The 108,363-nt window shown below is 44.0% G+C and overlaps 4 protein-coding genes across 4 annotated transcripts; 1 reads left to right on the top strand and 3 right to left on the bottom strand.

Moving 5' to 3' along the window:
• Positions 1-11,551: 11,551 nt before the first annotated feature.
• LOC137278700 (protein Mpv17-like) lies at positions 11,552-67,325 on the bottom strand. Its single transcript, XM_067811215.1, has 7 exons — positions 67,146-67,325; positions 59,262-59,377; positions 37,307-37,396; positions 35,609-35,704; positions 33,196-33,228; positions 31,450-31,502; positions 11,552-12,437 (listed from the first exon to the last, which is right to left on the bottom strand). The coding sequence occupies exons 1-7, from the start codon at positions 67,216-67,218 to the stop codon at positions 12,368-12,370; spliced, it is 531 nt and encodes a 176-aa protein (XP_067667316.1). The 5' UTR covers positions 67,219-67,325; the 3' UTR covers positions 11,552-12,367.
• Positions 67,326-72,504: 5,179 nt separating this feature from the next.
• Positions 72,505-100,077, top strand: LOC137278703 (orexin receptor type 2-like). The gene is made up of 2 exons (XM_067811216.1): positions 72,505-72,619; positions 97,651-100,077. Exon 2 carries the CDS (start codon positions 97,656-97,658, stop codon positions 98,895-98,897), a length of 1,242 nt encoding a protein of 413 aa, XP_067667317.1. The 5' UTR covers positions 72,505-72,619; positions 97,651-97,655; the 3' UTR covers positions 98,898-100,077.
• Positions 76,934-88,301, bottom strand: LOC137279126 (DNA-directed RNA polymerase II subunit RPB1-like). The gene is made up of 5 exons (XM_067811602.1): positions 88,213-88,301; positions 84,915-85,440; positions 82,542-82,589; positions 80,084-80,390; positions 76,934-77,037 (listed from the first exon to the last, which is right to left on the bottom strand). Exons 1-5 carry the CDS (start codon positions 88,299-88,301, stop codon positions 76,934-76,936), a joined length of 1,074 nt encoding a protein of 357 aa, XP_067667703.1.
• Positions 90,249-96,684, bottom strand: LOC137279127 (keratin-associated protein 10-8-like). The gene is made up of 5 exons (XM_067811603.1): positions 96,665-96,684; positions 95,451-95,721; positions 95,333-95,364; positions 95,150-95,235; positions 90,249-90,310 (listed from the first exon to the last, which is right to left on the bottom strand). The coding sequence occupies exons 1-5, from the start codon at positions 96,682-96,684 to the stop codon at positions 90,249-90,251; spliced, it is 471 nt and encodes a 156-aa protein (XP_067667704.1).
• Positions 100,078-108,363: the final 8,286 nt, after the last annotated feature.

The following is a 108,363-nucleotide window of genomic DNA, read 5'->3' on the forward strand; positions in this document are numbered from 1 at the left end:
CATTTGTGCAGATTAATGCTCAAACTGTTGAACACTGGATTGTCTGCTCCAGACATCTACAGACAGCCACCATGTAGCTGGAATATTGCTGAGAATTAACATCAAACTAAATTCTCACAATTCTGTGTAGTAGATGTAATACACATTACTTTACATTGCTTCTCTGCACTAACCTGACAAACAGATTTTAAAACTTGGCATAACTCATTAATAGTTACTTTGTTTTTATTTGGGAGTGAATTATTTGCTCAGTACCATTTCATTTTGTTAACAGTGTAGGTGTCACCTTTTGCTATTGCATCATTCCATAATTTGCAGTTTCCAGAAATGAAAGTGTAATGAGACCAATCATTTCTTTTGACTGTTGAGGAGTAATGTTTTTTTGGTTTTTTTAGGAAGAATTTTTTTAAACTGCTTATAAGACACTTGCAGCCGTGCCAAGTGAATGTTGTCTGTTTCAAAGCATGCAGGCTGCAAACTTGCTATCACATTACACATACTGAGTTTGAAACAAAACCCCAATGCTAAAACAACAGCAGCTAAAGAAGTTCAAATTCGTTTACATAACAAATCACTAATTGGTTTGGAAACGCTTGTGATTTATATAACCATTTCTTCAGACGTTCAGTATGTGTACAGGATGAAAAATAGTAAGTACGGAATGCAAACATAGATGCATTTAAAGGCAATGAAATTCATTTGCACATCCATAAGAACACTGATAAAGTCAATTACTTCTTTGTAAACATTCATTAGACAACAATAAATTAATGATGAGTTTGCTACTGACTGGGTTGTAATATTTGCAATTTAATTACTGTAACGTTTTGTTGAGCAAGATCGACAATACAATGACTGTAACTGAATTGTGACAGGATTACCAAATAATAAGAACTATTAGTGTCTGGGACAGTGTATGCAATACTTGGACTTGCCAGTTGACCATGTGGGCCTGCAATCTAGAAGACCTGAATGAAATTGCAGGCCCAGTTAACGTCAGTGAATAAAAGCGATATAGACTGCACTGTACACAGTTTTTACAATGTTTAATTCTGTCACCACATTGAATGACATCAAATTCCATTTGAAAAAAAGACAATTGAGTCCCAGGGACTGTCAAATACAGGATTCAAGGTAAATCCCAGGCTCCATATAGCCACAAAGGATGACATTTGTTTTATCCCCCTGGCATGCAATGCGGGGGGATATAGTTGACACCTCGTCTGTAATCATTTTTCATAACTCAGAAACTGTTCAATATTTTTAGACCAAACTTGATAGATATAGTAATCTCAGCCTGTGGTTGTGCCTTTTTGCTATTTACAGATTTTTGGCATTTATATTTTTTTGTTTTTCCGTGGAACATTTTGGTGTTAGTCTTATGGTGGGGTGGGCTTCGTTTCCGGAGCAGAACTCAAAAACCGTTCAATATTTTTGTGCAAAACTTGGTAGATATATCAGTCAGAAGCTGAAGTGGTGCCTTTTGCTATGTACAGGTTTTTGTGATTTATTATTTCCTCGGTTTCCATGGAAATGTTTCGGACATAGTCTCAAAATGGAGGAATGGGCTTCGTTTCTGGAGCAGAACTCAAAAACCATTGAATGTTTTTCTGCAAATCTTGGTAGATATATCTATTTACATTTTTTTCTGATCTATATTATTTTCTCCGTTTCTATGGAAATGTTTCGGACATAGTCTCAAAAGTGAGAGGTATGTTTTGTATCCGGAGCAGAACTCAAAAACCGTTTGATATTTTTGTGCAAAACTTGGTAGATATATCAGTCAGAAGCTGAAGTGGTGCCTTTTGCTATGTACAGGTTTTTGTGATTTATTATTTCCTCGGTTTCCATGGAAATGTTTCGGACATAGTCTCAAAATGGAGGAATGGGCTTCGTTTCTGGAGCAGAACTCAAAAACCATTGAATGTTTTTCTGCAAATCTTGGTAGATATATCTATTTACATGTTTTTCTGATCTATATTATTTTCTCCGTTTCTATGGAAACGCTTCCGACATAGTCTCAAAAGTGAGAGGTATGTTTTGTATCCGGAGCAGAACTCAAAAGCCGTTTGATATTTTTCTGCAAAAGTTGGTAGATATATCAGTCAGAAGCTGAAGTGGTGCCTTTTGCTATGTACAGGTTTTTGTGATTTATGATTTCCTCGGTTTCCACGGAAACGTTTCGGACATAGTCTCAAAATGGAGGAATGGGCTTCGTTTCTGGAGCAGAACTCAAAAACCATTGAATGTTTTTCTGCAAATCTTGGTAGATATATCAATCTGAACCTATAGTGGTGCCTTTTGCTACTTACAGGTTTTTGTGATTTATTATTTCCTCGGTTTCCATGGAAATGTCTCGGACTTACTCTCAAAACTGAGAGGTGTGTTCTGTTTCTGGAGCTGAACTCAAAAACTTCTTAATATGTGTTAGTGTTACTTGGTAGATATGTGTGGCAGACCCAAAAGTGGTGCCTTTTGCTATTTACAGGTTTTTATGATGTATTATTTCCTCGGTTCCATGAACACGTTGCTGACTTCATTTCCAGAGCACAACTTGAAAACCATTTCATATATTTCAAAAGATTTTTGCAGATATATGAGACAGATCTTGAAATGGTGACTTTTTTTTTATTACAGATATATGGCATTTACATTTTTCATGAATTCCATGGAAACAATTCAGACTTGGTCTAAAAACACAATAAATAACTGTCAGATGATTTGTCCTTTCAAATATTTGGGGGCCGGGGAGATATGTCATCTTCTGATGACTCTTGTTGACAATAGGTACACATGCTCTAACATCACCCCAAATTATTTAATTGCTCATGCTGTTGGTAACCTGACTCTCTAGTCCAGACTCGGTGCCAAAGAGCTGGTATATTGCTAGGTGTGGCAAAGGCATTTTATGCGAACACCTTGAAGTGTATTGTTAAGGAAATGCTACATGAACACCTGGAGATGTATTGGTAACAACATTGTGAACACATGACTGTGTATTGGTAAAGACATTGTGAACACATTCCAGAAAGGTTCATCTCAATCCAACTGTGTATTGGTAAAGACACACTGTGTGAACACCTGAAGGTGCAATGGTAAAGACGCTACGTGAATACCTGGAGATGTATTGGCATTGGCAGATTTGTTGATGTATCATGCTCCAGACATGTGATCATTCTATTTAAGTCAGTTGTTTAAGTAACAAGCTGAAATAATGGAAATTGACAAAAAAGTTTCACATTACTAAGCTTACGCTTCCAGAAAGGTTCATCTTAATCCATTACATATGTCTTATCTCCTGAGAGCGCCCCCTACTGGCCGCATCGATACACCTATGTATTAATTAAGCATCACCCTGTTTTGAAAATACAATGTGACGCTACAGAGAAGGTAGGGTATAGCTATCAATTTAATCAACCAATAGTTAAAGATGCTTTATTACTACCATAACCTTTTCTATTCATTATGAATGAAAATGTGATGTGACTGAATGTTTACCCACAATTACTATTTGTCTCCTGAACATTCACAAATGAAGTTTTGACTTTCTGTTATACACAGTTATTCTGTTATAATTCTGTTATACTCTGAGATGGCATTTACACATCAAGCTTTAATTATGCATAATCAGGAACAACCCCAATGTCTAACATTTTCCAAAACTTCACATAGCGAATTGTAAAAAACTGAAAGAGGCCACATCAATAAGATTAAAACTTGATGATTTCTTGTGTTGAATACACTCCTCTTTCCAAATACTGATAATTACAACTAAAATATATTTTTGTTTTGTTTGTAAAGCAACTTTTACTGCATTTTACAAGTTTACTTTTTACAGTTTGACAAACTATTCCTAAATCTTAATTTACAAATTTTAATCCATTCACATTAAAAAACAAATTTATAGGCCACATTTATTTTCACTTATTATAATATAGTAACATTTTATAACAGATAAATATCTGTTTCACATATATTCAATTATACTAATTAAATTACATTTATAATTTCAGAGACGCTTTTGTTTTTGAAATGTTACATGCTTGCTGTATGAAATTATATCGGTTATTTTTCCAGGAGTTTAGAAATTCATTCTAGACAAAATTAATTGGTGAAAATATAAGGTGGTGCTATTTCATGCACACCTGTACACATATTGCAAGTAACATTTGGAAACTCAGAAATGGCCTACACTGTCAATTGTAGTAATATTTGTGTTCTTTCTTGACTAATAATTTTTTCTCTGACAGAAATGAAGAGAACCTTTTAAACTGAATAGGAGTGCCAGATGGGAGGTTCCTGGACTTAAGGAAATCTGGACTTTCGCACCACTGTCATTTGTATTCCAGGCACAGATGGGTTGAATGGAACACAATAGGGTTCAGGGACTGTGAGACACACCAGTGCCCAGATTTTTGAAGTTCTCTTAGCACTAAGATAGTCATAAGTGCCATTCATTAACATTAACGTACGACTACCTTAGCGCTAAGAGAGCTTCGAAAATCTGGGCCCAGTGTTCTATCTCGTGTTCACAAGGTCATATCGTGTGTACAGCGCTGAAAGCTATGTAGTGTAGGCATGCTCTAGACACATACATCATATCTCCAACTGTCTATGAAGTGCCAGATGGTTGACAGTTGTTTCACTTACCCACTAGGTACCCACTTTCTGCTGGGTGACCAAACTAATGTATTTACAGTGAGGCAACATGTTGTGAGTGCCACGTCGTGGTGCAGGCAGGACTGAAGCCCTAGAAAGTCAGGTCCAAGTTGCCAAACAGTCGCCCACACAAGGACTCTTGATGTGTCCTGAAGACCACATACCACCTTAAACCCTTTTTCTCACTTGGTCCTGCTCCTTGCATAGATTCCTGCATGATGTTCAGGATGTCACTTTTGTAAAACATTTTACAGTAAATCGCGTTAACATGACTTAACGGACAGGATGAGAACATGTGAACTGTTCCACTTGTAGGCATTATTTTCAAGTAAATTGCCCATACATATGAAAGCAGCCTGCTTATAGTGGGGGCAAGCAACTACCAGAATCAGGGATAAGGCCTGCTGACTTTGTTGACATGTTATCATATCCCAACTGCCTAGAACAATGCTCATAGTGCTGATCACCAGACTGTCTGGTCCAGACTCGACTTATTTACTGATTGCCACCATATAGCTGAAGTACAGCTGTATACTGGTAAATATTAATAAATCAACTGAAGTCACTATGAAATAATTGGGGTTACATAGTGACCAGCAATTCCTTTGACATGTGAATCTTGAAGTGTATATAACCAGAAACGCCAGCAGACACACTGTGGTTCTTACAACAAGTTCCTGCCACATCAGGAGATGATATGGAGAAGGTGTCACCTGAAGGTAACCATGAAGCTCCATGTTATTGGTAAATGCAGCTTGGAAATACAAGTAAGATAATAAACTGACACAGGAAATTTATTCATCTGAAAGAAACTCCACATTTAACTTTATGTACATGAGAAAATATTCATTGTTGATATTAATTTAAGGAAATTATAGATATCTTTTACCTACTGAACAAAAACATGTTATATATGCAAACACGCTCTCCTCCTTTCACACTTGTGTTCCTGACAATCAACATCCAGCTCTTAACATTTGAAACCCACATCGTTGAGATGCATGATAAACCATTTGGATCCCACACCGTTGAGATGCATGATGAACCATTTGAATCCCACATCGTTGAGATGCATGATGAACCATTTGAATCCCACATCGTTGAGATGCATGATGAACCATTTGAATCCCACACCACTGAGATGCATGATGAACCATTTGAAACCCACACCACTGACATGCATGATGAACCATTTGAAACCCACACCACTGACATGCATGATGAACCATTTGAATCCCACACCATTGAGATGCATGATGAACCATTTGAATCCCACATCGTTGAGATGCATGATGAACCATTTGAATCCCACACCATTGAGATGCATGATGAACCATTTGAATCCCACACCATTGAGATGCATGATGAACCATTTGGATCTCCAGCCCTAAACATGGATCATTTGAATTTTAGCAAATCATGTTCAAGTAGGCCCATTCATATCCACAGCCTCCCAACAGTCAACATGGATCCAGATGTCATTAAACTTGACATCAGAGAGGAAACACCATCTCCAGGTATTGTAAATATATAGAAGAAGATCACCTTATGTTTATTCCAGTCCCACACTGGTGACACTGTTGCCTGTATGTACTAAGGTGGTGCTTGAACGTGTGCTTCAGAATGATTATGTTGACTTATGACAAGAGGATAAACAAATGTGAGCAAATGTACTGTTTGAACCCATTTAAGGCAGAGTTGAAAATGGATTTTCAGAATGGACATGTTTTGTTCAGAAGGGATGAGAGCAAGCACAATAGCTTTGTGAAGTGACTATAGTGAATTTTGATTCTGAGTGCTAGGGCTGTGTTTCACAAGTAAATCGTATTGCAGTACATACTGCGATTCTGGTAAGTTGGAATCCAATGTGTATTGTGATGGTTTCCAACTGGAAAAGCCACATTTGAAAAATACCAATTGCCCCGAAGCCATATTTCAAGTAGGAACCTTGGAGCAAAGCAAGCCACAATGAGTAAGGGAATCAAAACTGTTTTTCCAAATAAGCGTCATCCACTTATCACACAGGATTAAAATTATTTTGGTGACTTATTGTTTGTTTCTTCAGTTGACTTGTGATGAGCAGCTTCTTTATTCTCACTGACATGTTAGTTATCAAATGAGCACAAACATTTTTCTTATGTCTATTTTGTTCTTCAATCTTGCATTCTCCACTTTTATTGAATATTAAGGGTCATTCTTTGGAAAGGTCAATTTCAGGTTTTGCTCTCAAAAAGGAAATGTGTATTTGTATACTAGCCACATAAAGAAACTGTACATTGTCAATTATCCCAGTTGAAGTACGATAACAAGGTCAAAGTTACATATAAACTTTGATAGAGGGATCATGAGAACATAACAAGTCCTGAGAATTTCAACTGAACCATCAATCACAATGATGTCATGAGTCCACAAGTGTGACTGGGGTCAAACGACCATGTCACAAGCTCAGTAATGGGTAGGTCCACCATCGGCATTGAGAACAGCAGTGCATTGACACCATATAGATCCTATCAAACGTGCAAGGAAGGCTTGTGGGATGTCAAGGGAGATTCTCTCAAGTTCTGTTGCAAGGTCACGGACGTTATCTGGCAAATGAGGAAGACGGTGTAGACATCGATTCATCTCTTCCCAAACATGCTCTATCAGGGAGAGATCCAGTGAATTTGCAGGCCATGGCAGTAAGTCAACATTGTGGTGTTGCAAGAAATCCATAGCAACCCTCACCAGTGCAGAAACGGTGTTCCGGCGGCAGTGGAAATGTGCAGCCACTTGTCGTTAAGAGATTCCCCCATGGACCAACCCAAAGGGCTCATGACATCGTGCAGGGGTTAGCTTTGGCATGCTATGTGTTTCAATAGTCGCTTAAGTTTTTTGAACAATTGCAAGAGCAGGGGTTGAGCTTTCCAAAGGGACAGCATTGTGTGGCATTCATTTGCTCTATTTCTCTTTCACGGAATGCACATGCAACAACGTATTGCATGTCTCAAGGACGAAATCACTGATATCAAAACATGGCACGTGCATGCATGTTGAATATGTGTCGCTAAGCTCTGAGTTTAAATCCTGATATGTCTACACAGGTTTGATAAATTTAGATTTTACATTTTTGCATGCACAGTTTCTTTATGTGTCTAGTATATTTTGTATGTCTTCATGAAAACTACTTTGGTTAGTAATAGTATGACTGGCATACTGCATCAGCAGAGAAGTTTGGACAAGAATATTCCATAAAATTTTTGTTTCAATTTTAAATCAAAACTTAATTTCAATGGCTGTAAAAATACAGATCTTAGAAAATCTAGTCATGAATGTTCTGTAAAAACAGCTAAGAAGTGGAACAAGTTGTTAGGCATCACATGTGGCTGTTTGTAAGTATATTTGTGCAATAAGTGGTCATTCTATCAAATCTTTTGTTTTAGATTTTAGCAGAAACATAACAATTGAAGCAACAAGAACTCTTACCTTAAACTGTAATCAGAAACAGATAAAACACTGAAACTCTCTCATAAGTTAAAATGCTTCATGGAAAATACTGTATTATCATTATATTGTCCTCACAAAGATTACATAAAGATCCGTATGTATTCATAAATCTTCACTCCTCTTGTTGACAATGTTAAAATAAAATAAATGAATAGTGGTGAAAGAACGATGCATACTAACAGCCATACAAACAGTATGAGCAAAGTTGAACATGTAGAAGTAGAAGGGAGGTCACTCTAAAATGACATGTAATTAGTGAACTGACCATAAAGTGAATGAAGCACTCATAAAGGATAATAATAAGTCCACGAGCGAGAACTACGGCCACGTCAGAATGGAACCCAAAGGGACGTAATTATTACATACAAGCAGCTAGCTTGGACTTTCCTCTAAGTGAACAATTCAACTAGATTTCTAGATTTTACATTGCTGGTTGAGCCACATTCACATGATCACTCAGCCATGCTCATCGCTGGTTGAGCCACATTTCATACGATCACTAAACCATGCTCATTGCTGGTTGAGACACATTCATATGATCAATTAACCATGCCCAGTATCCGGTTGAGCCACATTCATCCGATCACTCAACCATACCCATTGCTGGCTGAGCCACATTCGTATTATCACTCAACCATGCCCATTGCTGGTTGAGCCACATTCATTCGATCACTAAACCATGCCCATTGCTGGTTGAGCGACATTCATCCGATCACGCGACCATGCCCATTGCTGGTTGAGCCACATTCATACTATCACTCAACCATGTCCATTGCTGGTTGAGCCGCATTCATATGATCACTAAACTATACCCATTGCTGTGAGAGCCACATTCATACGATCACGCGACCATGCCCATTGCTGGTTGAGCCACATTCATATGAACACTAAACCATACCCATTGCTGTGGGAGCCACATTCATACGATCATGCGACCATGCCCATTGCCGGTTGAGCCTCATTCATATGATCACTTAAACATGTCCACAGCTGGTTGAGCCACATTCACATGATCACTCAACCATACCCATTGCTGTGGGAGCCACATTCATACGATCACGCGACCATGCCCATTGCTGGTTGAGCCACATTTATATGATCACTAAACCATGCTCATTGCTGGTTGAGACACATTCATATGATCAATTAACCATGCCCATTGCTGGTTGAGCGACATTCATCCGATCACGCGACCATGCCCATTGCTGGTTGAGCCACATTCATACTATCACTCAACCATGTCCATTGCTGGTTGAGCCGCATTCATATGATCACTAAACTATACCCATTGCTGTGAGAGCCGCATTCATACGATCACGCGACCATGCCCATTGCTGGTTGAGCCTCATTCATATGATCACTCAACCATGCCCATTGCTGGTTGAGCCACATTCATTCGATCACTAAACCATGCCCATTGCTGGTTGAGCGACATTCATCCGATCACGCGACCATGCCCATTGCTGGTTGAGCCACATTCATACTATCACTCAACCATGTCCACTGCTGGTTGAGCCGCATTCATATGATCACTTAACTATACCCATTGCTGTGAGAGCCACATTCATACGATCACGCGACCATGCCCATTGCCGGTTGAGCCTCATTCATATGATCACTTAAACATGTCCACTGCTGGTTGAACCACATTCATATGAACACTAAACCATACCCATTGCTGTGGGAGCCACATTCATACGATCACGCGACCATGCCCATTGCCGGGTGAGCCTCATTCATATGATCACTTAAACATGTCCACTGCTGGTTGAGCCACATTTGTATTATCACTCAACCATGCCCATTGCTGGTTGAGCCACATTCATTCGATCACTAAACCATGCCCATTGCTGGTTGAGCGACATTCATCCGATCACGCGACCATGCCCATTGCTGGTTGAGCCACATTCATACTATCACTCAACCATGTCCACTGCTGGTTGAGCCGCATTCATATGATCACTTAACTATACCCATTGCTGTGAGAGCCACATTCATACGATCACGCGACAATGCCCATTGCCGGTTGAGCCTCATTCATATGATCACTCAACCGTGCCCATTGCTGTGAGAGCCACATTCATATGATCACTCAACCATGCCCATTGCTGCTCGAGCTACATTCATATGATCACTCAACCATGCCCACTGCTGCAAGAGCCACATTCATACGATCACTAATCCATGCCCATTACTGGTTGAGTCACATTCATCTGATCACTAAACCATGCCCATTGCCGGTTGAGCCACATTCATACTATCACTCAACCATACCCATTGCTGTGAGAGCCACATTCATACGATCACGCGACCATGCCCATTGCTGTGAGAGCCACATTCATATGATCACGCAACCATGCCCATTGCTGGTTGAGCCACATTCATATGATCACTCAACCATACCCATTGCTGTGGGAGCCACATTCATACAATCACTTAACCATGCCCATTGCTGGTCGAGCTACATTCATGTGATCACTCAACCATGCCTATTGCCGGTTGAGTCACATTCATAAGATCACTCAACCATGCTCACTGCTGGTTGAGCCACATTCATATGATCACTCAACCATGCCCATTGCTGGTTGAGCCACATTCATACTATCACTCAACCATACCCATTGCTGTGAGAGCCACATTCATACGATCACGCAACCATGGCCATTGCTGTGAGAGCCACATTCATATGATCACGCGACCATGCCCATTGCTGGTTGAGCCACATTCATATGATCACTCAACCATGCCCATTGCTGGTTGAGCCACATTCATACTATCACTCAACCATACCCATTGCTGTGAGAGCCACATTCATACGATCACGCAACCATGCCCATTGCTGTGAGAGCCACATTCATATGATCACGCGACCATGCTCATTGCTGGTTGAGCCACATTCATATGATCACTCAACCATACCCATTGCTGTGGGAGCCACATTCATACAATCACTCAACCATGCCCATTGCTGGTCGAGCTACATTCATGTGATCACTCAACCATGCCTATTGCCGGTTGAGTCACATTCATAAGATCACTCAACCATGCTCACTGCTGGTTGAGCTGCATTCATATGATCACGCAACCATGCTCATTGCTGGTTGAGCAACATTCATATGATCACGCAACCATGCCCATTTCTGGTTTAGCCACACCATTTTCAACTCTGTTTTCTTAAATGGTGCTTTCCTAGGCTAATATATTAGTGGGCTATTGTAGATGCAAAGTCTATTTTCTACACGCAAAAGTCAAGAACACTAACTTTATGTTGTGATAACAGAAAGTGCACATTTAAATGTATTTTAGGGGGTTCCAGTTTCGTTTCTGTAAAATATATTATGTGTAAATCATGCTGTTTTGTCAGTTAATTATAATGGGAAACTTCTGAGTACATCACTCATTATACAAGTTCTGAGAAAAAACACAGCTTTACATACTGTATGATATACACATTCACATGTATTATTACCCATGTTATCAACATATGAATAGTTGCATACTAATCTTGCATGTCACACGAGTGGCGTATTGCATTGACCAGTGTTGTAATGACTTGACCTGAGATTCAAACGATTTGATTGGATAACTGATGACCTCTCAGTTATGTCACGTTATGACGGAACGACTTTTCCATTTGTATCAAACACGTGAATTCATTCATTCTACAACTTATATGCATTGTGGGAATGTAACCATTGTGAACTTTGCCTCGCTTTTGCTTGGTCAGATACCAGAGTAAGGACACTTGTTTCCTATAATTTGTATGTAATGAGACCTTGTGTAGTATTCTTTACATACCATGCAGTTCTGTGTCACAACTGACATGTACATTTCTAATGCTATTACAAAAGACTTAATATGGAATATGATTTCTATTCATTATGTGACACATCTCTCACTAACTGTAAGTCTAACATGAGTGACTTACTCATGTTTCAGTGTTATATCTACTTATGCTACTAAATGTTCTGGTTCTCAATGCCTCCATACTTCACATACATAAGAAATGGTTACATACAGTCCACAGTTTCTTGGATCCTCTTACAACAGAAAAAATCAAACTGATTATCATAACCCATTTCACCGATTATATATCTGTGCTGTTGTCAGTTGCCCCTGTGTCTGTACTGTCACACAGTCACTTGTGTCAGCACTGTGATACGGTCATCATCTCGCCATGCTGTTTGTCATGACAGCAGCTGGGCCACCTCTAAACAACTAAAACTCACTTCTTCTCCGACATCCATGCCATGTATGTATTCCATCCCAAGGCAATACAGTTGACAAACAGAACTCTGAAGAGAAATGCATATTGTATTAAAATCCAAACAGTGTAGTAAACTTTAGTATACAAGAGATGTGTAACAGAACAATTGTATTAAACGGGTTGTATAATAGAACAGCTGTAGTACACAAGACCTGTTTTACAGAATAGCTTAGGATCACAAGAATTGTACAACAGAATAGCTCTAGTACACAAGAGTTGTACAACAGAATAGCTGTGAGTAAGGGAGTTTAGTTTTGAGCTGCACACAATATTCCATATAACATGAGTATTTCTCTGCGCAATTGGGAACTGATGACACGTGCCAACCAAGTCAGCAAGCCTGACCACTTAATCCTGTCAGTCGCCTTTTATGACAAGCAAAGTCGCCTTTTTTGGCAAGCATGGGTTGCTGAAGCCCTATCCTACCCTGGCCCTTCATGGGTCCAGAACAGCTGTAGTACACAAAAGATGTATAACAGAACAGCTGTTGTACACAAAAGATGTATAACAGATTAGCTGTAGTACTCAAGAGTTGTACAAGAGAAAAGCTGTGAGTTTAGTTTTATGCAGCATAGCTGTAGAGATGTATAACAGAACATTTGTACTACATGACAGCTGCAGTACATGAGAGTTGTGGTATATGACAGCTGCAGTACATGAGAGTTGTGGTATATGACAGTTGCAGGACATGATAGTTGTGGTATATGACAGTTGTAGGACATGACAGCTGTGGTACATGACAGCTGTAGTACATGACAGTTGTACCACATGACAGCTGTAGTACATGACAGCTGTAGGACATGATAGTTGTTGGGCATGACAGTTGTAGTACATGACAGTTGGAGGGCATGACAGCTGTAGTGCATGACAGCTGTAGGACATGATAGATGTAGTACCTGTTATAAATTCGCTAACAGACCAACCAACAAGTGAATGATGACAAATAACATGTGTAGCTTTATATCACCACATGCGGGTTACAGCAAGCACTGCATGCAGCTAAGCAGCCTGAAAATACTTATGGGCTGAAACGGTTTTCGGGATACAAACAGAACTTCTTGTTACGTAAGAAATACAGATTTGCATTTAGTGTGTATTTGGCAATATAGGTATAATCAGTTATTTAATGGAAGAACATTTTGAGATTTTTTGCCATGTGGCTGAGGTGTAATGGTAGATGAGAGACAAAAGTTACCTCCCCATATATATAAGCAAAACCTGCAGTCTGAGACAAAATGATGCCCAAGAATTGCAATCTAACACAAAAACAGACATAAAAGAATCAAACCAACAAGCAGTACAATAAGAATTACAGGCCAGCTGTAGAAAAAAATTGCATAAGTTTTGTCACAAAAATATAAAAGTTGTTTAAGAATCCTGTGCATTTTCCTATTTGGTTACAAGGCCACAGTGGCAGTCTGAAAAGCCAGATGAGTGGCTATGTCAAAATCTTGGTGGTGAAATATATTGGATTGGAACAACTAAAATGTGGTTTTGATTTCATCAATATGCGCTTTTGAAGATTCTTTGTTTTCGCAAAATTGAAACTGGACAGAGGCATTCTCTCATTCTTTTATTGACTAAAGCTGGACACAACATATTTTATAAGACAGAGGAAAAACTAGAATGGTGACATGATTTTGAATAAAATCCCTTCTGGGTGGGAATCTGAATCCAAATCTGACTCAGTACCACTGCTGTCCGAGTCCAACTATACTACTGACAATAAGTAAGGGTAGTGATGACATGACAGTGAAGGTGTAATTGCTGTGAATGTCCACTAAATCAAATTTGGGCATGAAGTTCAATATCTGGTGTGTCCACCATGTTGGGCAACACATTCACGACAACTTGATGGCGTACTGTTGATTAATTTGCGGATGGATGCCTGTGACACTGCCCGCTATTCCACCTGAAGAGCTGGTTGACGGGTACTGAGTCTCTGGCATACACCCTTCGACCGAGAATGTCTCACAGATGTTCAATTGGGGACAGGTCTGTATACCCTGTCGTCGGAGATAAGCTGTGACAGTTTGGGCCGATGTGGTGTGGCATTATCACATTGGAATTCAAACTTCCTGCCGATGATTCCAGCCGGTGGAGCAAACATGATGCAAAATTTCGTCACGTATCGCTGACAAGTCAAGGATCCATTAATGATGACCAGGTCTGATCGCCTGCCATGACACTATCACCCTCATATCAATCATGGTCAATAATTGCCGCTCTGGCATACCACCCGTCGCTACAGGGAACCTGTGAATCCAAGGCAAAACCTGGAGTGTACAGAATTCCCTACTGATGGCAGGTGCTGATTTGAACCTGTTGTGATTGGCCCTTAGTGTAGTGAGACAATCCTGTCGTGGTGTCGTTGATTTGGGTCTACCTCGCCCAGGTGTCACGGCAATCCCACCTGTTTGATGGTACTTGTCCCAAGGGTGTGAAATTACACATTTCTTGTTTACCTAACATTCGGGCAACTTGACACAATGTCTTCTTCGCCACCACCCAATCATTCCCACAATTCTCCACTTTCTTCGTTCACTGAGATATCGCCTCACAGGCATTTGTCAGCATGTGTTCAACTCTATTGCATTAGGTATTTATGAGTTCTTCAAAACGTTTACAGATGTTAACTTCTCTGTGCATGTGCGGTAATGCATCATGCAGAATTTCTTTGTCGTTGGATGTTGTGTACACTATAGTAACGCATCCTTTCACCTCAATGTTTGCTGCATTCAGTTTCTTAGTTTTCTCATTTTTTGCCAATAGGATATATCTGACCTTATGGTAGCACTGTCTTGATCACTGTGACCAGGAAATGGTATTTTGGTCCTTTTTCCTGCCATAATATCATGTCTTCCTTTCTGGTGTTCTATGTAGGAGCTTTAGTGTTGGGTTCCTAAACACTGTGATAAGGAGCTTTATGCATAACCAATAAGCCCTTTGCTGGAACCAACAGATTTGTTCCCATTCTAAGAATACCTCACCATTCATTTCCATATTTCTATTGTCCTTTGATTCAGCTTTGAAAGCTAGACAACAACACTTTTGCATCCTGCCTGTAGTACAAAGAGTCTCTCCCCTATACCTATTGGCAGTTTTCTAGCACATTTGTCATTGTTATCAGGACTGACCCATGGTGTACTGGCAGTGTGACTGGCGTTCATCCATGTCTCACCGAGGTAAACAGACTTCATACTACCATATCTGTTTTTCATATTATTTGCACATGCGTCTCCCTCATTCATACAATATCAGATTGTTTGCAAAGCATCCTCCTGTTTTCACTAAATTTATGAAGTAACTTCCACAGTTGAGACTTGTATTTATGGAGTTCTTGTTCTGAAACAATGTGTTTCTGCAATATACGTAAAGACACAAATTTATTTTTGACATAAAGTCCTTTGACAACGTTCTCAACAATTTGTCTCTGAAGTGAATCATGTTCTCAAATTTTGAAAGGTTTTCACACGCCAATTGATGTAAGCCATCGCTTATAGAATTGCCATTTCATGTTCTAATCAAATTTTTGAGCGAACAAGATGACAACTCAACTGCACAGGCAGTGCATGGAATGTACTTTGTAACTGCATACTTGGGTCTCCCAATGTCATTTTCATCCTTGAAGAATTCATAGACTTTCTTAATTACACACTTTATGTTGGGAGCAAATTTCATTTTCACTCACTTTGTCAATCAGCAGTAATCACATATCTCTGATGTTAATAATGCATGTGCATCTCATGCATACTTTTCATGCTGTTCCTTAAGCTTTCACTGCGCCCTTGTAACAAACTGGGAAGACACACAAACAGTTTCTTTACAAAAATTTTCATTTTTGTGACAAAGTTTACACAATTTTTTTCCAGGGTTGGTCTGTTGTTTTTATTGCATGCGGTGGTTTGATTCTTTTATGTCTACAGTGGAAACCGCCTAAGTAAAAACCACTTAACTAAACATGTCAGATAAGTAAACACTATTCTTTGGTCCCGGCAAACTTCTTCATTAATCATCACTATTTGAGTCCTGTTAACTAAAATTGGATAAGTAAACAATACCGCTTAAGTCAACGTTTTTACATGGTCCCTGGAAGTAAATTAATGACCAAACGAGACCTGATAACTAAATTAGCGATCACCTCATAATTAGCGATCTCCAGGTAAATAAACATCCCACTTACAGCTTGCTCTGGCGCAAGCAGTTTACAATACACTGATAACTGGAGGCCAGCCCTGATGAGTTGTTCATTGCTATATGTAGCTTTGGAGTATCAGTGAGTAGACCGTGCAATAAAACATGTTATATTACTTACAAATCTTGTCCGCTACTCTGTAATTTGCAGATATTGATAAGTTTGGATAAGTAAAAAACCTGATAAGTAAATAATTTTGACGAGTCCCTTGAAGTCCAGTTGCAAACATGTGGCGACCTATACATTGGAGAAACGCTGAGACCAATCAACACCAGAATGAAGGAACATCAGACCTCAGTCAGCAAACTCGACCAGAAATCGGCCATCTCTGAACACATTCTCAAGAACCCTGGACACTCAATTCGATGGGAGGACACTAGGATACAATCTACCAACAACAACAACTGGCGCCAAAGGAAACTGCAAGAGGCCATCGAGATCCGGAGACAGAAACCAGCCATCAACCGCGACCAAGGAGTGTACCTACCAAGTGCCTGGGACTTATTGATAAATTAATCTCATCTATCTGTGTACATTCTATCTATGTAATTCATGTATAGCCAATCTACCCGAGTACATCCTTACCTACTTGTGTTTGTACATCATCAACCCTCATGTAAACATGCTCACCCCCTATCGTGTGTTATGTACATCATCCTATCATGCGTAATGTATCACCATTGGCTTCCATCCTTATCCCCAATCATGTACATCGCCCTTAGCCCGTATCTGTGTTATGTAAACATATCCAATCAACTGTAATGCATTACCATTGGCTTCCATCATTGTAATCATAACTATCGGCTTCCTATCAGTGCTTGTTTATACTGGCTTCCAGCTTTCGTTAACTCATTCCACTTGTTACTTTGTTATTGTTTTACCTGTACATATAAATACACCTCTGTATCCCTTTCTCAATCACCTGATGAAGGAGTAAGCATTAACTCCGAAACGTTGTGTTCTCACATAAAGAAGTTGATATCTATAAAAATCTTCATTCAGAACGTACCTGCCTTCAAGGGGGATGTGGTAGATGATGAGGAACGTACCTGCCTTCAAGGGGGATGTGGTAGATGATGAAGAAGGTATCTGCCTTCAAGGGGGATGTGGTAGATGATGAAGAACGTACCTGCCTTCAAGGGGGATGTGGTAGATGATGAAGAATGTACCTGCCTTCAAGGAGGATGTGGTAGACGATGAAGAACGTACCTGCCTTCAAGGGGGATGTGGTAGATGAAGAACGTACCTGCCTTCAAGGGGGATGTTGTAGATGATGAGGAACGTACCTGCCTTCAAGGGGGATGTGGTAGATGATGAAGAACGTACCTGCCTTCGAGGGGGATGTGGTAGATGATGAAGAACGTACCTGCCTTCAAGAGGGATGTGGTAGATGATGAAGAACGTGCCTGCCTTCAAGGGGGATGTGGTAGATGATGAAGAACGTACCTGCCTTCAAGGAGGATGTGGTAGATGATGAAGAACGTGCCTGCCTTCAAGGGGGATGTGGTAGATGATGAACGTACCTGCCTTCAAGGGGGATGTGGTAGACGATGAAGAACGTACCTGCCTTCAAGGGGGATGTGGTAGATGATGAAGAACGTACCTGCCTTCAAGGGGGATGTGGTAGATGATGAAGAACGTACCTGCCTTCAAGGGGGATGTGGTAGATGATGAAGAACGTACCTGCCTTCAAGGAGGATGTGGTAGATGATGAAGAACGTACCTGCCTTCAAGGGGGATGTGGTAGATGATGAAGAACGTGCCTGCCTTCAAGGGGGATGTGGTAGATGATGAAGAACGTACCTGCATTCAAGGGGGATGTGGTACATGATGAAGAACGTACCTGCCTTCAAGGGGGATGTGGTAGATGATGAAGAATGTACCTGCCTTCAAGGAGGATGTGGTAGATGATGAAGAACGTACCTGCCTTCAAGGGGGATGTGGTAGATGATGAGGAACGTGCCTGCCTTCAAGGGGGATGTGGTAGATGATGAAGAACGTCCCTGCCTTCAAGGGGGATGTGGTAGATGATGAAGAACGTACCTGCCTTCAAGGAGGATGTGGTAGATGATGAAGAACGTACCTGCCTTCAAGGGGGATGTGGTAGATGATGAGGAACGTACCTGCCTTCAAGGGGGATGTGGTAGATGATGAAGAACGTACCTGCCTTCAAGGGGGATGTGGTAGATGATGAAGAACGTACCTGCCTTCAAGGGGGATGTGGTAGACGATGAAGAACGTACCTGCCTTCAAGAGGGATGTGGTAGATGATGAAGAACGTACCTGCCTTCAAGGGGGATGTGGTAGACGATGAAGAACGTACCTGCCTTCAAGAGGGATGTGGTAGATGATGAAGAACGTACCTGCCTTCAAGAGGGATGTGGTAGATGATGAAGAACGTACCTGCCTTCAAGGGGGATGTGGTAGATGATGAAGAACGTACCTGCCTTCAAGGAGGATGTGGTAGATGATGAAGAACATACCTGCCTTCAAGGAGGATGTGGTAGATGATGAAGAACGTACCTGCCTTCAAGGGGGATGTGGTAGATGATGAAGAACGTACCTGCCTTCAAGGAGGATGTGGTAGATGATGAAGAACATACCTGCCTTCAAGGGGGATGTTGTAGATGATGAGGAACGTACCTGCCTTCAAGGGGGATGTGGTAGATGATGAGGAACGTACCTGCCTTCAAGGAGGATGTGGTAGATGATGAAGAACATACCTGCCTTCAAGGGGGATGTTGTAGATGATGAAGAACGTACCTGCCTTCAAGGGGGATGTGGTAGACGATGAAGAACGTACCTGCCTTCAAGGGGGATGTGGTAGATGATGAACGTACCTGCCTTCAAGGGGGATGTTGTAGATGATGAGGAACGTACCTGCCTTCAAGGGGGATGTGGTAGATGATGAAGAACGTACCTGCCTTCGAGGGGGATGTGGTAGATGATGAAGAACGCACCTGCCTTCAAGGGGGATGTGGTAGATGATGAAGAACGTACCTGCCTTCAAGGGGGATGTGGTAGATGATGAGGAACGCACCTGCCTTCAAGAGGGATGTGGTAGATGATGAAGAACGTACCTGTTTTCAAGGGGGATGTTTTAGATGATGAAGAATGTACTTGCCTTTAGGGGGGTTGGGGGATGAGGTAGATGATGAAGAACGTACCTGCCTTCAAGGGGGATGTGGTAGATAATGAGGAACGTACCTGCCTTCAAGGGGGATGTGGTAGATGATTAAGAACGTACCTGCCTTCAAGGGGGATGTGGTAGATGATGAAGAACGTACCTGCCTTCAAGGGGGATGTGGTAGATGATGAAGAACGTACCTGCCTTCAAGGGGGATGTGGTAGATGATGAAGAACGTACCTGCCTTCAAGGAGGATGTGGTAGATGATGAGGAACGTACCTGCCTTCAAGGGGGATGTGGTAGATGATGAGGAACGTACCTGCCTTCAAGGGGGATGTGGTAGATGATGAAGAACGTACCTGCCTTCAAGGGGGATGTGGTAGATGAAGAACGTACCTGCCTTCAAGGAGGATGTGGTAGATGATGAAGAACGTACCTGCCTTCAAGGAGGATGAGGTAGATGATGAAGAACGTACCTGCCTTCAAGGGGGATGTTGTAGATGATGAAGAACGTACCTGCCTTCAAGAGGGATGTGGTAGATGATGAAGAACGTGCCTGCCTTCAAGGGGGATGTGGTAGATGATGAGGAACGTACCTGCCTTCAAGGGGGATGTGGTAGATGATGAGGAACGTACCTGCCTTCAAGGGGGATGTGGTAGATGATGAGGAACGTACCTGCCTTCAAGGGGGATGTGGTAGATGATGAGGAATGTACCTGCCTTCAAGGGGGATGTGGTAGATGATGAAGAACGTACCTGCCTTCAAGGGGGATGTGGTAGATGATGAAGAACGTACCTGCCTTCAAGGAGGATGTGGTAGATGATGAAGAACGTGCCTGCCTTCAAGGGGGATGTGGTAGATGATGAAGAACGTACCTGCCTTCAAGGGGGATGTGGTAGATGATGAAGAACGTACCTGCCTTCAAGGAGGATGTGGTAGATGATGAAGAAAGTACCTGCCTTCAAGGAGGATGTGGTAGATGATGAAGAACGTACCTGCCTTCAAGGAGGATGTGGTAGATGATGAAGAACGTACCTGCCTTCAAGGGGGATGTGGTAGATGATGAAGAACGTACCTGCCTTCAAGGGGGGATGTTTTAGATGATGAAGAATGTACCTGCCTTCAAGGAGGATGTGGTAGATGATGAAGAACGTACCTGCCTTCAAGGGGGATGTGGTAGATGATGAAGAACGTACCTGCCTTCAAGGGGGATGTGGTAGATGATGAAGAACGTACCTGCCTTCAAGGGGGATGTGGTAGACGATGAAGAACGTACCTGCCTTCAAGGGGGATGTGGTAGATGATGAAGAACGTACCTGCCTTCAAGGGGGATGTGGTAGATGATGAAGAACGTACCTGCCTTCAAGGGGGATGTGGTAGATGATGAAGAACGTACCTGCCTTCAAGGAGGATGTGGTAGACGATGAAGAACGTACCTGCCTTCAAGGGGGATGTTGTAGATGATGAGGAACGTACCTGCCTTCAAGGAGGATGTGGTAGATGATGAAGAACGTATCTGCCTTCAAGGGGGATGTGGTAGATGATGAAGAACGTACCTGCCTTCAAGGGGGATGAGGTAGATGATGAGGAACGTACCTGCCTTCAAGGGGGATGTGGTAGATGATGAAGAACGTACCTGCCTTCAAGGGGGATGTGGTAGATGATGAGGAACGTACCTGCCTTCAAGGGGGATGAGGTAGATGATGAGGAACGTACCTGCCTTCAAGGGGGATGTGGTAGATGATGAAGAACGTACCTGCCTTCAAGGGGGATGTGGTAGATGATGAAGAACGTACCTGCCTTCAAGAGGGATGTGGTAGATGATGAAGAACCAACCTGCCTTCAAGGGGGATGTGGTAGATGATGAGGAACGTACCTGCCTTCAAGAGGGATGTGGTAGATGATGAGGAACGTACCTGCCTTCAAGGGGGATGTTGTAGATGATGAAGAACGTACCTGCCTTCAAGAGGGATGTGGTAGATGATGAAGAACGTACCTGCCTTCAAGAGGGATGTGGTAGATGATGAAGAACGTACCTGCCTTCAAGAGGGATGTGGTAGATGATGAAGAACGTACCTGCCTTCAAGGGGGATGTGGTAGATGATGAAGAACGTACCTGCCTTCAAGAGTGATGTGGTAGATGATGAAGAACGTACCTGCCTTCAAGAGGGATGTGGTAGATGATGAAGAACGTACCTGCCTTCAAGAGGGATGTGGTAGATGATGAGGAACGTACCTGCCTTCAAGGGGGATGTTGCAGATGATGAAGAACGTACCTGCCTTCAAGGGGGATGAGGTAGATGATGAGGAACGTACCTGCCTTCAAGGGGGATGTGGTAGATGATGAAGAACGTACCTGCCTTCAAGGGGGATGTGGTAGATGATGAGGAACGTACCTGCCTTCAAGGGGGATGTGGTAGATGATGAAGAACGTACCTGCCTTCAAGGGGGATGTGGTAGATGATGAAGAACGTACCTGCCTTCAAGGGGGATGTGGTAGATGATGAGGAACGTACCTGCCTTCAAGGGGGATGTGGTAGATGATGAGGAACGTACCTGCCTTCAAGGGGGATGTGGTAGATGATGAAGAACGTACCTGCCTTCAAGGAGGATGAGGTAGATGATGAAGAACGTACCTGCCTTCAAGGGGGATGTGGTAGATGATGAAGAACGTACCTGCCTTCAAGGGGGATGTGGTAGATGATGAAGAACGTACCTGCCTTCAAGGGGGATGTGGTAGATGATGAAGAACGTACCTGCCTTCAAGGGGGATGTGGTAGATGATGAAGAACGTACCTGCCTTCAAGGGGGATGTGGTAGATGATGAAGAACGTACCTGCCTTCAAGGGGGATGAGGTAGATGATGAAGAACGTACCTGCCTTCAAGGAGGATGTGGTAGATGATGAAGAACGTACCTGCCTTCAAGGGGGATGTGGTAGATGATGAAGAACGTACCTGCCTTCAAGGAGGATGAGGTAGATGATGAAGAACGTACCTGCCTTCAAGGGGGATGTGGTAGATGATGAAGAACGTACCTGCCTTCAAGGGGGATGTGGTAGATGATGAAGAACGTACCTGCCTTCAAGGGGGATGAGGTAGATGATGAAGAACGTACCTGCCTTCAAGGAGGATGTGGTAGATGATGAAGAACGTACCTGCCTTCAAGGGGGATGTGGTAGATGAGGAACGTACCTGCCTTCAAGGGGGATGTGGTAGATAATGAAGAACGTACCTGCCTTCAAGGGGGATGTGGTAGATGATGAAGAACGTACCTGCCTTCAAGGAGGATGAGGTAGATGATGAAGAACGTACCTGCCTTCAAGGGGGATGTGGTAGATGATGAGGAACGTACCTGCCTTCAAGGAGGATGTGGTAGATGATGAAGAACGTACCTGCCTTCAAGGGGGATGTGGTAGATGATGAAGAACGTACCTGCCTTCAAGGGGGATGTGGTAGATGATGAGGAACGTACCTGCCTTCAAGGGGGATGTGGTAGATAATGAAGAACGTACCTGCCTTCAAGGGGGATGTGGTAGATGATGAAGAACGTGCCTGCCTTCAAGGAGGATGAGGTAGATAATGAAGAACGTACCTGCCTTCAAGGGGGATGTGGTAGATGATGAAGAACGTACCGGCCTTCAAGGGGGATGTGGTAGATGATGAAGAATGTACCTGCCTTCAAGGAGGATGAGGTAGATGATGAAGAACGTACCTGCCTTCAAGGGGGATGTGGTAGATGATGAAGAACGTACCTGCCTTCAAGGGGGATGTGGTAGATGATGAAGAACGTACCTGCCTTCAAGGGGGATGAGGTAGATGATGAAGAACGTACCTGCCTTCAAGGAGGATGTGGTAGATGATGAAGAACGTACCTGCCTTCAAGGGGGATGTGGTAGATGAGGAACGTACCTGCCTTCAAGGGGGATGTGGTAGATAATGAAGAACGTACCTGCCTTCAAGGGGGATGTGGTAGATGATGAAGAACGTACCTGCCTTCAAGGAGGATGAGGTAGATGATGAAGAACGTACCTGCCTTCAAGGGGGATGTGGTAGATGATGAGGAACGTACCTGCCTTCAAGGAGGATGTGGTAGATGATGAAGAACGTACCTGCCTTCAAGGGGGATGTGGTAGATGATGAAGAACGTACCTGCCTTCAAGGGGGATGTGGTAGATGATGAGGAACGTACCTGCCTTCAAGGGGGATGTGGTAGATAATGAAGAACGTACCTGCCTTCAAGGGGGATGTGGTAGATGATGAAGAACGTGCCTGCCTTCAAGGAGGATGAGGTAGATAATGAAGAACGTACCTGCCTTCAAGGGGGATGTGGTAGATGATGAAGAACGTACCGGCCTTCAAGGGGGATGTGGTAGATGATGAAGAATGTACCTGCCTTCAAGGAGGATGTGGTAGATGATGAAGAACGTACCTGCCTTCAAGGGGGATGAGGTAGATGATGAAGAACGTACCTGCCTTCAAGGGGGATGAGGTAGATGATGAGGAACGTACCTGCCTTCAAGGAGGATGTGGTAGATGATGAAGAACGTACCTGCCTTCAAGGGGGGATGTTTTAGATGATGAAGAACGTACCTGCCTTCAAGGAGGATGAGGTAGATGATGAAGAACGTACCTGCCTTCAAGGAGGATGTGGTAGATGATGAAGAACGTACCTGCCTTCAAGGGGGATGTGGTAGATGATGAAGAACGTACCTGCCTTCAAGGAGGATGTGGTAGACGATGAAGAACGTACCTGCCTTCAAGGGGGATGTGGTAGATAATGAAGAACGTACCTGCCTTCAAGGGGGATGTGGTAGATGATGAAGAACGTACCTGCCTTCAAGGGGGGATGTTTTAGATGATGAAGAACGTACCTGCCTTCAAGGGGGATGTGGTAGATGATGAAGAACGTACCTGCCTTCAAGGAGGATGTGGTAGATGATGAAGAACGTACCTGCCTTCAAGGGGGATGTGGTAGATGATGAAGAACGTACCTGCCTTCAAGGGGGATGTGGTAGATGATGAGGAACATACCTGCCTTCAAGGGGGATGTTGTAGATGATGAGGAACGTACCTGCCTTCAAGGAGGATGAGGTAGATGATGAAGAACGTACCTGCCTTCAAGGGGGATGTGGTAGATAATGAAGAACGTACCTGCCTTCAAGGGGGATGCGGTAGATGATGAAGAACGTACCTGCCTTCAAGGAGGATGAGGTAGATAATGAAGAACGTACCTGCCTTCAAGGGGGATGTGGTAGATGATGAAGAACGTACCTGCCTTCAAGGAGGATGAGGTAGATGATGAAGAACGTACCTGCCTTCAAGGGGGATGTGGTAGATGATGAGGAACGTACCTGCCTTCAAGGGGGATGTGGTAGATGATGAAGAACGTATCTGCCTTCAAGGGGGATGTGGTAGATGATGAAGAACGTACCTGCCTTCAAGGGGGATGTGGTAGATGATGAAGAACGTACCTGCCTTCAAGGGGGATGTGGTAGATGATGAGGAACGTACCTGCCTTCAAGGGGGATGTGGTAGATAATGAAGAACGTACCTGCCTTCAAGGGGGATGTGGTAGATGATGAAGAACGTACCTGCCTTCAAGGGGGATGTGGTAGATGATGAAGAACGTACCTGCCTTCAAGGGGGATGTGGTAGATGATGAAGAACGTACCTGCCTTCAAGGAGGATGAGGTAGATGATGAAGAACGTACCTGCCTTCAAGGGGGATGTGGTAGATGATGAGGAACGTACCTGCCTTCAAGGGGGATGTGGTAGATAATGAAGAACGTACCTGCCTTCAAGGGGGATGTGGTAGATGATGAAGAACGTATCTGCCTTCAAGGAGGATGAGGTAGATAATGAAGAACGTACCTGCCTTCAAGGGGGATGTGGTAGATGATGAAGAACGTACCTGCCTTCAAGGGGGATGTTGTAGATGATGAAGAACGTGCCTGCCTTCAAGGGGGATGAGGTAGATAATGAAGAACGTACCTGCCTTCAAGGGGGATGTGGTAGATGATGAAGAACGTACCGGCCTTCAAGGGGGATGTGGTAGATGATGAAGAATGTACCTGCCTTCAAGGAGGATGAGGTAGATGATGAAGAACGTACCTGCCTTCAAGGGGGATGTTGTAGATGATGAGGAACGTACCTGCCTTCAAGGGGGATGTGGTAGATGATGAAGAACGTATCTGCCTTCAAGGGGGATGTGGTAGATGATGAAGAACGTACCTGCCTTCAAGGGGGATGTGGTAGATGATGAAGAACGTACCTGCCTTCAAGGGGGATGTGGTAGATAATGAAGAACGTACCTGCCTTCAAGGGGGATGTGGTAGATGATGAAGAACGTATCTGCCTTCAAGGGGGATGTGGTAGATGATGAAGAACGTACCTGCCTTCAAGGGGGATGTGGTAGATGATGAAGAACGTACCTGCCTTCAAGGGGGATGTGGTAGATGATGAGGAACGTACCTGCCTTCAAGGGGGATGTGGTAGATGATGAAGAACGTACCTGCCTTCAAGGGGGATGTGGTAGATGATGAAGAACGTACCTGCCTTCAAGGGGGATGTGGTAGATGATGAAGAACGTACCTGCCTTCAAGGGGGATGTGGTAGATGATGAAGAACGTACCTGCCTTCAAGGAGGATGAGGTAGATGATGAAGAACGTACCTGCCTTCAAGGAGGATGTGGTAGATGATGAGGAACGTACCTGCCTTCAAGGGGGATGTGGTAGATAATGAAGAACGTACCTGCCTTCAAGGGGGATGTGGTAGATGATGAAGAACGTACCTGCCTTCAAGGAGGATGAGGTAGATAATGAAGAACGTATCTGCCTTCAAGGGGGATGTGGTAGATGATGAAGAACGTACCTGCCTTCAAGGGGGATGTTGTAGATGATGAAGAACGTGCCTGCCTTCAAGGGGGATGTGGTAGATGATGAAGAACGTACCTGCCTTCAAGGGGGATGTTGTAGATGATGAAGAACGTACCTGCCTTCAAGGAGGATGAGGTAGATGATGAAGAACGTACCTGCCTTCAAGGGGGATGTGGTAGATGATGAGGAACGTACCTGCCTTCAAGGAGGATGTGGTGGATGATGAAGAACGTACCTGCCTTCAAGGGGGATGTGGTAGATGATGAAGAACGTACCTGCCTTCAAGGGGGATGTGGTAGATGATGAAGAACGTACCTGCCTTCAAGGGGGATGTGGTAGATGATGAAGAACGTATCTGCCTTCAAGAGGGATGTGGTAGATGATGAAGAACGTACCTGCCTTCAAGGGGGATGTGGTAGATGATGAAGAACGTACCTGCCTTCAAGGGGGATGTGGTAGATGATGAGGAACGTACCTGCCTTCAAGGGGGATGTGGTAGATAATGAAGAACGTATCTGCCTTCAAGGGGGATGTGGTAGATGATGAAGAACGTACCTGCCTTCAAGGGGGATGTGGTAGATGATGAAGAACGTACCTGCCTTCAAGGGGGATGTGGTAGATGATGAAGAACGTACCTGCCTTCAAGGAGGATGAGGTAGATGATGAAGAACGTACCTGCCTTCAAGGGGGATGTGGTAGATGATGAGGAACGTACCTGCCTTCAAGGGGGATGTGGTAGATAATGAAGAACGTACCTGCCTTCAAGGGGGATGTGGTAGATGATGAAGAACGTACCTGCCTTCAAGGAGGATGAGGTAGATAATGAAGAACGTATCTGCCTTCAAGGGGGATGTGGTAGATGATGAAGAACGTACCTGCCTTCAAGGGGGATGTTGTAGATGATGAAGAACGTGCCTGCCTTCAAGGGGGATGTGGTAGATGATGAAGAACGTACCTGCCTTCAAGGGGGATGTTGTAGATGATGAAGAATGTACCTGCCTTCAAGGAGGATGAGGTAGATGATGAAGAACGTACCTGCCTTCAAGGGGGATGTGGTAGATGATGAGGAACGTACCTGCCTTCAAGGAGGATGTGGTAGATGATGAAGAACGTACCTGCCTTCAAGGGGGATGTGGTAGATGATGAAGAACGTACCTGCCTTCAAGGGGGATGTGGTAGATGATGAAGAACGTATCTGCCTTCAAGGGGGATGTGGTAGATGATGAAGAACGCACCTGCCTTCAAGGGGGATGTGGGAGATGATGAAGAACGTACCTGCCTTCAAGGGGGATGTGGTAGATGATGAGGAACGTACCTGCCTTCAAGGGGGATGTGGTAGATAATGAAGAACGTACCTGCCTTCAAGGGGGATGTGGTAGATAATGAAGAACGTACCTGCCTTCAAGGGGGATGTGGTAGATGATGAAGAACGTACCTGCCTTCAAGGGGGATGTGGTAGATGATGATGAACATACCTGCCTTCAAGGAGGATGTGGTAGATGATGAAGAACGTACCTGCCTTCAAGGGGGATGTGGTAGATGATGAAGAATGTACCTGCCTTCAAGGGGGATGTGGTAGATGATGAGGAACGTACGTGCCTTCAAGGGGGATGTGGTAGATGATGAAGAACGTACCTGCCTTCAAGGGGGATGTGGTAGATGATGATGAACGTACCTGCCTTCAAGGAGGATGTGGTAGATGATGAAGAACGTACCTGCCTTCAAGGGGGATGTGGTAGATGATGAAGAATGTACCTGCCTTCAAGGGGGATGTGGTAGATGATGATGAACATACCTGCCTTCAAGGGGGATGTGGTAGATGATGAGGAACGTACCTGCCTTCAAGGGGGATGTGGTAGATGATGAAGAACGTACCTGCCTTCAAGGGGGATGTGGTAGATGATGAAGAACGTACCTGCCTTCAAGAGGGATGTGGTAGATGATGAGGAACGTACCTGCCTTCAAGGAGGATGAGGTAGATGATGAAGAACATACCTGCCTTCAAGGAGGATGTGGTAGATGATGAGGAACGTACCTGCCTTCAAGAGGGATGTGGTAGATGATGAGGAACGTACCTGCCTTCAAGGGGGATGTGGTAGATGATGAGGAACGTACCTGCCTTCAAGGAGGATGTGGTAGATGATGAGGAACGTACCTGCCTTCAAGGGGGATGTGGTAGATGATGAAGAACGTGCCTGCCTTCAAGGGGGATGTGGTAGATGATGAGGAACGTACCTGCCTTCAAGGGGGATGTGGTAGATGATGAGGAACGTGCCTGCCTTCAAGGGGGATGTGGTAGATGATGAGGAACATACCTGCCTTCAAGGGGGATGTGGTAGATGATGAAGAACGTACCTGCCTTCGAGGAGGATGTGGTAGATGATTAAGAACGTACCTGCCTTCGAGGAGGATGTGGTAGATGATTAAGAACGTACCTGCCTTCAAGGGGGATGTGGTAGATAATGAAGAACGTACCTGCCTTCAAGGGGGATGTGGTAGATAATGAAGAACGTATCTGCCTTCAAGGGGGATGTGGTAGATGATGAGGAACGTACTTGCCTTCAAGAGGGATGTGGTAGATGATGAGGAACGTATCTGCCTTCAAGGGGGATGTGGTAGATGATGAGGAACGTATCTGCCTTCAAGAGGGATGTGGTAGATGATGAAGAACGTATCTGCCTTCAAGGGGGATGTGGTAGATGATGAGGAACGTATCTGCCTTCAAGAGGGATGTGGTAGATGATGAGGAACGTATCTGCCTTCAAGGGGGATGTGGTAGATGATGAGGAACGTACCTGCCTTCAAGAGGGATGTGGTAGATGATGAAGAACGTACCTGCCTTCAAGGGGGATGTGGTAGATAATGAAGAACGTATCTGTCTTCAAGGGGGATGTGGTAGATGATGAGGAACGTACCTGCCTTCAAGAGGGATGTGGTAGATGATGAGGAACGTACCTGCCTTCAAGGGGGATGTGGTAGATGATGAGGAACGTATCTGCCTTCAAGAGGGATGTGGTAGATGATGAGGAACGTACCTGCCTTCAAGGAGGATGTGGTAGATGATGAAGAACATACGTGCCTTCAAGGAGGATGTGGTAGATGATGAAGAACGTACCTGCCTTCAAGGGGGATGTGGTAGATGATGAAGAACGTACCTGCCTTCAAGGAGGATGTGGTAGATGATGAGGAACGTACCTGCCTTCAAGGGGGATGTGGTAGATGATGAAGAACGTACCTGCCTTCAAGGAGGATGTGGTAGATGATGAGGAACGTACCTGCCTTTAAGGGGGATGTGGTAGATGATGAGGAACGTACCTGCCTTCAAGGGGGATGTGGTAGATGATGAGGAATGTACCTGCCTTCAAGGGGGATGTGGTAGATGATGAAGAACGTACCTGCCTTCAAGGAGGATGTGGTAGATGATGAAGAACGTACCTGCCTTCAAGGGGGATGTGGTAGATGATGAAGAACGTACCTGCCTTCAAGGAGGATGTGGTAGATGATGAGGAACGTACCTGCCTTCAAGGAGGATGTGGTAGATGATGAAGAACGTACCTGCCTTCAAGGGGGATGTGGTAGATGATGAGGAACGTACCTGCCTTCAAGGGGGATGAGGTAGATGATGAAGAACGTACCTGCCTTCAAGGAGGATGAGGTAGATGATGAAGAACGTACCTGCCTTCAAGGGGGATGTGGTAGATGATGAGGAACGTACCTGCCTTCAAGAGGGATGTGGTAGATGATGAAGAACGTATCTGCCTTCAAGGGGGATGAGGTAGATGATGAAGAACGTACCTGCCTTCAAGAGGGATGTGGTAGATGATGAAGAACGTATCTGCCTTCAAGGGGGATGTGGTAGATGATGAGGAACGTACCTGCCTTCAAGGGGGATGAGGTAGATGATGAAGAACGTACCTGCCTTCAAGGGGGATGAGGTAGATGATGAAGAACATACCTGCCTTCAAGGAGGATGTGGTAGATGATGAGGAACGTACCTGCCTTCAAGAGGGATGTGGTAGATGATGAAGAACGTATCTGCCTTCAAGGGGGATGAGGTAGATGATGAAGAACGTACCTGCCTTCAAGGAGGATGAGGTAGATGATGAAGAACGTACCTGCCTTCAAGGGGGATGTGGTAGATGATGAGGAACGTACCTGCCTTCAAGGAGGATGTGGTAGATGATGAAGAACGTACCTGCCTTCAAGGGGGATGTGGTAGATGATGAGGAACGTACCTGCCTTCAAGGGGGATGTGGTAGATGATGAAGAACGTACCTGCCTTCAAGGGGGATGTGGTAGATGATGAGGAACGTACCTGCCTTCAAGGGGGATGTGGTAGATGATGAGGAACGTACCTGCCTTCAAGGGGGATGTGGTAGATGATGAAGAACGTACCTGCCTTCAAGGGGGATGTGGTAGATGATGAGGAACGTACCTGCCTTCAAGGGGGATGTGGTAGATGATGAAGAACATACCTGCCTTCAAGGGGGATGTGGTAGATGATGAAGAACGTACCTGCCTTCAAGGAGGATGTGGTAGATGATGAGGAACGTACCTGCCTTCAAGGGGGATGTGGTAGATAATGAAGAACGTACCTGCCTTCAAGGGGGATGTGGTAGATGATGAAGAACGTGCCTGCCTTCAAGGGGGATGTGGTAGATGATGAAGAACGTACCTGCCTTCAAGGGGGGATGTTTTAGATGATGAAGAATGTACCTGCCTTCAAGGGGGGATGTTTTAGATGATGAAGATCGTACCTGCCTTCAAGGGGGGATGTTTTAGATGATGAAGAACGTACCTGCCTTCAAGGGGGGATGTTTTAGATGATGAAGAACATACCTGTGTTGAAGTGGGACAAGGTAGAAGTTGATGAGCTGTGCAGCCGGCCACACCTACAAGTACAACACTGAATCTCAGACCTTGTGTGTTGTTTGTGTGTTAAGACTGTGTGCAGTCTGTGTGAAGCTTGTGTGAAGACTGTGAAGACTGTGCAGTCTCTGTGTGAAGACTGTGAAGACTGTGCAGTCTCTGTGTGAAGGTGTGTGTGGGATTCTGTGGAAACCATGTGAGAGTTTGTCTGTGTAGACTGTGTACAGAGGTTGAGGAGACCATGTGTGAGGAGGAGTTTGTGTGTAGACTGTGTATGGAGATTGTGGAGACTATATGTGAAGAGTTTGTGTGTATAGACCGAACAAACAGCTGTATGTGGTAACTGTGTAATTGAGTTTGTGTATGGTAACTGAAGTGAAGGTTTTGTATCGTAACTGTGGAATTTGTGTATGGTAACTGTGTGTGGAGTTTGTGTATGGTAACTGTGTGTGAAGTTTGTGTCTGGTAACTGTGTATGGAATCTTGTATATGGTAACTGTGTGTGAAGATTGTGTTCGGTAACTGCGAGTGAAGTTTGTGTGTGTAGACTGTGTGTAGAAGTTTCCCTCTAGTATGTTTACATCACCTAGTGCTGACGTTTCCCTCTGGTATGTTTACACCACCTAGTGCTGGCGTTTCCCTCTGGTATGTTTACACCACCTGGTGCTGAAGTTTCCCTCTGGTATGTTTACATCACCTAGTGCTGACGTTTCCCTCTGGTATGTTTACATCACCTAGTGCTGACGTTTCCCTCTGGTATATTTACACCACCTGGTGCTGAAGTTTCCCTCCAGTATGTTTACATCACCTAGTGCTGACGTTTCCCTCTGGTATGTTTACACCACCTGGTGCTGAAGTTTCCCTCTAGTATGTTTACATCACCTAGTGCTGACGTTTCCCTCTGGTATCTTTACATCACCTAGTGCTGACGTTTCCCTCTGGTATGTTTACTCCACCTGGTGCTGAAGTTTCCCTCTAGTATGTTTACATCACCTAGTGCTGACGTTTCCCTCTGGTATGTTTACACCACCTGGTGCTGAAGTTTCCCTCCAGTATGTTTACATCACCTAGTGCTGACGTTTCCCTCTGGTATGTTTACACCACCTGGTGCTGAAGTTTCCCTCTAGTATGTTTACATCACCTAGTGCTGACGTTTCCCTCTGGTATGTTTACTCCACCTAGTGCTGGTTTCCCTCCAGTATGTTTACACCACCTAGTGCTGACGTTTCCCTCTGGTATGTTTACACCACCTAGTGCTGACGTTTCCCTCTGGTATGTTTACTCCACCTAGTGCTGAAGTTTCCCTCCAGTATGTTTACTCCACCCAGCGCTGATGTTTCCCTCTGGTATGTTTACACCACCTAGTGCCGACATTTCCCTCCAGTATGTTTACACCACCTAGTGCTGAAGTTTCCCTCTGGTATATTTACACCACCTAGTGCCGACATTTCCCTCTGGTAAGTTTACACCACCTAGTGCCGACATTTCCCTCTGGTAAGTTTACACCACCTAGTGCCGACATTTCCCTCCAGTATGTTTACACCACCTAGTGCTGAAGTTTCCCTCTGGTATATTTACACCACCTAGTGCTGACGTTTCCCTCTGGTATGTTTACACCACCTAGTGCTGACGTTTCCCTCTGGTATGTTTACACCACCTAGTGCTGAAGTTTCCCTGTGGTATGGGTACACCACCTAGTGATGTAGATTTCCTTACCTTGTAATTTGTAAGGAGGATTGTAATGTAATCCTGAAAGCAGAAATATGAACAATCTATAGACAGTCAGCACAATGATCTTTGAGGTTGGTCATGTTGATCAATCATAAGTGGTTTTGTCATGCATCAATCCCCAACTCAGAAATTTTGTACATACAGAATATACTCACCGCCAAAAGAAAAACGAAGAGGTGAAATGAAGATTTTGACAATGAGTGAAAACATGGCAATTTTGCTACTTAGTTTACTTTCACATGAGACAACGATAACTCAAAAGAAATATAGTGTGTTTATTCTCCACATGACATGAAAATCCAGTAAATAAATATGGAAACCGCATCATGCATACCTTTAGGTATTGTCCTTAAAAGGGAAACAAACGTTAACGAGTGTGACCTCCACTGACATCAGCAATAGCTGCACATCTCTCCATGCTGTTGAAGAGACGTCGAATGAACTTCCTGGGAATGTTGTTGTAAGCGTGTACAACACACTGTTGCACTTGCTGCAAGTTAACTGGACGTACTTGCTGTTGGTGAATTTGTCTTTTCATCTCATCCCAGACAAGTCCGATGGGATTCAAATCTGGGCTTAAAGCTGGCCAATCCATTGTCTGGATGCTGTTGTTTTGGAGGAACGTCTGTGCCAGTCTTGCTATTTGCGTTCTCGCATTATCTTGCTGTAAACAGGATGACGTCTTTGAGCGAAAACATGGACGAATTACTGGTCTCAACGCTTCATTGCCTATAGCGCTGTACAGTAACACCCCTACCACAACCTTGCCGATTCTTCTGAAAGATTACATGTCCAATAATGTTGAACATGACATCCCCGAGACATGAGGAAAGACTCTTCTCAAAGATCCCTCTCAAAAACACAGGGTTTTGAGAATCTTTCACCTTGATGACGCCATATTCCCACTCTGCTGTCTGTGGTATCAATACAAAAGCGACTTTCACCTGAGAAGCTGATGTTCTGCCACTGTCCATTGCGCCAGTTGTGATGAACTGCTGCCCAGTTCATTCAAGCATATCTATGGCATCAAATGTGAACCAATGTATAGTTGATGGCAACGTAAACCTCCCTGCGTTAGATGGTGACGTACAGTTTTGTCGCTGATGGGTCTGTTATGTCTTCCTTTGGTGACTACAGGCTGTTGTGGTCACTGAGAGGTTCCCATGTTGTGGTCTTACCAGTATTACATTACATGTTGGCGTCTGCTACGAGGGTGGTCAGCGATGGTGTTTGTCTGCTGATAGCAGTCAAGCAGATGGTGGACAGATGTGTTCCATATTGCTTGGTGATGCATGTAAACGTGGGATGCTCACTGTTGCATGAGAATGCTAATATAGACGTTAAGCAGTATCCGTTCCTTAAGTCGCATCGTAAGAGCAGGAACATCATGCAAAGAATTCAATTCCAACTTCACACTCTATCTCTGCATGGGCAAAATGAAAACCATTGAGTTCCAGTCTAAGTAAACTTATCCTCAGTACTTTTCGTTACACACTACTTCTGAGTCTTAACAAAACCTTATAGGAGTTCGCGTCAGGTAACCTTTGAGATTGACCAATCAGAACACAGCTTACCAAATCGCGAAAGTGCACATTCGCACATACCTTTTGAACTTTTTATCTCGAAAACGTTTGTACCCGAACAATTCCGAATGCTATTTAGCATACGCTCGCTTCCGGGTGATGCACACGGCATACATACAACCATGACAACTGTTAGTAAACAGTCGCTGAAATGTGTTTTGGCAATATTCAAGGATGTTATCTTGCGAAAATATTACCTAAGGGTATCCATGTCAATAGAAACCCTAAAGCGTATGTGCCGCAGGTCAAATAACTGTGTTATATGCAGATTTTTGTTTGTGGAAAGATCTGTGTTAGTGACCAGAATATTTTGAAAGTCCCTCCGATCCCTAAATAGTAGCCATTGTCTGATTGGTTAAATCTATTTAACCGTCTTGCGTTTGATTGGACAGTCATTGGTCACTCAAAGGTTACCTGACGCAACCTTCTATGAGGTTTTGTTAGACTCAGTGGTGGAGTGTAACGAAATACACTGAGACAAAGTTTACTTAGACAGATTGAGTTCACATTTTAGTGATGTGTGACATCATGTATGCTGTGTCTGAGGTAAACAGTGTTCTTTGCCATGAAAAACAGTATTGCCAAGATGAATTATGTATCAGAAACCTATTCAACACTGTGAATTTATGTCACAACAGACATTGATGAATTTTGCATTTCTTTTGGCGGTCAGTATAATAAAAGACTGTGTGTAAAAATAATGAAAAGGGGTGATATCGATTTTGTTCTATTGACTAATTGACCACATGTTCATACATTTTTTACAGAGCGCTAAAGCATTATTTTCATGCAACATTCACTGTCCCAAGTAGTACCTGTTTGACTTTCTTCTTGATATCGTCAAAGCTGTCCCCTCTAAATGCTGCCATCCCCGTCAAAAACAGCATCAGTATTTGAGGAGCAAAGAAACACTGAAAATGAGGTGAGAGATCAACTTGAAACGTGGTCTTCAGGAGCAATGGGCCTCTATGTCACTTGTATGCTGGACACACAGACATCACTTGTATCCTGGACGGACAGACATCACTGGTATCCTGGACAGACATAGATCAGTTGTACTCTGGACAGACAGACATCACTTGTACACTGGACATAGAGACTTCACTTGTACCCTTAAGAGACAGACATCACTTGTACCCTTAACAGACAGACATTACTGTACCCTTAACAGACAGACATTACTGTACCCTTAACAGACAGACATCACTTGTACCCTTAACAGACATCAATTGCACCCTTAACAGACAGACATCACTTGTACCCTGGACATACAAATATCACCTGTATCCTGGACACAAAGATGAACAAGGTATGAGAGTCTCACTGAAACACATGTAGAAGCTCAAACAATTCTGTTGAGCTGCTTCTGTAGCATCCTTGATATCTCCAGGCTTTATGTTCCGATGAATCTCCACTATACCATGGATGCATCTATGGCTTGGCCCAAAAATGTTATTACCTTCTTTTGCTGGTTCCGCATTCTCACAGTAGTCAATCAGCTAAGCCACTGTTACAACTGAACTTGCCAGTGTCAACAAAGACATTGGTCGCAGCTGCGAAGGTTTGTTAGCAGTGCGACTCAGATTTAGGGGTAATGATACAGACACATTGATAGGTCCTAAAATTTGAAAAATATTTGCAAGAACGCCACAGAGAACCTGTGCATAGTTTGTGTTGCCAAGTTTCATTGGTTGGATAATCTAAAAACAAAAGTGACTTTGGTGATTGGTTCGCTCAAATTCCCAGCATATACACTTGATTGGGTAAAAGCCAGCCAAGCGATGTAATAAATTTCTCAGGTGTAGCTGTACATGCATCCAGGGTATAGTGGAGACTTATTGGAACGTATACCCTGGAGATGTCAAAGATGCTTCTGTTGAGAAGTGGATAGACTTCATTGGCTACGACACTATCATGACTATATTCAGAGAGAAATTCAACAACATTTATGTATGTTCAAATGGCTTTAAAATTGGAAAAATAAATAAAATACAAAATCAGAACATGAGATGCACACCTTAAAAGTGTAATCTAAATGAATTCCATACAGCAGTTTTTGAGAAGTGGATAACATATACCCCACTTTGTCCCCCATTACACTTTGACATAGAGAAATTTTGCAAAATGTATCCAAGTTCAGTTGTCTCTGAACTTACTAAAAAAACCCAATAAAATACATAAAGATGTGAGATGCACACCATCAGAGTCCCAAGAAAGCCCATGTATAAGTTCACTGAATTCCAGAAAGTAGTTTTCGAGGAAAAGTGGGCAGAGTACATTCCCTGTTTCATACGGACAGGCGGATGGATACGGAGGGTAACTCTATATGGTGTAGGCATAATAACAAAAACAACAATCATTTGGAAATTTCTCTAGATCAGTGTCTATTTTGAAATAGAAGAATGGAGATAATTATCTGAGTACATTTTTACTTAGGTAAAAGTTTTGTTACTAGGCTGGCACCTGACAATTCACCTGATATCTCGGCCACACACCATCATCACAGGTCTTACCTGATCTGCAACCATCATTTTGATTGGTGCTGCCTTCTTCCCGATGAAGAGTCGATCTAGTGACAAGTACCATCCTCGCAGCACTGGTCCCTACAACCAAACAGAGACATTCTATACCTAGCCAATGATTGTCAAGATCAAAAAGTAACTTTCCTGATGTTCAACACTGGATGCTGCTGTGCAACAAGGCATTCATTCAACATTAAATGTTGCTGTACAAGGAATTCCTTTAACATTGAATGTTTGTATACAAGGCATTTACGGAACACTGAATAATGCTGTACAAGGAATTCCTTTAATTCTAAATGTTGCTAAACAACAAGCCATTAATTCAACACTGAATACTGCTGTACAAGGAATTCCTTTAATACTAAATGTTGCTAAACAACAAGCCATTCATTCAACACTGAATACTGCTGTACAAGGAATTCCTTTAATACTAAATGTTGCTAAACAACAAGCCATTCATTCAACACTGAATACTGCTGTACAAAGTGTTATGTTATGTCATCTTTATCATGAGTGCGTGAGCATGTGATTTGACTATGTCTCATAGTGACGTAGTAACATGGGTCATCTATCTCACTTCGAAGTGTGTGATAAAGATATGCAGAACTACGATCGCATGCGTTCATTCAAACAGAACATAAGTCAGTACATAACAGTGGTGTATTGGAAGTGCTAAGTACTTTTGCTATTGAGTATTTCATTGCAAGCAGTGAAAGCTCAAATCTGACATTGAAAATCGTGGTTGGTTGTTCAGTGATTTTTCAGTACAGCGTCATCTTTGGTGAAGCTGGGATTTTTTATGAAAACAGGGAGGATTGGGAATCACATGATGAAAGACTGCAGTTATTCTTTGATGCAAGTGAAGTCATTGTTGCTCATCAAGTGCCAGGATTTTTGTCGATGATTGGAAGTAAGACGTATGCACTGCTGACAAGGCCGCAGGAAACTGGTAACTGTGTTACAGAATCATTTTATGCCAGCTCCACTCCTAACAGGAGAGAGATACAGATTTCACAAGTGAAGGCATGCTGACAGCGGAACTATTTTGCAATATTTTGTGGTTCTGAGATGACTTACCTTGGAATTGTCAATTTGAGGAATGTATGTTTACATGATCAGTTTGTGCTTGGATTAAAATATATTTCAGTTCAAAGGAAGTTACTTGTAGAAAGTGACCTGACACTTGATTGTGCACTTGCTATTGCAAATTCTATGGAGTTAGCAGCAAACGATTGCGAGGAACTCAAGAGAGGTTCTAATGGTTTGAAGGGAAGTACTGTTTCAGAGGTCCATGTTTTTAACAGCAAATCTAAATTCTAGCAATAAATGGTGTTTCTGATGTCAAAGCACTTTTCATCTCGCTAATGTATGTAAGCGTAAAGACAATGTGTGTTTGAACTATATTAAGTGCAGGCATTTGCTGTTGGTGTGTAGGGGTCTGAGGTCATGTCATGTCACCAAGGTTCAAGTTCACAACCTTCAATTTACAGAACTGGCCCAGTGAACAAAAGTGGTGGTGTAAACAATTCAAAATTCTTGTGTGAAAGCAACTGATGCAGAAGTTGACTCTTTTAACATTACTTGGGAGCCTTTAAGCTATAGAAAATCACAATCTGTGTTGATATTAAACTTCCACAGTCCAAGTGTGTTGGTGTTACTTTAATAGAGTGACTACCGGTAACCGGTGTAATACAAACATTTTACCATAAAATATGTTAACGTCTCCCCCCTTAGAGATATGTAGTTATAACAGAAACTTAATGTTAAAAAAACCCCACTTGTTAAAACTGTAAAATTAAAGTCACGAAACCTTTCGCTAAACAGAGGGATTGGGAAAGAACTTTGACAATGGGCCATTTTCAGGATTATCAGCCATTTTCTGAATTTAGAATGGGCCACTGCCCTTGTATCAATAGTAAACTTCAAATTTTCAATGGGACATTTTTCATTCTAATGCGCAAAATGGCCCATGGCCCCTGCCTTTCCCAATCGCTGTAAACAGTTAAACACATTTACACTTTAACAGGCATGAATCACGAATCACTCCAAGAATGATGTTACTGTTTATATGTCCAGTTTCGACAGTGGACACACCACGTAGCCCGATCTTGTCACGGTTTCACAGATTTCAGTCTCTTTCTCACAGATGGTGTCACCGGCTTAGCTGGTGATGGGACATCATGTTGGGGGCCTGTCGCAGATGCAGTGGCTCTCGATGCAGGTGCATCTGGGTTGGGATATGATGTATGACCTTGGGATATCCAACTTCGTCATGACCACAGCCTTTTCCCATGTGTTGGTCTTAGGCACATGAATTGCAACATGTTGTTTTTCGTAGACCTCTGGTAGATCAGCGGCAAGTGCAGTTTTGTTATATTGTCTCTTCTGCACTTCCTGTCTGAAACCGAGTTTGTCATGATGATTGTCATCGGTTGCTTCTCATTGCAGGAAAGTTTGATCGTCACGACTGTTCAGGAGCTTTGCTGCCTGCGGTAGTTCCTAATCAATCAGTGTCGTTCCGTTCCAACCTGATGTTTCAGCTTTTTTCAGATGGTTCTTTACTGACTGCACCATTCTTTCCATAAACCCATTACTCTGTGGTTACGTCGGAGAGCTTGTTCAATGTCTGACATTACTCTGTGGATAGGTTGGAGAGCTTGTGATGCGTCTGACATTACTCTGTGGATAGATTGGAGAGCTTGTGATGTGTCTGACATTACTCTGTGGATAGGCTGGAGAGCTTGTGATGTGTCTGACATTACTCTGTGGATAGGTTGGAGAGCTTGTGATGTGTCTGACATTACTCTGTGGATAGGTCGGAGAGCTTGTGCTGTGTCTGACATTACACTGTGGATAGGTCGGAGAGCTTGTGATGTGTCTGACATTACTCTGTGGATAGGTCGGAGAGCTTGTGTTGTGTCTGACATTACTCTGTGGATAGATTGGAGAGCTTGTGATGTGTCTGACATTACTCTGTGGATAGGTCGGAGGGCTTGTGATGTATCTGACATTACTCTGTGGATAGATTGGAGGGCTTGTGATGTGTCTGACATAACTCTGTGGATAGATTGGAGAGCTTGTGCTGTGTCTGACATTACTCTGTGGATAGATTGGAGAGCTTGTGATGTGTCTGACATTACACTGTGGATAGGTCGGAGAGCTTGTGTTGTGTCTGACATTACTCTGTGGATAGGTTGGAGAGCTTGTGCTGTGTCTCACATTACTCTGTGGATAGGTTGGAGAGCCTGTGATGTGTCTGACATTACTCTGTGGATAGGTCGGAGAGCTTGTGATGTGTCTGACATTACTCTGTGGATAGGTGGGTGAGCTTGTGCTGTGTCTGACATTACTCTGTGGATAGGTTGGAGAGCCTGTGATGTGTCTGACATTACTCTGTGGATAGATTGGAGAGCTTGTGCTGTGTCTGACATTACTCTGTGGATAGATTGGAGAGCTTGTGATGTGTCTGACATTACTCTGTGGATAGATTGGAGGGCTTGTGATGTGTCTGACATTACTCTGTGGATAGATTGGAGAGCTTGTGCTGTGTCTGACATTACTCTGTGGATAGGTCGGAGAGCCTGTGATGTGTCTGACATTACTCTGTGGATAGGTCGGAGAGCCTGTGATGTGTCTGACATTACTCTGTGGATAGATTGGAGAGCTTGTGCTGTGTCTGACATTACTCTGTGTTTAGATTGGAGAGCTTGTGATGTGTCTGACATTACTCTGTGGATAGGTTGGAGAGCTTGTGCTGTGTCTGACATTACTCTGTGGATAGGTCGGAGAGCCTGTGATGTGTCTGACATTACTCTGTGGATAGATTGGAGAGCTTGTGCTGTGTCTGACATTACACTGTGGATAGGTCGGAGAGCTTGTTCAATGTCTGACATTACTCTGTGGTTACGTCGGAAAGCTTGTTCTATGTCTGACATTACTCTGTGGATAGATTGGAGAGCTTGTGATGTGTCTGACATTACTCTGTGGATAGGCTGGAGAGCTTGTGATGTGTCTGACATTACTCTGTGGATAGGTTGGAGAGCTTGTGATGTGTCTGACATTACTCTGTGGATAGGTCGGAGAGCTTGTGCTGTGTCTGACATTACACTGTGGATAGGTCGGAGAGCTTGTGATGTGTCTGACATTACTCTGTGGATAGGTCGGAGAGCTTGTGCTGTGTCTGACATTACTCTGTGGATAGGTTGGAGAACTTGTGATGTGTCTGACATTACTCTGTGGATAGGTCGGAGAGCTTGTGTTGTGTCTGACATTACTCTGTGGATAGGTTGGAGAGCTTGTGATACGTCTGACATTACTCTGTGGATAGGTTGGAGAGCTTGTGATGTGTCTGACATTACTCTGTGGATAGATTGGAGAGCCTGTGATGTGTCTGACATTACTCTGTGGATGGATTGGAGAGCTTGTGATGTGTCTGACATTACTTTGTGGATAGGTCGGAGAGCCTGTGATGTGTCTGACATTACTCTGTGGATAGGTTGGAGAGCTTGTGATGTGTCTGACATTACTTTGTGGATAGGTCGGAGAGCCTGTGATGTGTCTGACATTACTCTGTGGATGGATTGGAGAGCTTGTGATGTGTCTGACATTACTTTGTGGATAGGTCGGAGAGCCTGTGATGTGTCTGACATTACTCTGTGGATAGGTTGGAGAGCTTGTGATGTGTCTGACATTACTTTGTGGATAGGTCGGAGAGCCTGTGATGTGTCTGACATTACTCTGTGGATGGATTGGAGAGCTTGTGATGCGTCTGACATTACTCTGTGGATAGGTTGGAGAGCTTGTGATGTGTCTGACATTACTCTGTGGATAGATTGGAGAGCTTGTGATGTGTCTGACATTACTCTGTGGATAGGTAGGAGGGCTTGTGATGTGTCTGACATTACTCTGTGGATAGATTGGAGGGCTTGTGATGTGTCTGACATTACTCTGTGGATGGATTGGAGAGCTTGTGCTGTGTCTGACATTACTCTGTGGATAGATTGGAGAGCTTGTGATGTGTCTGACATTACACTGTGGATAGGTCGGAGAGCTTGTGTTGTGTCTGACATTACTCTGTGGATAGGTTGGAGAGCTTGTGATGTGTCTGACATTACTCTGTGGATAGGTCGGAGAGCTTGTGTTGTGTCTGACATTACTCTGTGGATAGGTTGGAGAGCTTGTGCTGTGTCTGACATTACTCTGTGGATAGGTTGGAGAGCTTGTGCTGTGTCTGACATTACTCTGTGGATAGGTTGGAGAGCCTGTGATGTGTCTGACATTACTCTGTGGATAGGTCGGAGAGCTTGTGCTGTGTCTGACATTACTCTGTGGATAGGTTGGAGAGCCTGTGATGTGTCTGACATTACTCTGTGGATAGATTGGAGAGCTTGTGCTGTGTCTGACATTACTCTGTGGATAGATTGGAGAGCTTGTGATGTGTCTGACATTACTCTGTGGATAGATTGGAGAGCTTGTGATGTGTCTGACATTACTCTGTGGATAGGTCGGAGAGCTTGTGCTGTGTCTGACATTACTCTGTGGATAGGTCGGAGAGCCTGTGATGTGTCTGACATTACTCTGTGGATAGGTCGGAGAGCCTGTGATGTGTCTGACATTACTCTGTGGATAGATTGGAGAGCTTGTGCTGTGTCTGACATTACTCTGTGTTTAGATTGGAGAGCTTGTGATGTGTCTGACATTACTCTGTGGATAGGTTGGAGAGCTTGTGATGTGTCTGACATTACACTGTGGATAGGTCGGAGAGCCTGTGATGTGTCTGACATTACTCTGTGGATAGATTGGAGAGCTTGTGCTGTGTCTGACATTACTCTGTGGATAGATTGGAGAGCTTGTGATGTGTCTGACATTACTCTGTGGATAGGTTGGAGAGCTTGTGATGTGTCTGACATTACTCTGTGGATAGGTCGGAGAGCTTGTGATGTGTCTGACATTACTCTGTGGATAGGTCGGAGAGCTTGTGCTGTGTCTGACATTACTCTGTGGATAGATTGGAGAGCCTGTGCTGTGTCTGAAATTACTCTGGATATGTTGGAGAGCTTGTGATGCGTCTGACATTACTCTGTGGATAGGTCGGAGAGCTTGTGATGTGTCTGACATTCCATGACTTGGAGAAACTTGCAAACTTTTGGCTGTTGCAGAGTTTCAGGAATACCGTTTTCATCCCAGATCAACTTGAGATGAGTAATTCTTCATGTTCTTGATGTCTTTGGAAATCTGTGGCCAGAAAACACACACTGTTGCTTTCATGTGGCACTTTTCCATGCCCATGTGACCAGGATGTATGAGCTTAAAGACCTGCTCTATCACTTGTGTGGGGATTACAATGCTGTGTCCTTTAATAACAAGGCCATTCTCCACACTGATGCTCTCTTTGAAATTCCAATAGTCCTTCAAATCTTCAGGACAGTCTTTGTAGAACTCAGGCCATCCAGAGTACATGATATCTTTCAGATGACTCAGCTGTGGATCTTTACTGGTCTGTTTGCGGATACCATCAAGTTTTGCCGCTGTCACTGGGAAACTCTGTGTGATGGATGATATAGGTGGATCATCATCAGCTCCCTTTGGGGGTTCTTCTCTTCTGCACACGCCACAGTGCATGAGCAACGTTTGTTGTTCTGGGCGTATACTTCACCTGAATGTCATATTTGGACATTCTCAGCAATAGGTGTTGCAGTCTAGGGGGAGGCTGCCGCTTTTGTCTTCTTCCATATGCTTTTGAGGAGTTTGTGGTCAGCTTCTATCACAACTAGTTTTCCATACTTGAAATGATGGAAGTGTTTTAGTGACCACGAAACAGCTAACAGTTCTCCTTCAATGTTGCTGTAGTTCTGTTCTGTTTGACTCAATGATCTACTTGCGTAGTACACTGGTCTTCCCTCTTGTAGCAAGACACATCCTTGACCTTTCATACTAGCATCTGCTTGTATGATATTTGCTTTCTCCGGATCATAGAAGGCGAGGACAGGAGACTCAGTGATAATTCTCTTTAGATCACTAAATTCTAGTTCTTGCTCCTTGCACCACACGAATGGAACAGTCCTCTTCATGAGATGCCTCAATCAGGTTCTCTTGTGGTCCCATTGCAGTGATGACCTTCACCTTGTTCTTGTTGGGTTTAATCCCTACTGGGGACCATATACATATGTAAGTCTGAAGAAACTTTCTTCCTCAACTTTGAATTGCATCTTTTCAGGGCTGAACTTGATATTGTTCTCTTGAGTTCTTTCAAGGATGTCAGTGATACCTTTTGTCATGCCTGTACATTCCACCATACCACCAAAGACCTGGCCCATCTTCTCTTGTAAGACGTCTCCACTCCACCAAGGGGTGGCAAGTCCATCGATGTTTACCCCAGGGGGTACTAGATGTACACAGCTTACTGCTCTCTTCGTCAAGCTCAACTTGCCAGAAGCCGCTTAGAGCATCAAATATACTGAAGTGGGTGAAAGCGCTAACTTTTGGAATCATGTCGTCAATTGTTCTGACATAGTAAGGGGTCCTACAGATCGCCTTATTAAGGTCCCTTGGATCCAAGCATATTCTCAGTGATCCATCCGCATTTGTTGTCACAACATGAATTGATCCATGGTGTGTACTTATCGTCAACCCTTTTGAGAATTCCATTGATTGTTAGCTTCTCAATCTGCTCCTGGCATGCTGCTTGTAAGTGAACTGGTACTGTACTTGGTGGATGCTGCACATGGTCTGGAGATCAAACATATGGACATATCGCACAAATGCACCAGCTCACCGAGAAGCATGCTTTTTCACTTGCTGTCAGACCACATGCTCTTGACCAAGTGGGAAACTGTCAAGTGGGTCAGCGTGTGTACAGGTTTGGTCGAGTTAGGTGACTGTTCCGTCACGATCTGTACCATTAGCTTGTCCAGGTAGGATGTAGCTAGATAGTTAAATAAAAATAGTTCCTCAAAATAGAAACAGCATAAACCTAGCTGTACCAGATCAGCAATTTTACAATACTAATAGACAGCACAATTAATACAATTTAAAGGTTTCACATTAAGTTTCTTACCCCATTATAAAAGATTCACGTCCAATCCCTGTCAACACATCTTTGCAGCAGAGACTTAAAAGTTTTATTTTGGAATAATGAAAGTTGACTTTGCTAATGGCAAAGGGGGAGGGACCACCCACGCTTGGTGGAATATGGCTGCCATTTGTTGACACTGACTGGAATGAGTGAGTGAGTTTGGTTTTAAATTGCATTTAGCAATATTCCAGCTATATCATGCTGGGGGCCACCAGAAATGGGCTTTACAAATTGTACCCATGTGGGGAATCAAACCTGGGTTTTCAGCGAGACGAGCAAATGCTTTAACCACTAAGCTAACCCATCGCCCCGACATTGAAATTAGAAATGTTTGGAAGATGATATTAACTATTGCATTGTGGGCAAGAGTGCTACACAAATGCAAGAATTATTGGTGAAATACATTGACGTATTCTCAGACAAGACAGGTACAATTAAGGATATCAGTTATCATCAAGATAGGTACAATTAAGGATATCAGTTATCATCAAGATAGGCACAATTAAGGATATCAGTTATCATCAAGATAGGCACAAATAAGGATATCAGTCATCAAGATAGGCACAATTAAGGATATCAGTTATCATCAAGATAGGCACAAATAAGGATATCAGTTATCATCAAGATAGGCACAATTAAGGATATCAGTTATCATCAAGATAAGTACAATTAAGGATATCAGTTATCATCAAGATAGGCACAATTAAGGATATCAGTTATCATCAAGATAGGCACAAATAAGGATATCAGTCATCAAGATAGGTACAATTAAGGATATCAGTTATCATCAAGATAGGTACAATTAAGGATATCAGTTATCATCAAGATAGGTACAATTAAGGATATCAGTTATCATCAAGATAGGTACAAATAAGGATATCAGTTATCATCAAGATAGGCACAAATAAGGATATCAGTTATCAAGATAGGCACAATTAAGGATATCAGTTATCATCAAGATAGGCACAAATAAGGATATCAGTTATCAAGATAGGTACAATTAAGGATATCAGTTATCATCAAGATAGGTACAATTAAGGATATCAGTTATCATCAAGATAGGCACAATTAAGGATATCAGTTATCATCAAGATAGGCACAATTAAGGATATCAGTTATCATCAAGATAGGCACAATTAAGGATAGTTATCATCAAGATAGGCACAAATAATGATATCAGTTATCATCAAGATAGGCACAAATAAGGATATCAGTTATCATCAAGATAGGCACAATTAAGGATATCAGTTATCATCAAGATAGGTACAATTAAGGATATCAGTTATCATCAAAGTGTGGTGTGTCTCCAAGGTTCATGAAGGAAAGATGAACATGAACAAATTCTCACTACACAAAATTGAAGATCTGTGTGCCACACTTGCAGGTGGGCTGAAGTTTTCTAAAATAGACCTTACCCATGCCTTTCATTAAATGGAAATTGATGCTGATAGTCAGAAGTACCTGACAACCAACACACTGAAGGAGTTGTTCGGGCACACAAGGCCAGCATTTGGCATTGCATCAGCTCCAGTGGCCATATTCCACTCTACCATGGAGCAAGTATTGCAAGGACTTGATAAAGTTTTGTGTCACTAAAATGATATTTTGGCATTGGTGCAAATAATAAGGAACATTTAAGATATCTTGAACATGTGTTAAGAGATTGCAGGACTATGGTTTGAGAGTCAAAAAGCAAAAATGTAAATTCCTAGTTGACTCTGTGAAGTACTTGGGATTGTAATTGACAAAAATGGCTTGCATACAAGTCAAGACAAAGTACAAGCTGCACAAACTGTAGAAGATGCACCAAGACAGGAAAATGTATCTCAGCTTCGGTCCTTCTTGGGTGCAGTGAACAACTATGGGCACTTCATGAGAAATTGGTCAGCTGTTCTTCACCCTTTGAATGACCTGTTGAGGAAGGACAGGAAGTGGATTTGGTCTCGTCAGAGTAAGGAGACATTTAACACATGCAAAGCTAAGATAGCCAGTTCTGAGGTTCCCTGTCCTTCACGTCCATGTTCATTCACAAATGTCATGAGACACCCCTTCACATGGCGTTGGGACTGTGCTGTAACATGAGGTGAGAGATGGACTGGAGAGACCGACTGCATTTGCATAAAGTACTTTGTCTGCAGCAGAAAGAGGCTTTTCTGAAATTGAGCAAGAAGCATTAGGTATCATATTTGGTGTGAATCACTTTCACCAGTACCTGAATGGCAAGCCCTTTACAGCTCTGTTTGGAGTTGGTAAGCCAGCAATCGCTGCAGCTCACATGCAGAAGTACACACTAATGTTGAGTACATATTGCTAAGTAGATGAAAACAGTTCTTGTAAGTTAACTGGAATTCAATTTTCAGCATACATCAACACAGGCATTCCCGCAACATTTGTGATTCAAGGCTACTTGCAAAGCACACTCGTACACGGACAGCACATGGTTATACCAAAAACTGCAAGAGCAAACCAAATTGGGTGCTTATGGCGGGTGTATGTATTTATCGAACTGTCAAAACATGAATATGGATTTTGGCTTTCTGGCAAAGCCACCCCACAAATTTGGAAAATATACAAAAATAATTACTGTTTAGACATATTTATAAATTATCATGAAGCATTAATGTCAGTTCTCCTAAATAGCACCAAAGTAGTCAGCCTTTAGTAATTGACTCTTAAAGTCATAGTTCACAGGCACAGTTAATCATCGGCTGGGTATTTTGGGATTCTGATCAGATGTGTGACTGGTCACTGTCACCCACAGTTACTGTGTCAACACGAACTCTGCCATCACAACTTTGGATGGATCTTGAACACTCTTCCAACTAACCATGTGGCACGTCCAATTTGTGGGTCAGCAACCATCACTACAGGCAATTGTTAAGAGAGTGTATTTTCTGTAAATTGTATTATTAATTAGGTAATAATTATTACTGGGAGACAACGTTTGTTGTTTTGAATAATAATTACTGTGTATCACATTTCGTATCTAAATGTTCTGCACTTTTAGAATTTTGGCAGCAGGCTTTCTGGAAGTGTTTCAGAGTTATCTCCTCTTGAGTGTATGTTTTGATTATTCTGCGTACTTCTGGAAAATTCCATGTTGATGGCCATGGTCGTAAGTGCTCGAGTTTTCAGGAATTATTGACTGTATATGTAAAGGCAAGTTGCTGTGTTGTCGACACGGAAATACATGGATACACACATTTACTGGAGTAGCATCTTCAATCTCCATAAACGCTTGATCTACATAACCGCTGCCTGACTGCTTGCTGTGTTACATTGTGCATAACTGTTTCTCACTCTCCCACCAAGACTTAGGTGAGTTGACATTATATTTGTCACTCATTACTTTAGAATTGACTCAGTTGTATTGTACATGAAACCTCTCTTGTGAATCTGTATATTTTTGCCTTGTTTTGCTCAATAAGAAGAATTATTGAAAATTTCAAACTTCTCAGTGTTATATATTTTGCTGGTTCCCTGGGGATTTCTTATACCTTTTGTCACAGCAATTTTTAACTGTAACACAATGTCTTTCTGATCCTTCTTACCAGAAACCCATTTGCTCCTTGACTGCATTTCTGGCAAGTAATGTCTCAAATAATGCTTCCAGAAGTGATCAGAAAGCGTTTGACTATGGCACCACCTGTGCCATCCTGTGATATCAGTGGCTGCGTAAACCACCGGTGGAAGGGATTGATCCAGGCGTCAAGAAACGTCTTATCTGCTTGAAATTCAAAATGCTATGACTATGGTATTGAGTACAGAGCATCAGAGAAGCATGCCAACGCTCTTGTCTAGGTTGCCTCTGAGCACAACATTACAAAATGAGATGATGTTGTGGCACAGTTCTATAACAACCAATTTGAACAGTCTCATGCACTGATGCGAGGAATGACACAAGACGTCATGCACTGTTGTCCCATTTGTACACAGCAGTGATGAATGGATGATCCAAAGAGCATGAAGATAATGCTCTAATGAAACATTTTTACACAAGGAGAAATGAACTCTCTCTGCATATATGTTGCATGATGTGGGGAATGAGAGAACATGTTTTACAAGAGCTGCACATGGGCCATTTTGGTGTAGTGAAGATGAGTCAGCAGCCAGAAGCGAGTTGGTGGCCTGGTATTGAAGCGATTTTGAGGGTATTGCCAATATATGCTCAACATGCCCAAAGTAATCAGGCCAATCCATCGTCTGCACCAGTTTGGCCATCATCCATATGGCCTTTGCTGGCCCCTCTATAGGTCATATGTCCCTACTGATTGCGGATGCATGTTCCAAATGGCCAGAAAGTCATCATGAAGTCTACAACTTCAAAAGCAGCAGTGAAAACAGTGAAAAATTGTTTGCCAGTTTTGGTTGCCACATGAATTAGTAACTGATAATGGGCCACAATTTGTTTCAAGTGTGTTTGAGGCATTCCTGAAGAGTAATACAGTCAAGCATGTTAGCAGACAGCGAAGAATGGTCAGGCAGAAAGACTTTAACCTTCGCTGTTGAATGTGGGTCGTGCATAACCCAGAGACACATTTAATGAAAGATGTCTAATTAACCACTGTCCAGAAATCATTGACATTTCAGATATGTGTCGAAAACCTAGTTGGGCACACATAAGCAAAATGATACTGAAAAATGATCAGTGGTAATTAAGTTATTTAGGTGTTAATTTGATTATAACAGAACCGATGATGCGTGTCATGTAGGACCCATACAATTTAAAGAGTGTCTACGGTGATTATTCCTGAATTGTACTCCACGGGTCGCTCAGGACCCATAATATCTAAAGCGACAAAACACTGGTTATTTTTCTCCTGCAATGTGGACCATCAACGAAACACATTGTTCTAAGTAGAGGAGGGGTGTGCCTTATTCAAAATCTCATGATAGTTACATTAGTAGACATTCTGTAATAACACTAACAGTTATTTTGAAATTCTTGGAAACAATCAGCTGTCTTTTGGTTTGGAATTTCTTTTAACTAATTGCTCTACTTTCGCTTTTAGTCATGTCTTGGACTCAATTGGCATCCGTATGTTATTTCTGAAACCAACCGGTTTAACCTTCGCCAGATCACGCATTGAAACTTACAGAATCAGTTTTGGTCATTTTCTCTGATCATAACACAGCTGTCATTGCTTCCTTTTGGGGAATGGAAGGAAAGCAAACATGCAACAATGGCGAGAAGGATCTGTAATAGTGAGTTGTAAAAATCCAACAAGTAGTACATGCATGGAAACATAGGGACAGTGAACAAATGCCGGTTAGCACAGGAGACTTTGGGAGATGGAAACTGGAGGCAACCGTAACATGCGACCTGAGAAATATTGTGATTTCCAGTCTTCCATGTATCTATAACAACCCCGATTCTTCAAATATCTGCACTTTCTACTTTGAGGATTTGAATTAGAATGCACTCTAAACTTCAAAGTTTTTGCTTGGTGGAATGTTATAAATGACGAGTACTCGACAGATACATAGAACGCGAGAGCATTTGGCTGTATGCATGTATCAGGTGTTTAGCATCAAGGAAAGAGATATTCTTTTCTTGCTTCAATTTAATGATTTCCAATTTTTGGGCATTTGTAACAAAGGATTTGGAATATAAGTTTCCACACCAATGTTACAATAGCCTGCTATGACTACATACGTCAGATCGGAATCAGTGCTCTGGGACTAATGACCATCGCGAAGGACACTATCCTTATGGTTGGGTGAATATATATCGTTGGTAGTTGAAATGTGACGTTCACATTGTCCCAAATGGTATGCAATAATGAAAGACTTATTTAGAATACTAAAGAGAAGATATTTAATATGAATGAAAACCGTCTTAAACTGTTTAATGTTTTTTTTCTTGGTAACGTGGTGTTACCATAGGTGTGCAGACACGTCAGTAGAATAGCACGTCAGTTTGTGGGACAGAGGAAATTTCCAACTTTATAAAGAATACTTGTGTTTGAACCTTTTAAAATATTAACAACAGACATATGGTTGTATGGTTTCTTTAAAGTATCAATAGGGTATTTGTTTCTGTATCTGCATATTGTGCACATTCCAGAAAAATATGATATTTGTCCTCAACAGTATTTACATCATTCTTTTCACAGTGGGTACACTGCCTTTGTTGTCTCTCAGTATTAGTGTACCTTCCTGTTTCTATTGCAATTTTAAATTTTGTGAATTTAATTTAAGGCTATGGAAGTAGGGAAAACTGGTTCAGGGACTGTCAGACTGACTAATTGCACATGTGCTTCAAACAGCAGGCTTGTAAGTAATGTAACCCCTTCATTACATTTTTGTGTTCACTGACAGAGAAACAAACACGGTTTTAGGAGTCTGTCAGAGACCGATAGAGGCCATTTCTTAGAATATTTCCAACTGAATAACTGTAATTCCTTGGGGTACAATATTCACTTAACTACAATCATTAGTTGCACTGCTAAGCATGAAGTTAAACGCTTGTACGGGAGCTCCCGGTAGACCTAATTCGTTTTTATCTTATCTCCTTCTCCTTGTTGCTGAAATATACTGGCGATCACAACAATGAGTGTCCCTTGGAACCTCCCGAAGTTTATTTGAGTTGGTGAACATGCAATGTAAGATATATGGAAAAGGTAGAGTCAGTATCTATATGACATACAACGATACTAGATAAGACTAATATCTTTCAAGAGATAAATCTAAATATTTTACATATTTAAATACTTACCTTACCACAGGTCTATAGCATATTGCCTCAAGCTTCGCTTAGTAGGAGATCTGATGGAGTTGAAATGCCTTCAATCTAACATGGCTACCTCGCAACCACGACTGTCTGGATACGGAAGTACCTGGATCTCCAAACTGTGCATGTGCACTGACTCCACGAAAAACTTCACTGTTACTTCCTAGTCTGAAGAGTCCGTAGTGGGGAGGAGCATCCAGCATTGGGAGGGACTTACCGCCCTATGGTAAGGTAAGTATTTAAATATCTAAAATATTTAGATTTTAACAAATTTTTTCCTTACCTTACCATAGGTCTATAGCATATGGATACAACAGCTAGGATGGTGGTGAAGGACTCCAGAGAACCGTCAATCAAAGCCAAATCCCACATATGCCTCGGGGCAGTCGGACCACTACAGATTCCCTTGACTGTCAGACTGCCTCAACATGCTCTCGAACCAGGCACTGGAACCAGAATCAGAGTAGTAGGTCATGCACTAACCACCGGAGGGGTACGGTATCTTAACTCATGCAAGTACAAGGCCCCTATAGACCAAGGTTAGAATAAATCGTACCTACTGGGCGGTTGGATGAGTAAGTTGCTGCGTAACTACTAACGGTCCAAATGACTGTAGTCCCTCTAGGTCCCACAAATAATGACTGGAAAAGACCGTAGAAGATTTCCAAAAACTGGGTGAGGAAGATTTTGCGAATCATAGGCTGCTAGGATGGTCTGCCTCAACCACATCGCTATCGTATTTCTGGTGACTTACTTCTCCCTTTGTCGTCTTTGAAATAGGTAGGAGCAGCCTTTTCCTAGTTCCTCGACGCGAAGCAGATCTTTCGATGTATAGTCTAAGAGCTCATGTCGGGCACAATAACTGTTCCTCTCTGTCATCCAGTCCGATGATGGTTGAGAGAGGCAGGATGGTAAATAACGTGTCTGGTTGGAATGGCAACTGGTTTTTGGCCAGGAAATCCCACAGGAGACCCAAGTGTGCCGCACCTTGTTCTGCTGGCTCGAAACGGACCCTGGTCATATCTAAAGCATGAATTTCGCTCACTCTAGCTGCCGTGGCTAATACTAGCAAAAACGCTGTTTTCCTAGTTAAAAGGACAAACAAAGTCTTGTCTAAGGGTTCCTAAGGGCGACCTCTCAAGTGTTGCAGTACAATATTCAAGTCCCATGCTGGTGGACGGAACTTAACCTTTTGGTCCTCCAGTTTAAATGCCTTCAGCATCGCGACCAATTCCAGAATCTTGGACATCTTTTTGTCACTTCTAACCGCCAACACCATGTTCAATGCTGACAAATATGTACCAATAGTACTGCCCCTGAGTTTCTTTGTGCACCGTAAGTAGCGTAAAAACTCTGCTACGAATTGAGGCGATGCTGATAACTGGTCTCGTGACTTCTGGGCGCAGAACTTTTCAAACGTAGCCCACTTATCATCGTAAAGCGATCGAGTGGAAGCTCTATGCGCCCTGGCAATGATCCTTGCCACCTGAGATGAGTAGCCCTTCGCTTGCAGCATCTTTTGCAAAGGGTCCAAGCGCACAGATGAAATCGCGCTGGGTCGGGGTTTAACGTCCGGCTGGGATGACGCAACAACTGGTCCCACTCTGGGAGCCGAACAGATTTCTTCCTGCGAGACGGCATAATTCTGGAAACCATGTCCGTGCTGGCCACCAGGGCGTGACCAAAAGCAGAACGTTCCTGCATCCTGGAATGTGATGAGCTCTTGCCTTGATGCAGTTTGCATCCAGAACACTGGCTATGTGAAACATTTGACCCAAAAGGGACTTGGATCTGGTTGTCCCCTGCCTCAGGATCAACTACAACACTGTTGCATTGTCCAACACAATCAGAACCTTGGAATCACTGCCATTCTCTGAGGAGTAGCGGTTCCGATAGTCCCCTTTTCACAAACCGAGAGATCTTTCCCCACCGATTGAGAGGGATGCGCACTCGATCGAGCTGGGCCTGAAACAGTCCTCCGATGAAAACCGAATCCTGAGTGGGCTGTAAATGTGACTTCTCCCTGTTGATCAAGCAACCTATCTGCTCCAAGAGATGAATGGCGAAGTCCAGTTGTCTGCGTAGCAGTTGAGGCTCTGTCTGGTTTAGTAGACAATCGTCTATATAAGGGTCGAATTCTATTCGCCTGAGGTGAAGAAAGCGAGCGATGGGAGTTGTAATTCTGGTGAATAGCCACGGGGCCGTGGAAATGCTAAACAGTAGGACTTGCCACTGATAATGGCGACCCTCAAACACAAACCTGAGATATTGTGAGCAGGGTAGATTGGGACGTGAACGTAGGCGTCTTGGATGTCCAGACTGCATATCCATAAACCCTGAGTCAGCTTGAGTCGCAACTGTTCCAGGGACACCATCTTGAAGCGAGGAGGATCCTCAAGATACCGTTCGTTGAATGCTGCCATATTGTGTATCATCCAAAGCTTGTTGGAATCCTTCCGGCGAGTAGAACCCTGGTGATCAGATCGGGTCCGGTACTTCCTCAATGGCACGTTTTCCCAGCAGCACTTCGATGTTGTCCCTCAACAGTTCGCTTTGTGACCCCGAGTATGTCCGCGACTCTGGGTGTGACGTTAACGGTGGAGTTTGCCTGATGGTAGACTGTAGCCTTTTTTCAAAATACCGGGCACACAAGGATCTTGGAGGATAGGCCAGTTCCTCCAGAAGATACCCAGTCTTCCTCCTACTGGAGTAGGGAACACTGGCACGGCGTGAGGCGGAAGCTTCCAGTCGTGACAGGTGGCGCCCTCAATGTCTGCAGTAGCGGCACTTCCCCCCTCCCTCTGCCAGGAGTGGTGGGGGCATCCCTTCTTGACTCTGCTGGCTTCCGACTGTCATTTGAAGTGAACCTCAGGCCTCGGCCTCTAGAGAACGCTGACCTGACTGATTCTCTTCTGGGAATATAGCGCCTCCTGCCTTTATCTTGTGTTGCCAATCTGCCACGAAAGGCCGACGAAAGTGCCTCGAATGCTGACAGGGATCCGTCTGTATTCCGCAGGTCTGCATGTTCTTTATACACTTTGCGTATGGCATCCCCAAAAAGCACATGAGACGAGAAAGGTGTTCTGATCAACTTGCGCTTGAACTCTTCCTGCCACGAACAACCGTCCAGAAATCCTGTTCTGCGCACCACCGTTATCATTGCTTAGGCGGTCCTAACGTGTCCCAGCAAGTCGTGCAATACCTTGCCTTGCCACAAAAAGAGGAGTGATAAATGCTCCTGTCTATACCCATTATGTTCAGTTAAATCTACAGCCACTGCCGATGTAGCTGACGATAATGCCGAAATGGGTTTTAAAATGCAACGTAGCTCGGTATATATAGCCTGCAACTTACAGTCCTGCACTTAGTAGGAAGTAGACGACAACCTCTTAATGGCTTCGTCTAGTGTAGCTTCCGAGTCCGCAAAATCCAAACTATGAATCTTGTACTCTTGTTTCTTGGCCAATGACAATTTCACAAAATCCTCATTTAAAGATGAGATGGCATCCGTTACCATAGGATGGGGTGGAATCAATAATTCTGGCTTGATCCTAATTGCTTTATCACTGTCAATCCCCGACCCTGGGGAAGGGCAATCCGGAAGTCTGTCTGCGATCCAGTCATACACGGCTGATAACGGTAGGTATGACCCCTCTTCATCATGTAACTGCGCCAGATCCTCCTTGTAGTCCGTCGAAAAACACTGCTCCTCATCCACAGTCCAAGATACGGTGGACTTGCGCTCTGGCGTCCTTCTCCTCAGTGACGTTGGTCTATTCCGTGGAGACACCGAACGGGATCTGGATCACCTATCCCTATGTCTACGATGACGGGATCTGCCACGGTGATCCGGCGACCTTGACGGTGAGCGTTGGCGTCGGCAGGCGCCCAACAAACTGCTCCGAGGGCTTCTGGAACCTGACCTCCTGATGTCCGAACAACTCGCTCTCCTGTCGTTCAATGCTACATCCACACTCCCCGATGCTCCAAAGGTTAGTCCCAAAGACGTAGTCCTGGCCTGGGATACACTAGTAATCGTCGGCACTGGCGCACCTCCATACTCCTTCCTCTGGGATGACTCTGCCATGCTAGAACTGAGTTGAGGTGCTGTAGATAGAGGCGTCGTATATTCCTGCCTGGACGCTCCTGGCGCCATCAATGGGGTTGGTATCAACAAAGCTCGAAGCATTCTCTGCAGATAAGGCATCTCTGCAGATAAGGCGTCTGGCCTTCTGGCCACAACCACCCAACCACCCGTCTGAGTTGCAGGTGTCGGCACCGATATCGACATTGGGGTTGGGGGTGGCATGTTCGTCTGCGTCGGTGCTGTGCTTGACCTCGGCGCTGTCCTCTGAAAAGTTGAACAATGCTGGATCACTGGTGTCTCCAGCTGAGTAGACATCTCCAACAGTCATGGAAACGTAGATTCTCAGGAGTACCAGGAAGAGACATTCTTCATCCCGATGACGCCGCCACACAGCACAGTCTGGGCAAAAGGGATGAGGGTCTTTGCCGGACTTCAGTCCTTTCCAAGTCACACAAAAGTGTTATGTCATACACTACAGCTGTAACAAATTGAAATAATAACAAACGATAAGAAAAGGGTGGAAAATACCACACGCACCCTATCATAAAATGGACTGTTCCACACAATGTGCTACGCCTGCTTGCAATAGACAAAAAATCGCTGTCACTCAGAGAGAAAACGACACCGACTAAAATACGTTAAATAATACAATCGTGATTCTGGTGGATTTTATAAATGAAATATCAATAGGCATGACCACCAGCCAATACATTACTCCTCCGTAAAACTACAGAGGAGAATGTAAAAAACATAGGAGACACTAAAACACGAAGTAGCCGGCAAAGTGTACCAAATGTAAAATATACGTTAACATCGACACAAAGATTGAAAAGTATACATACCACACTGAAATGAAGAGAAATTCAAATAAAGTGCAATTTTTTTTCAGCAATCCAAACACATGGAGTCTGTGCGCATGCGCAGTGGGGGAATCCAGATACTTCCATATCCTGACAGTCGTGATTGCGAGGTAGCCATGTTAGATTGAAGGCATTTCAACTCCGTCAGATCTTCTATTAAGCGAAGTTTGAGGTAATATGCTATAGGCCTGTGGTAAGGTAAGTAAAAAATTATAGAAAGTTTAAGAACTGAAGAAAGTAATTGTGTTGATTATGGTCCAAACAAGGACCTAATTTTATGTACATTATAAGAATAAGCAATAAAACCAAGATTGTTTCAAAGTTGCACGTTGAGTAGGAAATAACAGCAACGCAACTCACAATGTTACTGAAACTGATCTCAAATAAAGATGCTGACACTGATCTTAAATAGAGATGCTGAAACCAATCTTGCATAAAGTTGCTGAAACAGATCTTAAATAATACTATTGTTTTTTGGTAGGGGAATAACCTTTAGAATAACCCTTAACCTATATAAAATATATGGGTTACGTAGGACCCGCATCATTGGTTCTGCAAGTTTCAATCCGTGATACGGTAAAGAGTAAGCAGTCCATTAGAGCATCTGAAAACAGTTATGGAAATGCTGAAAAGAAAGTTGATCAGTTCCTGTTAGCATACAGGGCTGCTCTGCACTGTGTCACAAATGAGACACCAGTCAAGTTATTCTTAACGTGAAAACTGAGAACAAAACTGGATTTGTTAAAACCAGACATTCAATTCACTAAGTCAAAAAAGTTGTTGAGTCAAAGTGGTAATATGTCAGAGACCTGACATGTGGACAGAAAGTGTGGGTCAGAGACTATCGTGGTGCAGATAAGTGGGTACCAGGACACGTTACTGCTCGACATAGAGTGTCTCACACATTATGGTGTTGATGTGGGTAATGGGCAGTGTTGCAGACACATCGACCAGCTGCCATCGAGAGAGGAATGCAGTGTTAGTGTGTCAACTGAACCAGATGCACCAGAGAGGTGTGCCGTGTTAGCATTTGAAATGGACCAGATGTACCAGAGAGGTGTGCCGTGCAGAAGAAAGACACCACTCAGGCTATTGTCTCATGTTTTACCTTTGTAGGTAGAGTAAGCCAAAGTAAATACACTGACTCAAGTGTTATTTAGTAACAGTTCATCTGTTAATGAAAGTTCAGATGAAAGTTCTTTTGATGTTGAAGGAGTTTTTAGCTTTTCATTACAGGAACTATTCATATATTCAGTGGGTCTTCCTAAGGTATTCTTTGTAAAGGGGGAAATGTTATGTTATGTGATCTACATCAATGCATATGGGCGCATGAGCACATGATTTGATAATGTCACATTGTGACGTCACTACGTGGCACTTGTACCTCACTTTGATCTGGGTGATTAAACCATGCAGAACCACGATGTTTCGCGTGTTCATTCAAACAGCTGGAGTCAGTTCACAACACAAGGAATTCATTCAACACTGAATGTTGCTGCACAAGGAATTCATTCAAAACTGAATTATGCTGTACAAGGAATTTATTCAACACTGAATTTTGCTGTACAAGGAATTTATTCAACACTGAATTTTGCTGTACAACATGGAAATTGCTTCACCAGTCTGGCATGCTGATGGGTTTGTGTCATGACTTAATCATGGTTTAACTTCCCAGGTTCCTGCAGGCAGTTTAAGAGTCTTCTGTAGCAATGGCGTAACCTGCTGTATGTTTAGAGTCTGAGAGTCTTGTATAGCAATGGTGTAGTCTGCTGTATGTTTAGAGTCTGAGAGTCTTGTATAGCAATGGTGTAGCCTGCTGTATGTATAGAGTCTGAGAGTCTTGTATAGCAATGGTGTAGCCTGCTGTATGTATAGTCTGAGAGTCTTGCATAGCAATGGTGTAGCCTGCTGTATGTATAGTCTGCGAGTCTTGCATAGCAATGGTGTAGCCTGCTGTATGTATAGTCTGAGAGTCTTGCATAGCAATGGTGTAGCCTGCTGTATGTATAGTCTGCGAGTCTTGCATAGCAATGGTTTAGCCTGCTGTATGCATAGAGTCTGAGAGTTTTTGAGTGAGGAATGAAATAACCGATGCCTATAATAACTCTTCAAGCAGAGCATGCACAATGAATATGATTTGTCAGCATCAGTTTCCTCCAAGTATGCTTTAAACATCTACAGTCTACACTTACGATGACAACAGTGCCAAACACTAAGAAGCGGGCGCTCCTGGCAAAGTCATAGTTCCTCAGTTCTGTCTTCTCCACTGCCACCTGGCTGATTCCATCTCCTGCCATCATCAGGCTGCCTGCAGAGACATACAGATCACACAAAGTTGACCAAAGCATAGGTCACACACAGTAGTCCAACATATAGAACACACAAAGTAACACACAAAACTGTCCACACTCAGCAGACTCCAAGTAATGCAAGACACAAATCCCACAAAGTAGCTCAACACACAAATCCCACAAAGTAGCTCAGCACACAAAGCACACGGAGTAGTCCAACACACAAATCCCACAAAGTAGTCCAACACACAAATCCCACAAAGTAGCTCAACACACAGAGCACACGGAGTAGTCCAACACACAAATCCCACAAAGTAGCTCAACACACAGAGCACACGGAGTAGTCCAACACACAAATCCCACAAAGTAGTCCAACACACAAATCCCACAAAGTAGCTCAACACACAGAGCACACGGGGTAGTCCAACAGACAAATCCCACAAAGTAGCTCAACACACAAATCCCACAAAGTAGTCCAACACAAAGATCACACAAAGTAGTTCAACACACAGATCACACAAAGTAGTCCAACACACAGATCACACACAGTAATCCAACACACAGATCACACAAAATAGTCCACACCCATTAGTCTCCAATAATGCAACACACAAATCATACAAAGTAGTCTAACACAGAGAACACACACAGTAGTCCAATACCCAGATCACACAAAGTAGTCCATCATATAGAACACACAAAGCAGTCCAACACATAGATCACACAAAGTAGTCAAACACACAGATCACACAAACTAGTCCAACATACAGATCACACAAAGTAGTCTAACACATTGATCACACAAAGTAGTCCAATACCCAGATCACACAAAGTAGTCCAACATACAGAACACACAAAGCAGTCCAGCAAATAGATCATACAAAGTAGTCAAACACACAGATCACACAAAGTAGTCCAACATACAGATCACACAAAGTAGTTCAACACACAGATCACACAAAGTAGTCCAACACCTAGCTCACACAAAGTAGTCCAACACAAAGATCACACAAAGTTGTCCAACAGACAGATCACACAAAATAGTCCACATCCACTCACTGTAGACTCCAAGTAATGCAACACACAAATCATGCAATGTACTCCAACACAGAACACACAAAGTAGTCCAACACACAAATCACACAAAGTACTACAACACACAGAACACACAAAGTAGTCCAACACACAGAACACACAACGTAGTCCAACACATAGATCACACAAAGTAGTCCAACACCCAGATCACATAAAGTAGTCCAAAACACAGAACACACAAAGTAGTCCAACACCCAGATCACACAAAGTAGTCCAACACACAAATCACACAAAGTACTACAACACACAGAACACACAAAGTAGTCCAACACATAGAACACACAAAGTAGTCCAACACACAGATCACACAAAGTAGTCAAACAAATAGATTGCACAAAGTCGTCCAACATACAGATCACATAAGCAGTCTAACATACAAAGTAGTAACATAGAGAACACACCATGAACATCTGTTATAGAAACAAAAGTGCATACAAAAGTGAACTACAACCTACAGTATGGACTAAGCAGTCATATCTTCCCTAAATATATAACTGTTTTATCATTCTGTTAAAATGAATAATTCTCAGACTGTACACATGCAGCATGCTACAACTATTAAAATTATGGACCCACCCCCTCCCCCTCAAAGTGCATAAGGTATCTACATGAACACTGCTTATCAGGTGAGGCCCATACCCCACCACACAGTCTTCTGTAAATATAGACAAATTATTTAGATATTTTTGGGGTTCTTTGAAGTGGTATCACATATCATGGATATAGGGAGCTGGTCTGTCATAAAGACCCTGAAACAGATATACCCACTGCAGCCCATTCAAGTCTAGAATATGTAGCAAGTCTAGATTAATGACTTTTGACTTTTACATTGCCTACCCAACCTTGATTTTCTGTGGGCTTTTTATGTGGACCAACAACACACTTCTGGTCTGATAAAACACTGATTTGTTCTGTTATCAGAATGTCTGGTTCAGTGCAGTTTCTACTATGCTATGTTAATGCATCTGCTGGCCTGTCGAAATATCAAAGTAGTTCTTAATACTTTGAATGCCAACGCCAGTTTAGGTAAAGGGATACTGTACCACTTGCGAATCAACAGGACACGTAAGTACTCTTCATTATGATTTAATACCAACTCAAGCAGAGCATGCACTCGTCCGCGCAACCTGGCCTCAGCCACCCGAGAGATGTTCAAGGGGAATAACTCTCTTGCCTCATTACACTGCCAAGCAAACCTGCATTGGCGTGACAGTCTTTTTCTTTTCCTCTTTGAGGCTTAAGTTGCGTAAACTATAAAAGTAATACAGCGCGAAGTGATGTGTGTGTTTGGCACATGACGAGCTTGTAACTATAATGATACAAACACAAAAAACCTACATGAAAATTAGTACACCACCGATGGTTCTCAGACCATAGCAAACAATGGACATGACTGCGCCCCTTGAATGTTATGTGGAACAAAACTGAGAAGTATAAAATTCAAAAGTCCAGAACATAGTCATTAAAACGACATGGCCGTCTGTGTTCACGGGAGGGCCTTGTTCGTTGGCTGGGAACTACCTCTGATGGAGTGTCAGAGTCAACAAAAGGCACATCTTCCTCTGATATGTGAGTGAAGCCAGGTTGCTGAACACTGTTGGGCTCCTGATATCCTGGCTGTTGTATAGGTGGAGTAAGAATTTCAAGAGGAATCTGTTTGGTACAAGGTAGGTGAAGAGGTTGATCAGGTTGGTCTTCATTGTCTGATGTGTCATCATATGTGAGTTTGTCCTGAGAAGTCTCCACACAAGATGGCACCTTGTAGCACTCTGACAGCTTTACTCTGTAGGAATTGTTGCGTAGCTGAGATCCTGTAAACTTGCGAATGTTGCACCATATGCCATCCCTGGCAACTACTAGATAACGAGATCTTGCACATGTTTTGTTACGATCATTGTGCAGGTATACCAAGTCACCGATCTCAATCTGGTCAATGACAGGACGATGACCCTTAGGAACCTTTGATTTCTCACTGTGAGTGTGATTTGACGTACGGCTAACATGCTGGTCCATAATCAGCTGTTTGTCAGACATAGGTAACTGACAGAGAGTAAACTGATCTCTTTGTGTCCACATCTCGCGAGATGATAAACCACGAGAGCGAATGCGTGAGTTTAAACGAGCTACCGCAATGGCAAGAGTAGTCGCAGTGGTTGGGCCACGTAGGGGACCTTGACGTAAAAGCTCGTCCTCCAACTCTTGTATTGCCTTCTCAGCAACAGGGTTCTTGTTTCTGTTTTTAGCTCTGCCTATTTCAAGTGACAGTCTGTGGTGCTGAAGTACCTCATTATTCTCAAGACTCTTGAAACCTGGGGCAGGATCGGTGCGAATAACAGCATGGGGACCATCAAGAGGACGGAATTCGATGCAAAGGCGTATCAAAGCGTCGCAAAGGGTTGAGCTGCTTTCATCTTCAATAATGCAAGCCGCAGTGTAGGATGTCACGCACTCCCGGAGGACAAGAATGAACTGACGTTCACGTCGCATGACATCTGATGCAAATGTCAAACCAACACTTTCAGGAGGATCAATGGTGCTTTGACCTACCACAACGTGTGGTGTCTTCCTCAAACAGGCACACTGATGGCATGACTTCGTGACATTCTCAATTGACTTGTCCAAATCTACAGCGAAGAAGTATCTGTGACATACTTGCTTGAGCTGATGAGCTGATGGATGATCCAACTGAATATGCAAAGCAGTGATAAGTCCATCTAGAACCTGCCTCGGAACGACAATACACTCCCGTGTTTGACGGAGTGGGTCCGTCCTTCGGACCACAAGTAAGCCATCATTGGAGATAGTGGCTGCATTCAAGTATCACTTGACATCTTTGATATCTGTCAACTTTTTCGAGGGTCTTGTACCTTGGAGAAGATGAGCATGAGTCCGTCTAAGATCAGAGCACTCCTCCTGAAGGGAGCGCCAAGCTGGTCTGCTGGTAAAGGGAAGTCGACTAGTGCCATTCAAGATGTCAGAAATGGAGACTTGACTGACAACTGAGTCCTCGGTGCGCTCAATAAAGGAGCAGATCTGGCAAGATGGATCGATACAATCTGGTGCATTTCTGCTTGCAAAATCTGATGGGGCACTGGCCAAGCCAGCAAAGGTGTTGAACTGTAGCCTGGTACCGACTGACTGTTGACAAGAAGGTGGATACATGTGGACTAGCGGAAAACTCTCCTCTACATAATTCCTCAAAAGCCAACACACAGGGTCTGCTGTCGGTCAGGATACATGCTTTCAGTTTAGATTGGATGATAAAAGGACTGAAGTGCTTGGTGGCAACGGCAATGGACAGTGCTTCTATCTCACAGTGTATGGCACAGGTTCAATGGCAAACATCTCATCTGGTGAGGAATAACTGTCAGGAACAAGTATCTCGATAAACTCCCCAGGCATATGGTAGCAGGTTTGTTCGGGGCTCTGAGCACACAGGCTCTTCTAACAGTATGCTTGTCTGATGGGTTTCCTGAGACATACGTGTAGATCGTGCCATCACCAAGTATGATCTGCCTCTTTGCAGGACGTATAGCTATATCGTTGGCCTCCATAAATGGTATTCCTGCAAGAATATCCACATCAAGGTTCTCCACCACAAGACCATTGAAACTGAATTCCTTGTTGTCACGGCATAGAAGTATGCTTGTCTCTCCAACAACCATAAGGGGAGATGAACCATCCGCCTGATTAGCTGACTGGGGGCTCTTTTTGATAACAGCACCAAGATAAGTCGCCATGGAGAGGCGGATCAGGTTTCCGGTGGCTCCACTATCTATTATCACACGAGCAGTCATGTGACCACAGAAGGTGTCCATGTGTGGAGACTGTCGAACCTGAACTCGAAGTGTTGAGAGAGAATCTGCAGGGGGTTCCTCAGCATCCAAACTGTCCAGTGTGTAGTCAGGATCGATGCAAGCCTCTTCTGAGTCATCAAGGATATTTACTATTTGCCTGGCCTTAAGCATGTACCTGCGATCGTGATCTGGAAGGAACTTGCATTCGCTGAGAAAGTGACCATGGTCCCCACGACCAGCAGCTTTGCATAATGGACACGATTTGCTGACCTTTCGCATCGGTCGTGTTGTTGGTTTAGGAACTGAGAAGGGTGAAGAGCGCTTTTGGTTTGTGGTAGCTCTCATTACCTTAGCATCCTCTGCAGTGCGAATTTCATCCAATAGTGAGTCAAGAGCCTGAGGTTTCAGTGAGGGAACAGTACGTGAGCGCAGGTCTGTACCATAACGTTGTTTAACCAACTTTGGCAGGTCAACGTGGATTAGTCTAAGCTAAGTAAGCACCACAAAGTTTTCCAATGATGGTGAGAGCTCCTCATCCTCGTCCAGTGCAGTGCCGTGGTGGGTGATACCACCGTCACGACGAAGTAAATTGTCCTCCACAAAGGCCATGAGTCTCTGATATAAATCTTCAGGTCTCTCGTTGGGCTCGCGCTTAATGTCTGTGAAATCGAGGAAATGGCTACCAGTGGCTTGAAAACCAAAGTGAAGGCGTATGGTGTGCCATATACAGCCTATGGACGTAGAGTTCTTGATAATAGTATTTCTCGAGATGATAGGGCAGAAATTGGCAATTTGTCCAAGCATTAGTTCTAAACTGCTTACCTTTTGTTGTGCAGTACGCCTTTGGGCTTGCTGGACGTCGTCACCATCGTTTGTCATGCCTCTGAGCGGAGTTGTCCGCGTCTTTTTCAGTAATGTAGCCCCATCGATGAGAAATGGAGCGAAGTGCGCATCAAGTGATAAAGTATAGAAGAGGTTTTGCCTCCAACTTTCAAACGAAGTCACTGTCTCTGCCTTGGTAAGACACCACTGTTTTGGTGCCTGTTGAGCATTAGCCATAATGAACGAGTAGTTTCACGCGTTATCCAGGCGCGCTACCGCCTGACCTGTCAACCACGTTCAGTGACACACAAGTAACACAGACCAATGAGACGCCTGCTTCGTTAGACGTGAGTCGTATCTCGCTGCCACCACGCCAGTTTAGGTAAAGGGATACTGTACCAGTTGCGAATCAACAGGACACGTAAGTACTCTTCATTATGATTTAATACCAACTCAAGCAGAGCATACACTCGTCCGTGCAACCCGGCCTCAGCTACCCGAGAGATGTTCAAGGGGAATAACTCTCTTGCCTCAGTACACTGCCAAGCAAACCTGCATTGGCGCAATAACTATCATGGAAATCTGTCAGATTAAGGACTCTTCCTGCTGAATCCATATCTATAGTCTTCACACTACATGTAACTCTTTTAACTTGCCTGTGTTCATAAAGTGATGTATATATTTTAGCTTGTTAAAGGTAGCTTGTAGAAAACAATGACTCCATGCTCTGCTGCACTGATAAGGAAAGGATGTCATCTGTGGGGATGACACCACACCCTACTACAATGACAAGGTATGGATGACATCTGTGGGGATGACACCACACCCTACTACACTGACAAGGTATATGGATGTCATCTGTGGGGATGACACCACACTCTACTACAATGACAAGGTATATGGATGACATCTGTGGGGATGACACCACACCCTACTACAATGACAAGGTATATGGATGTCATCTGTGGGGATGACACCACACCCTACTACAATGACAAGGTATATGGATGACATCTGTGGGGATGACACCACACCCTACTACAATGACAAGGTATATGGATGACATCTGTGGGGATGACACCACACCCTACTACACTGACAAGGTATATGGATGTCATCTGTGGGGATGACACCACACCCTACTACAATGACAAGGTATATGGATGTCATCTGTGGGGATGACACCACACCCTACTACAATGACAAGGTATATGGATGTCATCTGTGGGGATGACACCACACCCTACTACACTGACAGGGTATATGGATGTCATCTGTGGGGATGACACCACACTCTACTACAATGACAAGGTATGGATGTCATCTGTGGGGATGACACCACACCCTACTACAATGACAAGGTATATGGATGTCATCTGTGGAGATGACACCACACCCTACTACAATGACAAGGTATGGATGTCATCTGTGGGGATGACACCACACTCTACTACACTGATAAGGTATATGGATGTCATCTGTGGGAGGGCACCACGCCCTACTACAATGACAAGGTATGGATGTCATCTGTGGGGATGACACCACACTCTACTACACTGATAAGGTATATGGATGTCATCTGTGGGATGACACCACACCCTACTACAATGACAAGGTATGGATGTCATCTGTGGGGATGACACCACACTCTACTACACTGATAAGGTATATGGATGTCATCTGTGGGATGACACCACACCCTACTACACTGACAGGGTATATGGATGTCATCTGTGGGGATGACACCACACCCTACTACAATGACAAGGTATGGATGACATCTGTGGGGATGACACCACACCCTACTACACTGACAGGGTATATGGATGTCATCTGTGGGGATGACACCACACCCTACTACACTGATAAGGTATATGGATGTCATCTGTGGGAGGGCACCACGCCCTACTACACTGGCATGGTAAAGATGTGGTTACATATGGCATGCAGGCATGATTGCATGACTCCACGACCTGCTGCACATTTCATCTCAAGTTTTAAACGAAGTGTGTATACTCCAGTTGTATTTGATTAAAGCCCGGTTTGCCGTAAGAGTGTCAGCACGAATTACCTGTAGTGGCACACATTGTCCCCAGCGGGTACTTGTTGAGCACTCTGAGATACGATCGCCATATCCCCGCCATGCTTAAACTGCGGCAGGACAGATCTACCCTTCTCTCGTCATCAGCTCTAACGCCACTGATCTCACAGACTTCCACCGACAGATCCTCGTGGTGTCGGTTGTTGAAGTGCGCATGCGTGCAGCAGCCGACAGCCAGACTGCAATGTTCCGGATAGATATGTAGTGAGCATGGCAGTCGTTACTGCTATTGTATATGTCATCAAGAATACACCCGAGACTGTTGCATTAAGCAACTTTATTTGCAGTTACAGACAGAAGTCACATTCTGTATATTTGCATGGGTCGGAGATGACGTTGGCATGGAAAAACTCAGTATGTTTCACTCATGCATCTTATTTCAACGGAGTTCCAGAAGGGACATGTGCGCATAAACAAAGAAAGAAAGAAAGAAAGAAAGAAATATCTCGTAATGACGACTTTTATGTGGTAATAACGAGTTTTCATCTCTTAATAACAGCTTGTAAATCTCGTGATATAGTCTTCACACAGTATATGTACGTCACCTCAGTGTTCTAACTGGGTATGATGATGTATATAAAATCAGGGAGCCTATATAGAGTGTTATAGAGTATCCCTGATAAAATGTAGGGACATTTAGGTTTGTGTGTGCTACAGTCACTAGCTATGGTGATGTGTAAAATGTAAGGACATTCTCGCGAGATTACGATATAATAAACCGGGCCCTTAAGTCATTACTACGACATTAAAAGTCGTTATATAGCGAGATTTGAAAGTTATAACGAGATTTGAAGTCGTTATAACGAGATTACAAGACGTTATTACGTACTTGATTATTAAGTTTTGGGGGATACGCGCGAATGTCCCTTTTCTATGAGATTTATAGATATGTCTAAATTAAGCAAGTATGTTCATGTAAACAGGCTAATTAATGTGGATATCGATTAGATTAAGGTGTACTCCTTTTAATATTGAGCTATAATTTTGCGAGCGCATCTTTCCCAGTTGTTGCTCCAAGGTTGTGTAGACTATCGATCCACGCTGTCATGTGGAAATGAAATGGTAAAGCTGCATACACATACAATGACAGAAGGGGACCCAAATTGTATCCATTGTACAGTGCACATTATGTTCATGTTGATAATTATAGTTCATTTGAGAAATATGACACAAAGCGTACTGTTGTGTAAAGATATATTTACGATGGTCATTGTAATGTGCCCGGAGACCGTATTCCGTATATAATGCACACAGTTGATATGTAGTAGTTACTGTATTGTGTACACAATAAAAAATAACTCATTATTTCCTTTTGTTGGCTATAATTTAAATGTACACATACATATGTTGTTTTGAAACATCGAAAAACATGGAATTCTTTTCTTCGAGGGAATGTAACGTGCCGGTTTGTTGTTAGATAATATAACAATTCAGTACGTGACAGTTGTTCCAACTATGTGAAATAATGATGGATTAATAGTAGGGCAGCTGCTTTGACAAGCAGGAACATCTGGCCTAGACTCAGTTATTGCTGATGCACCTGAAGCAGCATATTTACTGAGGCACGTGAAACAATGCGGGTGTCATGAAGGGCAAGGGTTAGTTATTATGAACTTGTATAATTTATATCCGATGAGGGCTTATTATCCAAATATTATCATCACCCCATACTGGCATACACGTCAACGTCTTGTAGAAGTTCCAAAACAGGGTTCGTACAGATCATTGGCCTTTTAGGGGTTTTCCATGGCTCAATGAATACTTTTGATGAACACGCACGCACGCACGCATGCACGCATGCACACAGAGGGTTTTATCATGTATAGGAGACCGACCATCAGGGGACGTAACTCTTTAGCTAAACGCTGCATTAGTAAAGAACGGATTAATTAGCACCGCAAGTTATTTATTTTATGTATTAGTTTCCTGTAAAATCATATCTTGACATGTTCTGCTAAATACAAGGACTTTGTAGGGATGGCCAAGCAATTGCAAAATGGGCCTTTTCAAGGCTAAAACGGTTAGAGAGCTTTTTAGACGCTTTGATTGGGCAATTTAGAAGCTGAGTTGATGAAGAAGGGCTATATAGGATCGAAATATCCCAATTTCAGGCTTTTTCAAACCCGTTCGAACCCTTATAAATTTTCATCGAGTTTTCCAGCTTAGATTTTATATTGATGTTAGCAGTCTATTTATATAGCGCACATTTCCTTGTATAATGCATGCTCAAAGCGCTGATGTCAGGACAAGAAGGATTTTTGTAAAAGGTTGGTCTTTAGTGCGGTTGGAAAGGTTGAAAGTTATCCTATTTTTTCAGATGTCGTGGGACGTGATTCCCCATTGCAGCATAAGAGAATGTTTTTTGACCAAACTGACATATTCCATCAGCATTTGATGTAAGGGGGATAACTCCAGTTTCACTAGCAGTGAGTATGTCGAGGGAAAAGGCAGATAACTCACAGGAGACGGGCTATGAAAACATTAATGAAAGGCTCACATGTACACGCCAATGACAACACTGTCTTACCCCTAGGTAATACAAGAATACTGATTTTTTGTATTCTGAAAATACAACTTGGCTGGAATCAAATACAATTATCTCAGCGAAGTTAGGAACGCGGGAATTAAGAGAAGGTAAATCCGAAACAGACATCCCAGAGATTTTATTTGCAATTAAAATAATTTGTTACGTTAATATAGGCTGTGTTAATAGAGCCATACCAGCATTCAATTAAAAGGTGACATACCTTCATCAAAACAACACTATGACAACAACATCACCTTTTAGCTTATGTTAAAAGATATGTCACTTTGCACATGGCATACCAAAACATAAGTCTCATTAACCTATTCAGACAATGACCTACTTTTCAGACGATCCGAATTTTCTCGTGTGAAAGTGTAAATTGACACCGCAAACAACTCTGGTTAAACTGAATTCCAGTTCCCTGTTTCATAAGAAAATGGTATTTACAAATGAATTTTAATTTTAAACTTTAATTGCACCGTCATTCACTACTTTATGTCGAGGTTGAGAGAGCATACCTTAACTATGGAATCACAGACTGCCCCTGTCTGATTAGGTCGTAAAACGATTTACAATCCATCTGGCTTAGTGGTTAGACCTGTTATGTGTTGTTTTGCGCTTATTGAGCGTAGTTCTGTAACGCACAATGAGGTTGATGTAATATCAGTTCCGTCAGAGACCGCTAAACTTTTCTAGCGGCAGAGCCTCGTTTTGATATTTCCACGATTTCCAGGTTTCCGTTTATCAGACCTCGCTATACGACATAGCACGTCCTACGACGTATTTACTAGGATTAGAAGGAACCTAGTGTTGCTACATACAACTGCGTAGGCTTATCAAATCACACTGATGAATATTCATGCATCCAGTTAAATGACATAGTCTAAAATACTGGAATGGTTATCGCATTAAGCTGCGCAATAGGACAGAACCAAGTAAACAGGAAACGAGTTCTGTAATCAATGTTTTGACATGAATAAAGTCTGTGTTTGGACCCCGTTGTAGTGTCGATAACAGTGCCAAGATATTTGCATAATTATTTCTTACAATGTCGACAGTTTCACCCTAGATATCAACAGATGCAGTCATCCAACGTTAGACCAGCGATTGGTGTGTGGAGCAACACCCCGTCCACCCACAACAGAGTAACGTTGTACACACGTACTTTATGACATGCTTCGCTAAGACATCAAAAGGCGCCGAGTCTACTCTACCAGATGGTACAGAATTGTGTTCTCATTACGTCCCTCTGTATTGACTGATGCATATCGGTTGTCATCACCTCGGGACATCTACTACAGTACACCCACTAATCCAGTCTCAGACCCCTTAACTCCCTTGTTTCACTGGCAACATATGTTATATTTGGGATTTTTCACTGTCTTAGTATAGAATAAATTCTAGAACTGTTTTGGTTGAGTCCCATCCAGGATTCGAATCCGCAGCCTCAGAGTGTGACCACTTTCTAAATGTTATTGTGTAATCATTTGCTTCACGCGGCTAACAACACTTATGGAGACATTGGTACCAATAACTTTTTCACATAAAAGTTTAAGCTAGTTGAACACCGCCACGTGAATGTCCCTCAAAGCATCCATGGAATTTATCATAACTAGTAAACTTCATCTGGATTTACTGTTCAGACTTTACGTGTTGGTACAAACATGATTGGTATAGGCCTGTGGTTGATGGTTGAAGTGCGGCGCTCACATTTCCCAGTGTGGTCTACGATTTTCACAAACGTAACTAAAATAATAACGGAGAAATACGTATGATGTACAGACGTTCTCTCCTCTGTACAAGGTACGGATATTGAACGACATTAAACTTACCTGACAAAAGCGTTAGGAATTATATTTTACGAACGTTTCGATCACGTCTGAAACACGCCCTGATTGCATCGTCAAACGTGTCCATCACCGTCATATGATCAAACGTAGAAACACCAACACAACTATATGTTTTATTACGGGAAACGTCATACAAGTCAGTACCGTCATATGATCAGAAAAACGTAGAAACACCAACACAACTATATGTTTTATTACGGGAAACGTCGTACATGTAAGCGACAACAAACAGTTATTTTCTCCATCACAGCACGACAACAACAACGACACGCACACGCACACGCACACACAAATGTACAAAGTTGAAGTACAAGACAAGCACACCGACAAACATGGCAAGAATAATATACAATACTAACATGTGAGACAAACACACCGGCAATAATCTGCAAAGTGAATGTACAAGACAAGCACACAGCCAATAATCTGCAAAATTAAAGTACAAGACAAGCACGGCAACAACAATCTACAATGTTAAATAACAAGACAACCCAACAATAACGCCTTGTCATGAAAATGGTTAGAATAATACAAAAATAGAAGTCGTTTGATTTGATGTCCGTTTGTAGAGCATATTTTAAACATTTGTCTCATTCCTGATTGCGTTATTTCAGTACAAGACATTTCCTCCTTTCCCATAAACTCACAAACCCCTGTATTTTTGTTCCACTCCCATCGACGCTGGGAACCAGATATCGCACTGAACACACTTGGAGCACCCCTCACATGTGCCTACCAACGAACAAGGCAGATTCGGTCAGGCGTTTTGCGACTATGTCACTAAGTCAACGCGTTGTGGAAAACAGATTTAAGGTTAAAATGTATTGGAAAACAACCTGTTAACAATATAACAGGTCACACTACCGGCTTCTGTCGGGAAATTGACAACACACGTGACCTAATCTCGCGTTAAACGAGACGTTGACAAAAACGGTCTAGAATTGCAAGTTCCACAGCGTGGCGGCAATTGGCCGCAGTAGACGTGTTTCCTGACTGTATGTATGCTGGGTGGATGTAGCAGACTCCACGCTGGTGTCACACTGTTATGGATTAATCGACATATAAAGGTAAGTGGATCTGTAAATCTCCTCTTATTAAAGAAATATTTGGACAATGGACATTTTACATGTGAATAGTTGTAGAATTTTCACTCGCAGAGGACAGATGGCGGATCCGCTGAGTTACATATTTAGACCTCAGATGTCTTGACCGTGCAAGTTTTAGATCCATATCTGCTTGATACTCCACATAATTAATGACTATGGAAAATCTAAAGAGAACATATTTAGAAACTGTATACATCCTTGAATGCACGGAGCAAGTATTCACCTGGGTAAATACACTTGGCAGATTGTGGACTTTTAAAAGTTCTCTATTCATTAAGTTATACTTTACACTTGATTTAGTCAGAACTCTGAGTTGATGACTTCCGACTTCAACGAACTGCTTGGAGGGTCATGAACATTCTCAATGAGGGCATATGTGCATCAGGTCGTGGGTAAAGATGGAAGGAGTGTGCGCTCAGCTGTGAAACTGATCATGAAAGCTATCGCTATATGAAAAAGCGACATATGCTGGCCCTCGCTAATTCTCTTTGTGTGTCTCAGTCCTTGTATAGGGGATGCTAGTTCTCTTTGTGCGTCTCAGTGCATGTACTATGAATATTGGTTGTCTTTGTGTGTCTCAACCCTTGTATTGGGGATGCTAGTTCTCGCTGTATGTCTCAATCCATGTATTGGGATGTTAGTTCTCTTTGTGTGTCTCAGTCCATGTATAGGGGATGCTAGTTCTCTTTGTGTGTCTCAACCCTTGTATTGGGGATGCTAGTTCTCTAGTGTGTCTCAATCCATGTATTGGGGATGCTAGTTCTCTAGAGTGTCTCAATCCATGTACTGGGTATGCTAGTTCTCTAGTGTGTCTCAATCCATGTACTGGGTATGCTAGTTCTCTTGTGTGTCTCAATCCATGTATTGGGGATGCTAGTTCTCTAGAGTGTCTCAATCCATGTACTGGGTATGCTAGTTCTCTAGTGTGTCTCAATCCATGTATTGGGGATGCTAGTTCTCTTGTGTGTCTCAATCCATGTATTGGGGATGCTAGTTCTCTAGTGTGTCTCAATCCATGTATTGGGGATGCTAGTTCCCGTTGTGTGTCTCAATCCATGTATTGGGGATGCTAGTTCTCTAGTGTGTCTCAATCCATGTATTGGGGATGCTAGTTCCCGTTGTGTGTTTCAGTCCATGTACTGGGGATGCTAGTTCTCTAGTGTGTCTCAATCCATGTATTGGGGATGCTAGTTCTCTAGAGTGTCTCAATCCATGTACTGGGGATGCTAGTTCTCTAGTGTGTCTCAATCCATGTACTGGGTATGCTAGTTCCCGTTGTGTGTCTCAATCCATGTATTGGGGATGCTAGTTCTCTAGTGTGTCTCAATCCATGTACTGGGTATGCTAGTTCTCTAGTGTGTCTCAATCCATGTATTGGGGATGCTAGTTCCCTAGTGTGTCTCAGTCCATGTACTGGGGATGCTAGTTCTCTTTGTGCGTCTTAGTCCTTGTATTGGGTATGCTAGTTCTCTAGTGTGTTTCAGTCCATGTACTGGGTATGCTAGTTCTCTTTGTGTGTCTCAATCCATGCATTGGGGATGCTAGTTCTCTTGTGTGTCTCAATCCATGTATTGGGGATACTAGTTCCCGTTGTGTGTTTCAGTCCATGTATTGGGGATGCTAGTTCTCTAGTGTGTCTCAATCCATGTATTGGGGATGCTAGTTCCCGTTGTGTGTTTCAGTCCATGTACTGGGGATGCTAGTTCTCTAGTGTGTCTCAATCCATGTATTGGGGATGCTAGTTCTCTAGAGTGTCTCAATCCATGTACTGGGGATGCTAGTTCTCTAGTGTGTCTCAATCCATGTACTGGGTATGCTAGTTCCCGTTGTGTGTCTCAATCCATGTATTGGGGATGCTAGTTCTCTAGTGTGTCTCAATCCATGTACTGGGTATGCTAGTTCTCTAGTGTGTCTCAATCCATGTATTGGGGATGCTAGTTCCCTAGTGTGTCTCAGTCCATGTACTGGGGATGCTAGTTCTCTTTGTGCGTCTTAGTCCTTGTATTGGGTATGCTAGTTCTCTAGTGTGTTTCAGTCCATGTACTGGGTATGCTAGTTCTCTTTGTATGTCTCAATCCATGCATTGGGGATGCTAGTTCTCTTGTGTGTCTCAATCCATGTATTGGGGATACTAGTTCCCGTTGTGTGTTTCAGTCCATGTACTGGGTATGCTAGTTCTCTTTGTATGTCTCAATCCATGTATTGGGTATACTAGTTCCCTAGTGTGTCTCAGTCCATGTACTGGGGATGCTAGTTCTCTTTGTGCGTGTTAGTCCTTGTATTGGGGATGCTAGTTCTTTTTGTGTGGCGTGTTAGTCCTTGTATTGGAGATGCTAGTTCTCTTTGTGCGTGTTAGTCCTTGTATTGGGGATGCTAGTTCTCTTTGTGCGTGTCAGTCCTTGTATTGGGGATGCTAGGTCTCTTTGTGCGTGTTAGTCCTTGTACTGGGGATGCTAGTTCCTTTTGTGTGGCGTGTTAGTCCTTGTATTGGGGATGCTAGTTCTCTTTGTGCGTGTTAGTCCTTGTATTGGGGATGCTAGTTCTCTTTGTGCGTGTTAGTCCTTGTATTGGGGATGCTAGTTCTCTTTGTGCGTGTTAGGCCTTGCATTGGGGATGGTAGTTCTTTTTGTGTGGCGTGTTAGTCCTTGTATTGGGGATGCTAGTTTTCTTTGTGCGTGTTAGTCCTTGTATTGGGGATGCTAGTTCTCTTTGTGCGTGTTAGTCCTTGTATTGGGGATGCTAGTTCTTTTTGTGCGTGTTAGTCCTTGTATTGGGGATGCTAGTTCTCTTTGTGCGTGTTAGTCCTTGTATTGGGGATGCTAGTTCTCTTTGTGCGTGTTAGTCCTTGTATTGGGGATGCTAGTTCTTTTTGTGCATGTTAGTCCTTGTATTGGGGATGCTAGTTCTTTTTATGTGGCGTGTTAGTCCTTGTATTGGGGATGCTAGTTCTCTTTGTGCGTGTTAGTCCTTGTATTGGGGATGCTAGTTCTCTTTGTGCGTGCTAGTCCTTGTATTGGGGATGCTAGTTCTCTTTGTGCGTGTTAGGCCTTGTATTGGGGATGCTAGTTCTTTTTGTGTGGCGTGTTAGTCCTTGTATTGGGGATGCTAGTTCTCTTTGTGCGTGTTAGTCCTTGTATTGGGGATGCTAGTTCTCTTTGTGCGTGTTAGTCCTTGTATTGGGGATGCTAGTTCTCTTTGTGCATGTTAGTCCTTGTATTGGGGATGCTAGTTCTTTCTATGTGGCGTGTTAGTCCTTGTATTGGGGATGCTAGTTCTCTTTGTGCGTGTTAGTCCTTGTATTGGGGATGCTAGTTCTGTGCTGTATCTGAGTAGTTTTATGCTGGGGATCCTTGGACGCACTATGTTTACCTGTAATCACGTTAATCAGTAGGAGTGTTGTCCCAGCACTGGCAGGGGAGAATGGACCTAGCATGTTACGTTAATCAGTAGGAGGGTTGTCCCAGCACTGGCAGGGGAGAATGGTCCGAGCATGTTACGCGTGGGTTGCTAACACTAGTCCTGACTAAACTAAAATCAGTGGAGTGATTACGTTTTTGCTACCGTTTACAGCCATGATTTCTGTTGTTGTGAGTGGGCACAGCTGTGACGATCTAATTGATTACAACATTCAAGCAATCAGGGCTTTTTTGTCGTTTGAACTGGGGTGTTGGGGCCATCATTGATTCGTGCTCGATTTCCGACGGAGCTCACGTTCATTCTTGTCATCTGATTATTCTGAAGCATACAGACTGTCGTAGTCCTTGTTCCGTTGAAGCATACAGACTGTCGTAGTCCTTGTTCCGTTGAAGCATACAGACTGTTGTAGTCCTTGTTCAGTTGAAGCATATAAACTGTTGTAGTCCTTGTTCAGTTGAAGCATACAGACTGTCATAGTCCTTGTTCAGTTGAAGCATACAAACTGTTGTAGTCCTTGTTCACTTGAAGTGTACAGACTGTCGTAGTGTTTGTTCAGTTGAAGCATACAGACTGTCGTAGTCCTTGTTCACTTGAAGTGTACAGACTGTCGTAGTGTTTGTTCAGCTGAAGCATACAGACTGTCGTAGTCCTTGTTCAGTTGAAGCATGCAGACTGTCGTAGTCCTTGTTCAGTTGAAGCATACAGACTGTTGTGGTCCTTGTTCCGTTGAAGCATACAGACTGTTGTAGTCCTTGTTCCGTTGAAGCATACAGACTGTTGTAGCCCTTGTTCAGTTGAAGCACACAGACTGTTGTAGTCCTTGTTCCGTTGAAGCATACAGACTGTTGTAGCCCTTGTTCAGTTGAAGCACACAGACTGTTGTAGTCCTTGTTCAGTTGAAGCATACAGACTGTCGTAGTCCTTGTTCACTTGAAGTGTAGACTGTCGTAGTGTTTGTTCAGCTGAAGCATACAAACTGTTGTAGTCCTTGTTCAGTTGAAGCATACAGACTGTTGTAGTCCTTGTTCAGTTATAACATTGAACCATCTTTATCTGGAATGTTTTTTCTTCCCGAACCCTGCTTTAAGTATGCTCCATGCAAATTATACTTGGGTTATTCTGCATGACGTTACGATCCATAAATCCCCAGTGCCAAGTTTCGATTAGATAAGAGCTGCGTAACAACACAAGATAACACACGCCATCCCCATTCCAAGGGAAATTGATGAGGTCTTTGCAAATAGTTTGGGTTCCCGAGGCAGGTGACTACCAAGGTTTGTCCAATGTATGATGTGTGCTGTGTGTCCTGGGAATGACTGAACGATGGAGTGGATGGTGTGTGCTGGAGGGAGCGGCTGTGTGATGGAGTGGATGGTGCGTGCTGGAGGGAGTGGCTGTGTGATGGAGGGAGCGGCTGTGTGATGGAGGTGATGGGGCGTGCTGGAGGGAGTAGCTGCGTGCTGGAGGGAGCGGCTGTGTGATGGAGTGGATGGTGTGTGCTGGAGGGAGAGGTTGTGTGATGGAGGGAGCGGCTGTGTGATGGAGTGGATGGTGTGTGCTGGAGGGAGAGGTTGTGTGATGGAGGGAGCGGCTGTGTGATGGAGTGGATGGTGTGTGCTGGAGGGAGAGGTTGTGTGATGGAGGGAGCGGCTGTGTGATGGAGTGGATGGTGTGTGCTGGAGGGAGCGGCTGTGTGATGGAGTGGATGGTGCGTGCTGGAGGGAGTGGCTGTGTGATGGAGGGAGCGGCTGTGTGATGGAGGGGATGGGGCGTGCTGGAGGGAGTAGCTGCGTGCTGGAGGGAGCGGCTGTGTGATGGAGTGGATGGTGTGTGCTGGAGGGAGAGGTTGTGTGATGGAGGGAGCGGCTGTGTGATGGAGTGGATGGTGTGTGCTGGAGGGAGAGGTTGTGTGATGGAGGGAGCGGCTGTGTGATGGAGTGGATGGTGTGTGCTGGAGGGAGAGGTTGTGTGATGGAGGGAGCGGCTGTGTGATGGAGTGGATGGTGTGTGCTGGAGGGAGAGGTTGTGTGATGGAGGGAGAGGTTGTGTGATGGAGGGAGAGGATGTGTGATGGAGGGAGCGGCTGTGTGATGGAGTGGATGGTGTGTGCTGGAGGGAGAGGTTGTGTGATGGAGGGAGCGGCTGTGTGATGGAGTGGATGGTGTGTGCTGGAGGGAGAGGTTGTGTGATGGAGGGAGCGGCTGTGTAATGGAGTGGATGGTGTGTGCTGGAGGGAGAGGTTGTGTGATGGAGGGAGCGGCTGTGTGATGGAGTGGATGGTGTGTGCTGGAGGGAGAGGTTGTGTGATGGAGGGAGCGGCTGTGTGATGGAGTGGATGGTGTGTGCTGGAGGGAGAGGTTGTGTGATGGAGGGAGCGGCTGTGTGATGGAGGGGATGGGACGTGCTGGAGGGAGTAGCTGCGTGCTGGAGGGAGCGGCTGTGTGATGGAGTGGATGGTGTGTGCTGGAGGGAGCGGCTGTGTGATGGAGTGGATGGTGTGTGCTGGAGGGAGCGGCTGTGTGATGGAGTAGATGGTGTGTGCTGGAGGGAGTGGCTGTGTGATGGAGTGGATGGTGTGTGCTGGAGGGAGCGGCTGTGTGCTGGAGTGGATGGTGTGTGCTGGAGGGAGCGGCTGTGTGATGGAGGGAGCGGCTGTGTGATGGAGGGGATGGGACGTGCTGGAGGGAGTAGCTGCGTGATGGAGTGGATGGTGTGTGCTGGAGGGAGAGGCTGTGTGATGGAGTGGATGGTGTGTGCTGGAGGGAGAGGTTGTGTGATGGAGGGAGCGGCTGTGTGATGGAGTGGATGGTGTGTGCTGGAGGGAGAGGTTGTGTGATGGAGTGGATGGTGTGTGCTGGAGGGAGAGGTTGTGTGATGGAGGGAGTAGCTGTGTGATGGAGTGGATGGTGTGTGCTGGAGGGAGAGGTTGTGTGATGGAGGGAGCGGCTGTGTGATGGAGTGGATGGTGTGTGCTGGAGGGAGAGGTTGTGTGATGGAGTGGATGGTGTGTGCTGGAGGGAGAGGTTGTGTGATGGAGGGAGCGGCTGTGTGATGGAGTGGATGGTGTGTGCTGGAGGGAGAGGTTGTGTGATGGAGGGAGCGGCTGTGTGATGGAGTGGATGGTGTGTGCTGGAGGGAGAGGTTGTGTGATGGAGGGAGCGGCTGTGTGATGGAGTGGATGGGACGTGCTGGAGGGAGTAGCTGCGTGCTGGAGGGAGAGGCTGTGTGATGGAGTGGATGGTTTGTGCTGGAGTGAGAGGTTGTGTGATGGAGGGAGCGGCTGTGTGATGGAGGGGATGGGACGTGCTGGAGGGAGTAACTGCGTGCTGGAGGGAGCGGCTGTGTGATGGAGTGGATGGTGTGTGCTGGAGGGAGAGGTTGTGTGATGGAGGGAGCGGCTGTGTGATGGAGTGGATGGTGTGTGCTGGAGGGAGAGGTTGTGTGACGGAGGGAGCGGCTGTGTGATGGAGTGGATGGTGTGTGCTGGAGGGAGAGGTTGTGTGATGGAGGGAGCGGCTGTGTGATGGAGGGGATGGGACGTGCTGGAGGGAGTAGCTGCGTGCTGGAGGGAGCGGCTGTGTGATGGAGTGGATGGTTTGTGCTGGAGTGAGAGGTTGTGTGATGGAGGGAGCGGCTGTGTGATGGAGCGGATGGTGTGTGCTGGAGGGAGAGGTTGTGTGATGGAGTGGATGGTGTGCTGGAGGGAGAGGTTGTGTGATGGAGGGAGTAGCTGTGTGATGGAGTGGATGGTGTGTGCTGGAGTGAGAGGTTGTGTGATGGAGGGAGCGGCTGTGTGATGGAGCGGATGGTGTGTGCTGGAGGGAGAGGTTGTGTGATGGAGTGGATGGTGTGTGCTGGAGGGAGAGGCTGTGTGATGGAGGGAGCGGCTGTGTGATGGAGCGGATGGTGTGTGCTGGAGGGAGAGGTTGTGTGATGGAGTGGATGGTGTGTGCTGGAGGGAGAGGTTGTGTGATGGAGGGAGCGGCTGTGTGATGGAGTGGATGGGACGTGCTGGAGGGAGTAGCTGCGTGCTGGAGGGAGCGGCTGTGTGATGGAGTGGATGGTGTGTGCTGGAGTGAGAGGTTGTGTGATGGAGGGAGCGGCTGTGTGATGGAGCGGATGGTGTGTGCTGGAGGGAGAGGTTGTGTGATGGAGCGGATGTTGTGTGCTGGAGGGAGAGGTTGTGTGATGGAGGGAGCGGCTGTGTGATGGAGTGGATGGTGTGTGCTGGAGTGAGAGGTTGTGTGATGGAGGGAGCGGCTGTGTGATGGAGCGGATGGTGTGTGCTGGAGGGAGAGGTTGTGTGATGGAGTGGATGGTGTGTGCTGGAGGGAGAGGCTGTGTGATGGAGGGAGCGGCTGTGTGATGGAGCGGATGGTGTGTGCTGGAGGGAGAGGTTGTGTGATGGAGTGGATGGTGTGTGCTGGAGGGAGAGGTTGTGTGATGGAGGGAGCGGCTGTGTGATGGAGGGGATGGGACGTGCTGGAGGGAGTAGCTGCGTGCTGGAGGGAGCGGCTGTGTGATGGAGTGATTCGTGTGTGATGGAGGGAGAGGTTGTGTGATGGAGGGAGAGGCTGTGTGATGGAGGGGATGGGACGTGCTGGAGGGAGTAGCTGCGTGCTGGAGGGAGCGGCTGTGTGATGGAGTGGATGGTGTGTGCTGGAGGGAGAGGTTGTGTGATGGAGGGAGAGGCTGTGTGATGGAGGGGATGGGACGTGCTGGAGGGAGTAGCTGCGTGCTGGAGGGAGCGGCTGTGTGATGGAGTGGATGGTGTGTGCTGGAGGGAGAGGTTGTGTGATGGAGGGAGCGGCTGTGTGATGGAGTGGATGGTGTGTGCTGGAGGGAGAGGTTGTGTGATGGAGGGAGCGGCTGTGTGATGGAGTGGATGGTGTGTGCTGGAGGGAGTAGCTGCGTGCTGGAGGGAGAGGCTGTGTGATGGAGTGGATGGTTTGTGCTGGAGTGAGAGGTTGTGTGATGGAGGGAGCGGCTGTGTGATGGAGGGGATGGGACGTGCTGGAGGGAGTAACTGCGTGCTGGAGGGAGCGGCTGTGTGATGGAGTGGATGGTGTGTGCTGGAGGGAGAGGTTGTGTGATGGAGGGAGCGGCTGTGTGATGGAGTGGATGGTGTGTGCTGGAGGGAGAGGTTGTGTGACGGAGGGAGCGGCTGTGTGATGGAGTGGATGGTGTGTGCTGGAGGGAGAGGTTGTGTGATGGAGGGAGCGGCTGTGTGATGGAGGGGATGGGACGTGCTGGAGGGAGTAGCTGCGTGCTGGAGGGAGCGGCTGTGTGATGGAGTGGATGGTTTGTGCTGGAGTGAGAGGTTGTGTGATGGAGGGAGCGGCTGTGTGATGGAGCGGATGGTGTGTGCTGGAGGGAGAGGTTGTGTGATGGAGTGGATGGGACGTGCTGGAGGGAGAGGTTGTGTGATGGAGGAAGTAGCTGTGTGATGGAGTGGATGGTGTGTGCTGGAGTGAGAGGTTGTGTGATGGAGGGAGCGGCTGTGTGATGGAGCGGATGGTGTGTGCTGGAGGGAGAGGTTGTGTGATGGAGTGGATGGTGTGTGCTGGAGGGAGAGGCTGTGTGATGGAGGGAGCGGCTGTGTGATGGAGCGGATGGTGTGTGCTGGAGGGAGAGGTTGTGTGATGGAGTGGATGGTGTGTGCTGGAGGGAGAGGTTGTGTGATGGAGGGAGCGGCTGTGTGATGGAGTGGATGGGACGTGCTGGAGGGAGTAGCTGCGTGCTGGAGGGAGCGGCTGTGTGATGGAGTGGATGGTGTGTGCTGGAGTGAGAGGTTGTGTGATGGAGGGAGCGGCTGTGTGATGGAGCGGATGGTGTGTGCTGGAGGGAGAGGTTGTGTGATGGAGCGGATGTTGTGTGCTGGAGGGAGAGGTTGTGTGATGGAGGGAGCGGCTGTGTGATGGAGTGGATGGTGTGTGCTGGAGTGAGAGGTTGTGTGATGGAGGGAGCGGCTGTGTGATGGAGTGGATGGTGTGTGCTGGAGTGAGAGGTTGTGTGATGGAGGGAGCGGCTGTGTGATGGAGTGGATGGTGTGTGCTGGAGGGAGAGGTTGTGTGATGGAGGGAGTAGCTGTGTGATGGAGTGGATGGTGTGTGCTGGAGGGAGAGGTTGTGTGATGGAGGGAGCGGCTGTGTGATGGAGTGGATGGGACGTGCTGGAGGGAGTAGCTGCGTGCTGGAGGGAGCGGCTGTGTGATGGAGTGGATGGTGTGTGCTGGAGTGAGAGGTTGTGTGATGGAGGGAGCGGCTGTGTGATGGAGTGGATGGTGTGTGCTGGAGGGAGAGGTTGTGTGATGGAGGGAGCGGCTGTGTGATGGAGGGGATGGGACGTGCTGGAGGGAGTAGCTGCGTGCTGGAGGGAGCGGCTGTGTGATGGAGTGGATGGTGTGTGCTGGAGGGAGAGGTTGTGTGCTGGAGGGAGAGGCTGTGTGATGGAGTGGATGGTGTGTGCTGGAGGGAGAGGCTGTGTGATGGAGTGGATGGTGTGTGCTGGAGGGAGAGGTTGTGTGATGGAGGGAGCGGCTGTGTGATGGAGTGGATGGTGTGTGCTGGAGGGAGAGGTTGTGTGATGGAGGGAGCGGCTGTGTGATGGAGCGGATGGTGTGTGCTGGAGGGAGAGGTTGTGTGATGGAGGGAGTAGCTGTGTGATGGAGTGGATGGTGTGTGCTGGAGGGAGAGGTTGTGTGATGGAGGGAGCGGCTGTGTGATGGAGTGAATGGTGTGTGCTGGAGGGAGAGGTTGTGTGATGGAGGGAGCGGCTGTGTGATGGAGTGGATGGGACGTGCTGGAGGGAGTAGCTGCGTGATGGAGTGAGCGGCTGTGTGATGGAGTGGATGGTGTGTGCTGGAGTGAGAGGTTGTGTGATGGAGGGAGCGGCTGTGTGATGGAGCGGATGGTGTGTGCTGGAGGGAGAGGTTGTGTGATGGAGTGGATGGTGTGTGCTGGAGTGAGAGGTTGTGTGATGGAGGGAGAGGCTGTGTGATGGAGTGGATGGTGTGTGCTGGAGGGAGAGGTTGTGTGATGGAGGGAGAGGCTGTGTGATGGAGGGGATGGGACGTGCTGGAGGGAGTAGCTGCGTGCTGGAGTGAGCGGCTGTGTGATGGAGTGGATGGTGTGTGCTGGAATGAGAGGTTGTGTGATGGAGGGAGCGGCTGTGTGATGGAGCGGATGGTGTGTGCTGGATCGAGAGGTTGTGTGATGGAGTGGATGGTGTGTGCTGGAGTGAGAGGTTGTGTGATGGAGGGAGTAGCTGTGTGATGGAGTGGATGGTGTGTGCTGGAGGGAGAGGTTGTGTGCTGGAGGGAGCGGCTGTGTGATGGAGTGGATGGGACGTGCTGGAGGGAGTAGCTGCGTGCTGGAGGGAGCGGCTGTGTGATGGAGTGGATGGTGTGTGCTGGAGTGAGAGGTTGTGTGATGGAGGGAGCGGCTGTGTGATGGAGCGGATGGTGTGTGCTGGAGGGAGAGGTTGTGTGATGGAGTGGATGGTGTGTGCTGGAGGGAGAGGTTGTGTGATGGAGGGAGCGGCTGTGTGATGGAGTGGATGGGACGTGCTGGAGGGAGTAGCTGCGTGCTGGAGGGAGCGGCTGTGTGATGGAGTGGATGGTGTGTGCTGGAGTGAGAGGTTGTGTGATGGAGGGAGCGGCTGTGTGATGGAGCGGATGGTGTGTGCTGGAGGGAGAGGTTGTGTGATGGAGCGGATGTTGTGTGCTGGAGGGAGAGGTTGTGTGATGGAGGGAGCGGCTGTGTGATGGAGTGGATGGTGTGTGCTGGAGTGAGAGGTTGTGTGATGGAGGGAGCGGCTGTGTGATGGAGTGGATGGTGTGTGCTGGAGTGAGAGGTTGTGTGATGGAGGGAGGGGCTGTGTGATGGAGTGGATGGTGTGTGCTGGAGGGAGAGGTTGTGTGATGGAGGGAGTAGCTGTGTGATGGAGTGGATGGTGTGTGCTGGAGGGAGAGGTTGTGTGATGGAGGGAGCGGCTGTGTGATGGAGTGTATGGGACGTGCTGGAGGGAGTAGCTGCGTGCTGGATGGAGCGGCTGTGTGATGGAGTGGATGGTGTGTGCTGGAGTGAGAGGTTGTGTGATGGAGGGAGCGGCTGTGTGATGGAGTGGATGGTGTGTGCTGGAGGGAGAGGTTGTGTGATGGAGGGAGCGGCTGTGTGATGGAGGGGATGGTGTGCTGGAGGGAGAGGTTGTGTGATGGAGGGAGTAGCTGTGTGATGGAGTGGATGGTGTGTGCTGGAGTGAGAGGTTGTGTGATGGAGGGAGCGGCTGTGTGATGGAGCGGATGGTGTGTGCTGGAGGGAGAGGTTGTGTGATGGAGTGGATGGTGTGTGCTGGAGGGAGAGGCTGTGTGATGGAGGGAGCGGCTGTGTGATGGAGCGGATGGTGTGTGCTGGAGGGAGAGGTTGTGTGATGGAGTGGATGGTGTGTGCTGGAGGGAGAGGTTGTGTGATGGAGGGAGCGGCTGTGTGATGGAGTGGATGGGACGTGCTGGAGGGAGTAGCTGCGTGCTGGAGGGAGCGGCTGTGTGATGGAGTGGATGGTGTGTGCTGGAGGGAGAGGTTGTGTGCTGGAGGGAGAGGCTGTGTGATGGAGTGGATGGTGTGTGCTGGAGGGAGAGGCTGTGTGATGGAGTGGATGGTGTGTGCTGGAGGGAGAGGTTGTGTGATGGAGGGAGCGGCTGTGTGATGGAGTGGATGGTGTGTGCTGGAGGGAGAGGTTGTGTGATGGAGGGAGCGGATGTGTGATGGAGGGGAACTGTGGACACAACTTACTGACGTCACAGTGTAGTGGAAGCTCTGGGAAACTGGACACTACTGACTGATGTCACAGTGTAGTGGAGGCTGTATGGAGCATAGACACCATTGACGTACACCACAGTGTAGTGGAGGCTGTATGGAGTATAGACACCATTGACGTACGCCACAGTGTAGTGGAGGCTGTATGGTGCATAGACACCATTGACGTACGCCACAGTGTAGTGGAGGCTGTATGGAGCATAGACACCATTGACGTACGCCACAGTGTATACGTAGTGGAGGCTGTATGGAGCATAGCCACCATTGACGTACGCCACAGTGTAGTGGAGGCTGTATGGAGCATAGACACCATTGACGTACGCCACAGTGTAGTGGAGGCTGTATGGAGCATAGACACCATTGACGTACGCCACAGTGTATACGTAGTGGAGGCTGTATGGAGCATAGACGCCATTGACGTACGCCACAGTGTAGTGGAGGCTGTATGGAGCATAGACACCATTGACGTACGCCACAGTGTATACGTAGTGGAGGCTGTATGGAGCATAGACACCATTGACGTACGCCACAGTGTATACGTAGTGGAGGCTGTATTGAGCATAGACACCATTGACGTACGCCACAGTGTAGTGTGGGCTCGATAGAGTAGAGGGCACAACTGACTGACGTCACGGTGTATCGTGGGCTGTATGGAGCAGTGGACACAATTGACTGACATTGCAGTATAGTGTAGTCCCAATGGAGCAAGGACACTACTGACTGACGTCACGGTGTAGTGTGGGCTGTATGGAGCAGTGGACACAATTGACTGCCATTACAGTATAGTATAGTCCCAATGGAGCAAGGACACTACTGACTGACGTCACAGTGTAGTGTAAGCTGAATACAGCATGGACACAAATGACGTCACAGTGTTGTGTAGGCTCTATGGAGCATGGGCACAACTGAGTGACGTCACAGTGTAGTGGAGGCTCTATTTAGCATGGACACCACTGACGCCACAGTGTAGGCTGCATGGAGCAGTGGACACAACTGACTGACGTCACAGTGTAGCGGTGTCTCTGGGGAACACGGACACCAGTGACTGACGTCACAGTTCTATGGACTAGTGGACACAACTGACTGGTCTGTCTGCATTATATCTGTCCAGCCGTCCTAGAAGCAGACTGGGGGATACTGCTTTAAACTGCTTGGAATCTACAAGCAAATGTGAAAGTCGAGGTGACAAAGCCAGTGCCTCTTTGCTGGTTGTTTTAACACTCTACTCAGCAGTATTACAGCGGAGGCATGTAAACTTTGGACTAGACAATCCAATGATCATAATACGTATTTTTGTCACTTCAGGTAGACTTAAGGTAGTCTTAGCGCTACTGTTGTTTTGAACACTGCCACTAATAGCCCAGCATACTACGATCATATACTGTTGAACCAACTCTAGATGGTTTATACCCGGACTGTCGACAGATCGGGCTGACACCCTCTAAATTATGGCAAATGTTCTTATCAGAGTCATTGACAATTCAACACATCACAATGCATGTCCACGCGACAGCCTTGCTAGCACGTGATCAGACCTCGGCGTTGTTGACAGCTATGGCTTACATGTGTACTGATATATACCGTTTTGAACTTCCCTTATTTAGACAGGTTTGCAGTGCTGATATGGTTGACATATACAAGCACGTGTCAGGCGCTCCATTGTTCCCTTGCATTGTGTGTGTTGGTACAAGTGCTGTTGACATTTTCTCAACTCAGTCAAGAAAGAATTTTGCTAACTACACAAACATTGTGTAGTCGGGGAAACACAACTGTGTAATGCTTAATACTTGGAATTAAAGTGCTTGCGGCAGCAACACAGACCACCCGGCTGTAAACTGAAGACAGGGATGTCATGTGAGAGCGAGAAGGACAATAGAGAAAAGAAAGCTTGGGATAATATCAGAGAGTGAGGTGACAGAAAGGAGAATAGATGAGAAGAACACTGGGAAGACATAATCAGAGCATAAGGTTATAGAAAGCAGAGATGATAATACTGGGGAGATAATCAGAGGATCAGGTGATAGAGAGGAGAGATAGAAGAACACTTGGGAGGATAATCAGAGGCTGGGTGATAGAAATGAGGAGAAAGGAGAAGAGCACTGGGGAGGATAATCAGAGGCTAGGGTGATAGACATGAGGAGAGATGAGAACACTGGGGAGGATAATCAGAGGCTAGGGTGATAGGAAGGGGATGGTGAAAGGAGAACACTGGGGAGGATAATCAGAGGCTAGGGTGATAGGAAGGGGATGGTGAAAGGAGAACACTGGGGAGGATAATCAGAGGCTAGGGTGATAGGAAGGGGGTGGTGAAATGAGAACACTGGGGAGGATAATCAGAGGCTAGGGTGATGGACATGAGGAGAGATGAGAACACTGGGGAGGATAATCAGAGGCCAGGGTGATAGGAAGGGGATGGTGAATGGAGAACACTGGGGAGGATAATCAGAGGCTAGGGTGATAGGAAGGGGGGGGTGAAATGAGAACACTGGGGAGGATAATCAGAGGCTAGGGTGATAGACATGAGGAGAGATGAGAACACTGGGGAGGATAATCAGAGGCTAGGGTGATAGGAAGGGGGTGATGAAATGAGAACAACAACAGGAGGAGGGGGATAGTGGGAGAAGGAGAACTGAGAAATGGGGAGCTGCAGAGGATGCTTGTCGAGATATTACAGGACACGTGGGATAGAGGGGAAGATTGGTTAGAATAACAGGGTGAAATATCTGAGAGAAAGCTATTAGGATATCTCAGGACATGGGAATATCAGAAAACCCTTCCCCTTGATTGAGATGTCTCCATGATCGGACTATAATAAAACTGCAGGTTTTCATCATGTTACATCTGGGGTCGGCGGGAGTGTGTTTATATGTCAGCGTTCACTTCTCGGGGTGGCGGTCTGAAATAACCGTAGATGTGGGCTACAACAGATGGTGCATGTGGGGAGTCGGCTGACGCTTGGCATACAACATACACATGCAACCTGGCTGCTCGTGGCACTCAGGCTTTCACTGGTAGTCATATATTATGACGTCAGAATCTTCCAGTCTAGCAGCATTATATGACCTTCTGACCACAGGCTAGAGGATTCATTACCAAGGGATGAACTATCACGTTTAGGAGAAATAGTCTGTTCTTGACAATAACTCACGTAATTGTGTCAGCAAGGTGTCCACTCATTCCTCCGATTTGTAAATTCGGCCTCTGACAGTTAAAATATTACGTTTACCCACCACGTTTCAGTCATGGCCTTCGCTTTACTCAACAAGTCCATGCATCTTCTAGATACAAGTCTTTTACTTCACTCAAGTGTCTATCACATACCAGTTATCACATCGGCCACCACTGGTTAAGTAAGCTCCCATTAACAGGAATGAATGTGTATTATCTATGAGCTTGCGAAGCAGCGCCATCAACAGAGTTTATATATTCATTTTGGTCCCTATGATTTACAAAACGATGACTGAGTAAGTCCCTGATAGGTACCGTGAAATTCCCAGCAACACAAGCAGTCATTTTAAGTGCCTGAAGACATCGTCACCTGGGATTGAACCACGTCAGTGCTTATCAGCACTGTTATTCGTGTGTCTTAGTGTCAGGTGTATTACAGTGTGTTACAGTGTGTTACAGTGTATTACAGTGTGTTACAGTGTATTACAGTGTATTACAATGATTTGACTGTGTTGGAAAATAATCTCACCGACAGTTGCATAACCTGGATCAGTATGAACATTTGAGAATGCGTTGTACAGAGATGTGATGCTGACATATATCCTCTATTGTACACAATCGATAATCGTTATGTAATGTTGCATGATGTCTGTTACACGTTTTAACTCCAAACATCTAAAGTATGGCAACCTCCACACGTCCAGTTAGTACTTCTCTAGCAGGTAACTCTCAATGTGTATCTAATTAAGAAGTTATGAATGTGTACTCTTTCTAATGCGGAACACAACGATTTCGCGACGTGGTCCTTTCCAGAAGACAAGACGAAATCTGTTCGTTCAGGTTGCTTTTATATATATCCTACGCATTCCGACGGATTGATTCCAAGCATCTGATCACCGGGACCACAATGTATCTGTCAGTCGAGTAATGAAGGTACTCAAGACCCAGAGATCCACGCACCTGCTGGGCCACTCCTTGTGAATGTTCCTCCACACTTGATAGTATAGTTTAGGATTTCATGTGTTACAGTTGACACATTCGGAATGGTATTGTGTAGTCATGTGTCAGTCACTTGCTGTGTAGGTAACCCTGAAACAATGGGCCGAATAATCCGGTTGATTAAGCATTCTTCGCCTATGACAATATATGCGAGCACTGACGATAATCGAATGGGCTATACGAGTATAGATATAGAAAGACTGTTGGTGACAGGTATGTCCACTCTGAAGGTATCAATGTAACCAGACAGTCAGTGGCAGATATGTCACTCTCAAGCTATGAGTGTAATCAGACATATTATTGAATATTACAGACTTGTCTTGCCGACCTAATTTTATATATTTCCGGCACAGCACCTCGATTTGTTTTGGCTATTTGATACAAACCAACATATGCCTCCCCACGTCAAGTCTGTGTATATGCCTTCCCACGTCAAGCCTGTGTATATGCCTCCCCACGTCAAGCCTGTGTATATCCCTTCCCACCTCAAGCCTGTGTATATGCCTCCCCACGTCAAGCCTGTGTATATGACTTTCCACCTCAAGCCTGTGTATATGCCTCATACACACATCGGAAATATGGACAAAAGCTTTTGGTACTTATGAGACCTGTAAAATACGAGATATTGATTGATGAATGCATAATTGCCCGTGTTTTGATCATGTCACCGTATTTCTGTGATGCACCTTTACACGTTAAATAGTAGTGGGGCTGGATAGTTGATGGATATTCGCACCTGAGGTGGATGAATTTCTCTTTCTGAAGAAATGTAACCTCTATACAGATATGCGTGCTGATATGATTAAGAAGCTTTATAATAATTCATTGCCACCATTATCTGCCAGACAACCATACTTCTTCATTACTATTATGAAAGCTAATGTAACGCTCAAGCCGCATGGGTTTTCATTGTGTATTGACGTCGTCTAAACTATCATTCGTAATTGCATTCAATCGGGGTAATAACAGAAATAATATTGATAAAATGCTTCACCCACCCACAGGGTGCAATTGCTCTGTGCAATTGTTACGTACCAATTTAATAATATTGCAAATTATTTTATGAATTGTACACTCTATATATTTTAACGCAATTTTAATGTGTATTCGTGTCTCGTAGGCCTGAATAGGCCGGATATTTCTACAACTTGGTGATGAAATGTAATTGTATGGAAAGAATATATGTGACACTAATCTTCTTCTTCTTCTTCTTCATCATCTTCTTCTTCTTCTATAGCCACTCTCAAGGTATCTGTGTAATCAGGCAGTCAGTGGCAGATATACTATCTCAAACAAGAAACGAATATGCGATTTGTATTTTTAGAAAACATCTATTAATTACCTATTCTGTTCAAACAACGTCAAATTATGTAGCACAAAGATTGATAACATGATTTTACACAACTGAACAAGTAAAAATCGGTTTTATCTGAAAATGTTGAATTTTGATGAGATTTCTCACTAGGACTAGAAAGGCATCACAATTACACAACAGAAATCACCTTTCAGTTGAAATTGTGTAGCAGAGAGCATTCACTGTCTGGCAACAAAAAAAAAATCCAGATTACTTTCAGAAATCTGGCATTCGTTTAGAAGGAGTTTCAAGGTCAAATCACTACCGTCACGTTTTGACTATGCGACACACAACATCGCCATTGAAAGAATGCATTCTTGACATTACCAATCCTCTGTTGCAAGGCGTCTGAATGTTAGTGTGAGCAAGATATCGTGGCCTGCAGCTCGTTGCAACCAAATTAGTACAACAAATAACCGTCCCCGTACAGGCAGACCTCGAGTCACCACTGCAGCCCAAGATCGGTGCATCCGGGTATCACAGTACTGGCACGGGTGACGGCAGAGAAGCCAGGGTGCCTGAAGGATATCCGGTCAAACTGCAGGAAAGAGGTTGAAAACGACTGGTCTCAGAGCCAGGACACCCGACGTCGTGGTCGTGGTACGTCGTCACCATCGCGCTCAGTTGCTCCGTTATGTAAAAATATCCACTTGGCTTTATAGACATTACCTTCTTCTAAACCTTATGTAAAATTTCATGCACTAAAGTCTATTTGTGGACGAGTTATACATGTTTAAAACTACAACATTTTCGTAACAGATTTCTCATCCTTGCGTTTCTTTTTTTTTTTTGATAGTTTATGTTCACTCTCCAGGTGTCAGTCAGACAGTCGGTGGCAGATACGTTCATTCTCCAGGTTAAGAGAACGGTTAAGAATTTACCGTGACAAATGATGTAAGAAATCCCCTTTTGAACCAGCAAAACAGAACAAAGACAAGTCATAAACGTTCAAATTGTATTCTTATGCAACGAGAGCAAGGTATACAAAGCCACAAGTCAATTTCACAATGCAGATTTCAAATACAATATAAGTGAGACATAATCTAAGTCAATGGGTCACAAAATATATTTAGTAGTAAACTCACTAAAGCCTTAGTGGGAGAGAGAATCAACTATGCAGAAAGTAAACACAGCGATCGGTCTGACAGCAGATAATGTAGATTCAGGCGTTGACGGGTTTTGATGATCAAGCGTTGGCAGTGATGTATATCCTCCAGTTAATATGAATGAGTGTCGCCCTCAACACAGCAACCAGCTTTTATATATATACTCAGTCATTTCACGAAAGTTCGGGCACATAAAGCAATCGTCAACACTGTAGAATGCCCTCGAATAAGTCTGCCGGAAGTAAACACATAGAAAAACAGGAACAGATAAATTCCGGAAAACCAGAATCCTAAAAGTGTTGACCATCTATTAAAACGAAATGTGACCCATCATAATTATTATTCAAAACACTAAATGTTGTGACCCAATAACAATTATTACTTAATTAATAACAAAATATACAGAAAATACACACTCGTAACAATTCTCCAGGTATGAATGTAATCAGACTGTCGGATACAGATATGTCCACTATCGAGGTGTCAGACAATCGTTGGTAGATATGTCCCCTCTGCAGGAGTGAATGTAATCAGACAGTTGGAGGCAGATATGTTCACTCTCCAGGCAAGTGGTAGATGAGGATAGAAACAAAGAGTCACCGCTACTAGACGGAACACACCTGATGATGTTTACCCAGTTCGGTTAGCCGATAGTAAACACATTAAATACACATATAACGCCGTGGTGGAGTATTATGTATTTGTCGACACATTCAGCTGTCTGCTGCTCTGTTCCACAGAATCATGGACTGCGTCTACGAGGAACGAGATGTCTAACTACTCGCCAGCAGCTGTGTCCTGTCCTGTTGTAGTGTAATTTGTGCGTTGTCCTGTTGTTGTATATTGTGGTCCATTGTCCTATCGTTGTGTACTGTCGTCCTGTCGTAGTTGACTGGGTCCTGTAGTCCTGCCGTAGTTCACTGTGTCCTGTCGTCCTGCCTTAGTGTAGTGTGTCCTGTCGTCCTACCTTAGTGTACTGTGTCCGGTCGTCCTGCCATACTGTACTGTGTCCTGTCGTCCTATCGTAGTGTACTCTCCTGTCGTAGTGTAGTGTGTCCTGTCGTCCTGTCGTCCTGTCGTCCTGTCGTAGTGCATTGTCTCCTGTCATCCTATCTATGTGTATTGTGTCCTGTCACACTATCGTAATGTACTGTCCTGTCGTCCTACCGTATGTACTGTCTTGTCGTAGTGTATTGAGTCCCGTCGTCCTTTCATAGTGTACTGTGTCCTGTCGTAGTGTATTGTGTCCTGTCGAGGTGTATTGTCTCCTGTCGTAGTGTACTGTGTCCCGTCGTAGTGTATTGTGTCCTGTCGTAGTGCACTTTGTCCTGTTGCAGTGTACTGTGTACTGTCGTAGTGTATTGGGTCCTGTCGTAGTATACTGTGTCCTGTCGTCCTATCTTAGTGTACTGTCCTTTCGTAGTGTAGTATGTCATGTCGTCCTGTCGTGTAGTGTATTGTGTCCTGTCGTCCTATCGTAGTGTATTGCGTCCTGTCGTAGTGTATTGTGTCCTGTCCTATCTTAGTGTATTGTGTCCTGTCCTGTCGTAGTGTATTGTGTCCTGTCGTAGTGCACTTTGTCCTGTCGTAGTGTACTGTGTCCTATCATAGTGTATTGTCTCCTGTCGTAGTGTACTGTGTCCTGTCATAGTGTACTGTGTTCTGTCGTAGTGTACTGTGTCCTGTCCTTATTGAGTTCGCCGGTGTTGCTGAAGACACCGTTGTTGCTACGATTTCTGAGACTGGTGAGGTCGGTGCTACCTACACGCATCTTTGGTGTTTAAACATAATGTTAATGACTTCATATTTTGCCGTGACCTAGTTATACATGTGCAGGGCTAGCAAAACTTGACATCGTCAAACAAGTACGGAAAGTGATAAGATGTGGTGTTATTTGAAAAAGACGAACCTCATGTTGACTGAGTCTGTATCTAGTAAGCCCTTCTCATTTGTACACCATTATCAGCTAATCGATGCAATGCAACAGCTGCAGCAAGTGCGTAGTGGAACGCTGCAATTCAATCCAGTTTCACGAACGGTTTTCACAGTTGTGATCCCACTTCAGCTTTATCTTTCAATATATGTCATAGCCAGGCATGTGATGATCATAGGAGACAGATGTCTGGGGCTGCAGGGGCTCCACATGTGATGACCATAGGGTACTGATGTCAGGGGCTGCAGGGGCTCCACATGTGAAGACCAATGGGGACAGGTGTCGGGGCCTACATGGGTTCCATGTGATGACCGCAGGGGACTGATGTCAGGGGCTGTATGGGCTCCACATGTGATGATCGTAGGTTACTGGGCCCCTTTTCACAAAACTCTCGTAAGCCTAAGATCTCGTAACTTTTCTTGTAGCATCCGTAGCTCCTGTATTACAGTATAGGAGGTAGAATGGCTACGAGAAAACTTACGAGATCTTAGGCTACGAACATTTTGTGAAACGGGCCCCTGATGTTGAGGTGCTGCATGGGCTCCACCTGTGGTGACCGTAGGGTACTGATGTCGAGGGCTGCATGGGCTCCACATGTGATGACCATAGGGGACAGATGTCAGGGGCTGCAGGGGCTCCACATATGATGTCCGGAGGGGACTGATGTCGTGGGCTGCATGGGCTCCACATGTGATGACCAGAGGGGACTGATGTCGTGGGCTGCAGGGGCTCCACATATGACGTCCGGAGGGGACTGATGTGGGCTACAGGGGCTCCTTATTTGATGATCATAGGGAACTGATGTCGAGGGCTGCATGGGCACCACATGTGATGACCAATGGGGACAGATGTCGGGGTCTACATGGGCTCCATGTGAAGACCGTAAAGGACTGATGTCAGGGTCTGCAGGGACTCCACATGTGATGACCGGAGGGGACAGATGTCCGGGGCTGCATAGGCTACACATGTGATGTAGGAGACTGATGTTGGGGCTGCAGGGGCTCCACATGTGATGACCGTAGGGAACTGACTACATTTGAGTCTGACTGTGTACATGTTTGTGTGTGAATATGATATAGTCTCGTCTCATTGTGTATAGGTGAGTTTGAATCTGTGTATGTTTATGGAAGCAGTTTTCTGAATCTGTGGATCTCTCTGCTCAAATCAAATTATAAATGTAGCGCTGACCACTGTCTAGAAACTCCCCTGTCTCAGATCTCCAGAAGGAAAGAAAAGCAAGTTTTATGAATGCCAACTTTTTTAGTGTGAATAACGAGACGTTTTAGAGTGTATGCTGGCTACTTCATCAGATGAATAGTAGTCAATATCAAGGGGTATATATACATACAAGGGGCACTACAGGAGGCACTATAAAGGAAACATGTTTAACAACGTTGAGGACTGAAATTATTATACAAACACAAGGCCAGTAACGCTCTGCAACAACATGGTAATTGACTGGATGGAGTAAAATAAGAACATGGGAAGTTCATGTTGAACAGCAACATGAGGAGAACAGTGATGCAATAGAACAAAGTGAGGAGGCCAGTGATGCACTAGAACAACAGCATGCGCAGACTAGTGATGCACTAGGACACCATGAGGAGGCCAGTGATGCACTAGAACAACAGCATGCGTAGACTAGTGATGCACTAGAACAACAAGATGAGGAGGCCACTGATGCACTAGAACAACAACATGCGTAGACTAGTGATGCACTAGAACAACAGCATGAGGAGGCCAGTGATGCACTAGAACAACAACATGAGGAGGCCAGTGATGCACTAGAACAACAACATGAGGAGGCCAGTGATGCACTAGAACAACACGAGGAGGCCAGTGATGCACTAGAACAACAACACGAGGAGGCCAGTGATGCACTAGATCAACAACATGCGTAGACTAGTGATGCACTAGAACAACAGCATGATCAGGCCAGTGATGTACTAAAACAACAACATGAGGAGGCCAGTGATGCACTAGAACAACATGAGGAGGCCATTGATGCACTAGAACAACAACATGAGGAGGCCAGTGATGTACTAGAACAACAGCATGAGGAGGCCAGTAATGCACTAGAACAACAACATGAGGAGGCCAGTGATGCACTAGAACAACATGAGGAGGCCAGTGATGCACTAGAACAACAACACGAGGAGGCCACTGATGCACTAGAACAACAACATGCGTAGACTAGTGATGCACTAGAACAACAGCATGAGGAGGCCAGTGATGCACTAGAACAACAACATGAGGAGGCCAGTGATGTACTAGAACAAGATGAGGAGGTCAGTGATGTACTAGAACAACAACATGAGGAGGCCAGTGATGCACTAGAACAACAACATGCGGATACCAGTGATGCACTAGAACAACATGAGGAGGCCAGTGATGCACTAGAACAACATGAGGAGGCCAGTGATGCACTAGAACAACATGAGGAGGCCAGTGATGCACTAGAGGAACATTGTAACGGTAATGATCACTGTCATCAAGCCAGTTACCACGTTGTTGTTTTAGTGTATCACTGGTCTCTTCTTGCTTGTGTTTTATTCCATCAAGTCAATTACCACGTTGTTGTTTTAGTGTATCACTGGTCTCTTCTTGCTTGTGTTTTATTCCATCAAGTCAATTACCACGTTGTTGTTTTAGTGTATCACTGGTCTCTTCTTGCTTGTGTTTTATTCCATCAAGTCAATTACCACGTTGTTGTTTTAGTGTATCACTGGTGTCTTCTTGCTTGTGTTTTACTCCATCAAGTCAATTACCACGTTGTTGTTTTAGTGTATCACTGGTCTCTTCTTGCTTGTGTTTTATTTCATCAAGTCAATTACCACGTTGTTGGTTTAGTGTATCACTGGTCTCTTCTTGCTTGTGTTTTATTCCATCAAGTCAATTACCACGTTGTTGTTTTAGTGTATCACTGGTCTCTTCTTGCTTGTGTTTCATTTCATCAAGTCAATTACCACGTTGTTGTTTTAGTGTATCACTGGTGTCTTCTTGCTTGTGTTTTATTCCATCAAGTCAATTACCACGTTGTTGTTTTAGTGTATCACTGGTCCCTTCTTGCTTGTGTTTTACTCCATCGAGTCAATTACCACGTTGTTGTTTTAGTGTATCACTGGTGTCTTCTTGCTTGTGTTTTATTCCATCAAGTCAATTACCACGTTGTTGTTTTAGTGTATCACTGGTCTCTTCTTGCTTGTGTTTTACTCCATGAAGCCAGTTACCATGTTGTTGTTTTAGTGTATCACTGGTCTCTTCTTGCTTGTGTTTTATTCCATCAAGTCAATTACCACGTTGTTGATTTAGTGTATCACTGGTGTCTTCTTGCTTGTGTTTTACTCCATCAAGTCAATTACCACGTTGTTGTTTTAGTGTATCACTGGTCTCTTCTTGCTTGTGTTTTACTCCATGAAGCCAGTTACCACGTTGTTGTTTTAGTGTATCACTGGTCTCTTCTTGCTTGTGTTTTATTCCATCAAGTCAATTACCACGTTGTTGTTTTAGTGTATCACTGGTGTCTTCTTGCTTGTGTTTTATTCCATCAAGTCAATTACCACGTCGTTGTTTTAGTGTTTCACTGGTGTCTTCTTGCTTGTGTTTTACTCCATCAAGTCAATTACCACGTTGTTGTTTTAGTGTATCACTGGTCTCTTCTTGCTTGTGTTTTACTCCATGAAGCCAGTTACCACGTTGTTATTTTAGTGTATCACTGGTCTCTTCTTGCTTGTGTTTTACTCCATCAAGTCACCATGTTGTTGCAGTGTGTTACTGGCTTCAGTCCTCAACATTGTTAAACAAGTTGATGCATTCCACTTCCAAATGTCCTTCAAAGATCTCGGCCAGAACCTTTTTCAGTATTTTGTTTCCACTGAAAATGTATGGAAAAGGTGAAATCTGCTACTGCAACTTCTAAAGGTCATGTACGTGAAAGGTACGAAAATACAGAGTGAAATAGTTTTAAGCCGCTTTTAGAAGTATTCCAGTAAAATCACGGGGGCATCAGGAATAGCCTGCACAGATTGTATTCATGTGAGGAATCGAACACTTTGATACTCAACCGACCCCAGCAGGTGCGAAGATATTTCTTAGGTGTCCAGAACAGTCCCTTTGTCAAGTGTGCCAACTCCATGCTGCCATATATGACATCGCTTTTGTAGAAATATGACTGACCTGATTACTCTGGGCTGTTGCAGGTAAGATGGCGTCGTGCAGTCATCTGCTGTTCTCGGACGGCTTGAACCACACGGAACCCGAACTGAAGGCTCGCCTGATACAGCTAGAGAACGACGAGGCCCTCAATAAGCTACCCGCCATATTGTTTATAGGAGGTCTGCTTCTTGTTGGCTTCTGTGGCAACCTGCTCGTGTGTGCTGTTTATTATTCCAAGTTCACTGCGAGTACATCGAAATACTTCATCCTTAGTTTAGCAATCTTTGATTTGGTCAACTGTTTGATAGCCATTCCAGCCGAGATGGTTGATCTGAGGTTTGATTATCACTTCAACTCACCTCATGTATGTCGGATAATGAGATTCACAATCACTTTCAACACCACAGCGTCAGCCGGCGCCCTACTCGCCATTGCCGTTGACCGGTACAGGAAGATATGCCGGCCGTTTGAGAGACAGATGAGTCTGAAAGAGACGCGTCTTTGGATTGTGTTCGCCGTGTTTGGTTCGCTACTTCTGTCATGGCCGGCGACACTACTGTATGGACGTCGGACTGAGCAGATGAGTGGGATTAACACATACGATTGCTCCTTTGACGACAGTGTTATTGACAAATGGTATCCACAGGTCTATATTGTCATACTTACGGTGATGTGTCTGGCTACTATGGCTGTCCTCGTAGTCTTGTATGTACTGATCGTGGCTCGCGTCTGGAGGCAGAAGGCAAGGAGGAACAACATTATGTCAAGGTCAGCCATAACTAAAAACTCATCAGCATCGCTTACTGACTCAATACGGAAGTTGAACTGCAAGCTGGGAAACAAGGAAGTGATGCAACTAAATGCTGATGGTGATGCTAGTATCTTAAGCACAGAACAACGAAGGAGACAGAACATAAACCAGAACCAAACCATTAAAACAACAATAATGTTGTTTTGTGTCACTCTTGTTTTCATTATCAGTTTTATTCCATTCTTCGCACTGCAGATAATCAAAAGCATATACCCTGGCTTTGAGGACAGCCTTCATTGTAATCACTCGGCATTGATCGCTTACAAACTTTTTCTGCGGTCCTTTTTCATCAACAGTGCAGCAAATCCCATTATTTACAGTTTCTGTAACGACGGCTTTCGTTTGGAGTGTAAGACAGTCGTGAAAAAAGTCTTCTGCTGTCTGTGCAAGCAAAGCTCTTGCCGTCAGCCTCCAAAACCCTGTGATGAACTAAACGTCCCAAGTCAGTTCCGGAGTTTAGAAGCAGTCTCCGATTGCTGACCACTGTATAGTATTTGTTCAGGTAACCTGTCTACTTCATTGTGTTTCCAGGTTGCGATTCTAGGGGAGTAAGACCTTGTAACAGGTCTTTCTACCACCCAGGGGTGCTCCGTTTGGAATAAGTAAACTCTAGTACAGGACAGTTGCCTTGCTTTAATACACTAAATGCAATGGGTTTAAAACCACCAGAAGTTCGGTTATGTGGTTGTTGTGTCTTGTAAAACTGTTCTTTACGAACGAGATGTCGAGCCGCGTGGGAGGGACTCAGACCAGGTTGTCCCAAGCCAGCTTCTAAGCACAACACAAATATCGTTTGCAATAATTTTGCATCATCACAGGATGACAAACCAGATAATACATCCAGCATGCATCTGGTGTCTTAATGCATACAACGTTGACATAATCTAAGCAGTCGTCATGATCATATCATGATCTGAAACATTATGCGTGTAAAAACATGTCTTGTTTTGTCTTCAACACAAGAAGTCGAACGTCTTCGCCTATGCTCAGACAAGATGCTTTGGATTATTCCCACGTGCAATAACCAATGTTTTCATTCGCTAAGCAAGCAGTTTCATACGGTATATGAATGATTCCAGCTACGGCACGTGTATTCCGTGCTGAGAATGTGTCCACGTGCAATGTTTGCTGTTTTTGGGACCCCTCCCGACCGGTGTTATGATATCATGTGTTACGTCACCACAATAGCTTAACGGCCTCCCTGAGTAAGTCAAGACTCTTCCATGTCTTTCATGTGCAGCGTTCGATGTCATGAGATATCAGTGTTTACGCCCACTGACAAAGTATTACTATACCTTAGTGTCCTGTGCATCTGCGACACGTCTAGTTTATGTCATGAATGTTCTTCATGCGTGTGTGTGAATGTGCATGCGTAATCATATATGTGTATTCTTGCATGCGTGTGTGCATGGGCACGTGAATGTGTTTGAGTATGTTTATGTGTATATAAGTGCTGTACATATGTGGGTATAGCTATGCTTATGTATATATGTGTATGTATACGTACATGTATATGCGTGCGTATGTGGGTGCACGTGTACATGTGTATGCATGTGTATGCGTGCATATGCATGTGTTTGTATATCTATATATGTTTGTTTGTGCAGACAGCATGTGGAACACAAGTGCAACTTACGTTGAGTAAACGCTGTCAAACCTCCCAGGGATTACTTTCGTGTTGCGTATTCAGTCCTTTCATAATTCATAAAGAGTAACTATACAGATATCTTGCTAATATTTGTGACATACCGCTGTCTCTCTTGAAAAAATGTTTGCCAGGTTCAGTCCGCCCAACACATTCTTATTACATAACAGTCGCTCGTGCAGCCTGAGTAGCATGCAGAGCCGAGATTAAGACTGATCATCATGCAGGTTCAGTTAACAGAGTATACTCTATATTGTTTTGTTTGCCACTGTTGCCTTTCCTGCTACAGATGAAAGATTCCATCTGTAACCTGATTTTATTTTTTGTTCATTCCTGTTTTCTTATCTTTGTCAGATTATCTACTTGGACTTCTGTCATTTTTCACGTTATCTACCCATTAGCATGCAGATATGTTTGCCTTTTTCTCTTAACATATCAATAGCTTTACATGCACATTTATACATAACTGCATTTCAGTCGTATGTCGGAGATTAAATACGATCTGTTTTCTCACAGGTGAATCCACCCAAGTTATGATGATTAAACTATTCGATAATGATTGATATTGTACAGTATAGACAAGTGGTGGGTTCCTTTGTTTGTCACATTCAAAACAAATCTGCCAACAAGCTTAAAAATACTTATTCTTTACTACTCCTTTGCCTATACAATGCCAAAGTCTCCCTGGTAGTGTCTCTTATTCTTTTGGTCTGCGGCGACATTCATCCTAACCCAGGTCCAACTAATAATCGTGAACTAAACATAATACATTTAAATGTGCGTAGCCTTAAAGATAAAATTGACATACTTGAGGCAGAGTTTGGCTCATACGACGTCATATGTCTTACTGAAACATGGTTACATGCTGGTATCAGTAGTAATGGTATTCTAATACCTGGCTTTCATTCGCCTCTCAGAAATGATAGACAGAGTAGAGGCGGGGGAGTCGCAGTGTACGTAAAAAGTAAAATAAATTTAACTATAACCGGGCTTGAGGCGATATGGATAAAAATAAGATGTAGAAAAAGGAACTACCTAATAGGAACGTTTGTCGCGCAGACAAAACAGAAGCTTACTGGGATTTAATCGAAGATTCTGTCAATAACGCTACTGATCTTAATATGGATACAATTGTAGCTGGTGATTTTAATATTGATCTTCTTACAGATACAAGTCATAAAATCAACCAATTACAACTGCTATTTGGACTGACACAACTCATAACCGAACCTACTAGGATTACACCCAGTTCTAGTACATTAATCGATCTCATCTTCGTTTCAAGCGTTAGCTTACTAAAATCGGATATTTTAGATCCTGTGTGTAGCGATCATTGCCCTGTATATGTTACTATTAACGAGTCGATTGCACAATCGATCAATTACAAGAGAAAAATATACAACTTTACGCTAGCTGATTTTGAGGGGAATAAAAATGCCCTATGTACTCTTGATTGTCATGCTATCTTCGCCTCTGAAAATATTAACCGTATCGCAGACGACTTTACAGGTGCAATTCTTGACTTATGCGATAGTTATATTCCAAATAAAGTCGTTACGATAAGGCTCCGGGTTGCCCCCTGGATGAGTAGTGAAGTACGTAAATTGATTCGTAGACGCAATCGCCATCATAAAATCGCAAAAAGGCGTAACCCATCATCTGACTGGGCACTTTTTAGATCGAGTAGAAATAAAGTTATATCCGCGGTAAGAAATGCAAAGAGGAAGTACACGAATAAAATTGATGAAAAGATAAACAATGAACACGGTACAAAAACTTGGTGGCGTCTAGTTAAGAATTATAAGTAAACATATCACCAATATTAACACTTTTCCCTCGATAATCCATAACGACAAACTCTACGATGACAGTGCTGAAACAGCAAAAATTATGAATGATTTCTTTGCAGATCAGGCAAGAGTAGATGCTCCAAACAGGGATATTCCCGAAATTCTCTCAGAGGTAGATAATCCATTATGTGACCTAACACTTAGCTGGCAAGAAATCTACTATATTCTCTTCTCTGTTGATACCACCAAAGCAACAGGCCCAGATGGTATTGGCAACAGATTCCTCAAAATGAATGCAACAGAATTAGCAGTTCCCTTATCTGAAGTTTTTAATATATCATTAAAGAACAAAGTGTTTCCCGATATTTGGAAGGAGGCATTAGTTGTTCCTATTCACAAAAAAGGCAGTATAAATGAATGCTCTAACTATCGACCAGTCGCACTAACAAGCTGTTTAGCAAAGACCTTTGAACTATGCATTTTCAAACACGTATTTAATCATTTTAGGGATAATGAAATACTTACAAACTTGCAATCCGGTTTCGTGCTAGGTGATTCAACAGTAAATCAATTAACGTACCTGTGTGACTTTATAGCGGGTGCAGTCGATAGAGGTAAGGAAATTAGGACTGTATTTTGTGACGTGAGTAAGGCTTTTGACAAGGTCTGGCATAAAGGTATTATACACAAGCTAAGACTTATGGTCTTATGGTATCGGGGGTAATTTGTGGAAATGGTTTGAGAGTTATCTAGACAACAGAGTTCAAAGAGTTGTTATAAATGGTTATACGTCTGATCAAAGATCACTCTTAGCCGGCGTTCCACAAGGCTCTGTCCTAGGACCCCTGCTGTTTATAGTTTATGTCAACGACATTGTTGAAGGAATTATCAGCAATATCCGTCTCTTCGCAGATGACACATCACTTTATGCTATAATAGACGATCCTGTCGAAACTGTTCTGTGTCTTAATAATGATCTTCGTAAAATTTCAGATTGGGCCGACAAATGGCAAGTTACATTTAATCCTAATAAAACAGATTCTATACAATTCTCTCGTAAAGTTCGGCCAAGCCCAAAACTAAATTTAGCAATGAAGGGTTTTAACATTAATGGGGTTAATAGCCATACACATTTGGGACTTACTTTACAGCATGACTGCTCCTGGACAGACCATGTTAACTGCATCGCTAAAAAGGTCGCACCCATGGTAAACTGTTTTAGAGGTTTTAAATATCGTCTCTCACGGAAAACTTTGCAAACAATGTACAGACAATTTATTTTGCCTATTTTCGACTACTGTTGTCGCATCTGGGACAACTGTACCAAACAGCAAGCATTAACACTTGAAAAACTTAATCTTGATGCACTAAGAACTATTTGCGGTGCTGTTCAAATTTCCAACCACTATTACTCGTAGACACATCCAAAAACTTACATTTTTCTATAAGATGGTTAATAATTTCACTCCAAAATATTTGAGCAATCTCGTCCCTCCTAAGGTATCTGACACTGCAAACTACAGTTTCAGCATACTACAGTTATCAGCATATCATACCAGAAATATGGAAAACGTATAAAATAATCCCAGTACAAAAGAAAACGAACCCTTCTGTGTTGAATAACTTTAGACCGGTCGCCTTAACGTCTATAGTTATGAAGTGCTTCGAGAGGATCGTGCTAAATATTCTGATGTATAATGTTGGACACCTTCTTGACCCTCTTCAATTTGCATACAGAGTTCAGCGGGGTGTCGAAGATGCCAAAGTTGTTATTTTAAACAGTATTTACAAACATTTGGAAATTCCAAAATCTTATGTTAGACTACTTTTTATAGATTTTTCATCTGCCTTTAACACAATTCAACCTCACATTTTATTGCAAAAACTTTTGTCTATGAACGTGAACAAGACTCTTCTTCTCTGGACTGAACAGTTTCTGATCGACCGATCGCAATTTGTGCACGTGAACCAAGCTGATTCGTCAGTTGTGCACACTAACACTGGGCATCCCAGGGCTGTGTCATCTCGTCCGTGCTTTTCATTCTCTATACTAATGACTGTGTAAGTCGCAACCCTGATTGTCTGACTGTCAAATTTGCTGATGGCCTGATTAGAGAGACAGAAGCCCACTACAGAAAAGACGCTGGTAACTTTGTTCAGTGGTGTGACGATAATTACCTTCAGCTAAATGTTTCGAAAACAAAAGAACTCATCACTGATTTTAGAAGCAAGAAAACTGAGATTACTCCTGTTGAAATTAAAAATGAAAATGTTGAAATTGTTACACACTGCAAATACCTTGGTACTATTATTGACGACAAACTTCAGTGGGGCCCAAATACTGATTTCATTTTCATGAAGTGCCAATAAAGATTACATTTTATGCGTAAATTGAGATCTTTTAATGTTAGCCAAAAAGTAATGTTGTTGTTTTATCGTTGTTTTGTTGGGAGTATTTTGACCTTTTCAATTCAGTGTTGGTACGGTTCTCTTAATCTCAAAAGCAAATCTCATCTTAACAAATTGTTCTTATGGCAACCAGAATTTCTGGAATTTCTGTTTCATCTTTACAATCCCTCTTTAATGATCGTGCTGTTAATCTCGCTGAGAGAATTTTATCATATTCAAGTCACATGCTGTTCCAAGAAAAAAATCTTTTACCTTCAGCCCGGCGTTACCAAATGCCCCGTTTTAAAACTAAAAGAGTTAAAAATTCTTTTATTCCATCAAGTATCCGCCTTTTAAATGACTGTTGACTGTCAGTCTTTGTTGTCGTCTTATGTATCTTAATCTTTATGTAGTTATTTATGTTTTAACAATCTCATATGTGTTCACTTTCATATGTAAAAAGAATTCCCCTCGGGGTATGAAAGTATTGTCATTGTCAGTTTTCGAGATGGTTTGAAGCTCCAAAGTTATGCTAAGTCATTTCTCCCAGATACTGTAAGATTGTGGAATTCTTTGTCTTCTGATCATACAGAATCGGCTACTCTGGGTAGTTTTAAGAAACAAATGAGTGTGTCATATAACAATCAAACCTACTTTAATTTAAACTCAGGATCAAGATTCTGTCAGATTATTCATTCGCGCCTCAGGCTCGGTTGCAGTGATTTAAACGCACACAAATATGAACGATTTTTATCTTCAAATCCGTCTTGTTCTTGTGGCTACTCTTACGAAGATCCAACTCACTATTTCTTTTCGTGCATAAATTACTCTGACATAAGACATAAAATGCACTTCTATACCAAAGGATATGATATCAAATCAATACTATACGGCCACTCTAGTGGATCTGCTAACGATAATCATGAATTATTAGAATCTATCCATTCTTTCATTGTACTCTCAGGCAGATTTGTAATAGTAAAATGAAATTGCACTTCTGACACTAATGATCTTAATGTTATAAGTGGCTATGTTATCACGTTTTGATTGTTACATTCTCAGAAATTAAAAGCTATTGTTTATTGTTTGATATTTGCATGCTTTCTCCTCACGACTGCTTTATATAAGTTACCTGTATCCCGGAGCGGTATTAACATAAGCAATATATTGCTTGTTTACCAATCCAATTCCCCTTCTGGAAATAAATATGTTTAAACCATAATACATCCGTGTAGCGAATGATTCCTTTGACGACTTTCAATACTAGACGCCGGTCAGAAACGTTGTGATCACCTGACACAAACATAACTAATGTCCGCCAGGTTCTTTAACGATTTATAAAGCACCCACTTCCTGCCCAGTGCTCTTACTGAAATGATATAAATAACATTCCTGTGTAATGAGGTTAGACAGTATTCGTATACTAGTGTATAGTAATAGTTATAGTAGCAGTTCAATGCTTTCTACTTGGAATATCAATTTGCAGTGTATTGCCAAGCATTGTCGATCAATGTTCGAGGAGTCAGAAAGTTTTGAGAACTTTTAGTTTTCAATAGTCTACGCTCAACCAGCACGCTGACAATGCCCTTGAAATATACTAGACACATAAAGAAACTGTGCATACAAAAATTTAAAATCTAAATTTATCAAACCTGTGTAGACGCAGAGATTAGTGACATGTTTCCAACATGCACACACGTGCCACTTTCCGTGGCGTCAGTGGTTTCGTCCTTGAGACGTGCAATATGTTGTTGAGAAAGAGAAAACACAGCAAATGAATGCCACACAATACTGTCACTTTGGAAAGCTCAACCCCTGCCCTTGCGATCGTTAAAAAATTAAACGGATATTGAAACGCATAGCATGCCAAGGCTAACGTCACTACAACTTCATGAGGTCATTGGGTTGGTCCGTGGGGTGGACAAGTGGCTGTGCATTTTCACTGCCACCAGAACACCATTTCTGCACTGGTGAGACGCTACCAGAACATAAATGACGTCATCGATCGGCCACGTTCTGGATGTCCACGTGTAACAGCGCCAAAACAGGACAGATGGATAACGGTGACCTATCTTCGCCACAGACCGTTGTTTTGATGGAGAAATGTTCTTTTTACAGATGAGTCCAGGTTTAAAATGATGGACGTCAACGTTCCTATGGACGCGTAGGAGAACGTTATGCACAGGCCTGTGTCTTGGAGAGGTATCGCTTTGGTGGTGGTTCCATGATGATTTGGAGAGAAATAACAGAACACAAAAGAACTCCTTTGGTGATTGTTTTGGCAGCTTATCTGGTGTGGACTACAGGGATCAGATTCTTCGACCTGTGGCAATTCCTTTTCTGCAATGTTGTGGAACAAGACTTACTGCTTTGCCCTGCAAATTCACCGGATCTCTCCCCGAGATGGATAGATGTCTGCGCCTTCTTCCTCATCCTCCAGATAACGTCCTTGACCTTGCAGCAGAACTTCCGAGAATCTGGCGTGACATCCCACAAGCCTTCCTTGGACGTTGGGTGGGCTCCATGCGTCGTCGATGCACTGCTGTTCTCAATGCCGATGGTGGACATACTCGTTAATGAGTCGTTATTGAGCTTGTGACATGGTCGTTAGACCCCTGTCCCGCTTTTGGACTCTTGACGTCATTATGATTAACGTTTCAGTTGAAATTCTCCCGACTTGTTATGGTCTCGTGATCCTTCCATTAAAATTTATATGTACCTTTGACAATGTTATCGTACTTATCAACTGGGATAATATTTTGACAAAACATTGTTTCTTTATGTGGATAGTATAGAAGTCATTTGAGTGCTCCCTAAACCAAGTCTGTGTTGTAGCCTTGAGTTCCACCTTGGCAAATGATAGGTGCCAGGTCAGGGCCGTATTGGTGGATTCTCCACTGTGAGGACATGAACTACAGCTCTTCCAGTTATCACAATATTAATACTGTTAGTTGGGAGGTGTTGAAACATTCACAGGTATCATACATATCATGAATTATCAATGTATGCAATATAAGTAGCAGCATGGCTGTTCCACAACTTTTGTGAGTTCTCAAAACTCTTTGATATGCCCTCATATTATATTGTCAATTGTCAATTGTTTTTTCTTTTACTCATAAACCACCTTGGTGGTACAAGAGCATGTTGTAAACATATATTCAAATACAAAATCAGATCTAAAATCCAGATGGCAGAAAAACAATATATTAACATTTTTTCTGACAAAAGATGATATATGTAGAATATATTTTGATAGATTCACTATGTCTCGAGAGGTTTTTACAGATAATAATTCGGTGAACGTTGTTTCATTGGGAAAGAAGTTAGATGCGTGGGTAGATATTGCGTCCTTATAGTAGCTCATGCTTTACAATGATAGATACAATGATACTCGTCTGCGATGTTTTTAGAAGTACATAGTTGACACGTTCTCTCGTCCCTTGGAATATTATACCAGCGGCCTGCCTCAATAGGTAAACTATGGTTACACATTCTCAATCTCAACAGTTGCAATGGAATACGTTTGGAAAGAGGAGATATGCATCAAGATTAGGAAACGGCTTTAGATGTTGATGGTACATTCCCTAGGGACTAGAAATAATGTCATTGTGAATTTTGCATTTGGATACACTGGTCTTTAAGAATGTGTTCATCTTTTGAGACCAGCCACTAGGCTGTACAAACTGATGGATTTTCAAAAACATACGAGAGTCCAGTATTGTCTAAAATATGTTTAACGTGCAAGGGCCACTGATTATATTTTCATTTGTACGTCTTTGGAAGGATAGATAATGGTAAGTTATGTTGGTAAGCGTGAAAACACTTTCTTGGTAACCTCCAAGTTAGATTAAGTGTCAAAAGTTATTCCTAAAAGGGAATCTTCCTAGTTCTCCATACAATAAAAAGCGAGGGGTTGAGTATCTTAATCCTGAAATGAGTCTTAATTGAAAATGAATTTTCTCTAGAATTTCAAGGTTTTCGAAAGACCAGACCTCAGCACCATAGACCTAGATAGGTGTTATCATCAAATACTGACCGCAAGCAGTCAAGAGACAGTAAGCAGTCTAGAGAAATCTAACTTTCTAGCTTTTTTTCACTAAACAATACATTGTTTTGAAGCGCT

Source organism: Haliotis asinina, chromosome 3, assembly GCF_037392515.1.
Source record: "Haliotis asinina isolate JCU_RB_2024 chromosome 3, JCU_Hal_asi_v2, whole genome shotgun sequence".
NCBI lineage: Eukaryota > Metazoa > Mollusca > Gastropoda > Lepetellida > Haliotidae > Haliotis > Haliotis asinina.

Coding starts and splice junctions, on each gene's coding strand:
- LOC137279126 (XM_067811602.1), bottom strand. CDS start 88,301: ATGGCGCTGCTTCGCAAGCTCATAGATAATACACATTCATTCCTGTTA. Junction 85,441..88,212: donor GGTGGCCGATGTGATAACTG/GTATGTGATAGA, acceptor TGCTCAATACAG/CCTCCACTACGTATACACTG. Junction 82,590..84,914: donor TCCACTACACTGTGACATCA/GTCAGTAGTGTC, acceptor CACACAACCTCT/CCCTCCAGCACACACCATCC.
- LOC137279127 (XM_067811603.1), bottom strand. CDS start 96,684: ATGGTAACTGGCTTCATGGA. Junction 95,722..96,664: donor ATGGTAACTGGCTTCATGGA/GTAAAACACAAG, acceptor ATCTTGTTCTAG/TACATCACTGGCCTCCTCAT. Junction 90,311..95,149: donor TGCATCACTAGTCTACGCAT/GTTGTTGTTCTA, acceptor CTGATTACACAG/ATACCTTGAGAGTGGCTATA.
- LOC137278703 (XM_067811216.1), top strand. CDS start 97,656: ATGGCGTCGTGCAGTCATCTGCTGTTCTCGGACGGCTTGAACCACACG.
- LOC137278700 (XM_067811215.1), bottom strand. CDS start 67,218: ATGGCGGGGATATGGCGATCGTATCTCAGAGTGCTCAACAAGTACCCG. Junction 59,378..67,145: donor GACAATGTGTGCCACTACAG/GTAATTCGTGCT, acceptor ATGTCTCTGCAG/GCAGCCTGATGATGGCAGGA. Junction 35,705..37,306: donor AAATGATGGTTGCAGATCAG/GTAAGACCTGTG, acceptor CCTCATTTTCAG/TGTTTCTTTGCTCCTCAAAT.